This window comes from Kogia breviceps, chromosome 15, assembly GCF_026419965.1.
Source record: "Kogia breviceps isolate mKogBre1 chromosome 15, mKogBre1 haplotype 1, whole genome shotgun sequence".
Lineage (NCBI taxonomy): Eukaryota > Metazoa > Chordata > Mammalia > Artiodactyla > Physeteridae > Kogia > Kogia breviceps.
In genome coordinates, this window is record NC_081324.1 from 74,724,342 (window position 1) to 74,868,520 (window position 144,179).

Sequence of the window (144,179 nt, forward strand, 5' to 3'; positions counted from 1 at the left end):
ATTAACTCTTTTATTCTTCACAACCTACCCTATGGTGGGTAGCATTTTGATCCCTCCATTTTACAGAGAAGTAAACTGAGACACAGAGGACTCAAGTGACTTACCCAAGGACATCCAGGCAGGCAGGCAGGCTGACCTTTGGAGATTAAGAACTTAATCCTCATATGATATTGTGTCTTAGATTTATAATGGAGTGTGTTCAGTTCTAAGCTAGGATAGCTGTCTTGGGGACCATCTAAGATGGCATAGGAGAATCAGATCATTCTTTTCCAGAGGAGATGACTTCTAGCCTGAGATCAGAGGCATGGACTAGAGTTCATGGGGAGGGGGGTCAGAATTCTCCAGGGAAACGGAGTAGATTGTTTAAAAGCCCTGAGCTGGGAGAGAACATGGCTATTGAGAGGAACTGAAAGTCATTCAGCATGGCTGGGTCATAGAGTGGTGGGGAGAGAAGGGACTAGTAAAGTGAGCTGGGACAAGACCAGGTGGTTGTTAAAAATTTTTTTTGACTGCATCCTAAAAGCAATGAAAAGCCATCGAAGGGCTTCCTTGGTGGTGCAGTGGTTAAGAATCCTCCTGCCAGTGCAGGGGACACGGGTTTGAGCCCTGGTCCGGGAAGATCCCACATGCTGCAGAGCAATTAAGACTGTGTGCCACAACTACTGAAGCCTGCACGCCTAGAGTCCGTGCTCTGCCACAAGAGAAGCCACTACAATGAGAAGCCTGCTCACCACAACAAAGAGTAGCCCCTACTTGCTGCAGCTAGAGAAAGCCCGCACGAAGCAACAAAGACCCAATGCAGCCAAAAATAAATAAATAAATAAATTTTTATATAAAAAAAGAAAAGTCATTGAAGTGTTCAATTTAAGGAGCAACTTGTTTTGCATTTTAGATTACTGTGGCTATTATGTGGTGAATGGATTGGAGAGGGCAAGTCTGCAGGCCTAAGATCAATCAGGATGTTGTTTGGGTCATCTGGGGGCCAGGCTTCAGGGGAATGGAGAGAAACAGGCCAGACAACGGCTTGTTGAATACCTATTACCTAAATTAAACTGGCATATATTAAATACAATTTTTGTAAGGATTTTTGGGTAACATCAATGCTGAAGCAGTTAGCATACTGTATGAGAATTCTTTGTATAGGAATGAGATGGGGAGCATTGGGAGGAAAAAATGAGGATTTTGGAGCTCTATAGATGTGGGTTTGAATTCTGGCTCTGCCATTTCCTAGATCTGTGGCCCTTAATGAGTCACAGAAGCATTCATCAGGTAAAAAAGCTCTACCTTCTCACTCTGGTCTGAGCTACCTCATCTCCATCATCTCCAATATTACAGTATTCTACTATTCTGAACTGGTCTCTGTTCCCAGCCTTGCCCTCTTGATCCAATAACTCAAAGTACCCAAAGTAATACTTTTAAAGCATAGATTATATTCCTTTTCTGCTGAAAATCTTTCAGTGGCTCTCCATTTTACTGTTCATTTAAATAGCCTCTACAACCCCATACCATCTCTACCCCTTTCTCACCTCCTTTCTACTATTCTCTTTACATCTCCTATACCCCTCCCACCTCCTACTGTGCTCCAGCCAGAGACTTCTTCATTTTTCTTCAAATACAGGAGGCAGCCTCCTGCCTCAGGGCCTTTGCACTGGCCTCTCTCTGAGTTTTAAATGTTCTTCCCCTAAATTATTCCCACTGACTGCTCCTTTACTCAAATGTTATCCTTAGTGAAGCCTTTCATAACTAACTTATTTAAAATAATATACAGGGCTATGGAAAAAAGAATGGAAATGAGGACTGGAGTATTATCTTGTGTGTTTTATTTATCTTGATTACTGTAGCTCCTCCCATGAGAACAACAAGATTTTTGTCTTTTCAGTTCACTGTTGTATCCCCATAGTCAAAAATCAGTGCCTAGCAGATAGAAAACACTCAGATGTGTCCTTCTAATGATATTTAATACAGCTAATAATCACAAAGCATTTATTAAATAGGCCAGGCCTAGTTCTAAACATTTTACGTATTTAATCCTCCCCATAATCCTACGAAGAAAATACAATTACTATTTTCATTTTACAGAAATGAAGGAATGGAGGAAACTGAGGCTCAGAGAAACCAAAGAACTTTCCTAAGGTTACACAGCTAGTAAGTGGAGCGACTGTTTGCGGAATGAAATGAATGAAATTCGACTTGGCGCAGGGATGAAAATTGACACGGTGGGAGCGGATGCGATCAATTCACGCGAGTGCGTGCAACTTGAGCGCGCAATGCACCGCCTGACGCCAAGATCTAAAAGAGGATGAGAGGGTGCTTTGGAAACAGCGCGTAGAAGTGTCCAGTGAGCCATCGAACTGCCATCACCAGCCACCGCTCAGTCCACCGCAGCATGGAAGCAGGAAGTAGCGGCGGGCGTCGCGTGGGGGTGACGTCACAGTGGCGCCGGCAGCGAAGGGCGGGGGAGGAGGAGGAGCGAACCGGGCTTGGGGGGCGGCTGCACAGTCTCTGGGATCCCCAGGCCTGGAGGGGGGTCTGCGCGCGGCCGGCTGGCTCTGCCCCCCGTCCGGTCCGGAGCGGGCCTCCCTTGGGCCAGCCCGATGTGACCGGGCCCAGCGGAGCCTGAGCTAGGAGCGGGTCCGTCGCGGAGCCGGAGGGCGGGAGGAACATGACATCGCGGAGGTGAGGAGCCCCGAGGGCCCGGCGCGGGCCTCGGCCCGGCCCCCGCCGCTTTCGTTCAGCCCCGCCCGGGAGGGGGCGGCCCGGCTGGGCTTCGGACTCCCGTCCGGGGTCGCGAGGGCAGGCTCCGTCCCAACACCCTAGTCCTCCCGGGCCCGGGGTCCGGCCCCACCGCGCCCCCACCCCTCGGGTCCCCATTCATTTCCTGCCTCCCCGAGTTCCGGCTCCCGCAGCCCTGGGGATGCCCGTCTGGACGGGGCAGGTAGAACCGCCCGGGGAACCGCAGACGCCAGCGGCCCGGCTCGGCCCCGCATTCCTGACCCATTGCCTCATGAGAATTGCCTCATGGTGATTCCGAAATAACCCCGCTCACTTGGGGAGGCTCCTCGGCCTGGGACACGGGAGGGGAGAGTAGGGGCCAGTTGCGCGGGGCCAGGACCCCGACGGTCGAGACGCTCCGGGTCCCTCTGCCTCCTGCGCGCATTTGGGGGCTTTACTCAGGATCCCTGACCCCTTTATATGCCTCTTTGCATCTCCTTTCCCCCCCACCCCTCACGTGCCAGAAATGGAAAAACTGACTGTATCTGCAGCTATTAGAAGTATTTCCTTCCTCTGCGATCTTCGCTTTGGGAGATGGGAGGGAAGGGAGCTGTATGTCTAGTTATTTAATCCTTCACAACCTTAAAAGTCAGGTAACATTAATCAGCCCCGTTTTACAGATGTGGAAACTGAGGCTCAGAAGAAACATGCTAGTAAATGATAGGATTTGAACCTAAGAGTCAGAAGGAGGGTTAGTGAATTAATGAGATCCTTTGAAAGCTCAGGGTAATCATACTACTAATAGCTAACATTTATTTAGCTCTTACGGTATGCCAAAAAAGTTTAATCCTTACTATAACTCTATGAGGTAGGTATTGTTATCCCCGTTCTAAAGATGAGTAAAGTGAGTTTCAGAAGTTAGGCAACCTGGGCTTCCCTGGTGACACAGTGGTTAAGAATCCACCTGCCAATGCAGGGGACACGGGTTCGGGGTTCGAGCTCTGGTCGGGGAAGATCCCACATGACCCGGAGCAACTAAGCCCTTGCGCCACAACTACTGAGCTTGTGCTCTGGAGCCCGTGCTGTGCTCTAGAGCCCGCGAGCCACAACTACTGAGCCCATGAGCCACAACTACTGAAGCCCGCACTCCTAGAGCCCGTGCTCTGCAACAAGAGAAGCCCACATACCACAGCAAAGAGTAGTCCCTGGTCCCCGTAACTAGAGAAAGACTGTGCGCAGCAACGAAGACCCAATGCAGCCAAAAATAAATAAAATAAAAAAATTTTTAAACAAAGAAGTTAGGCAACTTGCCTAAGGTCACTCAATCAATAAATGATGGAGCCAGAACCCCTCTGTTAAATACCAGGTTACTATTATTTTATAAGTATTGCCAATAATTTGTAAGCCTTGATTCTGTTGTTAAACAGTAGTGTGATCTACTGTTTTCAGGTAATGATCCTGCTATTTTGTATTTCCACTCTTTATATACGATTCATATATAAGACCCATTGTTTAGACTTCATTGTCCTGTTATGATCACTGTCTTAGACATTTGAGAAACTGTTTCAAGCTGTTGTAGTTATTTGAATGAGAGACTTTTCAAAATATTAGGAATGTCTTCTCAGAAATACCTGCACATTATTCATTCGTGGAATGAAAAGAGAGAGAAAGAAGAAAACTGAAAACTTAGGAAGTGAGTGATTTGGACAGGTCTGTTGGCAAGTGCTTACAGATCTGGGTAATATATAATTGCATTTCAGCAGAACAGTGTATAGCCTCAAATGTTCTAATTCCTTAGGGAGCTTTTAAATAAAACAGTTGTCTATTTAATCTGTCAAATAGTCATTGAGCCTTTTGTTCCTTGTGTCTGCTCTTCCAGACAAGTAAGGATCTGCTTCTTTTAGGAGACAAAGACTGGGGGCTGGGAGTGGGGTAGGGGCTGGGTAGTAATAGACCCTACATTGTCCAGCTTGTTAGTTTAGAAGCCAGGAAGTGTGGGTATAGCCAAAGCAGCAAGTGGTAAAGATGACAGTTTGAAACGGAGTAATTCCTCCTCTCCTCCAGCCCTCCCTTACCTATTATGGAAAAGAAATGTGTGCCACCTAAAAAGCAGATTATGAATGTAACACACATAATTGGGGATTATTTATTATTATTTTTCAGATCATAGGTCTTTTATTATTTTAACCCAGCTTTATTGAGGTATAAATGACATGCAACAAATTGCATATATTTAAGTGTACAATTTGATAAGTCTTGACACATGTATACACTCGTGAAACCATCACCACAGTCAAGATACTGAACATACCCATCACCCCTTTTGATGGCTCCTCATGCCCTTTATAATCCCTTCCTTGTTGCCAGGCAAACACTCTTCTGCTTCCTGTTACTATACATTAGTTTGCATTTCCTAGAATTTTATGTGAATGAACTTTTATGTGTGGCTTCTTATGCTCAGCAAAATTATGTTGAAATTCATCCATGTTGTAGTGTGTGTCATATAGTTCCTTACTTTTTATTGATTAGTAATATTCCATTTTATGGATGTACCACCGTTTATTTATCCATCCACCTGTTGATGGATGTTTGGGTTGTTTCAGAGTTTGGCTTCACAAATAAAGCTGCTCTGAATGTTCATGTACAAGTGTTTGTATGGATGTGTACTTTCATTCCTCGTTGGTAAATACCTATCAGTGGTATGGTTGGATCACATAGCAGATATATATTTAACTTTTTCAGCAATTGCCAAACTTTTTCAAAGTGTATTAGGGTTACGGTTCCTCCGCATCCTGGCCAGCACTTGGAATGGTCAGTTTTTAAATGTTAGCCATTTAAAGGATGTGTCATTGTATCTCATTGTACTTTTTTCCCCGTATCAGCACTTTTTAATTTTTTAATTTTAATTTTACTTATTTAATATTTTAATGGAGGTATAATTGACATAGAACATTATATTAGTTTCAGGTATACAGCATAATGATTTGATATTTATTCATTGTAGTTTTAATTTGTATCTTCCCTGGTGACTAATAATGTTGATCATCTTTTCATGTGCTTTTTTGCCATCTGTATATCTTCTTTGGTGACACGTCTATTTGATTAAGTATTTTTCCCTTTTAAAATTTACTTGTTAAAAAAATAAAATTTACTTGTTTGTTTTCTTGTTGAAATTTGAGAGCTTCTTATTCTTGATACAAGTCTTTGATCAGAATTGCAAGTATTTTCTTTTAGTCTGTGGCTTGTCTTTTCATTTTTTAAAGTGTTTTAAACAGAGGTTTTTAATTTTGCTGAAGTCCAGTTTATCAATTTAAAAAAAAAGGATCATGCTTGTGGTGTCATTCCTAAGAAGTTTTTGCTTGACCCAAAATGTCTCAAATGTTTTCTCTTGTTTTCTACAAGTTTTATAGTTTTAGGTTTATGATCCACTTTGAGTTAACTTTTGTATGTGGTATGAGGTGTGGCTGTATCTTCTCTTTTTTGCATATGGGTGTCCAGTTGTTCTAGCACCATTTGTTGAAAAGACTGTCTGTCTTAATTGAACTTGTACCTTTGTTGAAAATCAGTTGTCCATTTATATGTGGGCCTATTTCTAGACTCTCTTCTGTTCCATTAATCTATTTGTCTTTCCTTATGCCAATACCACATGATCTTGATCATTGTAGCTTTATAACAAGTCTTGAAATCAGATAGTGTTAGTCTTCGAACTGTGTTCTTTTTCAAATGATTTTTAACCTCAGAATTAATTCATTCAACAAGTAGTTATTGAACCAGGCAGGATGAAGCAGTAGAATAGGCAAAGATCGTTGTTCTCATGGCTGAGAGAAAAAGTGGACAAACACATGAATAAATGAGACTATTTCCGGTAGTAATAACTGCTGGGAGGGAAAAAAATAAACCGAATATGGAGAACGAGGTTAGTTTTGATAATGGGTTTAGGAAAAGTCTGAGGAAGTGATCATATGAGCTAACTCCTGAATGACTAATATTCTGAATTTTGTTTAATTATCAAAGTAATTCTTTTTGGTTCATGGGTTTAGGGTTTAGAGTTTGTATGCATTTAATAATTACAATGTCATATATTCACTATGCTGATACATCTCAACATCATAGGTAAGAAAAGGAAGGTATGAACAATTACACGATTCTCCCTCCCACCCAGGTAATATAGCAATGCTAGTGCTGAGTTTAGATTTTGAGATTGCTTGGCTGCCCTACTCTGCCTTGTTTAGCTGACAAAACTGGCTGTACTCTTCAGCATCTGGTACATCTTTTGCATTTGCTTTTGTTCCTCTGGAAGGTAGTGTCTGAGGGCTTGAACTGAGTGGGGCAGAAAATTTAGCTTGTTCTCAGACTCTAGGCTTTTGATTTATCTGAGGCAGGTCAGGTACATTTGTCCCAGGCTCTCCTGGGACAAATGGCCCTGTTTGTTTCTATCCTGTGGGAGTAAATAAACTTGCCTTACTGAAAAATAACAGTTCTACGTCTTTCCAGTTGAAAATGGGTTGTCTTTATTAATGTCCTGCCCCGATGTAAGCTCAGGTTTTTGTCCAGAGCTGCTCAAATGCAGGGGCCACTGCAAAGATCACTTACCCTTCTTGCAAGTGGTCAGTGTGGCGAATGTTAGAGAGTCGCACAAGCGCTGGAAAAGCAGAGCCAGCCCTTGTTTGTAGTTGTTACTAGCGGGCCTTGGTGTACTTTCTTAGGCAGCTATGGAACAATAGAAGATACTGTGCTTACTCCTCTTTCCCTTTGGGAAACACAGACAGCACTTGCCCTCCAATGCTGACCTTTTTAAGGAAGGGGAAGGCAAATACTGATGTTTGGCAGGTTCTGTGGCAGTTGTGGCCTGCAACCAACGGTTTGAGACCCTCCCCGAAATGAATTCAAACACCCTAAAATGCAGCCCAGTTCATTACTGAGTTTTGGAGGGTTGTGTGCATTTAGCAAGCTTGTATATGCTGTGGTCCTTGGCAACACTGAAATATGAAAGATACGATTCACATTCACAAGGAGCATTGAATTTAGAGAGGGAGACAGACTTGTAGGCTAGCATCAAATGAGTTTGATGAACGTAGTACCAAACTGAAACTGAAATTTGCTAGTATAGAGCATACTGTTTAGAATACATACATACTTTTATACTGATATACACATTCATGCACACTGTATATATGTCTGTCTACACGCATATACATATACACACAATATGTTTATTTTAAAAATAGTAGACTATAGATCCAAGTCTGTGTCATTCCATTGACCCACTCTAATGAAGCACTGACCCATTCATTCAAGAACTTGGGATTTAACGTATTTATCGTGGTATTACTAAGTGCGCAGGGCACTGTGCTAGGCATCGGGTGCTCCAGGTTTTAAGGAAACAGCAAGTGCAAGAGTGCTGAGGTAGGGAGTTCTTGGCGTGCTTGAAGGACAGAAGGGAGCACGTGGAGGAGCTGAGACTGGGGCTGTAGGTGGGGACTAGACCACACAGGGATTTTTAAGGTCCTCACTGTCACGTGGACCATGGAGAGGAGTTTGGGTTGTATTTTAAGAGCAATGCAAAACTATAGAAGGATGTGATCAGGGGAGTGGCGTGAGCTGATCTATTTAAAAATATCCCTCTAGCTGCTGTGAAGGGAAGATTGTAGGAGGCTGGAGTGGACCCAGGGAGCGCAGACAAGAGAGAGAGAGGCTTTGAACAGGGTAGAAGCCATTTGTGGAAAGACTTTTGGAGGCAGTTTCCATTTATTGCCTTGTCATCAGAGCAGAGATGCTGACCAGTGAAACTCTATGAAAAGATAATGATTTATAAAGACATAGCTCTCCACTACCATTGGAAAGCTAGCTGCCTTCACTTTTTTTTCTAGCCTCTGTTACCTAGAATGCTTGTCCCTATCGACTGCCCCTCCCTTGTGACTCATCCTTTTCCCATAGAAAATTAAAATTTAATTGGAAAAGAGGAATATTCTTGTAATCTGCAGAAAGTACCAAACTCTAAACTTTCTCCCCAAGGACAAAGATAATGATTTTTCTGGAGCAGCGGGTAAGAAGGCTATACCCAGTATCACTTTATATTTAGGCAAGAAACTGAATTAAGACTTTGGATCCCTAGTTTAAATTCCCTTCTTAGCATAACAGCCTTGAGAATAAGTTCCTGAAATTATTGGCCTGCTTGACTGTTTCCCCACATCACTGGGGGAAGGGGACATAGATAAAATATTCAGCATCATTGTATTTTCTTTTTGGTTCATTAGCATTTTTTTTTTTTTTAAACTCACTTGACATAAATAAGGTCCTGGCCTCAGTGAGCTAAGCCTTTGCAGAATCTGTATTCACTAATGAGGGATTTAGATTTCTGGGCAAATAGTTTGGGTTTGTAAACTGTCTTGGAGGCAAGGATTCTGTCTTTCCTTTCTTCAGGCCCACTCAGCACAGGGCTGATTTGTTTTAGACATTGATTTGAGGCTCCTTTTCACAAGTGTTGGTGTCGTGTGTGTGTATGTGTTTTCAAGCTCTTTCTGTGAGATGGGTGGTACCGACCTGGACCATCTTATGACCTGAGAGTCTTAATAAATAATAGACAGTGCCAGAGGATGACCTATTAGAAGGGATTGTCAAGCTCTGGCAGGTTTGCAGGAGTTAGAATGTGCAGGAGGAGAATGCTCTTCCCCCGCTTCCCTGTGTGACTGTTTCGCTATGCCCTTCCTCTCTCTTTTCTCCTCCCTGGATTTTCTTCATTCCCCGAAGTTAATTCAGGCAGCAGTCGTTCACCAAGTGCCCACTGTATACATGAGGAAGACTGGAAATTTATCTGTTTTTTCTCATCCTGTATGGACCCACCTTGTTGACAGACCCAAATGTAGATATACGAATTTGCCCTTTTCCCCTCCTTTTAGGTACTACAGATATATTTACATTACTTTTTGGGGAGACTAACCTCTGCTATTTGAATTCACACTAGGTGGGAGATGGGGGCAGGGTTTAGAGATGTACACCCTCAGTACCTAATATTACCAGTGTAATAATCCTTGAGGCCAGCTCTATAATATCATATTAGTCCTATTAACTCCACTATTCTTCCTTACTGTCTCTCACTAAGATCTCAGGGGTTGAATGAACTCTAACTGCTCTGTGTTAGCAATAAGCATGTTGCAAATCACAAAACTGCCAGTAATTGGACTACAAATATTAAACGTGTCATTGGGAAAGACTTTTTTGGTAAATACAAAGGCTTTTTGAAAAAAATAGCCAAGGAAGGAGAGTTTACAGTATATCAAAACTCAAGTGAGTGGGTTATGGAATGGAACTTTCAATTTCTAATTATATACTGTTTGAGATAATGTAGGGACAGCCCCTGAGCTGTGAAGTTCAGTTTTTGAAAAGACAGTGTAACATAAATGATTCATATCTCAAAATGGTCTGTGTGAAACTAACATAATTATGCAGGAGAAGAATCTATCTGCATATCTTCCACCAATAATAATAATGATAACAACAGCATAACAAATGTTTATTAAGCCCATACTCTGTCTAGCCTTTGTGCTAAATGCTGGTTACTAAGTTTCCCCTGTAAACATCACTCCTGTGTTCACTCTTTTGTGTGTGAATAATAATAACATGATAGGTATAATTAGAAGTTGGAAATGAAATAATGTTTATTTAATAAAGGGCTAAAGAGACCACCTGCCTTATCTCCTCTGCCAATCTACCTGATGGGTGCTGGATGTAGTTACCTAGCGTCACCTTCAGCAGTGGAAGTCACTTCTATAATGTCCCTCAGCATCTGCAGGATACTCTACATAAGTGTTATTTTTGTAAAATATACAAAGGTGAGAACACATGGTTGTGAATGAAGACCATCTACAGTCAGAGTTCTGCTTTAGAAATTTTTAGAAATAAATAGCAGAGTGTAATGGTTAAAAGTTTGACTTTTGGAGTCTACTTTGCACACTGGCACATGGCAAACAGTAAATGTAGCTACAATTTTAACCAGCCATAATATATAATGGCCAGTAAATTATTTTTTTTCCTTGCTATCAGAGCTAGTTGATAATTGAGGGGAAAAAAAGTGTATGTAATAATATAAGTATGGAGAAATCTTTTCCATTTTATAATTTATAAATTTTTATTAAATATAAAATATTAGTAGTAGTAAATAATAATTCTGTCTTCTCTTTGTCTCCATACTCTTTTTTTTTTTTTTTTAAATTTTTTTTGTGTGTGTGTGGTACGCGGGCCTCTTACTGTTGTGGCCTCTCCTGTTGCAGAGCACAGGCTCCGGACGCACAGGCTCAGTGGCCATGGCTCACGGGCCCAGCCGCTCTGTGGCATGTGGGATCTTCCCGGACCGGGGCACGAACCCATGTCCCCTGCATCGGCAGACAGATTCTCAACCACTGCGCCACCAGGGAAGCCCCATACTCTTTCTTGATGTAAATTCTCATCTCTGTCTTATTTACTTTCTTCTCCCAGTCATCCCCCCTTTTTAGTACCTATTGCAGGGTCCTGTTAAAATCTGTGCCTTTATGGTGTTTTATTCTGACCTAAAACTAAATTCCTAGTTCCACAGGTGAAACTCCTTGGAGTTTTTTTCTGTGCTAAGCATTTTATGTGTATTAATTTATTTCCATTTCACAACAGTGCTGCGGGTTTTTTCTAAACATAGCAAGAAACCCAGAAGCCATAAAGGAAAAAGCTGATAAATTTAACCATGCCAAGATGAATTTCTTTGGGGAAAAAAAAGAACCACAAGCAAGTAAAAGGGGAAAAAAGCTAAGACAAATATTGTCACATGTACAATAAAGGATCATTTTCTGGTTCTATCAAGAAGAGCCTTTTTAAATCAGTAAGAGAAAAAATCCAATAGAAAACAAACAATGACAAGCTGACAACTCACAGAAAACGAAAAACAAAAGTGGTCTGAAAACATGAAAAAGTGCTAGTCTCACATAGAAATGCAAACTAGAATGGTACCATTTTCCATGACTCAGATAAAAAGTTTGGTAATATACGTAGTATTGGCAAAACTGGGAGAAAACGGGCTTTCATGCTTAATTCATGGGAGTCGAAACTGGTACCTTCTTTTGAGTGTGGTTTGGCAAATGTCAGAGTAAAAAAAAAAACTCGTCAAAGCAGTTTTATTTCTAAAATTTTAATTTACAGATATACTTGTAAAAGTGTATAAAGATGATTATGAAGGGTGTGACATGCTGCATTATTTGTAATGACAAAAATCTATGAATAATATAAATGTCCTCTCATAGGGATTAAATTATGGAGGGTACATTCTTATAATGAAATAGTGTATAGCCATTAAAAAGAATGCTCGCACGGAAAGGTCTTTGCCTTGTTGTAAGAGAAAACATTGGGGTGTAGATCAGGATTGCATTTGTGTATGTGTGTGTTCCACACAGGCTGGCATAGAGAGAGTAGTGTGTTTGCACACATGCACACGTAGGTAAGTATATGTATGTATATGCACGAGACATTTCTCAAAGATTAGGAAATTGCTAACTAGTGACTTCTGATGATGCAAGGGAAGCTTGGGCTTTTTCTCTGAATTTCATACCTATCTGTGCTGTTTTAGTAAATGAATTTTAAAAGGTTTTAGAAGTTTATGTTTGTGTTCTCAACAAGATTCTAAAGGACTCTGAGTCTATAAAAAATTAGAGCTGCCTGAAGTAGTTGGCTGAGATAAAGATGAAACAGGAGTGAAAAACAGGAAGATAAATAAAAAGATCTTGCTAGAAGCAGTAAAGAGTGCCCTTGAGGCAGTCCTCCCAGTGGTGAGGTTGAGGACAAACCTGAGAAATTATTCTAGAATCTATTTTAAAAAAGAAAGAGGAGATAACAATGGTGACAGTAAGGGAACAGTTCCCCCATAGGTGGTGGCGGCCCAGGCTGGATGACTGGTATTTAAAAATGAAGCAACCTCTGAGCCCGCAGTATTTCGTTTAATGAAGACCAATTATGGAGGAAGATGCTGGGAGAGAGCTGTAGACGGGAGACAGAATGGTTTTTCCCTTCGTTCACTTCATTAACCTGACAATTGTAGGTTTAAGGTCTTTAAAAAAAAAATACTGCAGTATAACCATCATTATAATTTTAAAATAATTAGAATTAGGAGCAAGGTGTCTGCCTTCCGTATCACTGAAGTAGCTGTCTTTATCTGGTATAGGTATCAGTGTTATATTTGCTTCATGAAAGGAAGTGGTACGTTTTCCTTTCCTTTTGACTCTCTGGAATAATTTATAGAGCAGTGGGATGGTCTGGTCTTTGAAAGTTTGATAGAATTCCGTTTTGAAACCATCTGGACCTGGTGCTTTTCTGTGGGGTAGTTTTAAAATTGCTTTCTCTATTTTTATATAGAAATTGGTTTGCCTAAGTTTTCTCTCTAGTGGACTCAGTTTTGGCAGTCTGTATTTCCCTAGATAATTATTCACTTCATCTAGATTTTATAATTTATTTGCACAGCAGTCTGCAAAGAAGTTTCTTTAAAAACATTTTTTTCTTCTGTTCCAATGCTTATTTCCCCCTTGTCATTTCTTGTTTTGTGTATTTGTGATTTTTTTTGTACTCCTGAATAAGTTAACTAGTGGTTTGTCTATTTTGTTAATTTTAAAAAGCAGGATTTTATTAGATCTACTACGTTTTTGTTTTCTTTTTCTTTGATTTTTGCTTATTTATTTATTTATTAGCTGCGTTGGGTCTTCGTTGCTACGCACGGGCTTTCTCTAGTTCTGGCAAGTGGGGGCTGCTCTTCGTTGCGGTGCGCGGGCTTCTCATTGCGGTGGCTTCTCTTGTTGCGGAGCACGGGCCCTAGGCGTGCGGGCTTCAGCAGTTGTGACTCGCGGGCTCTGGAGTGCAGGCTCAGTAGTTGTGGTGCATGGACTTAGTTGCTCTGCAGCATGTGGGATCTTCCCGGACCAGGGCTCGAACCCATGTTCCCTCCATTGGCAGGCAGATTCTTAACCACCACACCACTAGGGAAGTCCCTTGCTTTTATCTTTATAAAATAGATATCCTTCCTTATGCTATTCTTTGTCCTTTTTCTAGGGTTTTTTTTTTTTTTTTTTGAACTGGGACTTTATTTTTATTCTTTTATATTTTTTATTAATGTTAGTTGTTTGTGTAGTGAATTTTCCACTGGTAACTCCATTAGCTGTATCCCATAGATGCTGATATGTAGTGTTTTCATGGCCATTATTTCTTTGTTTTAATAGAATCCATGATAAACTTTATTTATTTATTTTTGCCTGCTTTGGGTCTTCTTTGCTGTGTGCAGACTTTCTCTAGTTGTAGCACACGGGCTTAGTTGATGCGCGGCATGTGGGAATCTTCCTGGACTAGGGATCAAACCCCTGTCCCCTGCATTGGCAGGCGAATTCTTAACCACCGTGCCACCAGGGAAGTCCCACCATTATTTCTTACAAATTGTTTAATTTTAGCTTGTATTTCCCCTTTTACCTAAGAGTTGTTTAATGGAAGGTTTTAAAATTTCAAGGTAGAAGGGCCTTTTGTTTTTTGCTTTTGTTAGTGAAGTTCAGGTTTATTGCATTATGATATTGTTCTGTGTAATACTTCTACTTTATAGGGGTTACTGTTTTCCTTGTGACTGTATATATCTGATCAATTTTTATGGAAATGCTCTGGGTGCTTGAGAAAAATGTGTAATTATTATCAGGGTGTGGAGTTCAATATATGCACATAAGATCTACCCTATTGTTTATGTTATTTAGATTTTCTATCTCTTTACCTATTTTTTTAGTCTATTTTTATCTTGTATTGAGTGTGGTGTATTAAAGTCTGCTATTATTGGTGTGTTTCCATCTGCATTTCCTTGCATCTCCTGTAGTTTTTGCTTCACAAAGGTGATTGCTGTGTTATTTGGTACATAAATATTCATAGGTTTGTTGATTTCTTTTAATAGACAGCAAACTCATCCACATTTATTGTTATGACCGATAGGTTTGGTATCAACTCTATCATAATATTTTTAAAAATAAATTTATTGGGCTTCCCTGGTGGTGCAGTGGTTGAGAATCCGCCTGCCAATGCAGGGGATACGGGTTTGTGCCCCGGTCCGGGAAGATCCCACATGCCGCGGAGTGGCTGGGCCCGTGAGCCATGGCCGCTGAGCCTGTGCGTCCGGAGCCTGTACTCCACAACGGGAGAGGCCACAACAGTGATGAGAGGCCCGCGTACCACAAAAATAATAATAATAATTATTATTTATTTATTTATTTATTTTTGGCTGCACTGGGTCTTCACTGCTGTGCATGGGCTTCTGTCTAGTTGTGGATAGAGGGGGCTATTTTTTGTCGCAGTGCATGGGCTTCTCATGGTGTTGGCTTCTCTTGTTGTGGAGCACGGGCTCTAGGTGCGCAGGCTTCAGTAGTTGTGGCTTGAGGCTTACTTGCTCCGCGGCATGTGGAATCCTCCTGGACCAGAGTTTGAACCCATGTCTCCTGCGTTGGCAGGCGGATTCTTAACCACTGCACCACCAGGGAAGTCCTCTATCTTAATGTTTTATACTTACAGTTGACCCTTGAACAACTTAAGTTTGAACTGCACGGGTCCACTTATGCACGGATTTTTTTCAATAAATATGTAATACAGTATGACACAATCTGCCATTGGTTGAAACCATGCAATTGAAAGCAGAACTGTGGATATAGAGGGGTGACTATAAAATTATATATGAATTTTCAATTGCGCAAGGATCGGTGTCTCTAAAGCCCATGTTGTTCGTGGGTCAACTGTAGTGTTTCCTTGCATTGTTTCTCACGAGATGTGTGTGTGTATGTACGTGTGTGTTTGTGTATATATATATATATAATATATATATAATTTTTTTCTAAGATGTACATCTAAAAATTTTTTGTTGAAAACAGTTTTTTGAGGGGGTATTTAGGAAGGTTTGTATTTTTTTTAATCTTGTACTTACACCTTTTTGAATGTCCTTAGTCCTCTTTTTTGTTATTTAACTTTTATTTTCAGGCTTATCAGATTTTTTTCATTATCCTTAAACACCCATCTATTGCCTATTGCCTATACAGCAATGAGGTTTTTTCTGTTTTCATTTTCCCATTTTCTAGTTGTAGTAGTTCTGCTGTGTCACAGTATATAACTGTTGTACATTAGTTTTCTACTCTCATTCCCATCTTTGTTTTAGTCTTACATGACATTTATAGATTATTAAATGCTCACCATCAGTTATTTTGTCAATGTTGCTTGTTACCATTTGGTTAGATAAAGTTTATCCTCTAGTATATTCATCAGGAAAGACTGATAAGTGCAGCATTCCCTTAGTTGTTGTATGTTGAAACTTGTTTTGTCTGTAGCTCTGATAGTTGAAGGATAACTTAGCTGGATATAAAATTCTTGGTTTACCCTTTTCTTTCATTGAGTTTTAAAAAAATGCTTGTTCATTTATCAACTTGCTTTATATGTTGGCTTTGAAAAGTCAGATGCTAATCTAATTTGTTATAGTAAATTATTTGTTTTTTGTGGAGGCCTTGAAGATTTTTTTCCATTTGTCTTTAAAGGGTAATAGTTTCATTAGAACAAGTGTCAGAGCAATTATTCTGGGCTAATTTTCCCAAGTACCTGGTGGACCCTTCCAATGTATAGATTCATATCTTTTTTTATTTGTTTTTTCAATTTAGGTTTAAATATTAGTTCTGTTCCATTGTGTTTTCCCCCCTCCCCTTCCCCCAATTATATGTATGTTGTTTCTTCTTCGCTTGTCTTTCATATTAACCATTTTCTTTGTGATCTCTTTTACTTCTTTCTTCATCATATTTTATTCTCTCCATTGTTTTCCTACCTTTCTTTAATGCCACTTATTAGCTTTTCATTTGAACTTATTCTCCTTTGGGTGCCTAGTAATTTAGTTTTCATTTCTGAGATGATTTTCTTTTCCCTTTTCTTTCTGAGTTTGATCAACTCCCTCTTCATTTTTTCCTACTTTTTGTCCATTTCTGTTTTTAACTTTTAAATTTCTTATTCAGAGTGTTTTTTCATATCCCCAAATCTTGTTTGAGTATATTTAATTCAGATTGGAGTGTTGTCTTATAGTTTTCTTCTGCATCGTGGGTTTTTGGTTGGGGTAATTTTCAAAAGCTGACTGATGTGTGACTCTTCTTTTTTGTAGTAACTTTGTATAGACTTATTCACTTTTTTCCTATTTATTTTGTGGCTCTTAAATATTTTAAAGGTTCCTAATTCAATGGCATCTTCTTCTGTCAGTATAGAAAAGTCCAGGTTTTTTTTTTTTTAGTGGATTTGTGTATGTATTTGTGTTTGTGGTAGGGGAGAGGTTATTTGTCCTCTGGGTTTTTGGTTTGTTTGTTTGCAGGTAAATAAATTTCCCCCTTCTACTTCCTTTCCTTTTTGTCACGTAATTACCAAATGGATCCTGTCTCTTTTTTGCCATTTTCTTCCCCAGAGACCATGCATTTCTAACACTACACCTTAAATCATTCCCCTTTCCTATAAATAGGGCTCTGATCTACAAGAAAACTTTTTCAGTATTTTCACACTTAGAGTGGACTTTCTCTTTCTGGAGGTGGTTTTACAGCAATTTTAGGCCTGCCACTAGCTCCCCTGTTCTCTCTGACATGCAGTTTTTCTCAGAATGCCCTTGGCTTGGCACAGAGGGTTGAAGTAAGGAGATGAGAGATCACTACTGAGATTTGGTATTCTTTTTTTACTTACAGGTAATTTGGAAGTTTGGGCATTCTCTGTCTTCTACTTCTGTTGAGGGCATGGTTAGGTTATTATGTGGTTTTACTTGTTCTTTTTAAAAAATTCCATATTTAAAAAAAATTTCCCCTTAGTTTAAAATTTTTTTTCATTATTTATTTATTTATTTATTTATTTATTCTGGCCACATTGTGTGGCATGGGGATTGAACTCGTGTCCCCTGCATTGGAAGTGTAGAGTCTTAACCACTGGACTGCCAGGGAAGTCCCCCGTATTGTTTTTGAAGGATATGTGGGAAGATGTGAATTTAGGCAGTCATCATTGTCCTTGGCTACCCTGAAGTCCAGGCACTGTTATAGACACTTTAGAAATATTAACTCATTTTATCCCCTCAACACCCTATGACACAGTGCTGTTGCTATTCCCATTTTATAGATGAGTTAACAGTTTAAATAACTAGCCTGGGGTCACACAGAGCTGGGATCTGAACCAAAGTAATCTGGTTTCAGAGTCCATGCTCCTACCCATAAAGCTTTGCCACCACGTGCCAGCGATTCTCAGCTTTTTCACTTCTGGGGTCTTCTCTTTTTTTTTAAAACATAAACCCAATATTCTAAAGAGAATTGTTTCCTAACCTGTATTCATCATATAATAATTAGTTTTCCCTTTTTGTTGTAGAAGAAAACATATATGCCACTCAGCTTCAGATTACCACACCAAGTAACATAATTGTTTTGTAGCCAAAAGCAAAAGAGATTTGACATTTTAACTAGCTTATACAGGTAGACAAATTGAAGATTAACGTAAGATTTTCACTATACTTTTTGAAAAGTTAAAAGTAACTGGAAGCCTTCTGTTATTGCTTTTTGATTCCCTAGGGCTGTGGGGATTCAGGTGGGAACCATAGATTAAAGAAGCTGTGGATAAGATTTTTTTTAAAAAAAAGAATAGTTTAGTAATCATACTATATGCAAAAGTATTGGATGCTGGAATGATAGGTATCTTATAAATTGAGGTTGAGGGCTTCCCTGGTGGCGCAGTGGTTGAGAGTCCGCCTGCCGATGCAGGGGACATGGGTTTGTGCCCCGGTCCAGGAAGATCCCACATGACGCAGAGCGGTTAGGCCCGTGAGCCATGGCCGCTGAGCCTGCGTGTCCGGAGCCTGTGCTCCGCAACGGGAGAGGCCACAACAGTGAGAGGCCCACGTACCGCAAAAAAAAAAAAGAGGTTGAGTTTCCCTGGGCAAAATTCTGCCTCGATCTTCTGACAAGATCTCAGAGGGAGTAAAAAGCAAACTAATATTTTTTTCCTTTTGATCTGAACCCTGTGATTTTTCTCTAGGAAAATCAGAATGATGTTTAGATTTTCCCCAAAATGCTAGTAAAATGCTATAGGAAAAATTAAAAAGAAATTTCAGTTAATGTAAACAACAGGAATGTTGATAGACTATGTCTAGATTCTTGCTTTTTCTGATTATTTCTTGTCAGAACAATCTTATTGTTACGATTGTCAGTAATATCTAACCATTAGTGCTTAATATGTACCAGACACTCAGATGATTAAGCATCTCATATTTAACATGTACCAGGGCTTCCTTCCCTGGTGGTGCAGTAGTTAAGAATCCGCCTGCCAATGCAAGAGACATGGGTTTGAGCCCTGGTCCAGGAAGATCCCACATGCCGTGGAGCAACTAACCCTGTGCGCCACAACTACTGAGCCTGCACACCTAGAGCCCGTGCTCCACAACAAGAGAAGCCACTGCAATGAGAAGCCCTCGCACCACAACGAAGAGTAGCCCCTGCTCGCCGCAGCTAGAGAAAGCCCACGCGTAGCAACAAGACCCAATGCAGCCCAAAATAAATAAAAATTAAAAAATAAATAAATTTTTTAAAAAAAGATTTAACATGTACCAATTCTAACACTTGATTTTTCCTCTCCCCACATCTCGTACACGGTACCGCCAACCTTCCACTTGCCCAGACATGATACCTAGGAGTTGTTCTTACTCCTTTCTTTCTTTCCCATCTCATATGTAATAAATTAGGAAATACTGTTGGCTACCCTTAAAATATTCCCAGTTGGACCGTTTATCACTACTCCTTCTGCCACCTTGGTCCTTGGTACCATCATCTCTTGCCTGAATGATCACAATAGCTTATTTAACTGATCTGTGTGCTTCTACCCTTGCACGATAGCTTGAAGATGATTTAAAAACATAAGTCAGATCACGTTGCTCCTCTGCCTAAAACCCTCTAGTCCTTTCCCATTTCACAAAAAATAAAAGCTGAAGTTTTTACAGTGTCCTCTGAGACCCTGCATCATCAGGCTTTTCATTACCTCTCTGGCCTCACCTACCGCTCTGTCCCTTACCTGTTTTGCTCCAAGCATACTGGCCTCTTGAGTGCTTGAGCATGTCAAATACGGTCAGCCCCCGTGCCCTTGATCTTGTTCCTCCCTCTGCCTGATGTGTTCCTTTCCTATATGGCTGCATGTTGCTGCCTCATTTCTTCCAGGTCTGATCAAATGTTACCTTATTGCTAAGGCCCTCCCCACTACCCTATATAAATAACATCCACCTCAGCCCCAATCCCACTGACCATGCCCCCAGCCCCATCTACTGTGCTAGCAGGACCCCAGGCTCCTACCATGGGGAAGACAAGGAGGAGGCGGTGACCAAAGAGAGGAAGGGAAAGGGGTTGGGTTGGTGTTTTTATTTGCTACTCTACTAATAAGCATTTTAGCTGTGATGGTATGGGAAATAGTGCTGACAGAGTCCTTTGTTTTTCACTGGTCTATTTCTCTCTCTCTCTCAAGATGGTTTCACCCAAATATCACTGGCGTGGAGGCAGAAAACCTACTGTTGACAAGAGGAGTTGATGGCAGTTTTTTGGCAAGGCCCAGTAAAAGTAACCCTGGAGACTTTACACTTTCTGTTAGGTAAGTTGGAAGAAAAAGAGAGAATCCTGAGAGTGTTTTCCAGGGGGGAAATGTTAAGACCACATTTGGACAACTTGCGACCCTCATTTAGAGTCTGAACGTCTGCCTGCTGCCCTGTGGGTGAGGCCTTGGGTGCCCTGGCCCATAGATCAGGTGTGATTCAGGCCTGCTGTGGGGTTCAGGATGTGGCCTCCTGAGAGTGAGATGCTCGGGGAGTCAGCAGAAGGGGCCTGAAGGTGGGCTTTTCTCTCTTGAGAGACCACTGAGGACGAGCTGGAGCATAACGTAACAAGTTCTTAAAGCCTGGGTCGATTCTGGTTCAATCCAAAACAAGGCTCAGTCCTTGTTCCCTGCATTTTTCCTTTCCCATTTGTTGATTACTGAATGGGGAAAAAAACTTTCTAAGAGTTTCTTCAAACAGCCTCACAGACTATAGAAAACAAGCTTATGGTTACCAAAGGAGAAAGTGGGGTGGGGGATAAATTAGAGTTTGAGATGAACACCCTACTATATATAAAATAGATAAACAACAAAGGCCTACTGTATAGCACAGGGAACTATACTCAATATCCTGTAATAGCCTATAAGGGAAAAGAATCTGAAAAAGTATATAACTGAATCACTTTGCTGTACACCTGAAACTAACACAACATTGTAAATCAATTATACTTTAAAAAAAAAAAGAGAGAAAGAAAGAAGGAGAAGAGTTTCTTCAGACCACTTTTCTTTTTCAAGAAATAAAACGTCACTGAGGAAGTTGTGGTCCTGTTTGTTCCCCTGCCCAGTCCCATTCCCCTCCCTCTTTCCTCAGAGGAAACCACCATCAAGAGGTTGGTATATCTCCTTCCTGAACATGTTTTTATACTTGTACTGTATTTGTACTATGTGTGAAGGATACGAGGTTGGTTTGTGTGTTTTTAGAATTCATATCCATGGCTTTATAACATATGTATTCTGAGACTACCTTTAAATTTTTTTTGAGTTCTGTGCTGATACATATAGATCTAATTATTAACTTTAATGGTTATATAATATTCGAAGGTATGCATATGCCACAGTTTATCCCATCCCCTGTTGTTGGACACTGAGTTGTTTTTAGTTTGTTTAAAATTGTTTTGAACAGTATTGGCAACATCTGTTACATGTCTCTTTGGACACATGTGAGAGAGTTTTTCTAGAAATTGACTTTCTCTTACATACTCATTCTCCTTACTCTAGCTCATTCCAGGAGCCAGAACTGAACTGCTCTATGAATTTGCTTTTATTATTATTATTATTTTTAAATAAAGAAGTAAGGAAAACATGTTCTGAGGATTTATTTAGGACCCCTTCAGGATTTGGGAATTCCCTTTTTGGTATCGATTAGTTTCTCAAGGAGCTCACATTGTTGGCTTTTACTTCCGTTTTGCTGCAAGGGGAGGGCAGAAGCCTTCATGAATTTTTCCAGGCTTATCCTAGCACAGACTTCTAACCTACAGTTGAGTGACATTTGACCTGTAAGAGTTTGGATGGAGATTATATAATAATAACAATGATGTTGAGGAGGAGGAGGAGGAGGAGGAGGATAGTAGACGTTATTGAGGGCTTGACATATTCCAGGCCATCTTGCTAAGCACTCTCCACATATTTTATTTAATCTCTCCAACAACCTATGAATAAATACCACTATTATCTTCATCTTAGGGGTGAGTAAGCTGAAGCACAGAGATTAGTTTACAAAGCTGGTTTCATATCTAGTAAGTGGCAGAGCCCGGACTACAGAACTGGTGAGATTTTTTTTTTTTTCTTTGTCCTCAACTTTTTATCTTGAGAAATTTCAGACCTATAGGAAAGTCAAAAGATGAGTACAGTGAATACCCACATTCCCTTTACCTGTTAACATTTTGCCATGTTTGCTCTTTTTCTCTGAGTGTGTGTATGTATATACTCTCCCCTCCCCCAACGTTTTGAAAATAAGTTGCAGATGTCAGTATGCTTATTTTTACCTCTGAGTACTTCAGTGTGCATGTCCTATGAACAAGGATATCCTGTATAACTATAATATCTTTATTATATATGAGAAATTTTAAGTGATTCCATAATGTTATCTAACACACAGTCCATATTCAAATTTCTCTCATCATTTCAATAGTGGATTTTGAAGCCATCCCTTTATTTCATATCAGGAAGCACATAATATCTGTTTGCCCCATCTTCTGGAGTGTCCTTGCTTCTAGGCCCTTATAGTAGACAGAGCTGGGAAATAAATACTTATATATTTAAAACCAAATTTTAAATATATCAAGTATCAATAAATATATAAATATATATCAGACAAGTCTGATAGCTCTAGTTCAGCCCAGTTTCCTTACCTTTTCCCATTCCGTATTTGTGTTTCCCTTTAGAGAGAACCGTGTTTCACAGCAGCATCAATGTATGACCTCATTTGCCCAATCTTATAATACAAAGATAGTTTCAGAATTACTATACCATTATCATTTCTAATTACAAACCCATTAAGTAAAGTTCATGATTTCTCTGGAGTGTTTCTGTTCACAGCATATATCCCACTAAGGGTGTATAATCTGTACTGTGTTCAAAAGCTACGGGAATTAATTTTCTGTGTAGTTACAAACTTACTGCAAAGTTAGAGTCATTTCTTTCTTTCTGTATTCAGTTTTTTGGTTTTGTACTCATGTTTTTGATTTTTTTGATCCTTGTTGATTTTATTTTTTGAATATGTGAAACATTTACAAGATTTAAAAGTCAAACTGTATAAAAAGGTATATTCTGACAAATCTTATTCTTATCCCTACCCCGTGTACCTTATTTCCATCCCTGTAGGTAACCAGTTTTATTAATTTACGGTTTATCTTTCTGTGTTTCTTTTCACACATGAAGTGGAATACTAAATCTATATCTTTGTAGTTTACTTTTTTCACATACAGAAATCTTTTAGTGATCTTTGCATTTTTTAAATTAACTGCATAGCATGTAACTTTATACAATTTCCTAAAAATGGGAATTTAGTTATTTCCAATATATTACAATGATAAATAATACTGCATTTAATATGATAACATTTTGCATATGTTTTGTGCTTTTGGAAATGTATCTTTAGAGGTGAATTTCCAGGAGTGAGATGACTGGGGCAGAGAGTCAATATATATATTAGTATAGTTTTTCCAAATTCCCCTCCACAGTGATTGTACTGTTTTGCATTCTCACCAACAGTGTCTGAGGGTCCCTGTTTTTCCACAGCTTCCAGTTGAGTGTTGTCAAGCTTTTCACTTTCGTCAGCCTGATAGGTGAGAAATGGTATCTCAGTGAATTTTAATTTCTCTTATGATTGAAGCTGAACATTTTAAAATACGGTTAAAGGTGATTTGTATATCTTTTTGGTGAACTGTCTTAGAACCAGTTCTTTTAACAACTCTTAAACTGCCAAGTTTCACTTTATATATGTTTTCTTACGTATATGATGTATATTATAGACACTGAGATGCATGTGTTTGTGTGTGTGCATGCATAAATGACAAGTTTATTATTCTAGTTTTCTACAGGTGATCTAATCTTTTTGTTATGTGCCCATGCTGAAAATTTGATGATTAGGTTGCCTTAGTTAGTCAAGGAAGATCCCCTTTTTTTTAATTTTGAGGAAAAAATATACAGAAAAATACAAAAAATTATGTCCAATTACCCATATGGTATTTATCGCCAGTCATTTTTTTCTTCAAAATAAAATATATAAAAAAGCAAAATTTTCCTTTTTTCACCACCCTTTCTGCTGTTCTACTCTTTGCCACAGAGACAGCTAGCTACTCTCTGAGTCTGGTGTATTTCTTTCTAGTTCATTTTTTAAAAAGTACATATAATAAGTAATATAACATAAAAGTAATATAATAATAAAATATAATATATGTATATCTGTGGTCTGTGTCATGAATAATGTATAATATTACTTGTGTGCGTTCTGAAATTTTCATAAATGGTATATGCTGAGCATATCATTCTGCATTGTGCTTCTTTCATGCAATATCATGGGGTTTTTTATGGCTGCGCTGTGTGGCTTGCAGGATCTTAGTTCCTCAACCAGGGATTGAACTTGGGCCCCTGCAGTGAAAGCAGTCCATAGCTTATAGTCCATACCTGAAATATCTGTTTTTGTGATATGTTAAGTCAAGGTTAGAGATAGTAAACTGAGGTGTTAAAATAGAATCAGGTGTAGCTGGAGGAGAGAGACCCGAAGTGCCTTTTTTACCCACTGGAAAAGATTGTAACCAAAAATTAGAAGTAGATATTGTTATTAACATTGTAGGACAATTTTTCTTACTTTCCTTCGTTTCCATTTTCCTTTATCTTTAGTAGAAGTGTGTTTACATTTAACAGAGGCTTCATCAATAACACTATAGGGTCAGACTGAAAAATAAATATAGGTCAGTGATTACCATTTCGGGGTTGCCAGACCCCTTGCGTCCACAAAGATGATTATGGGTGTCCTTGAGATGTACTTAGTAGTACAGAAAACCAAATGGAAATCATCAAACTGCCTAGGCTAACTAAAATACGAAGTTTTAGAAACTTTTGGCCAGTGTTGTCAATTCATTGGGTTGACATACTAGCTGTCTCACTTTGGAAACTCTGTTAATTATATGTCTTTAAAATGACTTTTAAAGATACAATTATGTATAGTATCTTAAGTGTATAGTGAGACGAGTTTTGACAAATGTGTTTATCAATGCAACCAGAACTCCAATCAAAATCTTAAGTATTTCTATCACCCTAGAAAGTTTCTTGGTGCCCGTTTCTATTCTCCCTCCCCCTGAGAGGCAACCACTCTTCTCTTTTCTATCCCCATTGACTAGCTTATTCTACAATGTCATATAAATGAAGTCATACAGTATATATTTTTTTGTGTCTGGCTTCTTTTAATGTAATGTTTCTGAGATTCACCTAAGTTGATTGTATATATCAATGGTCCTCTCTCTCTTTTATTTAAATTGCTGTGTGATATTTCATTGTATGAGTATTTGTGTATCCATTTTGGCCATAAATATTTGACCTTTCCATTTTTTTCTACTACAAAAAGGCTGCAATGAATATTCTTGTACAAGTCTTTTGGTAGCCATGCAGTTTCATTCATTTGGGGCAAAATACTAGGAGTGGGTTTACTGGATTATAAGGTAAATGTACGTTTAATTTTAGTGATATTTGTCTTGATTAATTAATGATGAGAAAAATGATTGTCACTTAATATACACAGAGCCCTTTGTGTTGAAGTGGTTGACTGTGTGGTTATTTCACTCACTGCATTTGTTTAGGAAAAGCGTAAACTTGTACATTCCTTGGGTTTGTTTCAATGTTTAGGTGAAATCTGATAATGAATATGAGATTCATTTTTACTAGTAGCTCTTTATTTGTCTTTTCTCCCCACTTTTCTAATGGACTATTTTAGAAGAAATGGAGCTGTCACCCACATCAAGATTCAGAACACTGGTGATTACTATGACTTGTATGGAGGGGAGAAGTTTGCCACTTTGGCTGAATTGGTCCAGTATTACATGGAACATCATGGGCAATTAAAAGAGAAGAATGGAGATGTTATTGAGCTCAAATATCCTCTGAACTGTGCAGATCCTACCTCTGAAAGGTCAGTTAACATTTTCATAACTGCAGAGTCTGCATCTCTCCCATGCCATAGGTGTGAGGTGAATGCATTACGGGGGTTTGACTTCTGTTTCTCAAACTGTAATCTTAAAAGTGTTACTAAAGTAAGAGTAATAGGATCAGATTATTCTCAGAGTGGCCTTTTCTTGCAAAAGCTTCAGTCAGTTTTACTTACACTCGTTCTACAGAAGTCTCAGACTATTCCTGTATATACTTGATACATGCAATAATTTTAAGATTATTGACCTTGAACGTTACTGAACTTTGAGCGTTAGGAGAAGGAAACACGAATGATAATGGGAACACCAGTTCCCTGTAGTTGCTTCTGACCAGCTATTCAGCAATGCCACCAACAGATGTCAGTTTAAGCTCAGAAGTGGGAAAGCAGAGAACTCGGTAAGATTTTTCATCAGTTCTTTTATGTTATATCCACAAATGTGTGAGAATGACCCTAATTAGAGGGAATTGTATTATTTTAGAGATCTTTCCCCAGTGTTGGAACTAAGCTGATGAAAGCTGGGGCTTGACTTAACTTGCATTGATTTTACTGGTTTTCTGCATTCCCAGTCTCTTCTCTCTGACTCAGTACCAAATCAGGGTCTCTTAATTAGGTTTGAATATTTTCTGTCTTCAAGTAGGTTTCTTCTACTTATACCTTCGTGTCACTGGTATTTTATGCTGATAATTTGTTTTCCAGCCAAATTATTAAGCAAAAGTCTGTCAGCCAACTCTGTGCAGTTTATTTAATTTTACTCTGTTCAGTTGAGGGTAGATGAAAAATACCTCGAAGTATATTCCTTTAGTGTTGAGCCATTAGCACTATGTGCTGTGATCATGCTTGTTTCCTCACCAAGATCCTGAGGGAAAAAGCCACATTATTAATATGACTATGTTAAGATGTTTTCTATAGTAACTTAGAGTAGCATTGTTTCAAAGTCTGACCTCAGATGGCCTATATTAGGACTCTGGTGTGCTGGCTAAAAATGCAGATTGCTGGGCCCCATTCAGACTTAGTGTATTGGTATCTCTGATTGTGAGGCACGGGAATTCACATTTTTAGCAAAATCCCTTGCCTCTACTCCAAGTCTTTCATGCATTAAAATTTGAAATGATAACTCAGTAGATAGTCCAAAGATGTTGACAGCAAACTTGGAGGCTATTGAAGTATAGATTGGAAATCTGGGAAAGCTTGGAATGCTTGAACTAATTTATAATGAAGATCCTTTTTAGTGTAGTGTTTGCATGCCAAAGCAAGGGCAAGCATTCAAATGATTCTCTGTCGCTACCATAACTCTCTATTATAACTTCTTTAAATGACTGTAATTAAATAGTTGGTCCTTTTAGGGTTTGGCAGTGGAGAAATGACAAACTGCCTTTTTAAAAGATGGGGGATTTAAAAGAAAATAGGAAAGATTGAGGATATTTGCCTCCAAATGATTGTGGGCTCATTTAAGGAGTTTAATGGTCATTTGTGGGGTTTTTTTTGGCTGCACCACGTGATTTGTGGGATTTTAGTTCCCTGACCAGGGACTGAACTGGGCCATGCCAGTGAAAGCCCGGAATCCTAACCACTAGGCCACCAGGGAACTCCCCTAATGGTCACTCTTAATATCTTTGTCATTTGTCCTGCCTGCTTGGGATGCAAATTCTGTCTTATGTGGAATGGATCAATCTCTTGGAGGAACGTGCCTGTTTTTAATTGTGTTGAGCAGAGGTGGCTATGTATGGTAGTTTTGTGAAAGAATGTTGTGAACGCATGGCAGAACTCAGTTGATTTTTCATTTAAAAAAATTTAGGTGGTTTCATGGACATCTGTCTGGGAAAGAAGCAGAGAAATTATTAACCGAGAAAGGAAAACACGGTAGCTTTCTTGTGCGGGAGAGCCAGAGCCACCCTGGAGATTTTGTTCTCTCTGTCCGAACCGGAGATGACAAAGGGGAGAGCAATGACGGCAAGTCTAAAGTGACCCACGTTATGATCCGCTGTCAGGTAAAACCCAGATTGAACTGTGGGTCTGGCAAAACGTCATCTTTGGGTGGTTTTTCTGCTGGGAGAAGACCGATATCATTACTTCCAAAGTCATTTAGTTAAGGGCTTCTACACTTTTAGTACCTTGTTAGTTATAACTGCTTCATCATTTCCGAACTTTATTAAATTACTTATTTCCTCTCTAGCTATGGCAGATTAAGTCATGCCTCAGTACGTCGCCTTCTGCCCTGCAGATCTTTTTTTTGCTTTGGCTGCATCATGCAGCTTATAGGATCTTAGTTCCCTGACCAGGGATTGAACCCGAACCCTCGGCAGTGAAAGCGCGGAGTCCTAACCACTGGACCGCCAGGGAATTCCCAGCCCTGCAGTATCTCAATCTGTGTTTGGTTACAGCTGGAGTCTGCCTCTGTCTCAATTTCTAAAGCGATGGCCTCAGCTTTTCCCTTGGGTCAGCACAGTCTAGCCTGTGACTACATGTACTTTCATATTATAGAATTCTGGTTAAGACTGGGAGAACTGAACTCACCATTTCTTGTTTTTAATGTGATGGCTAGACCAAGGAGGTTGGTTCTTGGTCAACTACATCAAACTTTTTATTTATTTAGTTTATTTATTTATTTATTTATTTATTATTATTTATTTAGTTTCCTAAATAGCAACTGTCTATTCACTTATTGCTTCAGTTTTTCAATAAAATTTAAAAAAACCCCAGCTTTTTTGAGATATAATTCACCCACCATGCAATTCACCCTTTTAAAGTGGACAATTTGGTGGTTTTTAGCATATTCACAAATTAGGCAGCCAACAATGTTAATTCCAGAACATTTTCATCACCCCAAAAAGAAACCCTGGGTTCATTACCAGTCCCTCCCCATTTTCCCCCCTCCCCCCAGCTTTTGGCAACCACTAACCTCTTTGTTTCAATGGTTTTGCCTATTTTGTATATTTTATAGATGGAATCATATAATATGTGGCCTTTTGTGACTGACTTCTTTCACTTAGCATGTTTTTCAAGGTTTATCCATGTTATAGCGTGTGTCAGTAAACTCTTTATTGGCAAACATTTTGTTGTATGGATATATACCACATTTTGTTTATCCATTAAAGAATTAGTGGGCATTTTGGCCCATTATTATGAATAATGCTGCTATGAACATTTATGTACATTTATGTATTTATCATTTTGTGTTATTCTCTATTTGATGAGACATCATGTTCATATTTTCTTTTAATTTATAGTTTCCTTTAGTTCTTTGAATATATTTATACTACCTGATTTAAAGTCTTTGTCTGGGCTTTCTCAAGAACAGTTTCTGTTGAATGCTTCCCACCCCCAAGTATGGACCATATTTTCTTGTTTCTTTGTATGTCTCATAAGTTTTTGTTGGAAACTAGGCATTTTAAATAATAAAATATAAATCCTTTGCCCTCCTTTCTGAGGCAGTATTATTTGTTGTTGCTACTTTTTATTGTTCCTGTAGTTGTTGTTGCTGTTTGTGTGTTCAGTGACTTTCCTGTCTTTGTCTTGTGTGGCCACTGAAGTCTTTGCTTGGGTAGCTTAGTGATCAGTTAATGATTGAACAGAGATTTCCTTAAATGCCTTGAAACATTAAATCTCCCAGCCTTTGGCAGGGAGGCTGTGTGCGCGCGCGCGTGCGTGCGTGCACACGCGTGTGTGTGTGTGTGTGTGTTGGGGCACGACTGCCTTCAGTACTCTGGTACCTTAAAACTCTGCCTTAGCCTTCACTTCCTGCTTGCAGAGAACCTCAGGATCTCACCTAGAGGTAAAGATTAGGGCCTTTTTGGATCTTTCCTGGACTTCACACAGCCATGCACATGCACATGCACATGTCCTTCTAGATTCTCAAGGATATGTTGGAGGTTTTCAGAGCCCCCTGTGGACGTTGTCTGGATTTTCCTTTTAAGTTTTTGATCAATCTCTTATTTGCCCTGACTGGTATTGCTGCCTTAGGCTGCTGTGATATTAAACAATTGCTGCTAATTGTTTTTGGGAGATCCCCTGAAGGCAGGCTGAGTAAGCTGTAAGTCAATCAAATAAAGACAAGCTCTGAAAATAAGGCTTTCCCAGGGAGCTGCTAAACAGATAAGATAGTGATAATTGTCTAGGGATAGGTCTGGAAAGAGCTCCAAATCCATCTGTCTACTCCAGTTATGCTAAGCTGCTTTGTTTTCACAGCTACTGTGGTTATGAGACTATTGGTTTTCAAGGCTACCAAGAAGCTGGGGAGAGGCAGGTGGGAATAGGGCAAGTTAAAAGGCCACAATTCGTTGTTCTCATCAAGGTTCAATCTTTTTCTTGAATAAATGCTCCTTGGACTTTATTGGTTAATCTTCAGAGTTCTGAAAAAGTTGATGACAATTTTTGCCAGGGTTCTTGTTACCTTTGTGAAAGAGCAGATTTGCAGAGGTCCTTACTCTGTCATTCTGAAAGTGCTTCTTCCCCCCTCACTCGATATATTTTTAAATAAAAGGTCATACCCAAATATCTTCATATATCATTTCTAGGGTTTTGTATTTTCTAAGTTTAAGCATGTTCCTGCTTCATGCTGTTTCCTGAAACGGCCTATTTTGGTCTTCTTGTCAGAAAAAATTTCCTGGTCTCTGTTTATAATTTCCCTTTTAAATTTTCATTAGAAGATGAAAGTAAAGGCTGGTATATTGGGCTTCAGTGCTGCCTCACCAGCCTTAGAGTTTGTTGTGTTTCAGAGAGAAGTAGTTATTTATCTTCTGTTCAGCAGCCTTGTGTATAGTCACTTAGCCTAGAGTATAAGTAAATAGTAAATATGGTTTTTCTTTTTTTTTTTTCCTAGCTATTTAGTTAACCTATGAGGGAGAAACTTTTCTGTGGCCTAGTTAATGTTGGATACTTATTTAGAGTTTCTCACACCTCACAATGAACTCTTTTGCATTGGATCTGCTTCTCCATTTTCATCATCTTTGTTGCTTCCCTTTCTTTGTGCTCTTACAGCTCTTTTTTTCCATTATTGGGGGAGAGTTAATCTCTGTACTTGAGTTGGGAAAAACAGTAATTTAACATAATGGTCATGAACATAATTTTTGTTTGTTTGTTTTTAAAGGAACTGAAATATGATGTTGGTGGAGGAGAACGGTTTGACTCTTTGACAGATCTTGTGGAGCATTACAAGAAGAATCCTATGGTAGAAACATTGGGCACAGTACTACAACTCAAGCAGGTAAGCGTTTTGGAAAGCTAAACTCCCCCTCCTTATAGAGTTTAAGAAGTTTGAACATAGAATATTCCAAACAGACAGAAGTAGAATAGTATTGTGAACCTCCATGTACCCATCACCCAGCTTCAATTATGATCAACTCGTCAAATCTTGTTTCATTTATTACTCCACTCACTACTTTCTTCTTGAAGTATTTGGAAACAAATTCTAGATATTACATCATTTTCATGATTATCTCCATATATAATTCTAAAAGCCCTTATGGAGTTTTTATCAAATTTTCATTGTAGGTGCCCCTTTGCTTACCTTTAGGTGATCATACCTTTACATTTTGGAGTTATTGCTGTTTCAAAGCTCACACTTATTACTTAGTGGCAAATGATACCATCTCTAACATTGTGGTCTATTTATAAAGAAAAATAGGTTTGAATTTATATCAGCAAAGTGTGTGGAGATTGAAGAAAGATATATTTCCTGAAAGAACAGAAAGGAAAGTGAAACTCTATTTGAAAACTTTTACTGTGAACTTCCTGTCCTTGCCTCTATGAACACCAACATAGAAGTATTTTTTTTTTTTTTTGCATTAACACTTTTTTCTGTAATACTTTCTTCATTTCACACCAACTGCTGAATTTGATTAGCCCCTCAACACAACTCGTATCAATGCTGCTGAAATAGAAAGTCGGGTTCGAGAACTAAGCAAATTAGCTGAGACCACAGATAAAGTCAAACAAGGCTTTTGGGAAGAATTTGAGGTAAGTTATTAAAAAAAATTTTTTTACATGATTTATTAAATCCTGTTCTTAATGGAAGAGAAGTTGGTTTCATGTTTGGGATTGGATCTGAAAGACTAGGATCTGCATCCTTTCTTAATTTGGCCATTGATTGACATGGAACAAGTTGCTGAGAGGGCTTTTTCAAATAGAGCTGCATTATTTTCTGGGAGAAGGGAGTTGGCAGTTAATATTAAATGGATGAGCCAATAGCTCCATTTGGGTCTTTTGGTTTGGATTGCTGGCAAAACCCCAGAAAAAGAAAAGAATCTAATTCTTCGGAAGATTTCCAGCATTGGCTGGGATCTTTAGAAAGAATCTGTAGCTTTACTGCAGTGAATAAGTGAAAGACAGTTATCTCATGGTGGCTTTAATCTGGGAGTTGAAATTTATAACTTTGAGAGGTTAAGTGAACTGATATCTTTCCTGAAACCAGCTTGGGTAGGAGAATGTCCCCAGTGGGAGTGGGCTGTGTTCCTGTTGCACTGAAGGTTGTCACCTGCCAACTCATTGTAATCTTATTCTCTCTGTTATCCCTGTGACAGAAAACTTTGTCAAAAACAATTGTTTGTGTGTGTGTGCCATATTTACCTTCATAGTTATTCTTAGCGTGTAGCACAGTGCCTGGTACACAGCAGAAACTCCATAAATGTTTGTTGAATGAGTATTTACATTTAGCTAATGTTTATGTTATTTTATTAATACTACTCTGTTTATGGGAATGATTATTCCATACTTTCTGTAGGACTTTAGAATTCATAAATATTTGTGGAATGAATGAACAAATGAATGGCCACATGAAGTCCTTTTAACCACAGTAAGTCAGATCAACTTGGTGAGATATCATTTCCATTTTACAGATGAGGAGCCTCAGACTCAGGGAGGTTAAGTAAATTGTCCAACTTCTGTACCACGAATATTGATTGAATTGCAGCACTGAGGATGTGTACAGAATAGAACAGTCATGGTCATTGCTGAACGTTGCTAACCAGGGACTTGACCTCACATTTATTTTTTTATACCAGCATTGGGTTAGTCACCAAGGACACCATGGTGAACAAGATGGACAGGGTTTCGTCTTTAAGGAGCTTTGAGTTGAGAGAGGGATAAGTACAGAAATTTGAGAGGGATAAGTACAGAAATTTTACATCAAAATGTGAATGAAAAGCCTATTTTTAAAAACTTTTTATTATGCAAAATTTCAAATATATACAGAAGCAGAGTGAATTGTATAATTATAGCAATATATACCTATCACTCAGCATTAACAATTGTTGATATCTGGCCAGTCTTCTTATTTATTTTTTATTTTTTATAAATTAATTTAATTAATTAATTTATTTATTTTTGGCTGCGTTGGGTCTTTGTTGCTGTGCGTGGGCTTTCTGTAGTCGTGGCGAGCAGGGGCTACTCTTTATTGCAGTGCACAGGCTTCTCGTTGCGGTGGCTTCTCTTGTTGTGGAGCACGGGCTCTAGAGCACAGGTTCAAAAGTTGTGGTACATGGGCTTAGCTGCTCCGCAGCATGTGGGATCTTCCTGGACCAGGGATTGCACCTGTGTCCCCTGCAGTGGCAGACAGATTCTTAACCACTGCGCCACCAGGGAAGTCCCAGTGAGCTATTTTGTAATCTAGTCACATTTTTATGTTACACTTCAAAATAGCTGATGCTATCATTTGCACAGACCACTTTTCCTATAAAGTGACTATGAACTTTAAAAAAATTACAGCAGCAAATTGGGTATCTGGTGCTGTGGTGGATTCTTTAAGTTCACTTAGGCAATGCTTAGAGAAACAAAGTCAAACCTTCCTACAGCTTGTGGCAGTAGGAAGTTTTTTATGATCCCTTTGGCAGGGTCAGGATAGAACTTAGAAGGAAATCCTAGCCTGATTTTTCTGGCCATGGAAAAAGATTGATTCTAAATGCTGACCTGATGGTTTCAGTCCGTGACATCTGAAATTCAGTTCATCTTTTATACATTAAGAACAAAATGGGGGAAAACTGAGTTGGCTTTCAGGGGAAATGGAAAAAAACAAGGTCACATCTGTACTCTACTAAGTCCTCTGTAGATGTCAGGCTGGGGTGAAAAATTGTCAGGCACTAAATCAGGGCATTAACGTTTCATTTAAACTGAAGCTAGATCCAAATAGCTGATGGCCTGCTTTCTAGATCTCTTATGTACCTGCTTCTTAAATCCAGTCAGTTTTCAAAAAATTGCCCTTTAAGGTTGGGGCCAGGGGAATAAGGCTGAGAACAGAATGAACCATTATAGAAGAACTTAGGTATGTGGAAGCAGAGACTCATTAAAATCTAAATCCTCTGAAGCTCAAGTTTGATCCAACAGCAAGGCATTATTATTTTAGTGGTTGTACCTTAGTTGTTTCCCAGAAGGTGATAAATTTGGGATCAGTTCCTTCTTACTGTGTGTTCTGATGGTCTTTGAAGTGAACCAAAGCTCTAAATTGCAATGCCACTGATAACTTAACTGATAGCTATGTTTTGTTGGTCTGTATGCCCGGCTTCTCGTTTTCTGTGAAACTCTTTGTGTCCTTTTGGGTAATTTTTCCCTAGAAGACACTTATAAATTACTTCCGATTTTGATGCATCTTAATATACAAAGTCTCTTGTGAAGCTCTTTGGTTCTTTTCTCCTTTGCTCCTGAAATAAGTTCAGGTTGGTGGTTTTCTCCAAGGATATGTGGTATGGTCAAAACATTGCAAACCCAAGTTTTTCATTTTTCCTATAGAGTCCCCATTTTTTCCCCTTTCTTTCCCCAATTTTTTTTACTGTGGTAAAATGAGATTGTCCTTTTCTGTAAACATCTTTTGTCTCCTGCATATCTCTGCCATGACTGTAAAGAAGTGGAAAGTATTTCTAGATTTTGTTGAAATGAAGTAAAGTTCTGTCAAAATGAGATGGACACTAAATAAGTGATCAGGCAGGTTTTGATCCTGCAATTTTGTCCCTGCGATGTGCAAGTTACCCGAAACCTGAATTCAGCCCTTGTGTGTCACTGTGAGAGGCGTATCGCATGGCTACATTTATAGGGTATCTGCCCTCTCTGTTCCTGTTCTTCCCTTTGAGTCTCTAGACCTGAGTTGCCAAGGGGCACTGTGAGCTGAGCCTGGACATCATCTGACTGCAGGACCCAAGTTGAGGATGGAAATCTTGCTGTTGATAGTCCTTTGGCTGCCAGTCTTTGCCTTCACCCTCCTCTTCCATCTCACTGCCCCCTCTGTATCCAGAACCCCGGCTCTCCACACACCTGCTTTGTTCTTCTTTCCCTGCAGAAGGTTTCTTTGCTTCTTGACTTACGAACTTTACTTCTTACCCCTTTCAGATATTGAAGCTAGCAACTTTCAGTCATTGTATCAAAGTCTCAGCGATTTTCACTGGCCCAGACGCCATCCATCTCTGGTCCAAGGACACCACATAGAACAAAGACATCTTCATGGACTGCTGTGTTTGGGGAAAAATAGATCTCAGATGAAGGTTATAGGGAGTTGGGCAGACACCCCCGAAATATCTCCCCCAAACAGTAGCCATTGGTGGTGGCAGTGATTAATTTGTTCATTCATTTAACAAATATTTATTAAGCACAGACTCTATGCTGGAGTCTCTGTTCTAGGTTCTGGGGATGTGCAGAGAACAAGTCATAGTCTTTATCCTTGTGGAGTCAATTGGGAGAGACAGACAGTAAACAAAGAAGCAGGTAGGTATTCATTATGTGAGATGGTGATAAATGTTGTGAAGAAAATAAAGTAGGGGAAGATAAAAAGGGTGTGCTGATGGGGGCATCACCATTTTACATAGAGCTCTCTGACAGAGTGGCATTCAAGTGGAGACCTGATGGAAATAATGGAGCAAGGCATGCAGATAACCTCAGGAAGAACATTCCAGGCAAAGGGAACAGCAAGTGCAAAGGCCCTGAAGTGGGAATGTGCTTAATGCACGTGGTGCACAACCAGCAGACAGGCCAGTACTATCAGAGAAGGGTGAGCAAGAGGGAAATGTAGGTGGAGCCGTAACGGAGGGGTCAGATCCTACGGGGCACTGTGGTCAGGGTAAAGCCATTGGCTTTTACTTGGAGTAAGATGGAAAATCCAAGGAGAGTTTTGAGCACAGAAGTGAGGTGATCACTCAGGTTGCCACACGCAAGACAGTCTGCAAGGGGAAGGTCAGAAGCAGGGAGATGGGCAGGGAGGCACGTTGCAATAATTTGAACAGAGAAATGATGTTGGCTTTGACCAGGGCAACAGCAGCAGAGGTGCTTGAGAACTTGAGACTTTTTTGAAGGTAGAATTGTCAGTATTTGAAGGTAGAGTTGACAGACTGTATGGTTAAGACAGAGGTGAGGCAGGATAAGGTGAAAGTTTTTGGCTTGAGCAATTAATTAGTAGGATGGAGTTACCATTTACTCAGATGGGGAAGAATGGAAGGAATGGGTTTGGGGGAGACTCGGAGGGATGAGTTTGGGTGGAAACTGGGAGGGATGGGTTTTGGGGCAAGTGATCAACTTCCATTTTAGACATGTTAAAGTTTGAACTGCCTATTACATACCTAATGGGAATATGATTCTTCAGCTAATTCAATTGTGTTACAGGTGGGATTGTACTAGAATGTTCTTCCTTCCTCACTTCACCTTGCTAACATCCCTTCACTCTTCAGTTCCCAGCGTCAGGGTCATTTGTCATTTTCTCAGGGAAACCTCCTTGATCCCTGTCCCTATGCCTGGATTGATTCTTCCTGCTATATGTACACGTAGCAGCAGATCCTTTCCTTTGTAGAGTTTACCATCCTTGGAATTCATGAATAGTTTGTGTAGTTATTGGTTTAATGTTTGTTTCTTGTCACTGTGAATCCATAGAAGCAGATGGCATTACGAGGTCTGTTGGAATAAGAAGAGGTCTTGTTCAAATGAAACTGTTGGTGAAAAAATAGAGACAAACTTTGATCCTGCTGCTTTTTGTCTGCTGTGTGCATATTATCTAAAAAAAATAGTCCGGGTCAGTCTGTGGGCCTCACAAGGACAGATAGTCCTGTTTTGTTCACTGTAGCCCCGGAATCCAGCAGAGAGCCTGGCACACAGTAGGCACAAAATAAGTATTTGTGTTGTGTTGAATCTGAGCTGTTTTCCATAGCAAGAGAGACTCGCATTGGCTTCAGACCCTTTGCTTATATTCAATAGGGAACAGCTTTCTGATGCTTAAAAAGTGTGGAGGAATGTTCCAGGCTTTGCTTTGAGATGTTCCTCTTTATTCCCATGCAGTTTTCATTTGGAGCCCCTGTTTGAGGCTTGGTGAACGCACATTTTAGTCTCTGACACCCCTCTACACACTTGCTTAAAAGGATGTCATTCAGGGCCGCAGTAATGAATTTCAGGCAGATTTTAGTTTTGAACCCTCTGTTTCTGATTTAAAAAGAAACAATACACACAGACAAACCTTCCACAACATCTTTTTAACTGGGGTTCTATTTTCTCAGCTCTTTAAAGCTTGTTTTCCTTAGTAATTGGGGTTTTTTTTAAAGCCCAGCCTCCTTCTGTTATACAAGCCTCTCTTCCCTGTCGTGGTCTGAAGCTGTGCTCCGTTTGCATAGGCATCGCAGGCATTTCTCTGACAGCCACACAGATGTCCTGGGTTCCACCAGCAGCTCTGCCAACCGACAGAGGAGCTAGTGCCTTTTTTCAAACCCACAAATTCTGCTTGGAGATGGTTAGGTTTTATGGAGACAAGGCTTTAACTGCACCTCAAAGCTGTGTCTCAAAAAATAATTCTTGCTGGTGATCTCTAGTGGAAATCTTCTGCTTGGTGACTAGGCAAAGCCACATTGAACAGCTACCCCAACCAGGGCTCCAGCCTCATGATTGAAAATGCTCCGGGAGGGCAGCCTTGAGCTGTCACCAGGCTTTTCCATCCAGGCCTGAGCTCCCAGCTGCTTAATAGAAGGGCTGCTACCTTCCGGTGGGCAGAGCATCACAGTGGCTAAGGGGTTTTATTCCGCAAGCTCCATTCTGGAAAAATTCCTTTGTTTCCTTTGAACTGTTTCTCTTTCAGCCCACTCCACCCGCCCCTTGCTTTTGTTCTGTGCCCCTCCAGTGTCAGGTTTTTCTCTTTAGAGTTATTTTCATTTGCTGGAGATGCTTGACATCTTTACAGAGAATTGAAGAACCGAAGGTGCTTCCAGGTGCTTTCACATCTCTGCTGTACCTTCCTCTTTGCCTTTGAACAACCTTGCTGCTTTCCACACCGTGGCCTGTGCTGCAGCCTCCGTTTCTTCTTAGCCCCTTTCTTCCTTAACCTTGGAATGTGACAGCCCCCAGTATGCCGAAGTAACGCTTTGAGAAGACACCAGTGGCTTTCTTATTAAGATTAAAAACCAGTCTTTTCTCGGGCCTCTTTCTTCCGTGAGCTGCTCTTGAGACAGCTGTCCAGCTCCTCATTCCCTCCATTTTCTTGCTTCTCTGATCTGTGGCAGCACGTGCCTGGCTTATCCCTTCCTCCCCTCCCTTGTGCCCTTCTTGCTGTTCGTTGCTTTTTCTTCTCCCAACCAGTTAACTCTGGTGGTTCTCCAAGACGTGGTCTGGGCCGTCTGCTTATCTTGCTTTAAACTTGCTCTTCTTCACTGAGGAGCACATCCATTTTCACCCTAGTCTGATTACCACTAAGTTTGTGTTGCTTCCGGGCTCTGGTTCTCCCCTTTGAATTGTGCCTTGCACACTTCGTCTTGGCTGTCATAGCTCTTCAAACTCAAGCATTCACAACAGGACCTGTTATTTTGTTATTTTCCCCTTCAGACCAAATATCCCCTTTTACTTCTCATCTCTGGTGGTTGTCCTGTGTATTCTCTGACCCTGGAGGCTGGAATCCTCAGAGCATCCCTTAACTCATCTTTCTCTTCTTTCTCCCACACCTTGCCACTCACCAGGTCCGGTTGATTTTTCTTTCCTAGTTGTCTTTGTGGTCTTAGAGGAAGGAAAGAAACTAGCATTTCTTGTCTGCTTGGTGCTGCATTTTGGGCTAGGGAAATCATCTCATTGCATCCCCAGATCTTATGCGGTAGGTAGATCTTGTGTCCCTGGGTGCTCTGAGAGATCAAGGCACCTGCCCAGGACTGCCCAGGTGGGCAGCAGCAGAGACAGGAGTCTTACCTGGTGCCAGGGGTTCAGGCTGTCATTGCCTCACGAGACACCAGCTGCTCTTTTACTCTCGGCCTCTGCCCTTCCATTCGCCCTTCATGCTAATCTACTCTCAGAATTTCTCCTGTGACTCTTCTGCTCAAAAACCTTCAGTGGCTCCCAGTTTCCCACAAGAGGCATAGCATTTTCATTTTGAAGTTGAAGACACTGAAGCCCAGAAGAAGGGAGAGAGTTGTCCCTAAGGTTGTGGCTAGCAAGTAGTTGGCTGCGGTTTGAACTTCCAGAACTTCTGACTCTAAGTCTACCGTGCTGTGCTCCTCAGCCGTTGAATATCTTCTGCCCAGTTCTCAAGGCCCCCTGTCTCCTCACCTAACCTCATTTCCCACCACTGACAGAACACAGCTTCCAGACTCTTTGACCAGTTTCCTTCACCCTAACTCTGAGGCCACTATCTCTGGCCTCTTAGCCACCTTTGCTTATGTCCGTAACTTGCTGGGATGTTTTTCCTTCCTTCCTTGCACCCATCTTAGCCCCTCACTTGCCTCAAGCCTCACCTCCTCCCAGAAACCTGCTTCACTTAGTTTTCATGGATCTCACTCCCTAAATTCCACACCACATAATTAATTACACACTTAATCATAAATTATTAATGATAGATTTGTCTTGTACTGTTTGCTGCTGTTTCCTATGTCAGAACCTGTTCTCCTCTGGGGACCTTGTCTTCTAGATTTGTTTTTCTACTTCACCTTGTTGGAAGAAGGAGGTGACTTAACTTCAAAGAAGCACCTGGAAAGGAACCAAATCTTGGATTGGTTTTGTCCCTCACGGTGCTTTGTAAATGCTCGTCCATCAGTTGGGACCTTCTCTGGTGATGAGAATCTCCAGCTGCCCTTTCACTCCTGGATGATGCCGCGGACTCATTGGGGACGAGCCTCCCCAGCTCCACTGCGGGGGAATGGTGACAGGCCGTGCAGCGTGGCATCTGGAAGTGGGGGCTTTCACCCGCCGGTGGTGCCTGGTAACACCACAGAGTTTGCAGTAAAGAGGACGGAGTGAGAATTCCAGTGTTCCTCTGTGCAGAGGGCAGATGCCAAAGGGAAACAGAAGTTCATTCAGACCGGGAAGAAGGCCCGGTCTGGCGCCTGCCTACGTGGTTACTGCTGTCTTATTATTCATGCCCCCCCCCACCACACACACACCAGAGAGGCCATCCATCTACCAGACAGCGGTCCTCAGCCCTCTTTCTCTCCTTCAGGTGACCAGCCATGAGTGGGGTAGGGGGAGAGTTAATAGGAGCTTTTATATTTTTATCTTTTTATAATTTATAAAAACCTTCTTTTATTATTGAAGTTTTCATACACGCCAAAGTCGAGAAAACAGGACGATGAACCTTCTTTTTCCCAACACTCAGCTGTAACACTTATCAGTATTTTGTTAATCTTGTCTCCTCCCCTTGTAGCTTTGTTTTTTGTTTTGTTGTTGTTTGTGGCCGCCCTGCGCAGCATGTGGGATCTTAGCTCCCCAACCAGGGATCAAACCCATGCCGCTTGCAGTGGAAGCGTGGAGTCTTTACCACTGGACCGCCAGGGAAGTCCCCGTAGCTTTGTTTTTAAAAATACTGTACAGTTTGGTCTGGCCTTAATGGTTAATGGTGTTTTTCTTTTTTTTTTCCCTTAGCAATTGGTCCCTGTTGCTCAGGGCAGTGCAGGCAAATGGTTCTCAGGCCACTGTCCTGGCACATGGGGCTGCCTGGCTCTGCCCATTCGTTTGTCGTTTGTCTGTCTTTCTTTGATCCCGTTTCTCCACTTGCATTCGTGACATTCTGGTCAAGAGCCGGTTCCAGTGGTCTTTAATCAGAGGACTTTGGAAGCCTGTGAGGGTCTCTGTCGGTCATCACGGTGACTGGGGATGCTGCTACTGGCATTTAAGCTGGAGGCTGGCAGGGGTCCAGGTGCGGGGAGCACACGTTCAACAGCCATAGATGTGAGGGACCGTTCTGCATTGTGAACACCTGTTCCATTCACACTTGGTCATGCTGCTGGGCACGCCTAATGTACAATGTGGATTGGGGATTGCCTTTCTCTTCATGCCTTTTATAAGGGCTTAAAAGTCTGCTATAACCCATTTGTTGATCACCGCTGATTCATGTAATCAGGTGACTGTAACTAGCCTCTGGTCCTCTTTGAGGGTTCATCCTTGGTTGCAAACCCTTTGGTGGTTTTAATTGGGAACATGGGGTATCTTGTAGCCTACGCCCCGGCTTTCTAGCTGCCTGTCCCACGCCTTATCACTGGCATCCTGCCAGGCCCAGTGGAGAATGGGGATGGAGACAGTGACATTCAGCCCCAGGTCATTCACAGCTTTTGGTGCCCTGGGGGCAGCCGAGAGGGAGGTTGTGGAAGATCAACCTTGAAGGGATCGTAACCTCCTGGGGGCAGGGCTTGTTGGCTATTCTCCTGCCTCTTCCGGCCATCAGCCTGCTGCTGGGGAGGAAGCGCCCCTCAGCAGGCAGTAGCTGATTATCTCGGGTGCAGTCCGGGAGCCTCTGCAGGCAGAACATGGAAAGTGACAACTTCTGAGTTCTTTTTATTTTCAGTCTCACTCGAGATGGATGGCAGCCTTCCACTGTGGGAAATGAAATGTGTTCAGGCAACTTGGGCCCCAGGCGCAGATGAGAATGGGCTAATGGGCACTGAGGAAGGAGCGGGGCTGGAGGGGGAGAGGCACACTGTTAGTCGTTAACGTTACTAATCCGTGACAGCTGCCAGCCGCTGGGGGTTAGCACCCTGCTGCGCCTGGGACACAGGGCCCCTGGGCCTATCCTTTCTGGAACACTCCAGGGCCCAAACTGTCTCAACTTGTGTGCTCTTCAAACCTCAAATCCTCATGGAAGAAGCAATTGGTAACTTAATGCAGGATGAGGGAAGCCAGAGGCTGAGCTGAGTAGATGGTCCAGCCAACATGCCATGGGTATTGGTGAGGACTTCTCTGGCCTGGAACTCTGGATTATTCTAGCAAAGTGTTCTTGGTGTGTGAGATGATTTTCGGTGGCACCCCATTACAGTAAGATCAAGTTAGCGAATGAGGAAGGTCTTTCTCTTTTTAACCCTTACCCATTCTTTTTGACGTGGCTTAGGAGAAGGTCTGAGTACTGTTTTAATATGCCCCTAACACCTACCTCTAACACCCGCCAGTGTCCCTTTTTCTTTACAAAGTCTCAGGCATGCTACAGTATCCAGGTAGAATTTGACAATATTTTGTTTTTATTATATTCCTTTTTCTGGTTACCTTCCATATATGGCAAGTGATACTGGTTTTCACGTGTGCTCGTAATATGTAGTTTCCTTTTGAAATACATTTTCTGAAGGGGAAAAAAGAGGCTGTTAATTTAAGAAAACAACTGATATAACAGGTGATGTGCTGAGATGGCACAGCATCTTGAAGATGCTTTTCAAATGACTAAAGATCGGGAAATGCTGTTTTAATATTTTGCCTACGTGGTTTTCCTTTATGTTGAAGGCCAGGCCGACACTGTCAGCATGGGATGCTGAGTGTGGGCCCTGTAGTGCCGAGGCCATCTCCAGGATGGTCTATGGTTTGTATGTCTCCCTCCACCCCCTTCTGTATTTATTTGTTCATTCAGCGGATACATTTTGAGTGCCTGCTTTGTGCTGGATGCTGTGCTGTTTGCAGGCAAACAAGGGTGGTCCGTGCTTTCTAATAGAAGAGACAAGATTGTAAAAATGTAGCTGGGATTCAGTGTGACGAGCGTACCCATGAAAGGAGGTGCTGCAGCCCTTGCACTGGTATTGTGAGCCACAGGGAGGTGTGCTGAGTGGGTCAGGAGAGCTTCCCAGAGGAGGAGGTATTTGCGGTGGGTCCTAATGAGTAAGTAAAATGTAACCAGTCATAGGTACTCAAGGCAGAGAAAGGGAATTCTAGGCAGAGGGGATGGCATGAATAAGAACGTGAAGGCCTGAAGAAATATGGTGAGTTCAAGACCCTTGTGTATATTTGGTGTGGCTAGAGTGTAGACAGTGCGCCTTAACTCTTAACACCAACCCTATGGCGTAGGTAATTAGGATTAGCCCCACTTGACACTTGAGGACACTGAGGCACGGACAGGATAGTAACTTGGTGAAGCAGAAGCTGAGGTTAGAGGCAGGCCTCCATTAGCTGAGAGAAGGTTTCCTGAGTCGTTCTGAAAAGCGTGCATTTGATCTTGAAGGCAGAGGGAGAAATTGAAGGTGATTAAACAGGGCAGGACTGGGTGAAATTTGCCTTTTCTAGAGATTGCTCTGGCAGTGTGCCGTCCACAAGTGAAGCATCACTTGAAGTTTGTTTCATAAGTGAACACTTGAATACTTTGCTGTCAAGTTTGTTTTGAATCAAGCACCTAGTTATTTCCTAGCATGTGTCCCGCCCTCCCCCCACCCCGTTGTAGCTTTTGTTGATGTTGTTTCTCTTCACTTGGTTAATGTTTAAGTGATTGATTCAGTTCATAGTGTTTGAACCTCACCTTAATGTCTAATAATCAAGATCAGACTTTCTTCCTAGCACAGCAGTATTGCACGGTAAGGCTGGCTCACAGTTCAGAGGAAATGCCAGCTCCAAGAAGGCAAATGGCTGTAATTACTTAAAGGGAACTCATTTAAGAATTTCGAGTGACCATTTGATTGTCAGAGTTCTGCATACATTGTATTTTATTTCTGTCCAGGTTTCCACTGGCTAAACACTTTGGTTATGAGCTGTGTGTCAAGGCCAAATATTGCATTTTGAAATTGAGAGTCGAACTAGCAATTTAAACTCCTGACTTTCATACCTGTCTGTGAAATTCAGATAAATGAAATGGAAATATAACAGGGCTGCTGTTTTACAAAATACTGACTCTGCCTCTCCTTGTAGAGAAATCTCTAAGGGAAAATCATTTTAGCATATATAAATATATTAAAAAATATATATAACACACTTCTTCCCCCTCCCCCCCAGCCGTTTAGCTGTTTAGTCTTCCTTTCACTTTCTTGATTTGCCCCATTTGTGATTTCCCATTCAAATTAGGCTTGTTTGAAACCAAGGGTCCCTTGAAGAGGCACTTCTGGTAATTTTGAAAATGAAACCTACTCCTTGAAAATGCTTCAGCCTGGCTTGTCCACCTTCCTGTCTGTTTCTGCAGTTGGTGCTTCTCACCACTTCCCCACATCCTCTCTTCCCTTGGGGCCAGCTCCGCTGTGGCTGCCTGGTTTAGGCTCTTGCCCTGATCGCGTTCCCCACCTCCTTTACCTGCAGAGGTGTCCTTCCTGACCCCTCGCTTTGGGAGCCCCAGAGTTCTCCTCCTCCGTCTCTGGCTGCAGAGAGGATAGGGGCCCCCTCCCCTCAGAGCACAGGGGAGCGGGTGTCTGTGCAGACGCAGGTTCGCTGCCCAGGGCACTGACATGGGTTTGAGGCATAGGAGGACTCTAAAGCCTTGCTAACAAAGCTTGCATGCCCATGATCTAGTGGCACCAGAACTACCTCTACTGTCCCGCAGGATCCAAATTTGAGAACTGACTTTCAGCTTGCTCTGAATTAATCAATGGTAAAAGGCAGATCATGAAATCCTCAGGAACATGGATCACATGTATTATTTGGATGCTGTATACCAATGCTCACTGGTTTTCATTCTTAATAATTGTTATTTTAAAAGGTTTCTCTTCCTATAAATATTTATTTATTCTAGCAAATGTAGGCAAAAAACAGTTAAAAAAGAAAAAGAAAGAAAAGAAAAAGAAAAAGCATAATCCCACCGCTCTGAAAAAAATAATCCCCGTTACTTTTTTGGTGCACATCCTTCTGCCATTTCTTATATACACAGGTGCATGCAGACATATGGGCTTACGTAAGACACTGTTTGGGAAGTTTGACCTGCTTTTCAGTTAATACTTACTCTGATCATCATTCCAAGGCATTAAATACTCTCCTAGGATATCTTTCAAACGTCTGTAGAACATCTTTCGTGTGAATGAACGGAAGTGTTTATTTAGGCAGCCCTTTCTGGTTGGACATTTATGTTGTCTCCAGTGTTTCTGCTACTCTTGATATAGCATTAAGGTGAGCTTTCTTGTAGCTGTTGCCCACGACTCGTGAACATTCCCTAGGATAAATTCCCTAAAGTGGAAGTGCTGGGTCAAGCTTTTGTTTTTCGAAGCTTTTGATGCATAATAATATTTACTTTTGTTTCTCTCTAGACACTACAACAACAGGAGTGCAAACTTCTCTACAGCCGAAAAGAGGGTCAGAGGCAAGAGAATAAAAACAAAAATAGATATAAAAACATCCTGCCCTGTAAGTATCAGTATATTTCTCCATAATAGTCGTTCTTGGAGGTTTTGATTCCCAGTGTCTCAGTAACTTTTCTGGGGGCCATGTGCTTTCTCAGCAGATCCAAGGCCTTAGCTCCTTTTAATTGTAAGTAGTTTCCAAAATAATCAGCTGTTTTGGGGATGGGTGGCCTCCTTCACTGAGTTCCTGTGACGTTGATTACAGAGTAAAATGGCCACTGGGAGGCTTAGTGTGTGGTTGTTTCCTTCTGTTAATTAATTTTGTCCGCATAGGAGAGATCATCTTAAGGCTTGCCATCTCCCAGGGTCTCAACCATCAGCCTCCAGGGTCCCAGGCTTGTGTCCTTGCTTTGTAGCACCCAGCCCTTGGGTCTTGGGGACAGCACGCCTCCTTTCTGGGGCTCTGTTCCCTCATCTGGGGAACAGACGAGCTCCTCCTGGGGGTTCTTTCAACCGTTCCCTTCATCTTTTCCAACACCCCTCATCCCTTGAGCTCGAACTACTGGAGATTCAGGTGCATACCTATGCTTTGCTCAGAAGCAGACCTTGTGATATTCATAAAGCAGTACCTCCTTTAACACCCGGATGCTGCCAGGGAGAGCCTGAGTTGAACTGCAGTGAAAAAGAGGCCCAGAAGGATGTAGGCCTTGGGTGAGGATCCCAGAAACGGCACCACACAGTTGTGATAGCTCACCTCGCCCGAGTGCTGCCTCTCTGCCAGACTCGGAGGCCATGTCTCACTTCATCCGGATCCCGTGCACACAGAGCAGGAGTTCTTATTATCCCCATTTTTAGGGACCATTTTAGCAAGGTCACAAGTGGAAGTGAGTGGGAGAACCGGTACTGGAGCCCCCAAAGTCACTGCTCTTAACCCTGGGCTCTAATGCAGGGTCTCCAGAGTGGGCTGGGTAAGGCAGTCCGCTATGGGACAGGGAAGGAACATTTAGAACGTCTCTTGATTTACATCCTTTATCTAAAAAAAAAAAAAAAAAAAAAAAAAAGAAAGAAAGAAAGAAAGAAAATTTTAAATCTGATGTGCAGCTTGATGGCAGAGCGTGCATAATGTTTTTACCCAATTTAAAAATAAGGCTTGTGTGTATCTATAATTGTATATATATTTCAATGTTCAGAAACTTTATTATTGAAGTTTATTGGGCAGCATGATCAGATCGGAGAGCACTGCTGTAATGAATGCCTCCTCAGGTCAGAGCTATTTTGTCAGATACTGTAAACCCACCCCATGTGTGCGTGTGTGTGTCTGTGTGTGTGTGTGTGGCATAGCCTTTCTGTATACATAGGTGCGCACACACAGTGTGTATGTATATCACATCCATATGGATATTTGTAACGTGTGCAGGTGAGGATGGGAGAAAGTGGAGGCATTTCTAATACTGAGGAGAGACAGTGAGGAATTTGTAGAGAATCATTCTGAGCCACAGCATGGCCCTCATGACGTTGGGGAAGCACTGCCCTCTTGATGTCGTAAGTTTTCCTTTCTGCTCAGGAGGTCTAAATGGTACTCATTAGTAAGATGTGCAGTTGTAGGAAAAGATGAAGGGAACAGTGGTATGCAGTATCTATTGATAAATAGAATATTATTGCCCTTTCCTCCCTTAAAGATCCAATCAGATGTTTCTTCTGATTAACATCATATTCTTTAAAGATGGGGAGTCTGAAGCAAAAGAACATTATTCTAGTAAGACATACAACTTTATTACTGTTTCTCAGTGTAAAATGTGTTGCTTAGGTAGAACACTCAGATTTTTAAAAAATCAGTAATGTACTTTTGTATAAAATTTGGTCAGGAGATACTATCATCAGAATCCTGTTCTCTAGATACTGTATTTAACTCTACTTCATTAAAAAAAAAACCCTTTTTATTATGGCAAGTTTAAAATATATTCAGAAGTAGACAGAATAGTATAAAGAACCCACATGTACCCATCACCCAGCTCCAACAATTGTCAACTCCTGCCCAATCTTGATTCATCTATATTCTGATACACTTCTCTTCTCTCCCTGAATTATTTTGAAGCAAATCTCAGACATCATGTCATTTACCTGTAGTTTACTCTTCCTCTAAAAAAACCCAAAAAACCCAAAAATCCCTTTTGTTTTGAAATAATTTTAGACTCACAAGAAGTTACAAAAATATGTAGAGGGTTCCCATGTACCCTTTACCCAGCTTCTCCCAATGATAATATTCTATATATCCATAGTACATTATCAAAACCAGGGAATTGACATTGCTACTTTATTCTCTTAAAGAAAGCATTATGAGGCATCATATTCAGATTATCGTTTAGGATTTAGTTTTTGATGTTGTTTTATCATGAAATGAGCAAAACTTGGACTCGTTGAGGATGAACTGATTTGAACTGATTTGTCCTGAAGAGGTCTCAGTACCTTTGTGACCATGGTCTCTTTTTCTTCCAGTTGATCACACCAGGGTTGTCCTACACGATGGTGATCCCAATGAGCCTGTTTCAGATTACATCAATGCAAACATTATCATGGTAAACTTTGTTTCTCGTGGTGTTTTCTGACTGTATATTGCTAGCCAGTTTTTGTATTTTAAATCCTTCCTCATGGCCTGAAAGCAGTTTTCAGATGTTTGAAGTATTTTCTTCCTAAATTTCTAGCCTGAATTTGAAACCAAGTGCAACAACTCAAAGCCCAAAAAGAGTTACATTGCCACACAAGGCTGCCTGCAAAACACCGTGAATGACTTTTGGCGGATGGTGTTTCAAGAGAACTCCCGAGTGATTGTCATGACAACAAAAGAAGTGGAGAGAGGAAAGGTATGCTATATACTCTACTTTTTTGAAGTATTGGACATGTCAGGTTGAACATGTTAAGAACTGAATAGGGATTTCCCTGGTGGCACAGTGGTTAAGAATCCACCTGCCAATGCAGCGGACACGGGTTCGAGCCCTGGTCCGGGAAGATCCCACGTGCCGCAGAGCAACTAAGCCCGTGCGCCACAACTACCGAGCCTGCGTTGTGGAGCCCGTGTGCTGCAGCTACTGAAGCCCGCGTGCCTAGAGCCCGTGCTCCACAACAAGAGAAGCCATCCCAATGAGAAGCCTGCTCACCACAACTAGAGAAAGCCCGTGGGTAGCAACAAAGACCCAACACAACCAAAAATAAAATATAAATAAATAAATAAATTTATTTAAAAAAAAAAAAAAAAAAAGCTGGGCTTCCCTGGTGGCACAGTGATTGAGAGTCCACCTGCCGATGCAGGGGACACGGGTTCGTGCCCCGATCCGGGAAGATCCCACATGCCGCGGAGCGGCTGGGCCCGTGAGCCGTGGCCGCTGAGCCTGCGCGTCCAGAGCCTGTGCTCCACAACGGAAGAGGCCACAACAGTGAGAGGCCCGCGTACTGCAAAAAAAAAGAAAAAAAGACCACATAAGCCATGCTAAGCAGAAAAGTAAACACTGTCCATTAATTCTTCTGTTGACCTTTCCTCCTGCCATGTTTTTTTTTCTTTCCCTCAGTCATTGACTGTGGGGATGTCTGCAGCTGCTCTCTGATTTCTTGTTTTATAACAGTGAATTTCTCTGTCTTCCTAATGTACAAGGTAGATTTCTCTTGCTGATATTTGTGTCTTGGTTGTTGTTGAAAGTGAGTGGTGTGGGTGACTGCTCCCAGGAAAAAACAAGACACAAAGGCATTCTCTGCCCAGGACACATCATCAAATATATGCAGACTCATCTCTCATTGAGCAAAATATCTTCCTCTTTGGCAGCCAGAATGATTCCCTTGGTGCCGTATTCTCCAATCTGCCTGCTCTGAAGCCAGCAGCTCTTGCAGGCTTGGCGTCCCAGGCACTCAGTTAAGCGAAGGTGACGTGTGTAGCAGGTATTAGATGGATCTGGATATAGAAAAAGCAGCTGGTTCAAAACCCCATCAGCTGCCTCTCTGTGCTGGAGTTATTCACACTTGGGTTAGATAAGGCGGGGAGACCTCCTACACTGGCACGGAAATGGACCAGACAGTCTGGCTCTTTGGGCAGCCCATCCACCTCCAGAGCCCCTGCTTGCCTTCCCTTCAGAGTGGCAGATCTCTAGAATTCAGAACTGAGCGCATGCTAGACAGCACCCTCATACTGGGTAGTCCCCTTCTTTCTGCCTCTTTGGTTCTTTAGAGAGAAATAAACAAACACTGACTCTCCTTGGACCTGTGGCTTAAATTAGACAATTTTGCAGTAGCGGCTTTCTCTTCCCACTTCTCCCTGGTTCTCCACACACCTGCTTCTCTTTTTGAATTCTTCTTTCCTTCTTTCAAAACCCAGACAGGCCATTTTCATGTTAGTGGTCATCAAGGAAGACTTGAACGTTGGTTTTCTTTTGGTTTCGCCTTTCATGTCAGAGTTCACAGAGATTAACTGTCTTTTCTCTGATCCCTTCCAGAGTAAATGTGTCAAATACTGGCCTGATGAGTACGCGCTAAAAGAATATGGGGTCATGCGCGTTAGGAACGTCAAAGAAAGTGCTGCTCATGACTATACGTTAAGAGAACTTAAACTTTCGAAGGTTGGACAAGTAAGTATATTGTCGTACTTTAGAGACTTTGGTAACTGCACATGGTGTGCGCTAATCCAGGGTCGTGCGGTTACTCCTGTCTGCATGCGTTCAGGCATTCGCTCACTCATTGAATAACATCCATCTATCAGGCGCCTTCTATGTGCCAGGCACCGTCAAGGTACTACTGATACATCACAAACCAGACCGGCACAATCCCTGCCCCCACAGAGCCTAGGGAGGTAGAAGGTTAAGGAGTAAATAACCAACTAAGCTCTCCGGTTGTGCTCCAGCTGTGAAAGCCACAGGATGGTATGTTAGAGAGTGACTGGGTACCCGAGATGGAGTAAACAGGGAGGGCCTCTCTGAGGGGGTGCCATGCAAGCTGAGACCTGAAGGTGGAGCAGCATCCAGAGGGTCAGGAGAGGAGTGTTCTAAGCAGAGGGAGCAGCGAGTGCAAAGGCCCTGAGGCCTATTCAGTGACCAAATTCCATGGCATCAGCTTTTAATTGCTTGTAGTTCAGGTTTGTCCCTGGGGTGACTAACTTTGAATCCAACAAGATTTGGATTCATTTTAATTTCATGGTGAGAGGGGCTTACTTCTTCAAGGTCCTTTGGGGACACAAAGGTAAGCGAAATAGCCTTTGTCCTCAGGGAATTGCAGTCATGTAGCCGAGAGAAGCCACGTATACAAAGTCCTGTGCTGTCGAGCAGGCACCGGCTGTCACACCTGTCTAAGGTGCTGGGGTTCTGCCGAGGCTGGGCTTCCTTCCAGCTGGGGCATCAGGGAGACTGTCTCAGAAGAGGGTGGGCCTTTAGGTCGGGGTCTCTGTGGGAGAAGATGGTGAAGGGAGGGCCTCCCAGATGAAGTGTCTTTGTCAGCCAGGGTTCTGAAGTGCCAACGTCAAGGAAATGGGGTTTACAGGGAATGAAGGCAAGTGGGGAATTGAGGGAGTAAACTTGGGTCAAGAGAGATTGGGACCAAGTTGGGAAGAGCCTTAACTCTCATGGGAAGAAATGTAAATTTTAGGGACTTCTCTTTTGGTCCAGGGGTTAGGACTCTGTGCTTCCATTGTAGAGGGCCCGGGTTCGATCCCTGGTTGGGGAACTAAGATCCCACATGCCTCAGGCATGCCCCCTGCCAAAAAAAAAAGAAATGTAAATTTTATTCATTGGCTTTTGTAGGACCTGTGACGGTTCTTGTGCCAAGTGGACACATGTGTGGAGACAGGTGCCAGGAAGGTGTCTTACAGCCCCCCGAGGGAGGAGTGGGATGGAGGGACTCCAGTGGCCAGGACGCCTGTAACCAGGAGGGCTCCACAGAGGTCTAGGTCTGATGGCCTCTCTCCACGTTTTGCTTCTTTTTCCTTCCTTTGGAAATGAATATGATATAAAATGCCAGAATAAACTCTAGAAGAGAAGCGAGGGATGTGAGAGACCCCTTGGGGGGGGGTGAAGTCTGCAGGCTGTGTAGGGATAGTTTGGCTACTGGAGGAGGAGGAGGAATCAGACATCGTAGGGGTTTGAGTCTGAGTGGACGGTGGCCCTGTGGCAGAGGGCTGAAAAGCTGGAAGATATACAGGATGGTAGGGCTTGAATCGTTTGGGTAAAAGATGGTAGGGGCAATGGAAAGAAGGGGACCAGGTGGAGATAATTGTGGATGTAAATGTGAAGGGATTTGATGATGACGTGAACGAGGGGTGAGGGCGGCAGCAGATTTGAGGAGGGAGGGAGGATGAAACGCAACCTGCCGGACACGGAAAGTTTGAGATGCCTTTGAGACGTCAAGGCGAGGATGCTGGGGAGGCAAGGGTGGAGGCTGGACGAGGAGGGGGATGGGATCTAGAGCATGGATGGGTTGGCTTTGATTGATGGGGATAGTACTTCTTGGCCACAGGAGGGAAAGAGGAGAAGGTGGCCACAGATACAGGGAGGGGAGCTGACAGGGATTTGCTCTAAATTCTCTATCAGGCCTGAGGCAAGGCCATCCATTGCCATTCAAAGGGAATAAGAAGAGGCGAAATGCTTGGGGAAAGTGGGGAAAGGATGAAATAGTCATTGTGTAGCAGAGCAAGAAATCCAGTACATTTCTGGGCAGTGCCGAGTGCCCATTGAGGTGGTGAAGATGAACTCGGTGATACCAGTCACCTGGGTGTGAGTTTTCTCCAAGGACACTCTGTTCCTTGGGTACAAAACAGAGAAAGTGGGTGGTTAGGTTCGTCCAGGCTTGGGGCTTTGCTGGGGCGGGGTGGGGTGTGTGTGTTTGTGCGTGCAGTGGATGGAGAGAGGATGGAGGGAGTGGAGCTCTGTGATGGAGAGTGGCTGTCAGGAGAGTGCGTGGAATCTGAGCTGGGCAAGCCAGCAGCAAGGGCAGGAGGAGGCAGGCGGAGGGTGGAGGAGGGGCTCAGTGGTCTGGTGAGTTCCATGAGGCGGTCGGGGGACTGAAGTGAGCTGGAAGCCTTGGCAGTTGTGGTCCAGGGTGGGATGTCAAACTTCTGATGTCCACGGGGGTGTGGTTGTGGGGAGAGGGTGGAGGTTCAATCGATTGCAGAGACTGAGAGAGCAGTTGTCAAGCAGACATGAGACAGAGATTTAGAGGACATCAGACAAAGATTCCAGATAGGTTTTTCTTCAGGTTTAGTGATAAACTACCCATCTTCCCATTATCAGGTGTTTCTCAGTAGCAGGTGGATTTTTCTTCAGTTTTAGTGGTAAACCATCCATCTTCTTGTTATCGGAGATTTGGGGGGAGCAGGTACGGGAAATGTTGGCGTTGGGGTTTGTGTTTTGCACCCTCGGATGCACGTGCTGATGTGGGACCGATCGTTTCTCCAGAATTGCTGGTCACAGATTATCGGCTTTTTTATAGAGCTCGTTCCATGTTTTCTAAAGTGCTATCACATGATCTCATTTAAGCCTCCTAATTGCCTGGGAAGGAGGGGTGGGAGCAGAGACCTCAGTGGCCACTTACGAAGGAGGAGGAGCAAGGATGCTGGATCTCTCTCGTTCCCTGTCCTTTCTGTGACCCCGGTAGTCCCCTGATTTTTAGCTCACTGGTAACATCCAGAAAAATCTTTTTCTGAGTCAGCAAATTAAATGCACGTAATTCAAGAAAGGATCTTGATTGTGGTTCAGATTCCCTGGATGTTCTGAAGGTTACTGGTGGTGAACACTGGTCTAGTTACTCTCTCTCTTTTTTAAAATCCCCTTTAAAAATGTTACTTAGCTTGGATTGTCTCCAGATATGTAGAAAGAAGATGTAGTGACGAATAGTGCTGTTACAATGATCTAATCTGGGTAGACCCAGAACACGATGCTTTTTGGTTTTTTGTGGTCTTGGTACCCTTGTTGACCTTTATGAATGTCAGCCCTCAGAAGAGCACCTGCTGAGTCTGTTAACTGTCTACTGCGCAGTGGCTGTGTGTTTCATTGACGTTGTTTAGTCCTCACAATGCTATTGTGACTGAGAGATTCTTATCTCCATCGGCAAATGAAGAAGTTGAGGCTTAGAGATGTCCAGGGGCCGCAGTGAGTGTGAATCCTGAAATTTGGGCCTAAATCCACTCATCTGATTGCAAAGCCTGTCTTCTTATCTGCTTTGCACCAAACAGAGTTTTAAATACCATATTATAATAAAAGTGTGTGTTGGGGGAGGGGAGGAGAGCCAGGTACAAAAAGACAAAGAGGAGCAAGTGCTTGAGGGAATACCCGTTTTCTCATCTGGTGGGAGGAGAGCCCTGAGTCCCAGAGGCCTCAGTTGCCTCCCAGGTAGAGCTGCCCTTGGATGAGGAGGATCAGGGACCTCGTCTGCCCCTGGCTGAGGATTCAGAGACTGATTCAGGCTGTAGTTTCCAGAAGGACAAATAGCCATACAAGACATCTTGGCTCTTATGACAGAGGCCAAGGGTTGCCTCCACGATTGCTCAGCCAGACCCAGAAGGAGGAGGGATCTGGGAAACTCGTGCAGGGGACCTGTAAACAGTGTGTGAGGAGCCTCTGTGCGGGCCCGGTCCCCTGGCCCATGTAGGATCTGGGAAAGATGGGGACCAGACGAGTCCTCAACCCCTTGATTTATTTAATTCTTTTCTGGTTTTTCTTGGCTCTACTCCAGGGGAATACGGAGAGAACGGTCTGGCAATACCACTTTCGGACCTGGCCGGACCACGGAGTGCCCAGTGACCCCGGGGGCGTGCTGGACTTCCTGGAGGAGGTCCACCATAAGCAGGAGAGCATCATGGACGCGGGGCCTGTGGTGGTTCACTGCAGGTGACCAACACTTCCACCTCTAGGACACTGCCTGTCCCGTGTCCTGACGCCCAGGGGGCTTGTATTTACCTGCCCATCCGCGCAGCTTTTTAACTGAGGGAAAAATTTAATCTCTGTTTGAGGCATTAAGGGACCACTTTGACCCAAAGTACATTTCTTCTAGATCCTACGGGACCACCGTGTACCTGGGGGTGGTGGGGCACAGGGTGGTAAACACAGTCCTTATTCTCAAGGAGCCCTTAGTCTGGTAACGTTTGCTTGGTTTTCTTTGTTAATACAATAATTTAGGATTCATCTCTTTGATTGTGCTTCTGTTCCCTTTTTCCACGGAAATAAGGTATATTTTTTCCCCTGACAATATACTTGTTTGCTTCAGAAGATTCGGACCGCTCCCCATCCAGGCTTCTAGAAAACAGGCCCATGGCCTCTGCACCAGAGTTCTCAGGCTGCTGGTGCCCAAGCTGAGGTTTCATGATTATACTGGGGAAAGTTTGGTTTCCTAAATCTCTTTCATAGGCAAGTAGATGTGTGTGAAACGTTATTTATTCAGTTCTTTAAAAGCTCCCTTTTATTGAGCACTTGCTCTATACCAGCATCTGAGCTCAGTGCTTTTCATCCATTACTCATATTTGATCCTCACAACAACCCATTTCACAGATGAGGAAACTGAGAGTCAGAAAGGTTAAGGGAGTTGCCTCAGGCACATTGTACTGGGGGTGCTGGGCTCCAAGTGTAGGATGGACTGAGTCCAAAGCCCTGTGCTCTTTGCTAATACATTTGCAAATATAAATACACAATCTTATAAACACTCCCAAGAGCAGACATTGTTTCTGTTAATATTAATAGCTTTGTTTTGTGTATAAAACCCTCATGAATGACTCCGTTGTCCTCGCTCTTCACCCTTCTGCCCACAGTGCTGGAATTGGCCGAACAGGGACGTTCATTGTGATTGATATTCTTATTGACATCATCAGAGAGAAAGGTAGGTCATCTGGAGGACGAGAAGCTACGGTTCCTGTTTTCAGTTTGTGAAAAGAAAGTGCTAGTGAAAATAGCCTGTAGAAGAGAATTGAACGTTAAAATATTTTCACAAAAATCTAGGCTGAAGACTTCAGCTTTCAGTATGTTTGCCAGAGAACAGAAGTGATGCTCTTTGAGCTTTGGGCATAAAACAAAGCCTAGGAGCTGTGGGTGCCACTGGTCTGGTCTTTTGTTGAACATGCAGCTGCCTAATCCTTGCTGATGGTAGGGGATGATGCTGTTGGAACGTGAGGGACCCCTCACTGCTGACCCTTTACGCTGTAATCTTCTAGGATCCTAGGTATTGGTCAGAAGGCCAGTGCTGTAGCCCTTGGAACATGTTCGGTTAGAACATTAGAGACTAAATTTGCTTTACCTCTGCGTCTGCTAACAGTTGTGCATTAAACCACTTCACATTGTCTCTGCATTTTATCCTGATACTCCATGGTGCTTGCTTTGTAGGTGTCGACTGTGACATTGACGTTCCCAAAACCATTCAGATGGTGCGGTCTCAGAGGTCAGGGATGGTCCAGACAGAAGCACAGTACCGATTCATCTATATGGCTGTCCAGCATTATATTGAAACACTACAGCGCAGGATTGAAGAAGAGCAGGTACCAAGCCTAGAAGGCTGGCGTGTGGATTTTCAGTGTTTTTATCTGGGCAGCTTGGATATGCTCTCCTTCCATGCAAAAGGACAGGCTCTGATAGACAGCTGTCTTTCTTTGAAAAGGAGAAACAAGTTCCCAACCAGGAAGGGCCTCTCTGGAAACAAATTATTCCCTACTTCACAGCTCTGATTTTTCAGTATGGAATAGCTCAGGAAGGGGCACCAGGCCTGACAGATTGGGGAAACAGCCACAGAAAAATTGGGATTTTCCCAGGCTCACATGGCAAGCTTAGAACACAAAGCCGCAAAGTTTCCAGCCTGTTCCACTTTTGGTCCAGGCGATATTCATCCTGATTCCATCTCTTAAATGAACACCTCACTCTTAATCGCACATGGGGGGTTGAACCACCAATTTGGTCGAGTTGGAAACAGTAAAATTTCAATTTTAATAAGCCATGCATAATGAAGAACAATGTGGCATTGGTGCCTTTCCATTGGAAGCCATTCATAACAGACACAAAGCTGAGTTAAAGAGGATTGAGAAGACTGCTCTTTTGGGAGCTTAGGTTTATCTCCCTTGCCAGCCCCAGCCCCAGCCCCACTGCTGTGCTGCAGACTGGATAGTGTCTAAACATCAACAGTATTTGCCTGCTTTACCCTGTTTATTGCCTTCCAGAAAACTCAGCTTCTCAAAATAGGACCTGCCACCTAATTGAAAGATTTCTAGCCTAGCAGCATAGCAGCCACGTTATCAAATTAGTTAGTTTAGTAAGTTCTCAGTCCACACAGAAATACTCACTAGATTGTTTCCTTGTACAAAAACATCTTCAGAAGCAGTGTGTGTATAGAAAGGTACCGTCAAATAGTTAACAAGCTACTGGTTTTGAACTTTACTGCTTTAAGTCTGACTTTGTGTTATTGTAAGTGCTATGAACTGTTATAGATGGTCACTGTAGGCTATTTTATATTTGTCTTCCAGTTATATTAATTTGGGCCAGGAATACTTAAAGCATAAAGTTGCCCAAAGAGAAGGACTCCTAATGAATACAAGAGAGTATAGTACAGTTGGTACAAATGGGAAGTTATTTGGGAATATCTTGAAGAACATAATGTCGTCTTGTTCAGAAAAGCTGGGGGGAAAGCTCTCTGTTTCACTCAGAAGCTTTGGTTTTTCTTCTTGTTTTGGAGAATTTAGGGACTTTCCCTCCCAGCTTTTCTGGCACTTCAGATCTTCCCATTACCATATATGGTCCCTCTGACCCTGAATTTGAAGTTGTAATTTGGATTTAGGAACTACTTTAAAAAAAAAACCAAAAAACCTTTATTGCTGCTCTTTTATTGGAGGTGAGGGGTAGGAGAGGTAGAACGTAGACAGAATGTAGTCTACAGAATGTAGACCATAGAAACTGAATGTCCCTGGTAATCCCATCCCAAGAGTACTAGAATGCATGCATGAATTCATCCACTCAGCCAATACTTTTTTGGTGCCAATATGTGTCAGCACATGAACTACTATTTGGTATATGAGCTTTTGGATTTATGTAGCCTAAATATGTGTAGGCTTAGATTATGTTTATTTTTAAAAATTAGATCCCGTAATATGTTGTTTTCTGCATTGTATTGTTTGATTCAGTGTAGGAACTTGCTACTTGATTTAGGGGTAAAGTAAGAAGTACTTTATTTTAGCAGAAGGCTTAAGTGGCAGACTTACGAACATTAAAACCACCTGATTTTTACATTAAGCAAAAGAACAAAACTCATTTAGGATAATTAATTATTTTGAAATACAGTCATTTCCAAAATTATGAAGCATTAAGGACCTTTGGGAGTGGAAGAATGTGCTACAGAGGGATAAATGAAAAAAAGAAAAGGCAGTAGAGAAACAGACAGCATTGGAAGGAGGAAATGCAAAACAGAGGTGGGAATCTAGAGGAAATGCAAATGAGCAAGACTGAGAAAATTCTCAGCTCTTTATAAATGGATCTTCTCACATTGCTGTTTACTTGGAAGTAGATTTCTTTTGTTAACTTCCATTTTAGAATTAAAACATTTTTTTTTTTATTTGCAGAAACAGTATAATGGAATTCCCTTCACCCACCTTTCCGACTGTTAACATTTTAACACATTTACTTTATCACTGGTTCATATTCTCTCTCTCTCTCCATATGTATATATATATATACACACACACATATATAAATAACTTTATATATACCTATATAATTTTTTAAATGAAATGTTTGTAGGTTACAAACATTAATGTCCCTTTGCCTCCAAATACTCTGATGTGTATTTCCTAGAAATAAGGACATTCTCTTATATAAGCATAGTAAAGTTATCAAAATCAGGAAATTAGCATTGATATAGTAACTATTTTCGAATCTATAGACCGTGTTCAGACTTTGCCAATTTGTCCTACTAATATCCTTCGTGTGGTTCAGGGTCACGTGGTGCATTTAGTTGTCATGTATTTTTAGTCTCCTTTAATCTGGAGCAGTATTCAATCTTTATCTTTCATGACCTTGACATTTTTGAAGAGTTCAGACCAGTTGCTTGGTAGAATGCTCCTCAGTTTGGATTTGGATGATGTGTTCTCTTGATGAGATTCAGGTCATGCATTTTTGACAAGACGGTCGTAGAAGTGATGCTGTGTCCTTCCTGGTGTATCACATTATGAGCTACCTCTTGGTTTGTTTCACTCCAAAACAAACCAAGGGCGGTGTTAACTTTGATCACTTGATCAAGGTGTTGTCTGTCTGATTTCTCCACTGTTAAGTTGCTGTCTTTCTCTTTTTAATTAATATCTTATAGGTAGATACAAGAAACTATATAAAAGAACAGTTTTTCATCATACTTTTTGCCTACCAGTTTTATATTCATTCACAATTCTTGCCAGGAAAAATTACCACTGTGACATTTGCCCAATGGCGATTTTCTCTTTCCACCATTCCCTTTTCATTTATTAGATGGAAGCCTACTATAAGGAATAGCTTTCCCATCTCCCTTATTTATTTATTCATTTATTTGTTTATGTCAGAATGGGTTATAGTCCATTACTGTTACTTATTCTGTTGCTTAAACTGTCCCAAATTTGCCTAGTGGGAACCTTTTCGAGTTGGTTCCTGTGTTTTTTTGATATGTTCCCATTTTTGATTACTTCCTTACTCTTTTTGACACCACAAGATGATCTAGGTTCATCTTGTACTTCCCCAGCCATTTTTCTAAGGAGCCCTGATTCTTCTTATTGAAGAGTGGTATTTCAAAGCCAAGATCTGGATACTGGGTATGTTTGTTTGTACTGGTATAATATTCTTTGAATTGCTAATTAGCAAATTAATTACTCCTCTTGTCCAGCTCTCTCTATATAATCCCCCGCTCTCTCTCTCTCATATATGTGTGTGTGTGTGTGTGTATACACAAATATAGGCATGAGGCCATGCCTCCATTTTTCCTGACTATTTTATTTGTTTCCCTAGCCTTGTGCTTCTTCACATATCTTCCATAATCTCCTTGGTTCAATAAAAAGGTGTTTTCACATTTGTTCATTTGTTTATTCATTCCTGCATTAATTAAAGTTAGTTGTATTATGTGCCAGGCACTGTGCCAGATCCTCAAATTTAAGTAGTCATGTTCCTGAAATGGAAATAAATCCGTATGATGGAGTAGAAGGAGTTAGAGGGAGAGCATGGGGCGTGTTGGGTGAGATTAGAAAAGTCAGCAAAGGCCAGATTTCAAGGGGGCAGGTCTTGCAGGCCATATTGAGGATTTAAAACTTTATCCTAAGGAAAATGAGAAATCACTGAGGATTTTGAAGCAGGCGAGTGACATAAAAAGATCCTCGGGTCTTCCCTGGTGGCACAGTGGTTAAGAATCCCCCTGCCAATGCAGGGGACATAGGTTTGATCCCTGCTCCAGGAAGATCCCATATGCCGTGGAGCAGCTAAGCCCGTGCGCCACAACTACTGACGCTGCACTCTAGAGACCTCGAGCCACAACTACGGAGCCCGTGTGCCGCAGTTACTGAAACCCACGCACCTAGAGTCCATGCTCCGCAACAAGAGAAGCCACTGCAATGAGAAGCCTGTGCAGCTCAACGAAGAGTAGCCCCCACTAGCCACAACTAGAGAAAACCCCTGCGCAGCAACGAAGACCCAACGCAGCCAAAAATAAATAAATAAATAATAAATAAATTTATGAAAAAAAAGAGATTGTCATTTTAAAAAGAGGGCCCTGGCTTGAGAGGGAAGACTGGGTGGGCACGAGGCTTGAGCAGCTGCAGGGAGACCAGCGTCAGTGAGAACCGATGGTGGTTTGGACAGGATAGCAGGGGCTGATAGTGAGCCCAGGGAGAGTAGAATCAGTAAGATTCTGTGGTTAGATGTGGAAGGAGTCAGCATGTTTGTAATCCTGACATTTGAGCCCAGAGCGCCCTGGATTCATCGTCTTGTTGCTCTATAACTTAGACAAGAGCATTTTCATTTTATTCTCTCCCTGCTCTGGGCTTTTGGGCTTTTTTGTAATTTAAGGTTTAAGAATGTCACTGGGGTTACTCACATGGAAAGATAGTTAATACCAGATGATTTTAGAGCCTCATGGTTGGTTCCTCCTTTCAACCTTGGCTGTGTGTCAGTTGACAAGACCGTAAGATTTATTATAAACATTGTAAGAGACTTGGTAACCATGCTAAGTCATTGAATTCCAGTGGAGGATAGATCAATTTCAGATCATTTTTTAGACGTCCTCTGAAATAAATTTCCCTCCACTCCCCGAAGCAAAACAAAACAAAATGAAACAAAACAGCCCCTACCCCCTGAGAATTTTTCTTGATGTATAAGACAGCCTGGGCTGTCATGGTTCCGAGAAACAAACCCATCTGACTTGTGAATCAGTTTTATTTCTTGTTTTTCCAAAATAAGCTAAAAAGCTCCAGCATTTTTATGTTATTCCTCGAGCTGCTATGATTTAAAAAAATAATTCCTGTTCCATTTGCATTAATTAGTCCTCATTGGAAAATTCTTTTGTCATCACTTCATGTAGAAATATTTATTTTGATTTTCAAGCAAGTGTGTAGGAGGGAGAAAGAAATGGGGGGATGGAGTTTCAGTCATGCAAGATGAACAGGTTCTAGAGATCTGCTGTACACCAATAGCAGGTGGTTAACAATATTATACTGTACACATAACGTTTTGTTAAGAGGATATATCTCATGTGTTTTATTTTAAACCACAATTTTTTAAAAAGTGTTGAGTAGAAAGCATCTTTATGCTTCAGCTTATTTATTGTATATTTAAATTTTTTATTTAAAAAATGAGTTAGGATTTTACAAATTTTAAGTAAGTGATGTTCTCTGTCAATTCTTTCAGCTAGTATTTAATTTTAAATTATATTGTATCTTTAAAAAAATTACTTCTTATGTAAGTCAGCATTTCAGTGCTAAAAAGTGTGTGGCTGCTATTCAGAGGTGATTATTCACACGGACTTTAAATTTTTAAAACCAGTTCAAAAAAATTCAAATACTATATAGACTCAATGAAACATTTTCTCCTCGGATTTCTTTTTTGCAATTTCTTCCCTAGACTATAAGTTCTGTAATGACTGCAATTTGTAATAACTTGGTTTGGCTGCTTTAACAGAGGCCGAATAATAGTGCCTTAAACAAGACAGAAGCTTATTTCTCTACAGAAAAGTCCAAGCTGGCAGGCAATTAGGGGATCAGAGGGTATAGGGCAGGGACCTAGGTTCATCCAGGGACCCAGGTACATTCGGTCTTGTCCCTCTACTGTCCTTTAGGATGTCTCCTTTTCCACATGGTTGCAGAGAGTAGGAGGAAGTGGAGGGCAAGCAGCTGCCTGTTAATGTAGGAGTCAGACTTTCTCTGTTGAGGGTCAGACGGTGGTGAGTCTCTTAGGCTTCCCAGTTGCATATGGTCTCTGTTGCATATTCTCTCTCTTTTTTTACAACCCTTTAAAAACTATTAAACTTGTGATGAAGTAACTATTCTTAAAAGCCTTGCAAAAGGTCTGGGCTAGGGCTTCCCTGGTGGCTCAGTGGTTGAGAGTCCGCCTGCCGATGCAGGGGACGCGGGTTCGTGCCACAGTCCGGGAAGATCCCACATGCCGCGGAGCGGCTGGGCCCGTGAGCCATGGCCGCTGAGCCTGCGCGTCCGGAGCCTGTGCGCCGCAACGGGAGAGGCCACAACAGTGAGAGGCCCGCGTACCGCAAAAGGAGAAAAAAAAAAAAAAAAAAGGTCTGGGCTAGATTTGTCCCATAGGCCATTAGTTTGTCCCATAGGCCATTAGTTTGCCAACCCCTGTTTTAAGGTTATGACTAGAAATTGCACACCACTTCCTCATCTGTTAAATAGGGCTGGGACTTCCCTGGCAGTCCAGTGGTCAAGACTCCGCTCTTCCACTGCAGTGAGCGCGGGTTCGATCCCTGGTAGGGGAACCAAGATCCCCCGTGCCGTGTGGCGTGGCCAAAAAAAATAAATAAATAACATAAATAATAAATAGGGCTAATAATAGTATCTATTTCAAAAGATTGTTATGAGGATTAAAATGAGATAATATATTCAAATAGTGCCTGATACAAAGCCAGTGCTTAGAAAATTTTAACTGTTTTTACTGTAATAATAATTGATATTTAACTCTGAAAGAGAGTTAGCACATTTTTCTTTTATCTCCTGATTTTTGTCATGGTTTATGACATTTATATCTATAATTATGACAGTTGTTCAGTGTTACTGCTGTATTTAGGTCAAAACTCTAGTCCTTTGATCATGGTTTCTGTTTCTCTGAATTCTTTGTTTTGATTTATCTCTGTTGGCTAGATTTCATTACTAGCTGGGTTTTTTTTAAGATAATTGCACTCTTAAGTTTTTACATGCTTAAAAATGTCCGAACATTGGTTTTATATCTAAAGGGTAACTTAGAAGGGTATAAGATTCTTGAGTTTTTTTTTTCCCACAGGATTTTTTGGAATTCGTGGCTGTGTTGGAGTCTAAAGTCAATTTGATTATCCCCCATTATATGTGACTGACTTTTTCTGTCTGGAGATCCAATCCAGCCATATTCTTTTTTTTTTTTTTTTTTTTTTTTTTTTTGCGGTACGCAGGCCTCTCACCATTGTGGCCTCTCGCGTTGCGGAGCACAGGCTCAGCGGCCATGGCTCACGGGCCCAGCCGCTCCGTGGCATGTGGGATCCTCCCGGACCGGGGCACGAACCCGTGTCCCCTGCATCGGCAGGCGGACTCTCAACCACTGTGCCACCAGGGAAGCCCATCCAGGCATATTTTTTATCGTTGATGTTTGGGAGATTGATTGTGAAGTTTTTCCTTTTAAAATGCAGATTCAGATTTTTTTTTTTCCTTTGAGATTTCAGGAACATTTTCTTGCATTATGTCCTAGAATATTTTTTTCTGTTTTTTTTGTCCCCATCTTCAGGAATTCCATAATATATATCAAATCTCTTAGTAGCTTTCTCTATCACTTTTATTTTATTAATAGTTTAAAAAATATGTTTTCCTCTAGACTTTACAATGTCCCTTTCTATGTTTTTAGTTATTTAATTTTTTGCTATCTCTAATTAGACTTGAACTTACTATATTTTGTGTCTTTCTTCTTCTATTTCCTTTTGTTGCTTCTCCAGCTTGCTTTTCATCTCCTCTGTTGTCATATAATCTCTTATTTACGCTCTTTTTTAAGAAAGCTCATGTCTGTAAAGTCTATGATATTAAGGCAGAACTATTTGTGTTCATCTTTTCTTCTTTCTTTGTTTAGGTTCTTTTTTGATGTGTTTTCTCCATCTGCCTTTTGCTCTTTGCTCCCTTTTTCCTTTTTGTACCTTCCCCCCTTCTTTATATAGGTACTGTGCCTACCCCTTCATTATTGGATAGTCCATAGCGAGGGGAGGCAGGGTGGCTGACAAGGTCCACAGCTTTGCTTGGGTGTGTTGTCTCAGTGCCCTGTTACCTTCGCCCTGGGAGCACATCCGTGTGTTGGTGTTCAGGGCGTCATTCTGACTCTTTGCAATGCCTGTAGAGCCAGAGGGGTTAATGATGCTCCCTTCTACCCTGCCTCTCCTCTAGGCCACTTGAGCTGGGAGGGTGGCAGTGGATGGCAGAAAGGGCTCTTCAGACTGTGGGCCTTTCTACTGTGTTGAACTAACTGGCTCTTGACAAGGCTTCCCCCACTTCTCCTATGGCCTGCCATGGCTCAGCCCCAGGCCTTTCACTCCTGGGATAGCGACATTCAGGGGTTTCTTTTTCCTGCTACTACCTGAGGGGTATGTGTTGCTTCTCAGCTTCCTTCTTATTTTGGTCCAGTTTTCACAGTACTATATCAGAGACACTTTTTATAGTTTGTAGATTGGAGTTGTAGCATTCCCTTGTTTTATGTGTAGTAAGATTTTTCATTTTTTATTTAGCTGTTGTTTTTGGTGAGTTTTGAGCAAGGAGAGGAAAAAGAAATTCCACTGGTGGATTTAAATTCCTTTTATGCTTTACATTTTACTTTGAAAAATTTAAAACATTCAGTACCACACCCATAATAGACCATTTCCTTTTGTCACATTTCTTTCAGATCTTTTTTCTTTTTAAAAGCAATCAAGTGTAACTGCTATATGGCTGAGATTCCATTTGATACCCACCCCCAGGGCCACCCCTCATCTTCACCCTCGGAACCCCAAGGCAGTAACTAGCCTTGCAGTCTCTTTTTGTATTAAAAAGTTTTTAAATACAAATATCTGTATGCAATATATGACATTGTTTTTATGTTTAGAATGTTTAGCAAGATGATATACTGTTTCATTGTTTTGCAGTTTGTGTTTTTCCACCTAACATTGTGTATGTAATCTGTTTTGATACACACACACACACACACACACACAAACACTTTTCCTCTTCCCTGTTGCATATTATTTCGTGATATGAATGTGAGGTATTCAGTGTTCTCTTGGTGAACATTGTTAGGAATAGCACATCACTGGACAACCTTGTCAGCTCTTTCTAGGCTTGGGTGCGTGAGTTTCTCAAGAAGTAAACGTTTAAGGTTGTAAAATATATGTGCCTTTTCATCATTACCAGATACTAACTAGTTGGTACTATCAGTTGTGTACCAAAGTGATGGCACCGGTTCACCCTCTCAACAACGGTGAATGAAAGTCACTGCTATACGTCAGTATTTGATATGGATACTCTTTCTAACATTTACCGTTTCTTGAATAATCCTGTAATGAAGGCAGCATTATATACTGAAGGTAACTTGATGGATTCGGTTTTCAGAATTGGTTGTTTCTGGGTGAATTTAGGAGGAAAGAATGATAAATCATCTAACTAGGAGTCGTACCTAATGCAGTTCATTCTGTATCTGAGATGAGATTACATTTTACTGGTTTTCGCTGCCTTTTTTCCCCCAGAGTATCATTGGGCTGAAAGTAAAGTTTTAAATGTGCTGGAGTTTTTTCTGGAGTGGGGGTGGGGTGGGGACAATATGATAAAGTGTATTATTCTGCCAGGAGTGCTGCCGTCTTTTGTGCCTGTGTGCAGTTTTTATTTGGAGTGCGTTTACTTCTGAAACTCTTTTCCCACCCGTTTACTTGAAAATCATTAAATGTGTTGCAAGTGAACTCTGACATGATTAGATGCTAATGTGGCAAAGAACGTGTGAATTCTCTCTGAGTCCAGAAACAGGTACGTTTCATTTAATACAGTAAGTTGTTAATGCCTGACTCTCTGCTTTTGAATTGTATGGTTCAAAGGTCCTTTTCACACATGTGATGTATTTACATGAAGGAGGTGAATTCCCTGACATTTGGTCAACATACCAGCATTCAGGGTCCAACTTGTCTGTCTGTCAAACTCTCTGTCTTTCTCTTTTTAATGAAATGCCGTTTTGACTTCTTCATTCCCTCAAAAAAGTCACGGTTCTTCATATATGCAATCTTCACTTTTCAGAAAAGCAAGAGGAAAGGGCACGAATACACAAATATTAAGTATTCCCTGACGGAGCAGGCAAGTGGAGATCAGAGTCCCCTCCCGCCTTGTACCCCAACGCCGTCCTGTGCAGAGTAAGTAGAAATGAAGGAAGATCTTTTTACCTGAACATAATCCTATAGAAAAGCTTTAAAAAATGATACGTCTTTGCAGCACATGCCTTTCCTTGGTGCACGTTATTGTTGCCTAACTGATTCTTGAGTGTGCCAGTGGCTAGCTACACTAAATTTTAATTGACCTAAACTGAAGGCTGCTTGCTACACTGGGCTAGGAGTCTATGGGACTGTACATATATCAAGTGTTGGTTCTCCAAGGAGAATCTAATTTTTAAAAATTTATTTATTTATTTGGTTGCGCTGGGTCTTAGTTGCGGCAGGTGGGCTCCAGAATCTAATTTTTCTTTTGATGGGGTGTGGATTGTTGCAGAGGTAGGTAACACCCTTTTTGACGAGTCAAGACTCTTTGCTATGTAAAAGTAAGTAAATTGACCATCAGTGTGTCAACACAATCATGGTCTAATTTTCCAGTCAGCAGAAATCTACTGTGGGTATTTAAACCAGGTTAGCAAACTACAGCCCCCAGGCCAAACCTGGGCCATGGCCTGCTTTTGTACAGCTCATGGATGGTTCTTAAATGGTTATTAAAAAAACACACACACGAAGAATAATACATGACAGAGACCGTGTATGGCCCACAGAGATTACATTATTTTCAGTCTGGTCCTGTACAGAAAAGATTTGCCAGTTTAAACTAAAACGTGATAAGAAAATATTTGTTAAATCGATTATGTGAATAACAATTGTAAGTTATTTTTTTTCTGTATATCCTAAAGTCACTCTCTAGTGTAACATTTACTTTTTATTTTCCCCTGAGTCTTATCCCTGTTTGCTTCTGATGTGGATTTTTAAACCCCTGTTGGCTTTAACACTCTATATAAACGTTTTTGATAACATATATGAGGCTCGTATTTACATTTGCTTTCTATTTAACATTGAAATGAAATTATATAGCAAAAGTATCCTCTCCACCAAGCTGCCTCTTCCTTCTGCCTGCGTTTTTCTTTCCCAGCGGACTGATGGGGAAAGTTGATTTTAAGTTGCTACCTGTAGTGATTTGCAGTGGAACCAGCACGTCAGGGCTCCGAGTCCTTGCCAGAAAGCTTTCCCCACATGTTGGCTCAACAGAATTAGCTCTGACGACTCCCTTTTTGCCAGTGGCCTGCCTGTGACTAATAGGTTCTCTGCCTCTCTGTTCCCCTTGTCCCCCTTGTAGGGTGCAGACCCAGGAGACCCTGGCCCCTGCTGCTTGTTTCAGCTTGTTCCTCTCTGACCAGCCCAGAGCTGCTGGGTTCCTCGTGCCCCTGGACTGTTCTGGTCTCCACTCTGCTCAGCAAAACAGAGTCTGGGCTCTGATGCATTGGCCCTCCACCCTGGGGCCCTGAACTGCCGGTCAGCTTCATGTTTCACCTTCATGTCGCCGGACTGGGGGCTGAATGGATCTGTAGTCCCTGCCTGACCGTTCCTACACTTTGCCTTTACCTTGCTGTGGCCCATTCACATCCTTCTGCCTACAGCGAACACCTTTCCTTCCTCTATGCACCTGTCCCGCCTTCCTTCAAGGTCTAACCCAGTGCCTCATCGCACAGGCCTGCCTCACTCCACCCTCCTGGAAAACAACTCTCCTTCCGCCAAACCCCGGGAGCACAGGGCCTCGAGGCTCTTACTTCAGAATTATTTTGCTGTGTGTTTCTGTCCGATATCCTCTCCTATAATGTCAGCTCCTGGGGGCAGGAGCTACGTCTGCGCCGCATACGGTCCCCAGAGAATAGAGTATGTGCATTATAACTATCACATAAGGTTAAACAGTATGTCTGCGTTTTTATTAGTGTCGTCTTCTTTTTCTTCTTTTCAGAATGAGAGAAGATAATGCTAGAGTCTATGAAAATGTGGGTCTGATGCAGCAGCAGAAAAGTTTCAGATGAGAAGACCCGCCAAGACTTCAAGCACAGAAATAGGTATTTCAACAGAAGTGCTCTACTGGTTAATTGTTTATATCATTTGTGGCATTTTGAAGCAGGCAAATAATTTGTGACTGTTTTAACAAAGTGAACCATAATTGAAATTTAAAAACCAGCCTCTTTTTTCTTCTGCCTGTATTTCTTTTTCCAAGCTGGATTCATTAAACATTGAAATCAAATAACAGAATTAATTCTGCGAATGGCAGGATTAGCACTTAACAGATTAAATGGTTGATACTGGTGATGAAGAGCAGATACCATCATTCCTGCAATTTTTATTAAAGTAGGTTAACCCACGCTGTGCTGGGAGATGATCTGTAGGGATCTAGAGACTGTGGGGACATGGCCCTGGATGGTCAGAGTCAGGATGCCTGAGTTTTCACCCCAGTGGGCCTCTGACTGGCTGGCTGTATGACACAGGGCACTGGACTTCCTGGGCCTCTGACTGGCTCAACTCCACATCCCTTCCAGCTCTGATGCTGGGAATTCGTCTCCCTTGTACGTCTCCTTCCTTCCAATCACCTTTTTAGACAGAGACCCAATTGTGTGATGTATGTTTAAAAGGTAAGTTTTTAGCATTTCACATCGAAATTCCCATTTCAATGAATAGTACATTTAAAGCTCTAAATCTACTTTAAAATGGTGTACTGCCTTGCCAAACTTTTAGATGTATGCTCCTTAAAAATTCTAACTTATTTCTTTGCCAGATGTGGACTTTCACCCTCTCCCTGAAAAGATCAAGAACAGGTGCAAGAAAGTTTACATGAAGAATGAATTTGAATTTGGAAGGCTTGCATTGTGGTTGACTACCTTTTGATAAGCAAAATTTGAAACCATTTAAAGACCACTGTATTCTAACTCAACAATACCTGATTTCCAATTGCTCATGTCCTCAGATAAGAAGAAATCATCTCTGTGATGTAGACAGTGTTATATTTTATGGAATTTTATTTTAAATTGAGGAAGCAGTTAAATTGTGCTCTATATTTTCCAGATGATGGTGATTCAAATTCTAGTTATTGGCATTTTCTTCTTTTGATAACCTCAACAAATTTAGTTTCCCCCCTGCTTTGTGGGGGATGATAGGGCACTTGTAAGAGAAAAAATGATTGGGGATAATTAAGTAACAGCACCCTGCAGAAGTGAGAACAATTTCATTTATCATCACTTAATCCAGTAGTGGATAATTCATTTTGATGGCCTCATGTTTTGGCTAAATAATAATTAAGCCAGTGCCCCAGACTGTCTCCCCTTGCATTGCCATGAAAAAACCATGGGGGCGGAAATCATGGGAACTTAGGATAAAAGGCATGGTTTCTTCTTAGCAGTTGACCAATTACCATTCAGCCTGTTAACTGAGAAACTCATGGTGGGAAAACGTTTGTCATCTTTTCTTTTCATTTGAGTAATTGTCTTGTATTTAGGAAAAAAATGCATCTATGGATAACGAGTTTTGGGTTATCACTTGTTGCTGACAAACCACCTGAAAACTGAGTGGCTTAAAACAACAACTTGCTTTTCCCCACCTCTTCCAACTGGGCTGGGCTCAGCTGAGCGGTTCCTCTCCTTGTCTTGCTGGTGTCACGCGTGGTTGGCAGGATGGCTGGGCCTCTCCATCTGCATGTGGTCCTCAGGTCTCACCTTCTCCACGTGGCCTCGCCCGCAGGGTAGCTGGACCACATTTATGGCAGCTCAGAGGTCCCAAGCGTGTAAAGCAGTATTGGCCAGGTTTAAGACTTCAACCCAGAACTGTCACAGCATCACTTCTACAGCCTTCTATTGATTAAAACCAGTCCCAGACCCAGCCCCGATTTGGGAAGAGGGGACTGCACGAGGGCACGAAGTGGAGGCGAGGTTCCTTGGAGGCCCCCAGTGTAACAGACTGTCAGAACCAGTGCCATGGAAAAACAGCTAAAAAAAAGAGGTTAGCAAAAGTAGAAGCTGCTGGTGACCTTGGGAAGCTGAAGCTGATTATGATAGCTGGTGTAAGCTGGAAGTCAGGCAGAAACAGGGCCTTCAGCGAGCTTCCTGAACCAGTTCTGCTGGCTCTTAGCTTATGTTCTGAACCATCGCTTTGGGAAACTGGTCTCTTAAGGATAGGTGTGTTCGGGAGGGCAGAGCACTTGAAAGCAGAGCCTCCTCATTGCCCTGGCCGCTGCAGAGGGAGGTGAATGGGGTGCTTTCTTCACGCCCCTGGCTTCATTCGGGCCCCACACCCACGCACGTGGTCAAGGCGGCGGTGAGGAGGAGCAGTCCTCATGAGGCCACGAATCAGATTGAATTAGCAGTAGCTCATTTTTGTTTTAACCAAGCAGTAGAATTTGCTAATGTTCTACCTGAAGTGCCTTCTCCAAAGACATCCCTCTTTGCCCTGTGTGTTGAATCATCATTCAATGGGTGAATTTCAATGAAAGCATCATTGGTGGACTTCGTAAAGATAATAAAATGCTACGGCAGTTTTGCCATTAAGTCATCGAATTCTTCTTGCTTTGTCTCCAGAAAAGGAAGGACTAGATCCAACCCTGTTAGTAGCTCCTTTCTGAGGTCTTTACCTCCTTTGAAACCCTGAGGTTGTTTGGGGAGAGCCTGGCTGCCATTTTCACAGACAAAATTACATTGACTTCCCCCTCCTACCTCCCCTCCCCCCATCCATTGAACTTAGAATTGTTGAAGGTCATTACCTTCTAAGAGGAATGTAAATGACTGCTGTCTTCTTGTCAAGCCTGTAAAGAAAGAGATTCCAGTTCAGTACTTGCAACAAGGATCTTGAATCCTGTTGTTTGTATTGCATTGTCACATTGAATGGTCCTCGTTTTTTTGCGATGATATTTTGACTCTGGACTTTGGGGGCAAGGTCTTTCACCAGCATACAAGGATTTGATCGTACAACATATCTGCTGCATTAACGTCTCTGCCTGTAGCTTAAGATCAGTTGTTTTTGTACTCGGAAACACCTGATCCTGGTCAGCTTCGTTTGTAATAGGACATTGATTTCATTTAGATTTCCCTCCACGAAGTCGGCACCTATTATGTGGTGTAAACTGATGCCAAGACAAGATTAATAGTCCCTAGGTTGCCTAGGTTTGTCGTGTGTTTGGTCAAGGTGATTACAGGTTCTCTGGTAAGATTACATGGGATGGATTCAGGTGGAGGGGCTGTGAAGGTGGGGGAGGGGGAGGGGAGCTCGAGGTGTGGGTGTAAAAAAATAGTGGAAATGGAAGTTCCAAAGAGGTGGTTTCTGAGGAAGTCAGAGGGCCTGGGACCACAGCAGTCAGTAATAGTTGAATCAGGTTACCTGGAAAATAGGTGTGATAGCTACACGTCTGCAGTCTGCTTCTGGGTTGCTGGTAGACATTAAATTTGCACAATATTCCCGTAGCTGGCTAAGTATTTTAAAATTACAAGCATAGGATTTTATATTTGGGGCGAAGAAATTATCTGGCATGTGGTATTGGGGTTTTTTTAAAAAGCCAAATTTCAGAGACTTAATAGCCTGTTTTTTTTAAAAAAACAAAACAAAACAAAACAAAACAAAAAGACACCTTGTATCCAGTGTGTGGCCCTCCTGAAAATTCTGGTCATCTCGCCCGCCCTTTGAAATCGGTGACGTTACAAATGAGGCTAAATGGGGATGAGAAAATACATGTGCTACTTTCTTGGTGTTCGTGCATTCTTTACGGAGCCCAGTTGCTTTGGAACAGCCAAGAAAATCATCAAGATTATTTTTAGGGGTTATTAAGGGGTTACTAGGGTTTTTAAGAACTAATATAATGTCCTGGGTTATTTCTAGTTCAGAGGAATGTGGAAAAAGGTATGCAATTGTGAAGTGTTCTGTTGTAGCTTGTTAATCCGTAAGGGAAACTTAGACTGTAGATGTAAGTACAAACCCAGTGCAGTTTTTGTTTTCTGTATGTTGTTGGTGGAATAAAGTTTTACATCGTAAGCACATGGCCTCCCTGCTTTCACTATGCCTTTATTAGGATCTATATTAGCCCTTAATTTCGTTAAAATCTTTTTTCCTCTTCCTCTTGAAAAATAAGTTCCAAAATATAGTTTATTATATCTTCCATCCTTAAAAAGTTTGTTCCTTTTTTACTATGGGCAGTTCACATAAGGCAAAAATATTAAACAGTTGGTTTTAGTGTGTTGTATAACTTTGCTGTATATCAAACTAATTTTTACAAGTTTTCATCCTAAACCTCAAATCATGTAATTAATAATTTGCCTGTTTATTTATGACCTAATTGTGATTCTTTTATTAATAAAAGCTAATGGGAAAGGATCCTTTATTAAGTCGATGACTAGATCTACAGTTAATTTTCCTGCAGTATATGAAGTATTGTACCAGAGTATTAAAAGATATGTAATATTTTATTGATAAATCTCTCCTTTAAAAGGAATACGTTTTAGGATGTCATCATTTTGATGTGAATCATGTAAATGTTGATAATATGCACTGTTTATTATACATTAGTGTTTCAAGAGATTCACTTAATTGCCTTTTTGCCCACGTATATTATGTAGTCTATTTGCAATTGTTTAAAAAAATGACATTAAAATAATAGTTTATGTAGAGAAACATTAGTGGATGTTAATTGTCTCCCCACCTGTATTTATGGGTGTTAGTTCAACTGCTTTGCTAGTTGCAAAGCCGTATTATCAGAGTAAAAGTGTATTTGTAAACTGTATGGGAACTAAAAATTAGGAATAAAACCATTTTCTTATATTATGGTATTTGTCATTTACTTCATCTGAAATGTCCAGGAAAAACTGGGATTACAGGTCCCTCAACCTCTTACACTAGCCAAATGCTGACATTTTGCAGCTCTTATCTAGAAGGGAACCTGGAATTCAGAATGAATGAATCAGTTCCTCAAGCATTTATTGAGTGCCTATTTTATGAGGAGCTTTGGGAGACAGGGAATTTTATTTGGAAGAACTTATGAGTAAATAGCGAGTAAAAAGTTTGTCTGTATAACATATACAGGACATGATTAGACTTCCCTGGTGGTCCAGTGGTTAAGACTCCACGCTCCTAATGCATGGGGCCCACGTTCGATCCCTGATCAGGGAACTATATCCCGCATGCCACAACTAAGAGCCAGCATGCCGCAACTGAAGATCCCACGTGCCACAACCAAGACCCGTAGCCAAATAAATAAATAAATATTATATATAAAAAAAGAATCTGTGGGTGGTTTATGGACAAAGAAATTCATGTGTTGCTCAGACTTGATGTCGTGTCTCTACCTGGTAAGGCCATAGACCGTTTTGGGTACAAATTGTCTTCCATTCAGCAAAGATTAAATCCCCACTAGAGGCTAGGGACTGGGAAATGGATGAATAAAACAGTTATACAGGTAGTTATAATTCAATTAGAGTAAACAATAAGGGTATTAACTGAAATTGATGGTTACGTAGAGGAGTGAATTACAGGGAGTTAGGATTCAATGGTGAGGGTCACTTAAGCTTATTCTTGACCAGTGGGGAACCTTGTGTGTTTGTGTGTGTGTGTGTGTGTGTGTGTGTAGTGAAAGAGGGAAACTGTCCTTTCATTTTCTTATGGGTTCAGTCAAGGCCATTTCCTTGGATCTCTTTTTAGAAATGAACATGCAAGGCAAATAGCTATTTCTCTGTTCAGCTCTTGCTTCTCTATTCATCTCTGAACAAAGAATAACTCTCTCTGTCATGATCTATACCAATGACAGTTCTAGCACTCTTTTGGACACATTTTGCAACAAAATATAGTGTATATTTATGAGTGTCTTTATTCTCTATCCATGCACCTATTTACTGCATTTTTAACCATTCAGTTCTTGATGAAATATAAATTCACTGTGTTGGATAATCTAGGCCAGTTTTGCTAGGACTTCCTAGTATAGAGTATAAATTATGGTTTGGAATGAGCCGTTTCATTCTGTATGTAATCATTATTGAGATAACATTTTTCAAGGGAAATATCAAGTTCATGTCATAAGGCAAAGGATTTTTTTCCTGCATTGTAAATGTTTTCATATAAATTTACAAGGTCAATAAAGTTACATTGTAATTTAGTTTTACAATTAATGAATCATCCTTTATTAAGAGAGATAACATCTGTTCATTCAGGATTACCCTAGATAACTCAGGTGATCTAGGTCTTCCAAGTGACGGTATTTTTTTTTTTTTTTTTGGGCACACCACGTGGCTTGAGGGATCTTAGTTCCCGGACCAGGGATTGAACCTGGGCCCTCGGCAGTGAAAGCACAAAGTCCTAACCACTGGACCACCAAGGAATTCCCAGTGATGGTATTTGAATGTGGCCTCATGATTCATGAGGTCTTGTGTGCTTGTCTTTATTTTGTTTAAATTTTTTTTTAATTGTAAAATATGGGTAACACAAAATTGGCCATTTAAACCACTTTTAAGTATACAGTGCAGGGAATTCACATTATTGTGCAACATTAAACCATGATCCATTGCCAGAACTGTTTTCATCATCACAACTGAAATTCTGTACCCATTAACCAATATGTCTGCTTTAAAAAATTTCCCCCCTTTAGGCTTAAAGCTCTTCTGAACTTAAAAATTGTGTGTATTTTTTTGAGTAGGTAATACGTTCACTTAGAACAAAGTGTAAAAGGTTCAGAAGAGCATACAGTGGGAAATCTCCCCCACACCTGTCTCCCATGAACAGTCTTTCTCATTATCCCCAAGGACCTAGAGCAACTTTGAACATATGCCCCACTATAAGTGCTGGTTCCCAGGGTTTACATTTGTTACTTGGATGTAGAATGTTGAATTGTCCCCCAGTGAGGCTGACCCTAGTTATAGCCCTACCAGCTTCTTTCCTCACACCTTTATCAAACTACCTTTCAGACTTGAGCCTTCATCTATCTGATAGGTGAACAAAGATAGTTCAGTGTAACTAAATTTGCATCTCTCTTAAGAAGGACGCCAAGCATCTTTTCAAATGCTTTGTGTATGCTTTTCTGTGAAATCTTTAGGTCACTTGCCTTTTTTTTTTCTTTTGAGTTCTGGATCTGTCTTGTTTCGAGTTTAGGAATAAAGATGCTTAATTCTCTATGACTGACTGATGACTGAAATTACTGAGTCACCAGGATCAATTTCTATAAACCGTTCTTTAGGTGCATATGGGATACACCTGTCTGTGCATTTTGTTTTGGGCCTTGCTGTGATTGTCATTCTCAGTGGGGATGAGGGAAAGCATTCTTGCCATCACCAGGATGCTAAAGCTCTATACCAGCTACCATGTGAGACTGGTCTTAATTATCTGGGCCAGTGAGTTGAGAATTACTTCAGATTTTCTTTCAGATTCAGAAGTGCCAAACAATAATGCATGCATGCATCCATTCAACCACTTTTTTTTTTTTTTGGCTGCGTTGGGTCTTTGTTGCTGCACGCAGGCTTTCTCTAGTTGCAGCAAGAGGGAGCTACTCTTTGTTGCGGTGCGCGGGCGTCTCATTGCAGTGGCTTCTCTGTTGTGGAGCATGGGGTCTAGGTGCACGGGCTTCAGTAGTCATGGCACACGGGCTCAGTAGTTGTGGTGCATGGGCTTAGTTGCTCCACGGCATGTGGGATCTTCCTGGACCAGGGCTCGAACCCGTGACCCCTGCATTGGCAGGCGGATTCTTAACCACTGCACCACCGGGGAAGGCCCCTCAACCACTTTTTTTTTTTTTGCGGTATGCGGGCCTCTCACTGTTGTGGCCTCTCCTGTTGTGGAGCACAGGCTCCGGATGCGCACACTCAGCGGCCATGGCTCACGGGCCCAGACGCTCCGCGGCATGTGGGATCTTCCCGGACGGGGGCACAAACCCGTGTCCCCTGCATCGGCAGGCGGACTCCCAACCACTGCGCCACCAGGGAAGCCCTCAACCACTTTTTAATGAGTACAGTGAGCCATTGACTAGGTGCTATGAGGAATACAAAACAAGTATCTGTCTTGATCCCTGTCTTAAAGGACTTGATGGCCCATTTAAGGAAAGGAGACACACACAGGCTGAATACAAGATGGAAAATAAAGCAGCTACGGATGAGCCCTGGATCAAAACTAAAAGAGTAAAAGGAAATGATGATAATACCCTTCATTTACTCAATGACAGTTAAATGTGCCAAACGCTACCAGAGATGATTTCAAAACCTGCAAGGCAGGTACCTTCCCCCATCTGTTTTGCTCACAGCCATGTTCCCAGTGCTTACCATGGTGCCTGGGTAGCTCAGTATCTGTAGGATGAATGGCTGATCCCTATTTTACAGATGAGTAAACTGAGGTTCAGGGACACGAACTGACTTATCTGAGGTCCCACTCAGTAAGTGGGGAGCTAGGATTTGTTGAGCCCAGGTGGGTCTGACTCCAAAGTCCATGCCGCCTCCTTTTCACCACACTGGCCCCTGAGGAATCCCGGGAGAGACCGAGGGCTTCACACTTAGCTGGAGGTGGGACCCAGTGGAGCATTCCTGGAGGTATGGCAGGCAGGCAAAGCCACAGGACCAGAGGAGCACAGGGTTGGGGGTGGGGGAGGGGGAGGGGGAGGGCTCAACTTGGCTGGAGCCCATACCTGGAGGCGGGAATAGGAGGTAAGGTTGGAAAGGCAACCTGGGGCCTCGACCAAAAATGATGGCCTTTTTTGTTTTTTGTTTTGGGCAGAAGATGGACAACTATTTTTTTTAAAACTGCTTTTTAAAAATTGAGATGTAATTCACATTCCATACAATTCACCCGTGTAAACTGTACCATTCAACAGTTTTTAGTATATTCACAGGTATATACAACCAGCCCCACAGTCAATTTTAGAACATTTGCATCACCCCCAAAAGAAACCCTGTTCCCTTCAGCCGTCACTCCCCAGCGCCCCCAGCCCTCTTATACCTAGGCAAAAACCCCCCAAAGCCTTTTTAATCAAAAATTTGGGGTTAAATCATAAGATTTCAGGGAGACCTTCCCCATCTGTCTTAGGTCAGGTTCTCGAGAAGTGGAGCCTGCGACAGGAACAAGGGATTTGCAGAAGGAACGCCCTCCGGAGAAGGGGAGAGAGGGAGGCAGGGGAGGGTGGGGGAAAGCTGGACTTGGTCGCAGGTGGAGGTAGCTTCACTCTGATTCCCTGGGGGCAGCTGTGAGCTCTGAGCAGTCACGCCCAGTGCCAGGGGAAGGCTGCGCCTGGCCCTTTAAGATCTGGGCCAGCAGTCTCAGCATCTACTCCATTGGTGCAGGACCTGGCATGGCCACCACCCTCTTATTTTGGCCAGAAACCTAGGGATCGTCCCTGACCCCTCCCCTATTGCATGTCCAACCCAGCAGACAGTTCTGGCCACTCTACTAAAGTATATCTATCCCTGGCCTGTTGCATCTCCCTACATTTACTACTGCCATCCTAGTCAAGCCAAGCCACTGCTGTTTCTGAAGGTCAAGGAGACAGGGCAACAGTATTCTTGGAACTGCTGGCAATGCAGAGTCTCAGGTCCCCCTTCAGCCCTACTGAATCAGAACCTGTATTTTTTTACAAGATCAGCAGGGGACGCGTGGGCACCTTTGAGATGAGCTGTGCTGGAGGATTTCCATGTGGAGAGAAAGGTCGTTGGAAATTATACCCGTGCTTGTGTCAGTTCCCGTCTGCAGACAGAGATTTGGGAATCACTTGATATCACAAGAGTAGCCATGAAGAGTAAGAAAAATCCAAAGACTGGCTCTCAAAGAACAAGACAAACGTCATCCCATAAGGTCTTGAAAACAGCCTCAGATATTCTTAGACATCGCACCTACCAAAACCGAGTCTGTGAAATCCCAAGCATATGTTAAATCCATCTAACTATGGGAAGAGAAGGGGAAAAAAAATGTAAAGGAAGCAAACTCTAAAATTAAAGTCTGTTTGGGAGGTGACAGATGTCTGGGTCCAGATAGATTTCTCAACTTGTAAAAAGTAGTTTTTTTCATCTTCATTCATACATGTTTGATGGTTGCTTCCCCTATTACCGTTATTTATTTTTTTCCTCATACTAAAATCAATTTCCTTCTTTCTAAAGGTGGATTCTCTCAAGTGTTAGTTTGTATAAAGGCTTTGGAAAATATCTAACAAAGATTTGAGTTATAGACAGAAAAAACTCCTGAGCTTTGGCCATACAAATGAGCCTCTAGCAGTGGCCTATTGTGAATTGATTTACTGCATTTAATACCTTTTCCACTTTTGAAAATGGACTAAGATCCTTGTATGGGATCACATAATTCCTGTCTCTATTATTTATTTATTTATTTATTTATTTGGCCGCACTGCATGGCATGTGGGATCTTAGTTCCCCTACCAGGGATCAAACCCATGCCCTCTGCAGTGGAGGCACGGATTCTAAACCACTGGACCGTCAGGGAAGTCCTAATTCCTCTCTTTAGATATAAGAATAAACCATCAAGTTTCTGCTAAGGGTAAGTTAAAATATATGTTTTGATACAAGGTGTTAATTACGTTTGAGTTTTAGGCTCCAGGAGGAGATGTAACATTCTGTTCTAGGCATGTTGATTTAGTGGGAAAAATCAGAGCTTTGGAATCGCACAGTCTTGAGTTTGTTTCCTGGTTTTGTCACCTCCTGGCTATAGGATCTTAAGTCAGTTCAAGCCTTTGATCCATGGATTCCTCTTTAGGAAATCTACCTTGTTGTGAAGGGTTGATGAGAAGTTTAATGGCAGTGGGTGACCTGGCATATAGTAGGTGCTCAACCAATAAACATCTATGTTCTTCCTATAGGGCTTGGGAATGTCTTGCAGGCCCTTAACATAGCCTGTTCCTGTGTTATATGAATTTACCAGCTGATGGCACGTAGCAGGGATGATGTGAACGAAATTCACGGGTTGCATTAGAGTTTACGCAGCCCTTCCAAGAGGTAATGGTTGAGCAAAAACCTTTTACTTTTATTATAGTCAGTAAGTGGGAAGTTGCTTCAATTTGGGAAGGAGGTTGATCTGAAAGAGCTGAGAATGGGGACGGGCTGACAGTAAAGACCAGGTCATGCGTTTTGCCCATGTGACTTTGGCAAGTAACTTAAGCTTTCAGAACCTCACTGAGAATGGGGTGACAATCATAATATACTGACTGTGCAGATTAAATGAGCTAACAGACATATAAAAGAATGATTGTTTGTAGGAGCAAAACAATGGAAGACCCTCAAATGCCCCTCTGCAGAAGAACGGATGGGATCAATTGTGGTGTTTTCCATACACTGATTGATGTGTAGGGAAAGAAGAGGAAAGGAGTGGATCATGTCAACATGGACGAATCGTAACAAAGGGACAAGCAAGTCGTGGGAGAAGATGAACGGGATGAGATCATTTATTTTGCATGCTCAGTCACATGCGAAAACAAATAATACAATGCTTGGAGAAGAAAATCATTTGTAGTCAAACTCTGAAGGAAAATATGGGGACGGTAACCCCCACTCTCTGGATAGTTGTTGCTTTGGCGTTGGAAAGGGATGAGGCTGGATGAGAACAGAGAGGGGCAAGTAGGGTTCCAGTGGCTTCCAAGATGCTTATTTGAGCTGTTTTTTCATGTTATTGATTTGTGTGTCTTATTATATAACCTGTTGACATTCTAAGAGCATATGTTCCATATACTTTTGGGTTTTATGACATTTTATAATGTATTTACACTATAAGATTATATGTTCCACATTTTGTATGGATTTTATAACATTTTATAATATGTTTGTATTATATGTCCCATATATTGTTTTGAACATTTGAAATATTTCAGGATGAAACATTAAAAAGATTACACTAATAAATGTGACAAGCACCTTGTGAATAGCGTATTGTTCAAGTCAGCATGTGTAACAGCCAGTAGCTGCTGTTTGTTGAGTAATTGCCAGATGCAGGCACCGTGCCAGCGGCTTGATCTGCATTCTCTGACTACATCCACACACCACCACACCCCGTAGGTGCAGTTATTATCTTCATTTGACAGATGAGTAAATCGAGGCAGTTAGCCAACACACATCGACTGAGAACTTATTAAGTGCCAGGTCCTGTACTGTTACACTTGTGTTATCTTACTGCATCTTTTGGCAGCCCTGGGAACTCCACTGAAAACGCAGCTTTGACCAGGGGTCGGCAGACTTCTTCTGCAAAGGGCCAGAGAGTAAATAGTTTATGCTTTGTGGGCCATGCCATCACTGTCTCGGCTCTGCAGCTGGCGTACGACAGCAGCCAGAGGTAATGTGTAAATGAATGACCAGGGCTGTGTGTCAAAAAAATTTTATTGGTGGACACCGAAGTTTGAATTTCACTTAATTTCCATGTGTCATAAAATTTCCTTTTCCTTTTGATTTTTTCCAACCATTTTAGAATGTAAAATTTTTCTTCACTCACAAGTTATTTAAAAACAGGTAGCAGGCTGGTTGTGGCTCGTGGGCTGTAATGTGCCAAACTCGGCTGTAGACCGTCAGTTTCATGAGGGCAGGAAACTTCCTGACTTTATTCAGCATTGTACTGAGCACACCGTCAAGTGCTCAGTACACATTTGGTGGATGAATGAGTGGTACTCGCTGATATCTCAAAAGTCAGATGATGGCAATGTTTTCTCTCCACTTTGGGCAAACCATCTGGGACATAAGTAGGGTGAGCATTTTTTTCAGGGGGTGCTATTAATAATGATGTCTGTCCTGGTCAAACCAGGGTGCATGGTGAGCCCAGCATTCCCCATCAGGGAGATGACTCTTTATCACAGTGACAGCAGGACACCGGCCATGTCCTATATGTGTGAGTGCTACTGATTTTTCCCACAATTTCTAATTTGAAGATTTCAAGCGTGCAAAAGAAATGCAAGAAAAATAGATTAGTACAATGAACACTCACATAACTGTCACCCTGATAGAGCCATTTTTGACATGGTGCCACATTTATGCCATCTATCTATCTGTTACCTACCTACCTACGTACCTACCTACCTATCTTTTTTTTTTTACCGCGGGCCTCTCACTGTTGTGGCCTCTCCCGCTGCGGAGCACAGGCTCCGGACGCGCAGGCTCAGCGGCCACGGCTCACGGGCCCAGCCGCTCCGCGGCATGTGGGATCTTCCCGGACCGGGACACGAACCCGTGTCCGCTGCATCGGCAGGCGGACTCTCAACAACTGCGCCACCAGGGAAGCCCAACCTACCTATCTTATCTATCTACCTACCCACCTATCTTTTCTATCTATCTACCCACTTACCTACCTATCTTTATCTATAATCTATCTATCTATCTATCTATCTCTATCTATCATTATTTTCCCTAAGAATCAGGTACAGACATCATGACACTTCATCCTTCAACGCTGCAGTGCCCAAGTCCTAAAAACTTCCTCATCTTTCTTCGTAATTACAATACAGTGTTCACCCTCAGGAAATTTAACATTGACACAACACCATTGTCTAACATACAGTCAGTATTTTAATTTCCCCAATCGTCCCCCAAATGTCTTGCTGTTTTGGGAAGCAGGGTCCAATCAAAGATCACGCATGACATTTAGCCGTCCTTTTGATTCAGTCTCCCAGAATTTAGAACAGTTCCCGTCCCTCTTTCTGTCTTTCACAACGTTGGTATTTGAAAAGCACAAGCCATTTGTCTTGTACAAAGGCTGTCGATGTGGATTTGTTCGATTGTTTCTTGTGATTAGATTGGGGTTAAACATTTTTGGCAAAAACGATGTGGGCAGCGTTGTGTCCTCGGTGTGTCCCATTAAGAGGCACATGGTGTCATTTGTCCTGTTATTGATGATGTTAACCTTGATCACTTGGCCAAGGTGATATTGTCTAATTTCTCCCCTGAAAAGGAATCTTTCCCCTTCATAATAAACATCTGCCATTTTTTTTTAACTCAAGGGAAATATCTTTCAGTAGAAGAAATCACTGAAGAGTGTAAACAGGAAAAGACAAACAGGTACAAGGGGTCCTGTCTGGCAGACAGTTTGCCCAGCTTCCGAGTTCTTGCAAGCTCAGGCGTAACTGAATGTAACTGGTGCATAGCTCCCGGCTCCTTGCTTCGTGGCTATATGTATGCACAGCAGCACTCTTCGCCCAGCAGCTGTGGATTTATTGATTGTGTTAGCTTTCCATGATTCGGTGGTTCGGGAGGGCTGCTGGGGGCGGCAAATCTTGCTTTGGCCGTTGCATTAGTTTTCACTTCATGTAGCTAGAAAGATAGAGCACGTGGCCGGCCTCCCTTCCTCTCTATGGCCTTTACAAGGGCAGCTGTTCTGACACGTGCCACCATGTTTCAGGCCACCCTTTCTCTCCCCTGATGATTACAGTAATCCCCAAATGGTCCCTCCAACATCGGCCCTGCTCTCTTCCTTACCCCAGTCCATTCTCCTTCAAGCAGCCCCAGTGAACTTCTCAAAATTCAAATCAGATTATTAACCCTCTCCTTTAAACTTTGCCTATTGTCTTTAGAATAAATATCTAAATACTTACCCTGGCCTACGCTGCATGGTCTGGTCCTTACCTTTCTCTCAGAACTTATTTTCTTCCACTCTTGCCTGTCCCTGGTCTTTGCACCCCAGCCACAATGGTTTTCTTTCTATTTCACAAAAATGCTTCTGCCTCAGGGCTGTTGCATATGCTTCACTGTTCTACCTGAGATATTCTGCTTTCATTCTCCCGCTAAGGTAACTACTTGTGTTGTATGCTCACTAGAGACTGGCTTAATTTCCAGTATGGCTGGATCCAGAGGCTCTAGTAAAGTCACTGGAGATTTATCTCTTGACTCATTGTTGGCTCTATTCAGGCTATTTCTTTCCTCATGGTGGCAAGATAGCTGCCAATATCTCCAAGCCTACATCATACTCCCTCAGCAAATCCTATGAAAAGAGAGTACCTCTTTCCTAATAGCTCTTATAAAAATTATGAGGTTGGCTTTAATTGGATCACCACAGCTCACATACCCATTCCTGAGTGAATCCTTATGGCCAGGGGGATGGAATACACACACTCACTGGTCAGACCTGGGTCATTGGAAGGGGGTGTGTGTTGGCCTTTCCTAAGCCTCATGGACTGAGAGTGGGGGTGATCCTCAAAAGAAAACGGGGTGCCATTACCAGAAGAAAGGGTGTGGGTGCTGGGCAGCAAAATAAAAGGTGCTCATTTTTGACTGTTGTAAGGATTTAAAGAGATCATATCTGAAGCACCCCTAGCCCATTTTTCTGGAAGATAATAAGCATTGTATAAATAAAAGCAAAAGGAAGTAACAAATTGAGAGTCAGCAAGATTCGGTGTGCTATGTCGATGGGTGGGATGGAGATAAGGTACTTGGAGGCCTCAAGTCTGGAGTCTGGGTTCCTGGGAGGATGGACAATCTTCAACTAAGAACAATGTGGGGAAGGGCTGGGTGGGTGGTAGGAGCAGCTAGTTTGCCCTGTTAGAGCTTGTGCGCGGTGCGTGCGCTCACACGTGTGTGTGTATGTGTGTGTGTGCGTGTGTGTGAGGTGTAAGTGGCAGTCATTAGAGGCCATTAGTTTTCTTTTTTAATTGAAGTATAGTTGATTTACAAGGCTGTGCTAATTTCTGCCGGACAGCAAAGTGATTCAGTTATATACATATAGACGTTCTTTTAAAAAATCTTTCTCTGGGCTTCCCTGGTGGCACAGTGGTTGAGAGTCTGCTTGCCAATGCGAGGGACGCGGGTTCGTGCCCCGGTCCGCGAAGATCCCACATTCCGCGGAGCGGCTGGGCCCGTGAGCCATGGCCGCTGAGCCTGCGCCTCCGGAGCCTGTGCTCCGCAACGGGAGAAAAATCTTTTCCGTTACTGTTTATCGCAGAAGATTGGATACAGTTCCTTGCACTATACGGTAGGACCTTGCTGTTTATCCATTCTAAATGTGATAGTTTGCATCTATTAACCCCAAACTCTCAGTGCATCCCTCTCCCTCCGCCCCGACCCCCGCCCTTGGCAACCACAAGTCTGTTCTCTATGTAGAGACCATTAGTTTCAGTTCCCTGTTTTTTCAGGTGAGGAGCACAGACCCTGTAAGACGGAAAATAATTGGTTCACCTCCCACAGCAACAAACTCTATCTCCTGGTTTCACTCCCCCAAGCCTGACGTTTTTATTTTTACTTTATTTGTTACTTTCCCTTTGTCTTGAGGGATGCTCATTTGAATTTATCTTGAAAACCAAAGGAGGATATCGCAGGCATTTTCAGTGGCGAAAAGAATTGCATTTCCTGAGGCTAACTGCGACACTGATTGCAATGTTCACAAGCCCTGAGAGGGTTGCTAAAATCTTCACGTTTATGGCTGTCTTTTTCATAAGGGCAGTTTGGAGAAGATGAAAATAGTTGAAGCTTCTGCAAATCATTTTGTGTAACAGCCATTGACTACTTCTCAAGTTTTTATGAAATTTTATAAAAGCCTTCTTTTACATTTCAGGGCTTTCCATGTCCAGCGCCTGAAGATATGAACCCACTTAACAGAGCTGAACTGGGGCTCTTGGTTGTGCATGTCTAGGAGAGATTCCAGGCATCCTTATGTCCAAAGAACCTCCAGCTTGGCTGGGAATGACATCTGTATTAATTTGCCTGTGCCCTTGGGCAGGCCATCCTCATGACCTCTGTTCTCCCCTGTCATTGGAATAGTGGGTATGATACGAAGGATAATTTTAGATAATACAAGTTTGGAGCTTTAAATATCACCGGATCACCTGGTTAAAGTGTTCTACCTTGTTCAAATTTTTTTTTGGGGGGGGCCGTTCCCCAGGGCTTACAGAATCTTAGTTCCCTGGCCAGGGATCGAACCCGTGTCCCCTGAAGTGGAAGCATGGAGCCCTAACCACTGGATTGCCAGGGAATTCCCTTCCTTGTTCAATTCTATTTCAGTCTTTTCCATGAAGAAACATCCAGCTTGGTGCTAATATAGTTTTAATGCCTGGCATTGGCTAGTCTCTCTTTCTAACAAAGAAAATTTAATAATATTGCTTTTTTTTTCTTTTTAAAAATTTTATCTTTTTAAATTGAGGTATAGTTAATTTATAATATTATATAAGTTTCAGGTGTACAAAATACACCCCTGCCAATGCAGGAGACACAAGTTCGATCCCTGGTCTGGGAAGATTCCACATGCCTCGGAGCAACTAAGCCCATGTGCCACAACTACTAAGCCTGCACTCTAGACCCCGTGAGCTACAACTACTGGGACCACGTGCTACAACCACTGAAGCCCGCGAGCCACAACTACTGAGGCCTGTGTGCCTAGAGCCCATGCTCTGCAACAAAGAGAAACCACCGCAATGAGAAGCCCGCGCACTGCAACAAAGAGTAGCCCCCGCTTGCCGCAGCTAGAGAAAGCCCATGTACAGCAACGAAGACGCAATGCAGCCAAAAATAAATAAATAAATGAAATAAATTTATTTTAAAAAATAGTGATTCACAATTTTTAAAGGCTATACTCCATTTATAGTTGTTATAAAACGTTGGCTATATTCCCTGTGCTTTATAACATACCCCTGTAGCTTATTTATTTTATACATAGTAGTTTGTACCTCTTAATCCCCTACCCCTATATTGCCCTTCCCCCCTCACTCTCCCCACTGGTGACCACTAGTTTGTTCTCTATATCTCTGAGTCTGTTTCTTTTTTGTCATATTCAGTAGTTTGTTGTATTTTTTAGATTCCACATATAAGTGATATCATACAATATTTTTTTTCCTCTGTCTGACTTATTTTACTGAGCACAGTACCCTTAGAGTCTATCCCTGTTGTTGCAAATGGCAAAATTTCATTCTTTTTTATGGCTGAGTAGCATTCCATTGTGTGAATATATATATATATATATATATATAATATATATATAGTATTTGTGTTTTCCTTTTCCCTCTGTGTAGCCAGTGAGAACTAGTTTTCCTTTTATTTATAACACTAGCAACCACCACCACTAACATAGTGCTTACTAATTCCAGGAACTTTTCAAAAGATTTTACATGCGTAACTCATTCAATTCTCTTAAGAGATAAGTTATTATTAGTATTCCCCACTTTAGAAAAGAGAAAATCAAATCACAGAGAGGTTGAAGCACTTGCCCAAGGTCACACAGCTAGTGCGTATCAGAGGGGGGATTTGAACCCAGGAACTCCACCTCCAGAGCCTGTGCCCTTAACCATTCTACTTTGCTGATGCATGACATAATGTTTCCTTTTAAAACGTATGTACCAAAAAAAAGGGGGGGGGGAGGAGGTGAGAGTCAATTATATAAAATAGATAATAAAGCATGCATGACAAGGACACAGTAAAATTGTGACCATGGCTTTGAATAACTGAAACTTGGGAAACACTGAACACTCTAGAAACCTAGAATTCTGTAAACGAAAATGTCTGCATCAAGGAAGAAGCCAGATGGGGCCTCCTGAGTATACTCTAAGCCACAGCACTGGTAGCTCACAAAATTGCTTGTGGAAAATGAGAAGTGTCTTCCTTTCACAGCCACGGAGCCTGGTGGCGTCCACTAAGGGCGTCAGGCATGCCGGACTCCTTCAATGTGACCTTGCTCGAGGCTGAGGTCTAGCGTCCTTTCTCGGAGGTGCCAGCCGCCTCTGGAAGGACCGTCATGTGGCAGCTGGTTCGATGCACTGTCTGTGGAATGAGTGTGGGCTGTGCCGGCTGACCTTCAGAAAAGTAATTAATGGGCTTTTTGCACAGTATAGTCATCTCAGGTCTTCTTGGGTGGCAGAGATGGGATGGAGGGGTCTGCACACAGCACCAGAGACAGCTGTGGGCAGAGCTCCTCACCTTCTATGTCATCCCATCTCCCTCTGTTTTTTTTTTTTGTTGTTGTTGTTGCTTTGCTTTTTAAAGACATTTATTTATTTATGTATTTGGCTGCATTGGGTCTTTCGTTGCTGCGCGGGCTTTCTCTAGCTGCAGCGAGCAGGGGCTGCTCTTCGTGCGCGGGCTTCTCATTGCGGTGGCTTCTCTTATTGTGGAGCACTGGCTCTAGGCGCGCTGACTTCAAAAGTTGCAGCACGTGGGCTCAGTAGCTGTGGCTCGTTGGCTCTAGAGCATAGACTCAGTAGTTGTGGTGCCCGGCCTTAGGTGCTCTGCGGCATGTGAGATCTTCCCAGACCAGGGCTCGAACCCGTGTCCCCTGCATTTGCAGGTGGATTTTTGACCACTGCACCACTAGGGAAGTCCTGTCTCCGTCTGTTTTGCAAACAAACCCTAACACTGACCTTACTCTAAATAACCTCAACCTGCATCCTCCGCTTCTCCCCTGTATCTGCTCGTTTATCGGCTCATTACCTTTCCGGATTTACTCAGGTATAATTGACAAATAGAAATTGCATATATTTAAGGTCTACACCGTGATGACTTGATATACATATACATTATGAAATGATAACCAAAATCAAGTTAATTAATGAATTCGTCACCTCACACAGTTACCATTTTCATCCACTTATTTATTCACTTACTTGTTCATTTATTTTTTTTCTCCTGTATTTATTGAGCACCTACTATATCAGCTAGGGTTACAGCAGGAAAAAGAAGACACATTTTAACTGGGTAATTGAGCAGAGTTTGGTAAAAAGCCTATATACAATGATGTGGGTGTGGTCAAGGGAATTAAAGGGCATATTGAGGCACTGAAGGGCTAGCAGAGAGAGGAGCATTACCGCCTCTTGGGCAAAGAGAGGGAGTGCAGTTGGGAGGACCCAGCGACAGGTGGCGCTGTGGAGGAGGGGTCGCTGATAGAAGCCGGAGGTAGGAGTGGTTGTCAGAGCAGGGAGGGGCCAGAAGGAGGCACTGGGATTTCTTCCTCCTCCTGCATTCCTGGCACATCCTAGATCACTTCCTATTGCCTCTCAAACTTGCTGATGGAGTGTCATTAACTGCCATGTATCAGCACCTATATGCTGTTACAGTAAAGAGGAAACTAAAATATTTCTTTTACCTAATGCCCCTTGGAGAGGGGAAGAACAAAAGGCAGATCGAGAGGTCCTTGTCTTAGAAGCAGATGAAGAATGAATATTTTTCTTTGTGGAAATAATGCTCTTCCTAAAGCTTTAATGTGCAAACGATGTGTGACTGTGACAAAAGAATACTATCTAAGACATCCTTAGGAAACAAACCTATCTGATTTTGCTCTATATTATGTCTGTAAGGCAGAACTCACTCACTGTACTCACTGTAACTCACATCGAGGCTCAGAGAGGGCAAGCAGCTTGCTCAAGGACACACAGTTTGTTCGTCAACGCAATTCTGGAGCTGAACCTCAGGTCTCCTGCTTCCTCATGGTGTGCTTGTTCCATTTTGTCATCATCTGTGAAACTGTCTTCATTTGCCACCTCTCTCTGGGGACAAGCCCAAGTCCTCACAGTCCCTGGAAGAAAGTGCAGTGTTGTTATTTAATCTCCTCAGCTGCATTTCATCTTTTCCAAGTGTTAATGGCAGTTCCCATGATGCAATGCTCCAAACAAATGCTGGGTTATCTTCTTGGCCCTTTGCCATTTGCCAACTCAGAGAGTTCAAAAAATGGTGATTTTGTCATCTATCCTTGAATGAAAATTTTCATTCTAGCTGCCTCTGCCACAGGCAGCTTGGTCAGATCAGAACCTGTCACCTCACCTCCCTCCTTTGGTGCCACACCCCAACTTTCCCATTTGTGAGGGATGCCATCATATACTCAGGCTCCCAGGCTGTCAAACCTCAGACTGGTCTTTTAATCTTTTCTCTTTTATTCCCTTTATCCAAGTCATTATGAACTCCTTTGCTTTTTGCTTTTTACTAAGCAGTATAGACTAGCAGTTTAAAAAAAAAAGTGCATGGCGGTGGGGAAATGTTGGCATCAGACAGATCTGGGTTCAAATCTTGGCTCTACTATTTGTCTGTTTTACCTATGAGATGTTGGGCAGGTTCCAATCTTGGCTCTACTATTTGTCTGTTTTACCTATGAGATGTTGGGCAGGTTCCATAACCTCATCAAGCCTCAGTTCCATGTGCCACCCAGATCCCCGTTCAATGGAGGGCTTGTTGCCCTCACTGCTGGGGGGTGCTGACAGCCAATGGCCCTCAGCTGTTAATCCCTTCAAGGATCCCTCAGCTGCAGAGCCACATTGCTCTTTTCCCTTCCCAGACCAGCCCATAGCTCAAGGTGGAGTATGAAGGCCTGGCCAACTAGACCCAACTTTGAACGTCACCAAGACAGGAAGGAAGGAAGGAAGAGAGGTAGGGAGGGAGGGAGAGAGGGAAAGAAAGAGAGAGAGAGAGAGAGAAAGAAAGAAAGAGAGAAAGGAAGGAAGGAAGAAAGAAAGAAAGAAAGAGAGAGAGAAAGGAAGGAAGAAAGAAAGAAAAAGAAAGGAAGGAAGGAAAGAAGGAGGAAAGAAAGAAAGAAAGGAAGGAAGGAGGAAAGAAAGAAAGGAGACCCTTTGCCTCTCAGGCGAAGGAATGGGGTTCTTATTAAGGGTATTGGCGTCCACAGTAATAATAATGGAGCTTGGTCTCTGTTGTATCAAACATTTTGTCCTTTCCCCATTTATCCTGAAAGCTAACTTTTTTTCAGGTTGTCTCATTTTTACAAGACACCCTGCTGGGAGGGAATTCCAACATCTGATGGGTGCATTTCCTGTGATTTGCAGGGTAATGACTCAGATTTTTGCATATTTTTAGGAGAGAGTAATGCACAAGCACACCTAATGTACAAAGACCCATCCCACTGTGGACCATTCCAGGCTTTAGTTCCCTCTAGCTGCTCTTCTAGGGTCCTGATTATCGTGCTTCCTCCCTCCTGCTGCTCCACAGAGTGGCCTGCCCCTGCCGCCCAACAAGTTCATCCAGTTGAGAGGATGATATTTACATGATTTGAATAATAATTTTACATAATAGAGGCTCTCATTTAAATGATGTAAATTTCCTCCTGTCCTCTGTCTAGATTATTATTCATCCATTCAGTGAGATCACTTTTAAGGCATGTGATAGAAATATTTACAAAAGACAGAGAATCAAGTACGGAGGCTTTGATGATTTCTAGCAAAAAATGAAAAAAAATAGGTTTTGCTTTGTTTTGTTTGATACATTTGAGGGTGGAGGCTGCAGCTGAAGGCATAACCTTTTTATGAGACTCAGTGGATCTTAACGCACTATTTGCCCTGAGTCAGTTGGTGGGGAGTGGGGAAATTGGGGATGGAGGGTCCATCTCAGTCTCCGGATACCTCTTGTGAGATGTACCTGAGGGTTCCCTCCTACCCTCCCCTTCTTTCATCTCTGTATCTTCGATGTCTTCTGTGGACGCAGACCCATTCTAATGGAAGGAACAATGAATTTGGGGTTGGGCATACCTGGTGTATATCTGTCCAGGTTCTTTGGTTGTAAACAACAGAAACCAACTTGGGCTCAGTTAAGTCAAAGGCATTAATCAGAAAGCTCAGAATGTCGACTGTGGGAGAGGCGACATCCAGTCAGCCCAGCATGGGTTCCATGCTCACTTCTTGGCTTGGGGTGGTGGAGGCACCCCTAACATTTGCAGGCCCCAAGGCAAGAGTGCAAAGGGAGGCCCATATATCATTTATTTGTGTATTTGAAAATTATACATCAGGCAAATAAACTTAAATATGAGCTATCTTTATACCTTGGCACATATATGGGTTTGAATTTAGAATCTTGGATTCCTGAGAGTCATGGGCCAGAACGTGATGACTCAGGAAGAGCTCATGACTCACTCTCCCTCCTCTCCTAAACTTTGGCTCTGTCCCGTACCCCAAGGGGCCTTGGGTAGATCCCCAGCCCATGCATCCAAGCTCTGTTTTCTACCCCCAACAGACAGCTTTCCCTTGGCCCAGGCAGGTGATGTCAGTGGAAGCAATGGCCTTCTTGGTCCACCTTTCGTGTCCTCACTCTTGACCAGTCAGGGTCCAATCAGGAAACAGCTGGCAGACCCTCATCAGGATAAGGTTTTAATAAAGGGACTATTTATAAAGGTTTGGGCAGGCTGTAGGAAGCCAGGATGGATAGCGCAGGACGTCAGGGCTAGTGTAGTAGAGCTGTAACCACTCCTGCATCCAAAAGACTGGGGAGGGAGTGGTTCTGGAATCTGGGATGGAGAGGACCACATGGGCAGGAGTTGTGGCCTTCAGAGGAGGGTACAGTCAGTCCTAGTGACCCCACAGGAAGAGAGCCAGTAAAATAAATAATACAATCACATGCTCTTTCTGCCTTCTGATCTCCTGTTGGCACCTCCCATTGGCCACACCCAACTGAAATCCAGAGGGCACGAGAGCCCATTGGTGCCACCCACAGGCTCAGCCTCTGGAGTGTGACACACGTGAGTACAAACAATAATCTAGGCATGATGGTGGATGTTGATGGCTTCCTGCTCTTAGTGCTGGGAAACAATGGGGGGTGGTGGGATATGGGGCAAAGAGGAGTGTGCAGACCCCTTTTGAAGATGGGAGCTGCAACACAGCTCTGGCCAATTATCACCCTCAGGAGTGTGGGCTAGTATTGCCAGGTGCTCTGAGTTTTGACAGCAGCAGGTAATCCAGATTTTGAAAATATGACATTTAAAGATTTAAATGCATTGGCAACTAATTAAAAAAAAGATTTTAAAGCACAGTGCAGGAGATATGGGGATATATGGATATGTATAGCTGATTCACTTTGTTATAAAGCAGAAACTAACACACCATTGTAAAGCAATTATACTCTAATAAAGATGTTTAAAAAAATAAATAAATAAAGCACAGTGCAAGCCCAATAAATGCCATTCACAAACCAGATTTGGCCTGAAGCTGCTCTAAACAGAAACTAATTTGAGGCTTTTGTCTCCAGTCCAAATCTCCAGGAGGGAGAGACTCTATTTGACCTATTTTGGTTCAGTTGTCCCTTGCTTGCTCCAATCAACCACGGCTGGGGAGGGGTCATGTCCCCACTGCCCACTCAGCTAGGGACAGAAGAGTCTGTCTGAGAGCAGTGCAAGTTCCCTTGAGGGTAGTAATGATTTGTGGATCTCCTGCAAGGATTTACTCCTGAATGATCAGGAGGTACGTATTTGTTTCTTTTTGCAGCTGTAACAAATGATCAGAAACATAGTGGCTTAAAAAACACAGATTTATTATTTCACAGTGCTGGAGGCCAAAAGTCCAAAATGGGCTACAATCAAAGTGTCAGCAAGGCTGTGTTCCTTTCTGGAGCTCTAGGGGAGAATCCATTTCCCTGCCTTTTCCAGCTTTTTGGAGGACAACTGCATTCCCTGGCTCATGGTTCCTTCCTCTGGCTTCAAAGCCAGTGGTGGCTGGTTGAGTCTTTCTCATGTCACATCACTGACACTGACTCTCCTGCCCTTTTCTTCCACATGTAAAGGACCCTTGTGATTACATTGGGTGCCCCCAGATAATCGAGGAGAATCTCTTTATTTTAAGGTCAGCTGGTTTACAAACTTAATTCCGTCTGTAACTTTAATTCCCTTGTCATGTGAAGTAACATATTCACAGGTTCCAGGGATTAGGATGTGGACATTTTAGGGGGTCTATTTTTCTGCATATCACAAGGTGGTATCTGCACTTTGCTGGTCATCTGTAAACTGGGGATAATTTTGCCTCCTTCATGGGTTGTGAAAGGGTTCTGATGAGAGAACACCTAGCTCATTCCTTGGAACATAGGCACCCATGTTGGTCCCTTTCCCTTCCCCTTCTTGAGCTATTAGCTTTAATCTGGATAAGCCTCAGTTTCTTCATCTGTTAAATGGCAAAGATATACCAGTCCCACCTACCTTGAAGGGTTGTAACCTCATTCATTCATTCACCCACTCATTCAGTATTTATTGAGGGCCTACTATGTGCCAGTCACTGTGATAGGTGCTGGGACCGAGCAACAAATAAGGCAGACATGAGGTTTATTTGTAGGTGGAGGAGAAAATTGTAAATAAGGAAATAGATCATCGTAATTTCATATAGTAATAGGAGCAAGAAGACAAATAAAATAGGATAAAGGAACAAAGAATAAAGGAGACAGTGCAGGGGCGCAGTGGGATGCTATTTTAAATACAGAGATCAGAAAGAAACATGTCTGAGCGACATGTGAAATGACAGAATGTTTGTTGATTGACTTAATGACATTATGCTGATTTCCAACTTGATTATGGCAGAAGTGGATAAGCTGATTGGTTTTTTTCTTTTTAAATTAATTAATTTATTTTTGGCTGCGTTGGGTCTTCGTTGCTGCGCGCAGGCTTTCTCTACTTGCGGAGAGCCGGGGCTTCTCTTTGTTGCGGTGCGCGGGCTTCTCATTGTTGGTGGCTTCTCTTGTTGCAGAGCACGGACTCTAGGCACGCGGGCTTCAGTAGTTGTGGCTCGTGGTCTAGAGTGCAGACTCAGTAGTTGTGGCGCACGGGCTTAGTTGCTCCGCGGCATGTGGGATCTTCCCGGACCAGGGCTCAAACCTGTGTGCCCTGCATTGGCAGGCAGATTCTTAACCACTGAGCCACCAGGGAAGCCAGATAAACTGATTGTTGGTAATCTGTGCGAATTACATAAGATTTCTTCCATAAACATTTTAAGGTTTTCTGGCTTCCTTTTTCTGTGCTGAATTTTACCATTTTTAAAAGAAGTGACCCAAAGGGCAGATTCATCCATCCTCTTAGAATGGCATGGACATTTCTCTGAATTAGCTCATGTTCCTCCTGGAGGGCTCTTAAAGCAGCAGAAAGAGAGACCCTGACAGCCGGGTCCATGCTCTGTCTGTGACCTGCCCTCCATGCTCAGCTGCTGGGAGCCTCGACAGTCTCATTAATGTTGGAAAAGCACTTTGGGTTCCCAGCTGAAAGATACCAAGAAAGGCAGGGCTTAATTATCTTGTTTTTCCCACATCTTCAGTGTGCAGAAAGGCCATCAGAGGCAGCCAGAAACTTCTCCATCGAGAATAAGAGGCTGCAGTTAATGGAGGGAGGAGAGGAGACTGGCAGAGGCAGAGAGAGAGGTGGAGCCCAGAAAAAGTATTTCCTGGCCTTTCACTGAGGATGGATGGGTCATGTGCTTGTCAGTCCCCTCCCTCCTATGCCTGTGACCCATCATGTTTCTAGGCTGCCGGTGACATCAGCTTCTTAGGGTCTATTCTGGTCAGACCCATTTCCCTTTTCCATATCAGAACATGGCTCTGTGACCCCACTCCCCCACCCCAAGTGTCTCTAAGTCTTTCTGGGGCAGTCAATGTAGCCACGAGGAGATGGACACTGGCTGGAGTAGATGATAATAATAGCTTTGAGTTACTGTGCACCAGCTCCCTCACTGACTTCCCACCACAGCCCCCTATGGGAATGATTATCCCCATTTTACAGATGCGGAAACTGAGGCTCAGAGAGGATAAGTGATATGCCTAAGAGAGTGGATGAGCTGGGATTTGAACTCAGCTCTATCTGGATTCAGTATAATCTGTTGGCTCTACTTTCAAAATAAATACCTGCCCACTTTTTCCCAACCCCACTGCTATCACCTGGTCCAGCCACTATCACATCTCAATAGCCTCTGCCCTGGTCTCCCTGATTATATCCTCCCCACCACCTTCTACCCTCTAGTCTGTTCTCATCCCAGCAGCCCCAGGGACACTAAGTCCTCCTCTGCTCAAAACTCTTCTATGGCTCCCATCTTACCACAGTAAAAGCCCAAAGCCTCACCCTGGCTGACAAGCCCCCTATGTTCCTTCTTTGTTCTCATTTCCTGCTCTTTATCCTTTTCTTCATTGTACTTCAATCACACAGGCCCCCTTGCTCTTCCTTAATCATACCAGGCACACTCCTACCTCAGGGCCTTTGCACAGGCTGTTCCCTCTGCCTAGAATACTCTTCCTCAAATAGCTACCTAGGCTTATTTCAAGTCAGTGCTCAAAAGTCACCTCAATGACCTTTCTCTGACAACCCTTTTAAAAATTGCAATTTTTTTCCCCACTACCCTAGATTTCTCCCTCTTTCCTTATTTTTCTTCCTGGCAGTTCTCATTATCTAACACACTCTATCTCTTACTTATTTTTGTCTGTTGTTCACCCTTCCCCTCTAAAACGTCAGCTCCATGGAAGCAAGGTGTTTCGTCTGTCATGCTCTCTGCTGCCTCCCCAGCATCAAGAACAGTTCTGTCACACAGTAGGTGCTCAGTAAATATTTGTTGAATGAACGACTCCAAAGCTATCGTTCTGTCCACCACACATACTGCTTCCCTAGACTGGCTTCCTGTCTGTAGGAATTCCACATCCTTGCCAATACTTGCTATAGTCAGACATTTCAGTTTTCTCCAATGCTTGGGTATAAAATAGTATCTCACTGTGGTTTTCCCGTGCATTTCTTGGTATGCCTGGGAACCCAGGTGTCAACATGTCTGAGGAACAGTGGAGCTGTGTCCCCCACCTCGGTCAAGTCCAGACCTCCAAAGTAAACCATTTCTCGGGATTTCTTTTTTCTTTTTTTTTTTTTAAGAAAGAAATGGAAAATTTTATTTAAGCCAAATTAGAGGATCATAACCTGGGAAGAGCATCTCAGAAAGCTCTGAGAACTGTTCCCGGGATTTCTTGATAAAATGGGAAATGGGTCTTTGTTTTGGGTTATAATAAGACAAGTGACTTATGTAAAACAAAAGTCAGCATCTGCTCTGCACACCGGCTTTAATATTCAGGGATAATTTAAACCCAAGGAAAAGGCAGAGTTATTAATAACAGTTGAGGGGAAGTGTGAAGAGAGAGTATGTAAATCTTCAATTGAAAAAGCTACTGTAGTTAGCATCCAAAATAAGACCCTGCTTAACATGCCGTTCTGCTCATTTGCAAATTAAGAGATGTATTGTTTTAAAAATAATTAAGTCTAATTTTGCATGTTTGGGAGATGGCTCTCCACTGGCTTAAACATCTTTATTTATTTGCAATGTTCTGAATATAGTTTAATCTCCAGCGCTAAACTAAGCATTTGCTGCTTTATGTACTCTCAAATGCTCACCGAGGCAAAGCTGGTATCGCTAGAGGAATGATGTCTGGGGGCCTCAGAAGTTAAATTTTGGGACAGAGCACGGATCTTAGCAACCGCTGAGTCCAGTTTTCCTCATTTTACATGTAAGGAAATGGAGGCTCAGAGAGTTGAAAGGACTTGTCAAAGGCCGCACAGCAAATCAGTGGCAGAAATGGGATTAGAATGCAAGCCCCTTCCAGCCTCAGTAGTTGTATTTTCTACTAAGATTGTGTGTTCCACACTTCAGTCACATTTTCAACATATCTATGTACCCTCTGTACTATTTTCACTTAAGGTTTTTCCCTTTAAATCAATTCACTTTTAAAAATGTAAATGTGTTTATTTAAAAGGAAATCACTGAACAAGTGTAAATGGAAAATCTTATTACTCAAAAGAATAGAAAATAAATGACAATTAAAACAAGACAAGCAAAATCATGTTATAAAGCTCTAGTAAGGCAACTGTGATTGATAGGACAGCAACTCATTTAAAACAAAAGTCAGCATCTGCTCTGCCCATCAGGTTTAGTATTTAGGAATATTTGGGGCTACTCAAAACTCCGGGCTGAGACACTCCTCTCTCTTTGTTAAAAAGAGGCAATAGCAAGTGTGAGAGTGGCGTACATAACCTGTGGTACCAATCCAAGACTTTCTCCTTGTCATGCTCAGGATTGGAAGGGAATGGAAAAGGGATGAATTTCTGCCAAGGTGATTATGTACCATATAAAATCATCTCAAGCACCACCACAGTTCTCACTTTAGATAAATCTTGACTGTCAGAGCTTCTGTCTCTTTCCTTCTTTCTCTCCCCACTTTGCAGTGAGGTGAGGCCCAGTAGCAGATGTTGTATTAGAGGCAGGGTGGGCACTCAGCCGTTAGCTTTCCACGGTTACCGCGAGACCAGACCATTACCACGAGACCATGACCATTACCGCGAGAGCATGAGCATTACCGCGAGACCGCTGGCACGAGAGCCGCAGAGCAGCGGTTGAAGGTTTCTCGTCCGTCAGCGGTCGGCCTGGCTGGTGGTGGTCCTCGCGGGATAGGGTGCGGTAAGAGGCAGACGGCGGCCTCCTCTCCGGGGCCCTCCAGGCTCTCCGGCCTCAGGGCTGGCGGGTGAGCTGGGGGCCCCGGGAAAGGCTGAGGCCTGTGTCCAGCAGAGCTCCAGAGCCCTCGCCACGGCCGCCCTTTGGCTGGGCTCAGGCCTTGAGGCAGCAGTGGACCTCTTCCCCATCGTCGCCTCTGCAACCTCATGGCGGCGGCAGCGGTCTCCGTGGGGCGCACTCTGTGGAGTCCTCAGGAACTGGAGTATACGGACACTGCCATTAAGGTAACAGCTTCAACCAGCTTCAGTCTCTCTGTTCAAATTTCAAAAACTGGTCCAGCTTAGATCAGTTGTCTACCCCTAGGAGGTGGCCAGAGGTCAGGGTTAAGTTGCAAGGACATCGCACATCATTACTTCACGTCCACCTTTGTGGTTGTGTTGCAGGAAGGGGGACCCCTTGCAGGGCCGGAGAGTGGGCTCTTGTCTAATACTCGGAAATGAATTGTCTGAGGAGACACGGAAATGAATTGTCTGACAAAGCAAGAGACGTTATTGGCAAGAGGTGCCCAGGCACAGAGCAGCAGGGTGAGGGAACCCAGGAGAACTGCTCTGCCATGTGGCTCGCAGTCTCGGGTTTAATGGTGATGGGGTTAGTTTCCGGGTCATCTCTGGCCAATCATTCTGACTCGGGGTCCTTCCAGGTGGTGCGCACATTGCTCAGCCAGGATGGATTACAGCGAGAAGGATTCTGGGGGGTTGGTAGGACATATGGACTGGCGTCTCCTCCCTCCTTTTGACCTTTCCTGAATTCTTCCACTTGGTGGTAGCTTGTTGGTTCCATGTTCCTCACTGGGACCTCCTGTTGTAAGATAAGTCATGCAGGTGGTTACTATCAGGCCTGGCCAGGGTGGGCAGTTTTGGTCAATGGTTCCTCTAACAGTTGGGGCTATTCTCAGAGAAGGGCAATTGGGGCGAGCTGGGAAGTAAGCCAACTGGTATTTGCTACAACATATATACCTATTGATCCTATACAAATGACTCTGTTCAGTTTAAATGAAAAGCCTGAGGGCCAGCTGGGGCCTGGGCGCCTGGCTCCCTCAGTGATAACAGCTGGGCAGGATCTGGGGACCTGCCCCTGGGGGCACCACCAGCTGAGATCTGTCTCTTCAGCTGGGCCTGGGCACTGGCAGGAAGACTGAGACTGGGTGCTGGACTAATGCTCCCGGGCAGGGTAACCGGCTGGTGCAGGGACCCCCTCCTCTTAGCCAGGCCCTGGGCCTCAGAGAGCAAAAGTTGAGCCTCGGGACCTTGCCCTCTCTCGTCAGAACGGAGAATAACTTTTGTTTTGGTGGAGGTTTACAGGAAGATGGTGACCTGACCCTGCCCTGACCTCAAGAACAAAGGGTCTGACACCAAGAAGTTTGTAACAACTAACTAAGCCCCTCTCTCACCTTTCCTATAAAAGGGCTTTGCTGAAAGCTTTCAGGGCATTGGGGGTTTTTAAGGCATGAGCCACCCATCTCCTTGCATGGCCCTGAAATAAACGTTTCTCTGCTCCAAACTCCAATGTTTTGGTATTGTTTGGCCTCACTGTTTGTCGGGCACACAAACTTGCGTTCCGTAACAGTAGGTGAGGTATAAGGGGAAGCGTCAGGTAGAAGCTTTAAGGAACTTTCTTAAAAAGACAACCATTTGGACCCTTTGCTTTTATTTCTTCATCTTTTCCTTTTTCCCATTGGTTGGAATTCGGTTGTGATCGCTGGAATTAGGCAGTCATAACGGACAATGAAGTGACCATGAGAGTGGAGTCTAGTGGAGCAACAAGGTGAGCCTGGCCTCTTGAGCCTCTGGATTTAGTGCTTGATTAATTGATTGATTTGTAAAAGAGAAATGAGCTCCCATCTTGTTAAAGTTCCTGTTACGTTGTGTCTTTGCTGTTCATAGTCAAAGTTCATTCTAATACAAAAGGAGAGCGAGCGAACTCTGGATTACTAACTAGACGACCTGGATTCTAGTCCCATTTCTCCAATTCGTATTCCATGCAAATTTGGGGGTGAAAAAATAGGCTCTACTTTACAATACTCAGCATTCATTTTAAGCTTCCAATGGGCTTCACCCCTTGAGAACTCTCAGTTCTGCTCAGAAGTGCCGGGTATTTCTATTCTGAGGCAGTGATGTGGGCAGGGTACCCAGGGAAGGAGCAGGGTGGGGACTGGTTCCTGCCTGAGTCTATCTTAGATGTCACCCTGTTGAGTAGGCGATTGAGGTAAAATTGGGACCTGGGGGTGTGAGAGCATTCTGTGTCAGAGGGATAGCAGTCCTTGATAGCTGCTAAAAGGCATCACACAGGGGGCACGTCTGTCCTTGAACTGCCTTTTCCTTCTGAACCACACCAAGCATGTATCCATAAATGCACAAACAGCCCATTCCTCTCTTCCCCTCATAACATCCTCAGCAGCTGCACAGTTGTCATGTATTTTAAATAAAGCATTTAAAACCTCTCAGAATTTAGCAACAATCACCATGGATACTCATCACTGAAATCCTTTGTTACCATGGCAACATTCCACCCTTTAACCCCCCCCCCCCCATCTTGCCTATTTACCCTGAAACTGACACATTGGTTATGGTGAATAATAGGAAAAAATTTTGAGAGGAACTTCACTTCCAAGGGCATAGAAGCATGAAATATCTTGCCAGAAAATAGGTATTTTTCCATTATTGTAATAAGTATGTTTCATTCTCCTATTTCATCACGGATAAATGACTACTATTGTGCAGAGGAGAGGAAGATCAGTGATGAATTAAAGCTGAAACGATCCCTTTGTCATATCCTGTAGGTGATTTTTAATAGCTGTTCTTGCTATATTGAAAACGTGGTCATTAGCCATCCTGGAGTATTAAACCATTGATACCATTTGACCCACTAATTGCAGTTTTCAAAAACACTCCAAGACAACCCTTTAGAAGGAACAAACAATCTTTCCAAAGCTCTCACAGCAGCCTTTACGGAATGGTAAGAAAGGAGAAACAACCCCATGCCTGATGTTCGGGGAGTGGTTCTGCTAAGCAGTCAAGAGTGTGAAGCAGCGTGATCTTTTGTAGCATTTACGAATGACACATACACTGTGGCTGAATGTACACTTGCTGGTTCAGAGAAATAATGTTGAGCAAATGGAGTAAAATGCAGTTGATCCCATGATTATAGGCAAGTGCTCTGAGAATGTTTGTATGCTCCCTAAACAACACTGGGGAGAATATGGAGATTCTGAACTCCCTTTGTGTCAGCCACCTTTTTAAGAAACTGAGTATGCCTTGGGCCATCTCCCCAGAAAAATCTCCAGACACACGTTTTACATATAATTCTAGGAGACTCGTTGGTCCCTTGATGTCTATCAAGGGTCACCCCCCCCACAAAGGTCCGTCACCTCCCGGTTTAGAGCATCATGTTCATTTAGTTCAATCCTGGCCATTAAGTTATTTAATTCCATTAAAAAGTCAAAACCCAAACTAAAACATGTTTGGAGATTTCCAATATACTACTTATTTGCTCTCTGTTCCCCCCACTAGAATGTAAATAAGATCCATGAAGGCAGAGGTTTTTCAAGGTCCTGTTTACTGTCTGTATCTCCAGTACCTAGGACAGTGTCTGTTCTGGGAATACTACTCAGTATTTCTTGAAATTATTTAACAGTATGTCCAAATGCAAAGTATTATTATTAGAATCATGACTTTGTTTGGGAAGCATCCATGTTATTGCATGTTGTTGTAAACTATTCATTTACATTGCTGTACAGTGTATGATATTCCATTGTGTAAATATACCACAGTTTGTTCATTCATACTACTATTGGTGGGCATTTGGGTTTCCAGTTTCTTTGTTTTGATTTTTTTGTTATTATGAATAGCACAACCTTGAACACTCTAGCACGTGTCTTTTAGTGAACAAATGAATGCGTTTCTCTTTGGAATATGCCTAGGAATGGAATTGCTAGATTACAGTGTATATGTATGTTTAGTCCTAGTAGATATTGCCAAACAGTTTTCCAAACTGGTTGTACCAGTTTGCACTCCTGTTCAGGTAACTCTGCATGTCTCTCTATCTCTAAGTCTATTGCATCATTCCATGGCCCTGTATTCCCTGTAAAGCCGCTTGTGGACATAATCACCGCTTTTTCTGACCCCCTCAGTGCAGTTTCTTTCTTTGTTTTGAACAGTTTCATCTCTGCCCATATGATTTAGCTCTTGAGAAAGCTCTTCTTTCTCTCCCAGTTCCCTTGAAATCGATGCTAATGTTTGTTGAATACGTGAGTGACTGATTCAAATCTTCTGGAACAAATCCCAAATGTTTGCTCTCCCATGTTTATTTTTGGACCATGTGTTAAGAAGAAAACTCTGAGCCATTTGAAAATACTGAATTAAAAGCACATTGCCAGCTGAAAATGACCGCATCGCTCTAACACTCAGATTATGCCATAATTGCTGCCAATCAGGAAAAAGATCTGCCCCTGGTATAGTAGGACCAAAGGCAATTTCTGGAATCTGCTTCCAGAATTGGGTTGGAATGTCGCATGGAATTCCAGTAACCTGCCAAGGTGAGTTGTGAGGCTTGTTTCTATTATCTGTTATTTCCCAGAGGTTAAATGTTTCACTCATTGTGGGCCCCAGCAGGCTTTGATCTTGTCTTCAGAGAACATGGGAGTGGGGGGAAAAACACAGAACCATACCGAGTGCCTAGCATAGGGAAGGCCCCAGGTTAGGTGCAGTCTCCTTAATTTAATCCAGTTCCACAATAATACCAACATCCTCTTCTCCAGTTCCCTCTCAGAGAATAGCATCTTCATTCACCTAGTTGACAAAGCCAGAAACTTAGGAACTATCCTTGATGGCCCTCTCTCTCTCATCCCCATATCCAATCCATCACCAAACCCTGCAGTTCCTACTTTTAAATATATCTCAAACCTTCCCACTCTCTCCACCCCCACTGCCACCATCCTGGTCCAAACTACGGCCATCTCCTGCTGGAACCACTGCCAGCAGGATCCGAGCTGCACTTGTGCTTCCACTCCCGTCGCCTACAGCCTATTCTCCTCCCAAAGACCAGAGTGAGCTTTGAAACTCACTCTGCTTAAAATCCTTCAGTGAGTCCCTGTAGCAGGTGTTGTGGGTGCCCTGCTCATATCTGCTTGGCACACTCCATTTTTGAGCATGCAGACCTGAGAGCTTCCAACAGCTGCACCTAAGATTTGTAGGCGAGGGCTTTATCTGGCTATTTACAGGGCAGGCTAGAAATGCCAGGAGTTATCACCCCTCCCTTCTCCTGGAGCATGTATCAACCCACGACTGGTGATAGCTGGGGGATAACAATAAGATCCCAGATCCCTGGCTCCTTGGTTGAGTATACATTGAGTGGGGATTTGAGCTCTGTTGCCCCAATGGCAATCTGCTCAGTGATGTACTTTTATTTGCTTCCTTCCATTGCCTTCCCCTCTCCTCTACCAGCGCTTCCTGAGGCCACCTCCTCAAATAGTTTATTTGCACTCATATTTTTGTGTCAGGGTCGGCTGTTGGAGGAGGTCATTGAGAGGACGTGACCACTGCTTGGTGGCCCCAGGCAATCAGGCTCCTCACCCCCTTCCCCGACCTTGCAGTGTACATTCTGCCCACTGTTGCTGCAGTGAGAGCCATTCTCAAGGACAGCCCAGCCTTGAGAGAGTAGGTGTGGTTGAGACTGTCTGGACAGTATATATAACTGAGCCCAGTTGTGGCCTCTATATAAATGTTTCAGGCGGGTCTGGAGATCTCCCCCAAGACAAGACTCGGGAGTAAGTTCCCTTGCTTGTTAAAACTGCCACCTACCAGCCTGAATGCTGTGTCCTCCCAAAATTCGTATGTTGAAATCCTAATCCAAGATGTGGTATTTGGAGGTGGGGCCTTTGGGAGGTGATTAGGTTAGTGGGGCCCTCGTGACAGGATTAGTGTCCTTATAAGGAGAGGGAGAGATAAGAGGTCCCTCTCTGTGCACACACCCAGGAAAGGCCACCGGAGGATAGAAGCAGGGAGAGGGTCCTCATCAAGAACTCCACCATGCTGGCACCCTGAACTCAGACTTCCAGCCTCCAGCACTGTGAGAAATAAGTGTTTGTTGTTTAAGCAGCCTAGTCAATGGTATTCTGTTAGAGCAGGAACTCAAAAGGCATGGATTTGTCCTCCAAGGAACTCACAGTCCTATTCACCTCCAAGGACTAAGATAAGGGCTGTAAAAAGACCTGCAAACACCCAGTTGTTCACTAACTTACGATTGGATCAAGAGAAAGTGTTATCTCTCCATACAATGGAATATTATTCAGCCATAACAAGGAATGAAATATTGCTTTGTCCTACAACATGGATGCATCTTGAAAACATGATGCTAAGTGAAAGAAGTCAGTCATGAAAGACCACATATTGTATGATCCCATTTGTAGGAGATGTCCAGAATAGGCAAATCCATCAAGACAAAGTAGATGAGTGGTTTCCAGGGGCTAGGAGGAGAAAAAGGAATGGAGAGTGACTGCTTACTGGGTAGAGGTTTCCTTTTGGGGTGATGAAAGAGTTTTGGAACTGGATAGTGGAGGTGGTTGCACAACATTGTGAACGTCATTGACTTGAATCCTTTAAAATGGTTAATTTTATGCTAGATGAATTTTATTTTAAAAAAAGGCCTGTGAAGGGAAGAATGGTCCCTCATGGGGATTATTCCAGCTAATGCCAGAGACCTTTGCTGCTGGTGCCTAGTTCCATGTCTCATGAGGGGCCACTGTGTTGCCCAGTTGCGGGGACGCCATTTACCTGGTATTTATTCTACATGAGTGGCACCCCTTAGAGTTGTGAGATGTGGCAGCTCCGCTTTTGCGGTCAGAAATGGATCTGATGTTCTGGAGTCCCCAAGCCTGTGGCTTTCTTCTCTCGCCAAAAGGCTCAGGCTCTGATGATCCTGACTCCAATTAGGAAAGCAGCGTTAGAGACTGGAGCACAGTTGCCTGTATGTGGCTGGTGAGAGTCCCCAGGCAACCCCAGAAGGATGGCTTCTTTGCTCCTCACAGAATCTCTATCCCAGGGTTGTCGGGCTGGTTCAAAGGGCAGAGTGAGGAGTGCTTGGTAATTGCATTGAGCTTGCTGGGAGCTTGCTTCCCAGTTACTGGGCATTTGAATTTATTTCATGTGGGAAGTGTTTGCACTGCTGAACTGCCTCTAAGCTGCAGTGGGAACAGAGAGCACAGGCTCCGCACTAAGATGGACTGGAAGCCAACCAGAGACGCCTCTCTGTTTCTTTTGGTGTTAGCCATTCCCTCCTGGGCACAGCTGGGCCAGACGGGCACTTAAAATTAATCACCCTTGGGACTTCCCTGGTGGTGCAGTGGTAAAGAATCCGCCTGCCAATGCAGGGGACACGGATTCGAGCCCTGGTCCAGGAAGAAGCCTGTGTGCCACAACTACTGAGCCTGCGCTCTAAAGCCCGCGAGCCACAACTACCGAGCCCACGTGCCACAACTACTGAAGCCTGTGCGCCTAGAGCCCGTGCTCTGCAACAAGAGGAGTCACCGCAATGAGAAGCCCACACACCACAACAAAGAGTAGCCCTTGCTGGCCACAACTGGAGAAAGCCCACGCACAGCAATGGAGACCCAGTGCAGCCAAATATAAATAACTAAAATAAATAAATTTATTTTAAAAATATCACTCTTATCAAACTGTCATTGATGTGTGATAATGCTAAAAAGAATCAGCTTTATGGAGGCATGATTTCCGTGTAACAATGCACCCATTTTAAGTGGACAGTTTAATCTGTTTTGACAGATATCTACATCTGTGTAACCACCACTACAGTAAAGATAACAGAACCTTTCCATCACCCCAGAAACTTTCCTTATATCCCTTTGCCCTTAATCACCACCCCATCAATCCCTGACAACCACTGATCTCCTATCTATCATGACAGATCCCTAGAATTTGATATAAATGAAATCATACAATATGTAACATTTTCTGTCTGGCTTCTTTTGTTCAGCTTGATGTTTTTGATATTCATCCACGTTGTTGAGTGTATCAGTGGCTCATTCCCTTTTCGTCACTAAAGAGTATTCCATTATATGGAAATGCCAGAATTTGTTTATCTATGCATATATAGATGGGAATTTGGGTCACTTCTAGTTTGGGGCTATTATGAATTGCACTGATATGTGGAAATCTTTGTATAAGCATATGCTTTCATTTCTTTTGGGTAAATGCCCAGGAGTGGAACTACTGGGTCGTTTGATAAGTGTATGCTGAGCTTTATAAGAAATTGCCAAACTCTTTTCCAAAGTTATTGTACCATTTTGCATTCCCATCAGCAGTTCATGAATGTTCCAGTTGCTTCATATCCTCACAAACACTTAGTATTGTCATTCTTATTAGTTTTAGCCCATCTGGCAGGTGTATAGTGGTTATCTCACTGAGGTTTTAATTTGCATTTTCCTAATGATTAATGCTGTTGAACACCTTTTCATGCACTTATTGGCCATTTATATACCTTCTTTTTTGAACCGTCAAATATTTTGTTCACGTTTTAATTGGGTTATTTGCATAATATTGAATTATAAGATGATATATTCCAAAGGCAAGGGATAAAGTTATTCAAGATTCTCAGTGTTATGGGAGAGGTTCCTAGCCTCCCTTTCCCTCTGGGGTCTGGCCAGGATAACTGAGAAGGGAGCCTTTGGTAATGTAACTTAAGGTGGAGAAAGAGAGATTAAAAGCTTAAATCTCTGTAGCATAAAGCACTCAGGATGAGGTTGACCTCAAACTTTAATATTCATGAGAATCACCTGGAGGGCATGTTAACCATAGATTCCCTGGGAGCCTCATCCCGAGGATGAGTGTTTGACTCAATAGCTCTAGGGAAGAGCCCAGGAATATGCATTTCTTACAAGCTCCCATGTGATGCTGATGCTGCTGGTCTGGGGACCACACTTTCAGTTACACCTTAAAGATGCTTGAGGCTGAAGGTAGACCACAGTGAGGACCTCTTACTCCTCCCTTTTTTCCAATTTGTAGTCTCTGGAGCCCTTCCCTCCTCCTCTGTCCAACCACCCATTCCACACTGCAGAGTAATTGGACAGAATGGAATGATTGACAACCCACATTGTCAACCTATAGAGGATCAAAGTGGTCCAAGGCCTAAGGAGAAGAGCTTTCCCACTGACCTCATAGGGTAGACACACCTTAAGGAGTGCCCTAAAAGTCAAGAACAGAAGGCATAAACTAGCTGCATCTGGCCTGGATATGTGTCTCTTTTTTGGGGGGAAGGGGGGTGCCTCCACTGTGTTTAAGATTCTTCTGAATTAGTTATCAACATGCACAAATTGACAGTAAATGTAGGATCATTTTTTTAGGGCCAGTGGTTGCAACCAAACTCTAATAAAACTTTCATGTGAGAGATAAAATTATGCTTATTAAAAAAACTCTTAGTGACTTTGGTGTTTAATTTTGATATCTAAAAATACATTTGGGGGCAGTGATACCTGGAGAGACACAAAGAGCTTGCTAGGAGGAGTGGGAGTGTATATAGATAGGTGGGTATATGCACAGCACACATTTTTTCTTATGTGTGTGTTTATTGAGCTAAAAGACCACACAACCCTAATTGAAAACTTAACAGGAAAGACACTTTGATTTTGAAAATTTATAAACTACAAAGAGTAAAATATAAATAAAGAAACCAAAAAAAAAAAAAGGAAAGAACACTTATGATTGCCAGTAATAATTAGGGATGGATGAAATAAATATTTTAGTTCTTAGTTAAACCTTTAGAAATTTTCCAAAGTGCTTAAATGAGAAAGAAAAAGGAGGTGGAGTGAGTGTGGGAGAGGGCACTGCCAATTCAGATGAAGCTAAAAATTTAAATTCTTATTAAACAATCCCCCAAAATTGGCATTCAAACAGGCTGTTAATAAAAATGCTCCTTTCAAGAAGATGGTTTGGTGTAAAGCACTTTTTCTCCTTTATGCTTCCCTTTACCCCTCAGGCATCTGGGATATAAAAACTGTGTTCTAATTCAGTTTTTCTGTTTATTAGCTGTGTGACCTTGGACGATTCACTAGACCTTTCTGATCCTCAGTTTTCTGGGATAGTGAAAATTACTTCTTGGGGAAACTGGAGAAAACTCAGCATTAGACCTTAGGCCGAACTCAAAAGGTCCACAGGCTCCAAGAAGACCTTGTAAATGAGTGAAGTGGGCCTAGTGGAAACTGACCAGTCAGAAGAAACACCTGTTTAAAGGACCCAGGGCTCCTGAGCTTCCTGCCTCCAGAAAAGTGGGCTTAGTATGGCCTAAACTTTCTATTTATCAAAGAGTTACTGAAAATCCCCATATTTATGTGCTCTCTCAGTTTTTACGTGTTGACAATTAATTCACTTAAACAAGACACTGACTAAACCAAACAACATATTCTGCAGGCCACCCTTGGCCACAGTCTTCTGGTTTACATCACCTGCCTTAAACAGGAAGAGAATGAGATGATTTCCACACTGGCAAGATGTTCTTTTCCATTCCACCTTTGGGATGGGTGTCTTGCTGAATGCAAGCGGGCGGTCATAATAGCTGCTATAATTGAGTGCCTGCTGTGTGCCAGACACTTTTCTAAGCCTGTTACATAAAACAATACATTTAATACTTCCAACATCAACTCTATTTCATTTGGTCAAAGGGGTTAAATAAACTGGCTGAAAGTCCACTTTAGGCACTGTGTAAGTCACTGATTAAAAATCTTGCTCATTCCAGCCAGCAGTTACTTTTTAGACTAGAGATGACAGTTGACCGCCCCCCCCACCTCTGTCCAACCCCACCTTTCCTGATTTTCCCTTTGAGGACCCTTAGGAGGGGAGGAAAGTGCTCCTAGTAGAGGGACAGCAAGTGACGACCCCCCCTTCTGCCAGGGGCCGAAGACCACTGTGTATTTGGGGATCAGGAAAATGAGTGAATGACTGAACAGTAGGGGGAGGAGTAGGTGAATGGGTTCTGCCAGCCGAGAAACCCAACTGCAGAGACAACTTTTCTTGCGCAGGCGGTGGTGGAGGGGGAGGGAGGTGCTCTCGATCTTTGAGCTTACCCTTTATAAGCTTCCCCTCGTCCACTGCTCCCACATCTAAGGTCAGAGAACGCACGCGGGTGTGTAGGTGTGGGGGGGGCGGGGGAGGGAGTTGGAGATCGAGGGTCACGCGCAGGTGGCTCTGCCGCGGTGGTGGTGGCGGTCGGTGGTGGCGGTCTCAGAGGCGACAAGGCTGGAGGCGGAGGACGAGGGACGGCGGGCCCACAGTCGCTGTGGGCGGGTAAGGTGGGCAGGGCGGGGGCTGCGGGAAGGGGGGCGGGCTGCCGCAGGCCCTGCCTCCCGGAGCTGCAGCCCGCTTTGGATCGGAGGTCGTGGGGGCGTTATCTGGGGGCGGGAAGAGGGGGACACAGGACGATGTCCCGGGGAATGGGGCTGCTGTAGCTGGAGGGTGCGCTAAAACTGAGGGTTGGGGTGACGACGGAATTGGACGGCGGGGAGAAGGCTCAGGACTGGTGGGACCCGACCGGAATTGGGGGGGGGGCGGGTCCCTGAAAGGGTGTGTTAGCGGCAGCGCCCGGGCGCGGAAAACAGGTGGTCGCCAGCGCGAGTGGTGCCTGGGGCGCAGTGGCGGTGCCTCCAGCGGTGTCATTCTTTCCCAGATGGGCAGGGGGTTAACACCTGGTCCGGGTAGCCACGCGTGTTGGATGTGAGCCTTCTTCAGCGGTCCTAGGGGTTGCCTGGCATCAGCTGGGATACCTCTCCCTCCTTAGGCCTTGGTCAAGGGTCTTTCTAAGGGATAGGAAGAGGCGAGACGCAGAAAGTGCTGATATCTGGACGCTTAAGAGACAGTGGGCATCTGCCCGTGTGTATCAGATTTTTACCCCCATCTTCACTTCTTACCCCAGGGATGGTGGTTTTCATAGTAAGAGGGGGTCTTCCTGGCCTTGCCCATTGACAGTGTTCTTTTAATTTCACCTTATAAACCAGGGATTGCAAACTTGGGTGCATACAAGGACCAGGAGACAAATAATGATCCCAACCCTTACTTGGTCCCAGCTGGGAACCAGGCACTGGCACTGTCTGGAGAGCTTTACACATATTCATTTACTTAATTCTCACTGTATGTCACTCCCATTTCACAGATAGGAAAACTGATGAAAGTCACTTGACCACAATCACATGGGTAGGAAGTACCAAGTCAGGACCAGATGGGCAGGATGGGTCCAGATTCCAGGCTCTTAACCACTGTGCTGTGCTGAGCCAATGGACTGTGGGGCCAACTGGAGCCCCACCAGAGAGCCTCACGTTGCCAGGCAGGATTATGGGCCCAGAGTGGCCAGATCATCTTATTTCTTGAGAAGCTAGAACTTGGAACATTTATGTAAAATCACCTTTATATTTTGACAATTAGTTTAAACTTAAAAACACTTTTTATAGTGAAAAATTTCAAACATACACAAACATAAACTGGTATAATAACATTTTTAAATTTTTAAAAATACCGTATGAGCCAAATAAAACATGTTCAATGGCCACTTCTGCCCTAAACACTTGTAGCTGTTCACTGCTCTGATTTGAGCCCTGTCTATTCAAAGTGTGGTCCTTGTCTAGCAGCATTAGCATCAGCATCTCTTGGGAGCTGGTTATAAATGCTGAATCCCAGGCCCCACCCCAGACTTACTGAATTAGACTCTGAATTTTAATGAGATCCCTAGCTGATCCATATACCTATTAAAGTTTGAGAAGCACACTGCTCTGTCTAGGCCTTTTTGCCTGGACAGGTTATATTAGCCTCCTTCCTGATAGGTCCTCTTGCCTCCAGGTTCACAATCTTCTATTGTTGTTATAGTTGCATTTCTTGCCTTTAACACCCTAAAGCTCAGGTCTGGCCCCAGATAATTCAGTGGAGGAAGCATTTTCTTTAGGAAGGTTTGGTTACATTACATAATAGAACTGGCAGTGTTCACACCGGTCTTACCCTCTTCAGGGCCCTGAGCAGTTCCTTCTTGTAAATCTTACAGAATTGTTTTGAAGATGAAATGAGGTAACATAAGTAAGAGTATTTGCATATATTTTTATTAGGACTTTTTCAGTTAAAAAGATAACTTAAACCTGCTTAGGCAAAACAAACAAACAAACAGGGACTTGACAGCTTGAAGGCTCAGAAAAGACTAAGGGGGAAGATTTTAGGTATGACTTGATCTAGGGGCTCAAGCAGTGTAATTGGAACTTGATCTCTCTCTCAGGAAGCAATAGGGAAGTGGGGGGGTGAGGGTCTAACCTGGGTCAAATAGCTTGAGATTGGGAACATAGTGGTGTTTACCAAAAGAAGTGGGAATAAACATTTGTCAGGAAAGATCAGAAAGATTATGTAGTTGGAAACCATATTTGTTATCAGTCTTCCAGTTCCTTGAGAACTGTGGCTGTGTCTTCCTCATCTTTGCATCCCCACAAGTCAGGCATACTGCATTTCACATAATTATGCTCCGGAAGTACTGAATCAAATGTAATTGACTTAAGTAGAGATTGTCTCTTAGCCACCAGCCTCAGGCAAAGAATCTCTCTCTCCCTTTCAGTTGCAGTGGAAGTCACTGTTCTCAAGCTTGTAGTATAAAGAACATCACAGACTCTGGCTTGGTCACCTTTGTTTTTCTCACTGCCACCCCTCAATTCAAAGTTATTTTGTCCCTTTGCAGGTGCCAAGCAGTTAGGAAAATGGGCCCAGCATGAGATGATTTCAAACTGCACAGCATTTTATTATGGAAAGGTAACAGGGTTTTTCTCAGCGTGACCCCAGCAATAGTGGCTGTCTGTGATTGTTACCTCAGAGCTAGGGAGAAAAACAAAAGCTTTCAAATGTATGTGTCAATCAAAGGGAACTACTGATTCCCCATTTTCTTGGAGGCCAAGATTCTTTTGACAGGCAAAATTATGATTGCCAGCAGCTAACAATATGTCTTAGAAAAGCAAAAACCAAACCAAAAAAACCCCACAAAAAAACAAAAAACAACCTACCAATCCAAAAATATAACAAAAGACTCCAAAATCAAACAAACAAAAACCAGCCAGTGCAAACTAAATTAACAACAAAAATAGAATGCAGAGAAATCTGGGAAGGTCTACAGAAGTCTTTTAGAGGGAGAATGCTTGGAACTGGATTTCTGTTCTTTTGGTCCAACCTGAATGGGCGAGAGAGTGAGGAGTATAAACATTGTCTGAGTGGGACTCAGAAATATGTCTCCTATGAATTCCATCATTAGGGATTTTGATGGGTTCAATAAACTCCTATTAAAAAAGAACAACAGGGCTTCCCTGGTGGCGCAGTGGTTGAGAATCCGCCTGCCGATGCAGGGAACACGGGTTCATGCCCCGGTCTGGGAAGATCCCACATGCCGCGGAGCGGCTGGGCCCGTGAGCCATGGCTGCTGAGCCTGGGCGTCCGGAGCCTGTGCTCCGCAACGGGAGAGGCCACAACAGTGAGAGGCCCGTGTACCACAAAAAAAAAAAAAAAAAAAAAAAAAAAAAAAAAAAAAGAACAACAAAAAACCACAAAAGCATGCAAACATATCAGCCACTCACATTTTAGTCTGGCAGAGCTGAGCTTGGGCCCTGGTAGCAGGAGAAAGGGGTGGTCAAAAGGGGACTGTTTTTAATGTATTTAAAAATCTATTACAAGAAAAAAGTAAATGACCCATCCTAAAGCCTGGATAGGTGTATGTGTGTGATTGATGAGTTGGGAGAGCCTAGGGACCCCTCCTGCCTCTGTCAGGAAAGTGCCTGGATGGGGATTGTAATTAAAAGCACAAAGAGCTGATCAGTTGGGTTGTCCTCTCAAGAGAGACTGTGTTAACTGAGGATCTGTGGAAGTGAGTCTAAGGAGGCCAGACTGGTCAGTGTATGTGTCCAGAATTGTCCAGAAAAGAGAGTTCCTAGACCTACAAGCAGAAGAACCTGCTTGTGCATCAGGAAAATCTCTAGAATGCAGGGGCTCAGTGTTATGATCGCCCATCTGACTCATTGGTTGCAGGACCACTCATAATGTCTGTCATAAGCTGGGTCCCCACAGAAGCAGACCCTGAGACAAGGGTTTTCAGTGCAAAGAGTTTATTTGGCAGGTGATTCCATGAAGCACTAGTAGGGGAGGGAACTGACAGAGAAGGGTAGTAAGCAGTAGCATTTTGCTTAGGGCAGCTGGGAGGCTGGGTAGCACATACTTCAGAGTTGCTCATGGTGTGCAAAGTTGTGTGGATGAGGAAGTATATATCCTTCACTCACAGCAGTCATCACAGAAGGACTACTCCTGGGGGCATTACCTCATCGACACTTCTGACTTGCTCCATGCATTGGCTTAGCATGCTTTTCTCCGGCTTAACCAGAGAAAGCCCTGGCAAAGAATCACAGGTATTTACAGAAGTAGTCACATTAGTGTGCAAGGGAGGGTGAGAGGGACAGCAATAGTATATACTATGTTTTCTGGTAAAGATCTATAACAGGAAGAAAATGTCCTCGGTGAAGAAGATGAGCTTTTCTTCCCTAAGCACTTCTGATTCTCAACTGCAGTCAACACATTGGCACTGATTTTTTTTTTTTTTCCTGCACCGTGCGGCCTGTGGGATCTTACTTCCCTGACCAGGGATCAAACCTGGGCCCTGGCAGTGAAAGCACCGAGTCTTAACCACTGGGCTGCCAGGGAATTCCCGTTGGCACTGATTTATGCATTGCTCTTTTGTGAGTTTGGCTGGTGTGAGTCGAGAGTGACAGCCCCTTTTTGGGAGTACATGGCAAAATTGAATTCCTTAGATTAAAGAAACCTAGATCAAGTTTGGAAACTGAAAAGTGAAAAATCACACTAGGCAGGAGCCACGAATAAGTGAAGTGGGTGGGAGGAGGAGGAGAATGCACAGGAAGTACTTAGTGTGGTACGTGGCATATAGTAAGTAGTCAATAAAAATGATTTACAACAGCAGCAGCAACTGTATCTGGGGACAGCTTTAAGGAGGAAGTGGAACCCAAGTGTAACTTATTGAAAGGATGCCAAACAGAGTAGGAAACTAACCAGGAAGAAGTTAAGAAAGAAGTCTCCTTGCCTAACCCTGGCCTCTGGTATAGACCTTGTAATTAGGATGACAGTCATGTTCTATTATTTGCAGTGATGGCGATTTCTTAGATGTGAGGTTAATTGATAATATGGGTGTATAACATCTTCCCATCAGATGTTTTAGATGCTGGTAATTAACCTCTCTGTTCCAGGGTGCTGGGGAGCGGGATAGACATTAATCATTTGTCTTCTTGGCGTTCTGTCGTCAGCATCTTTCCACGTTCTCTGCTGCATTGGCTTTGACACATGAGAAGCGCCAACATGGAGGAATACAAAAGCGAGTCATAGTGTCTGGATAACCAGAGAGAGTTGACTTCCTGTTCATGTGGCCGAGATGAGATCTGGTTTATCCATCAGGCACTGTGAGGTCAGTGCTAGGAGTTTATGAGCCTTACAAAGGCCTGTGGGAATATTTGCACCCTAAAAAGAAATGTGGCCTCTGAAATATGAAAAGAAAACCATAAAATGGAAAAAAATTAAATTTATTTTTCCCCCACTTTACTGAGTTATAATTGACAAGTAAAAATTGTATATACTTACATTGTACAATGTGATGATTTAATATGTTTATACACTGTGAAATGATTACTGCAGTCAAGGTAATGAACATATCCATAACCTCATATAGTTTTTTTATTATTTTTTTTTTTGTGGATGAGAACACCTAAGATCTACTCTTTTAGCAAATTTCAAGCAGACAATATAGTATTATTAATTATAATCACAGTGCTGTACATTAGATTCCCAGAACTTATTCATTTTATAACTGAAACTTTATATCCTTTGACTAATATCTCCTCATTTTCCCCACCCCCCCAGCCCCTGGCAACCACCCTTCTCTCTGGTTCTGTGAGTTCTACTTTATAAACTGAAATTGATAGGTTTCATTGCATGAAACACTGTACACATTGCAACATATGTCAGTTAGTCAGTGGAACAGCCAGATGAAGAGGTTTCTGGCCCAGTGGAGTTGGGGTGTGCCACCCTTCCAGCACAGGGATTGGAAGCTTTCTGAACCCTCCTGTTTGGGGTTTTTATGGAGATTCCATCACATAGGCATGATTGATTAAATCATTGGCCTTTGATGATTAACTCCAATCTCCAGCCCCTTTCCCCTTCCTGGAGTTTGGGAGGGGGTTTAGGGCTGAAAGTTCCAACCCTCTAATTATACCTTGATCTTTCTATGACCAGTGCCCATCCTGAAGCTCTCTAGGGGCTCTCAGCCAGCTGTCATCTCATCAGCATAAAAAAAGACACACTTAACACTCCAGAGATCCTAAGGGTCTTAGAAGCTCTGTGTCAGAAACAGGGGGCTAAGACCAAATATTGGGTTGGCCAAAATGTGCATTTTCCCTTATGGAAAAACCCGAACGAACATTTTGGCCAACCCAATATTATCACAAAAGATGCTCCTAGCACCCCTATCACTCAGGAAATTACAAGAATTTTAGGAGGTCTGTGTAAGGAACCAGGGCCAGAGACCAAGTATATATTTCATATTATACCAGAGCCACTAACTATCCCAGTGACTTTAGGTAAGTGGCTTGATATTCCTGATCCTCAGTTTCTGGTGTGTCCTTGGTTGCTGTGAAGACTGACTGAGTTAATACAAGTGGAGGATTCAGTATTATACCTCATGCTTGCAATAAGTGTACAGTTTCTTCACCCTGAACTGTGAGCCTAGAGAAAAGAGATTGCATAACACAGATTTTGAATCACAGTGGTGCAGCTTCCCAATGTTTATGGATTTAGGGCACTCCCTGGGGGTATAATTAGAATCAGATTATGGAAAAGGTTGACTCCCTCCTAAGAGGAGATCATCTATTTCCCTCCTCTTAATTTAAATACAGGCTCTACTGCAAGTCACTGTCCCCAGGTGAGCTGAATAATTAATACCAGTTCTGATAATACTGCCTGGCTCAAAAATGGTTCATTATTACCGATAATAACAACTACCATTGATTAAGTGCTTGTTCTGTGCCAGACTCTGCCCTGAGCCCTTTTCTAGCATGGGGTCTAGAGTTAAGCATTTCAGAGAAATCTTAGTTCAAGTGCCACTCTTGCCTCCTCGGAGCAGTTTGTCTTCAGGTAAGTTGCTTCCCCTTTCTCTGAGCCTCAGTGTCTTCATCTGTAAAATGGGACAACATGAGCTGCTCCATCAACAAAGTTGTGCTAAAGGTTAAATGCACAATTAATGCAAAGCTTTTTAGCCAAGCATTTGATAAATGTTCACTTTTATTATTATCATCATGTTCCTTAATCTTTACAGAAACCCTCTGAGGTAGATATGAAAAACGTTTGGCTCTTTTCATATGGCAACGCTCTGAAAAACAGGCGCTTTCAATATTTAATTCCATTTCCCTTTATAATCTTTTTTCACAATGTATTTGGGAGTGGGGATGTAAATTAGCCCCTTATCAACAGGAAAGTGGATATATACATCAGACTCATGCCACTGAAAATGATTGAGCTCAGGCTCTGTGAATCAACATGGGTGAATCCTCCAAAAAACATAATGTCGAGAGCAGTAAAAGCAAGTTGCCCCAAAATGCATATGGAGTGTTATTTCTATAAAGTTTAAAACTATGCAAAGCAGTTGAGTAAGGTTAGGGATACACATTACATACATGGGTAGTAAAAGTATAGAGACACACATGAGACTGAAAACGCCAAATTCAGAGCAGAGGTTCCCTCTGTGGAGTTGGTGGGGGGGGGTATGGTTGAGGAGGGGCATACAAGAGCCTTCAGATATATTGGGGATGCTTATTTCTTAATCTGCTGTTGGGGGCATTTATTATTCTCTATGTCCTTGAACATACATCTCAAGTAGGTAATAGTAATTGTTATGGTCCTAACGTGGGTTGGAAAAGAAATTTCCAGACACAAGGCAGAATGTAAAGAAGCTAGAATTTATTAGAGGGAAGGGTCGCTGCGGGGCTGACTTCCTAGTAATCTGCGAGAGTCAAGCCCAAACATGTGCTACTGATCAGTTTTTATAGCCAGAAAACAAAGGAATGGTCTGAGGTGAAAATTTCGTTTACTGACTGGTCGAGGCGCATATACTTTCCTTCTATCGGGTGGGAGTGGGACAGGGCATATACCTTTCCTTATTTGGGACAGGTCCCTGTTGCTCAGGTGGGTGTCAGCCAGGTGGGCTCAGGAATTTCATAACTATCGCAACATAGTTGGGAGGGCAATTAAGAATCCGGTAGGTAGGGGGTGTAACGCTGAAACTTTTTCAGACAGGGTTGTCCTTTGTCCTTAAAGCACCATTGTCCTTGGAGCTCCAAAGTAATTTTTTTTTTTTTGCCGTATGCGGGCCTCTCACTGTTGTGACCTCTCGCGTTGCGGAGCACAGGCTCCGGACGCGCAGGCTCAGTGGCCATGGCTCACGGGCCAAGCCACTCCGCGGCATGTGGGATCTTCCCGGACCCGGGGCATGAACCTGTGTCCCGTGCATCGGCAGGTGGGCTCTCAACCACTGTGCCACCAGGGAAGCCCCCACCACAGTAATTTTTAAAAATCTCACGCCAGCCATGGGGAGAGGAATTTGGGGGGGGGTCCCTCTGTATTCTTGAGATTCCCCCCACCCCACAAACCAGGTTCTTTAACCTTCCTGAAACCAAAGCTTCTCTCCACCCACCTCCATTGCTTCCCAGTGCCTCACTAACAAAGCCCCCAGCCCACCTGGCTCAAATCATAGGTTCCTTGCAGCCAGGTTCTCCATTTGCATGTTAAAGGAGCTCTTTCTTGCTTTCCCCACCTGTGTTTTAATTACAGTTCACCTCCCTGGCTTCATTCTCCTCACCTCCAAACACTCCCAGACACGCATTGGCTCTTTTTTGGGGGGTGGGAAAGAGAAGGCAGGAGATGTACTTATTACTGCAGAAATGGGACCAACCTTAACAGGGGAAGGGCTGAGACAAGTCATGTTATACATGGGGCTCCCTGACTCCCATCCCAACATCTTTATAAAAGTGAAGTTTTAGTAAAATGAATACCAAAAGCAGTCTTGAAGTGAAAAGGGAATGCAATATACCTGTCCTCACCCTCCAGCATACTGCCTAGTTGTGTGTGTTTGTGTGTGTGTGTGTGGGGGGGGGGGATGTTGGTTGCAGATGACCGGAGGAGCAACATTTGCCAGGCAATCAGCTCTGGCCTTTGCAAAAACTGACCCTTTGATCTGGAACCCCAAGGTAGAAGGAGTTCTAAATTAGTACATTTTCCAGGTGACTGAAACATACACGCCTGAGGTCATCTATATTTACATGCAGAACATGAGGTTCAGAGAGGTTAAGTGATTTTCCCAAGGGTTCACAGCTGGTAAAGTGGCAGAGCTAATACCTGGTACTGAGATCTGTCTGAGGTCATGGGCTGTGTTTCTATTTGCTAGTATGTTAAAACTTTTCTATTTTACTGAGGGTGATTTTAATGGCAGTCATTCCAAGACTCACCCCCTTTTAAAATTGTTTTGCTCTCTAAAAGAGGGTACAGGAGATTGGTTCAGATGGTGGAGTAGAAGGACGTGCGCTCACTCCCTCTTGCGAGAGCACCAGAGTCACAACTAACTGCTGAACAATTGTCGACAGAAGACACTGGAACTCACCAAAAAAGATACCCCACATCCAAAGACAAAGGAGAAGCCGCAATGAGACGGTAGGAGGGGTGCAATCACAATAAAATCAAATCCCATAGCTGCTGGGTGGGTGACTCACAAACTGGAGAACACTTATACCACAGAAGTGCACCTACTGGAGTGAACGTTCTGAGCCCCATGGCAGGATTCCCAACCTGGGGGTCTGGCAGCAGAAGGAGGAATACCTAGAGAATCAGACCTTGAAGGCTAGCAGGATTTGATTGCAGGACTTCAACAGGACTGCGGGAAACAGACTCCGCTCTTGGAGGGCACACACAAAGTAGTGTGCGCATCGGGACCCAGGGGAAGGACAAGTGACCCCATAGGAGACTGAACCAGACCTACCTGCTAGTGTTAGAGGGTCTCCTGCAGAGGTGGGGGGTGGCTGTGGCTCACCGTGGGGACAAGGACACTGGAAGCAGAAGTACTCCTTGGTGTGAGCCCTCCCAGAGTCCACCATTAGCCCCATCAAAGAGCTGGGTAGGCTCCAGTGCAGGGTCTCTCAGGCCAAACAACCAACAGGGAGGGAACCCAGGCCCACCCATGAGCAGACAAGTGGATTAAAGTTTTACTGAGCTCTGCCCACCAGAGCAACACCCAGCTCTACCCACCACCAGACCCTCCCATCAGGAAGCTTGCACAAGCCTCTTAGATGGCCTCATCCACCAGAGGGCAGACAGCAGAAGCAAGAAGAACTACAATTCTGCAGGCTGTGGAAAGAAAACCACATTCACAGAAAGACAGATGAAATGAAAAGGCAGAGAACTTTATACCAGATGAAGGAAAAAGATAAAACCCTAGAAAAACAACTAAATGAAATGGAGATAGGCAACCTTCCAGAAAAAGAATTCAGAATAATGATAGTGAAGATGATCCAGGACCTCAGAAAAAGAATGGAGGCAAAGATCGAGAAGATGCAAGAAATGTTTAACAAAGACCTAGAAGAATGAAAGAACAAACAAACAGAGATGACCAATGCAATAGCTGAAATGAAAACTACACAAGAAGGAATCAATAGCAGAATAACTGAGGCAGAAGAACGGATAAGTGACCTGGAAGACAGAATGGTGGAATTCACTGCTGCGGAACAGAGTAAAGAAAAAAGAATGAAAAGAAATGAAGACAGCCTAAGAGACCCCTGGGACAACATTAAACGCAACGACATTCGCATTATATGGGTCCCGGAAAGAGAAGAGAGAGAAAAAGGACCCGAGAAAATATTTGAAGAGGTTATACTCGAAAACCTCCCTAACATGGGAAAGGAAGTAGCCACCCAGGTCCAGGATGCGCAGAGTACCATACAGGATAAACCCAAGGAGAAACACGCCGAGACACATAGTAATCAAATTGGCAAAAATTAAAGACAAAGAAAAATTATTGAAAACAGCAAGGGAGAACAAAAAATAACATACAGGGGCTTCCATGGTGGCGCAGTGGTTGAGGGCCTGCCTGCCGATGCAGGGGACACGGGTTTGTGCCTCGGACCAGGAAGATCCCACATGCCGTGGAGCCTGTGCTCCACAACGGGAGAGGCCACAACAGTGAGAAGCCTGCGTAACGCAAAAAAAAAAACATACAAAGGAACTCCCATAAGGTTAACAGCTGATTTCTTAGCAGAAACTCTACAAGCCAGAAGGGAGGGGCGTGATATACTTAAACTGATGAAAGGGAAGAACCTATAACCAAGGTTACTCTACCCGGCAAGGATCTCGTTCAGATTTGATGGAGAAATGAAATGCTTTGCAGACTAGCGAAAGCTAAGAGAATTCAGCACCGCCAAACCAGCTCTACAACAAATGCTAAAGAAACTTCTCTAAGTGGGAAACACAAGAGAAGAAAAGGACCTACAAAAACAAACCCAAAGCAATTAAGAAAATGGTCATAAGAACATACATATCGATAATTACCTTAAACATGAATGGATTAAATGCCCCCACCAAAAGACACAGACTGGCTGAATGGATACAAAAACAAGACCCATATATATGCTGTCTACAAGAGACCCACTTCAGACCTAGGGACTCATACAGACTGAAAGTGAGGGGGTGGAGAAAGATATTCCATGAAAATGGAAATCAAAAGAAAGCTGGAGTAGCAATACTCATATAAGATAAAATAGACTTTAAAATAAAGAATGTTACAAGAAACAAGGGAGGACACTACATACTGATTAAGGGATCAATCCAAGAAGATATAACAATTATAAATATATATGCACCCAACATAGGAGCACCTCAATACATAAGGCAACTGCTAACAGCTATAAAAGAGGAAATCGACAGTAACACAATAATAGTGGGGGACTTTAACACCTCACTTACACCAATGGACAGTTCATCCAAAATGAAAATAAATAAGGAAAGAGAAGCTTTAAATGACACAATAGACCAGACAGATTTAATTGATATTTATAGGACATTCCATCCGAAAACAGCAGATTACACTTTCTTCTCAAGCACGCATGAAACATTCTCCAGGATAGGTCACATCCTGGGTCACAAATCAAGCCTCAGTAAATTTAAGAAAATTGAAATCATATCAAGCATCTTTTCCAACTACAACTCTATGAGATTAGAAATGAGTTACAGGGGAAAAAATGTAAAAAACACAAACACATGGAGGCTAAACAATATGTTACTAAATAAGCAAGAGATCACTGAAGAAATCAAAGAGGAAATCAAAAAATACCTAGAGACAAATGTCAATGAAAACACGACGAGCCAAAACCTATGGGATGCAGCAAAAGCAGTTCTAAGAGGGAAGTTTATAGCTATACAAGCCTACCTCAAGAAACAAGAAAAATCTCAAATATACAATCTAAACTTACACCTAAAGGAACTAGAGAAAGAAGAACAAACAAAACCCAAAGTTAGCAGAAGGAAAGAAATCATAAAGGTCAGAGCAGAAATAAATTAAATAGAAACAAAGAAAACAATAGCAAAGATCAATAAAACTAAAAGCTGGTTCTTTGAGAAGATAAACAAAATTGATAAACCATTAGCCAGACTCATCAAGAAAAAGAGGGAGAGGACTGAAATCAATAAAATTAGAAATGAAAGAGGAGAAGTTATAACAGACACCACAGAAATACAAAGCATCCTAAGAGACTACTACAAGCAACTCTATGCCAATAAAATGGACAACCTGGAAGAAATGGACAGATTCTTAGAAAGGTATAACCTGCCAAGACTGAACCAGGAAGAAACAGAAAATATGAACAGACCAATTACAAGTAATGAAATTGAAACTGTGATTAAAAATCTTCCAACAAACAAAAGTCCAGGACCAGATGGCTTCACAGGTGAATTCTATCAAACATTTAGAGAAGAGCTAACACCCATTCTTCTCAAGCTCTTCCAAAAAATTGTAGGGGAAGGAACACTCCCAAACTCATTCTATGAGGCCACCATCACCCTGATACCAAAAACAGACAAAGATACTACAAAAAAAGAAAATTACAGACCAATATCACTGAGGAATATAGATGCAAAAATCCTCAACAAAATACCAGCAAACAGAATCCAACAACACATTAAAAAGACCATACACCACGATCATCAAGTGGGATTTATCCCAGGGATGCAAGGATTCTTCAATATACACAAATCAGTCAGTGTGATATACGGTATTAACAAATTGAAGAATAAAAACCATGTGATCATCTCAATAGGTGCAGGAAAAGCTTTTGGCAAAATTCAACACGCATTTATGATAAAAACTCTCCAGAAAGTGGGCATAGGGGGAACCTACCTCAAATAATAGAGGCCACATTTGACAAACCCACAGCAAACATCATTCTCAATGGTGAAAAACTGATAAGCATTCCTCTAGGATCAGAAACAAGACAAGGATGTCCACTCTCGCCACTATTATTCAACATAGTTTTGGAAGTGTTAGCCACAGCAATCAGAGAAGTAAAAGAAATAAAAGGAATACAAATTGGAAAAGAACAAGTAAAACTATCACTGTTTGCAGATGACATAACTATATATAGAGAATCCTAAAGATGCCACCAGAAAACTACTAGAGCTAATCAATGAATTTGGTAAAGTTGCAGAATACAAAATTAATGCACAGAAATCTTTGGCATTCCTATACACCAAAAACGAAAAATCAGAAAGAGGAATTAAGGAAGCAATCCCATTCACCTTTGCAACAAAAAGAATAAAATACCTAGGAATAAACCTACCTAGGGAGACCAAAGACCTGTATGCAGAAAACTATAAGACACTGATGAAAGAAATTAAAGATGATACCACAGATGGAGAGATACACCATGTTCTTGGATTGGAAGAATCAATATTGTGAAAATGACTATACTACCCAAAGCAATCTACAGGTTCAATGCAATCCCTATCAAATTACTGATGGCATTTTTTACAGAACTAGAACAAATCATCTTAAAATATGTATGGAGACACAAAAGACCCCGAATAGCCAAAGCAGTCTTGAGGGAAAAAAACGGAGCTGGAGGAATCAGACTCCCTGACTTTAGACTATACTACAAAGCTATAGTAATCAAGACAGTATGGTCCTGGCACAAAAACAGAAACATAGATCAATGGAACAGGATAGAAAGCCCAGAGATAAACCCACACACCTATAGTCAACTAATCTATGATGTGAAGGAGGCAAGGATATACAGTGGAGAAAAGACAGCCTCTTCAATAAGTGGTGCTGGGAAAACTGGACAGCTACATGTAAAAGAATGAAATTAGAACACTCCCTAACACCATACACAAAAATAAACTCAGAATGGATTAAAGACCTAAATGTAAGGCCAGACACTATCAAACTCTTAGAGGAAAACATAGGAAGGACACTCTATGACATAAATCACAGGAAGATCTTTTTTCTGTTAAATGCAGGAAAACTCCTCTTGATGGGTGCCACCCTCCCTAAGCACTGGCATATTGTTAGTTTTAAGGAGACCAGATGATAAGTGATCACAGCCTTTAGGGAACGAGACTGATCTAGTTTAACCATCTTGCCCTACTCCCACCCCCACCCTTATTTAATAGCTGTGTGTCTATGGGCAATTGCTTCAACCTCTCTGAGCGTATGTTAAGAAACTGATCCCAAGGCAAGAATTTCTGTGCAAGTGGTGTATTTGGGAGGTGCCAGGAGAGTATGGGAATGGTACCAGGAAGGGAAGGTGGCCAATATGGGGGCAGCATTAAGTTGGTCTCCAGAGTGGACCAGGGGAGTGGTAAGTAAAAGTCTACCTCCTTGGTGGGGGTGAGACTGATGCCCTGGCACTTCCCCCTCTGCTTGCTGGCCAGGTAGGCTTCTGTGGTTCTGTCAGAGATGCAGATGTTGGCAGCTGGAAATGGCTGGGGGACACAGAAGGGCTAAGGCCTGAGGATCAGCTCCAGTCCCATAACCAGATCCGCACACGTTGTGCTGACACTGTACTGCAGGATTAGGGGAGTATGGGACCCAGAAGCACTCAGCATGATGCCTGTTGACAGTGATAACATACTGGTTATTAAGTACTGACTGTGGTGCCAGGCACACGATTGAGTCCTCACAACAGCTCAAGCAGCTCTGGGCAATTATCTCCATTTTACATTTGAAGAAATGGAATCTCAGAGAGGTTCAGTAATACATCAGGGGTCACACAGCTGGGGAATAGTAGAGCAGGGGCTCAAAGTCAGACTCTGGCTAAAGGCTGTGACCTCAACCACTGCACCACACAGCCTCATTACGCATGACACATGAGACAGATGCTCATTAATTGTCTTCCTCTTCATTTCCCTTTTCTCTCTCCACCTTCTTCCCTCCTCTCCCTCCTTCTTCTCCCTCCCTCTTCTCATGATAGTTATCCTGGGACACTCAATGCCTGATACATATTTTTTGAATTGAATGACATCCCAGTTTGGAGCAATAGATGCTTAGTTCACTAAATTTTGATTGAATCAGCTGTCAGAGAAATCTGAGTGCATGCAAGTTCTGCTGGAGGTAGGGGATTGTGGCCACAGAATTTAATACCCTTTGCAAATCTCAGTAACTTCCTGAAATTCTCTAAGGGGTGGGGAGTGGAGGAGCATGAAGAATGATGAACATGACAAGTGGGAATCCTTTAGTCTCCAGTGTCTCCTTCTCAGTGCTCTAGCTTTTCTCTCCTTTTCTTTGCCAGTTTCTCCCTCTCATCTTTAGCATCCTCCCTCCCACCAGCTTCCCAGCATAGATGGTGGGAAAAATAACTGCAGTATAAATGCAGTCATTCTTAATGGGGCATTTATGTGTCTGGGGCATGGAAAGTGGCTGGATCACATTGAACAGTCAAACACTGAGAAACTTGGTTAAGAAAGAGGTCTGGGTACAGTTAAATTAGAGCATGTTTCTGTTTTCTGTACATTTAGAATTGTTTGACTATAAATCTAATTAGACATGATAAATGTCTGGTTGCAGCCATGAGCTAGCATTTGCATCAGAGAAAGCAAATTTTGAAAAGGTCACCATTTAATTTTTTGCCTTTTGCAGCCAGCCTGCATCTCAGTTCTATTTAATTCAAAGCTACGCAGTAAATTTACTGCTTGCTTATTTACTTTACTCTGGTGAGCATCTTTCAGGATTCTAGCTACTGCTTGAAACAGCATGCTTTAAGTGACCTGGATCAGAGAGGGATGTTAGATGTTTTTGAATGTGGAGGTTAGACCCTTAATCTCAGAGAAAGGCTAGAAATTGTGGAGTTCTGTGATTATATTGTTAAAAGTCAGATGAGTGGATTCTTGTATGGACTGAGATGTGATAAAGTACAGCTGCCTTCATTCATTCACTCATTCATTCAACCAGGGTCAGGTGAGCACATAACATAGCCAGGCACTAAGCAGTCTACATTTATCATTAACTCTGTTAACCTTTGCAGTAACCCTACACATAGGTTCTAATATTATTCTTATTTTCTAGGTGAGGAAGTGGAGGCACAGAGAATTTAAGTGACTTGCCCAAGGTTGCACAGCCAGTAAGTGATGGAGCTGTGTCTCAAACCCAGGGTGTTTGGCTTCCAAGCATGTGCTCTTCCCTGCTGCTTGCTTAATGCAGGAGATGCAATAATGAATGAGACAGCACCTGCTCTAAAGGATCTCACCTTTTTTGTATAAATAACAAACACAGCATTTAAATCCTTGCATATGTAATTCCAGTAACTATCATTTGTTTCGTACCTACTGTATGCTAGGCACAACACTTCACATTTACTACGTTTTTCTATTCCTTACAATAACCCGATGAGGTAGGGATTTTTATCTCTATCCAGCAAATGAGGAAACTGAAGCTCAGAGAAGTTAAATTAAAAGTCATACATTTAGAGAGGTGCTAGCTTTAGCAAATAAAAACATAGGCTACTTGGTTAAATTTGAACTTCTAATGGCAGATCATTTTTAAGTACAAGTATGTTGCATGAAATATTTTGGGGTATACTTATAATAAAGAATTATTTGTTGGGCTTCCCTGGTGGCGCAGTGGTTGAGAGTCCGCCTGCCGATGCAGGGGATACGGGTTCGTGCCCCGGTCCGGGAAGATCCCACATGCCGCGGAGCGGCTGGGCCCGTGAGCCATGGCCGCTGAGCCTGCGCGTCCGGAGCCTGTGCCCCGCAACGGGAGAGGCCACAACAGTGAGAGGCCCACGTACCAAAAAAAAAAAAAAAAAAAAAAAAAAAAAAGAATTATTTGTTTATCTAAAATCCAGTTTAACTGGATGTCTTGTATTTTGTCTGACAATCCTACACATTGAGTATGTGGCGATATTGGCATTCAGTCACAGGTCTTTCTTTTTTTAATTGAAGTATAGTTGATATACAATGTTGTGTTAGTTTCTGGTATACAGCAAAGTGATTCAATTATATATATATATATATATTTTTTTTTTTCTCTTTCATATTCTTTTCCATTATGGCTTATTACAGAATATTGAATATAGTTCCCTGTGCTATACCATAGGACCTTGTTGTTATCCCACGTCTTTCTGATTCTAAATTTTTCAGTTGGCCAGTTGAAGTCAAGAAGAGTGACCTCAAATGTGGTTTTAACCTTGCACTTCACTAGTTGCTTTAGTCCACAATTACCTGTAAATGTTGATAGAGCAGAAAATAATAATAATGATAGAAATAGTAATAATAATACACAAATTCACTACTTATTATGAGTCAGGCACTGTTCTGGGATTTTCAGTTTAACTCATTTAATCCTCACACTAATTCCATGAGGTATGTTCTATTATTATCCCCATTTTGTAGTAATGGTTTTCAATTGGGAGTGATTTTGCCCCCAGGGGACATTTGGCAATGTCTGGAGGCATTTTTTGGTCTTCTCAAGTGAGGGGTGCTACTAGCATCTAGTGGCTAGATGCCAGGGATGTTGCTAAACATCCTAAAATGAACAGGACAGCCCCTCCCCAACCACCAAGACTTACCTGGCCCAAAATGTCAATAGCTCCAAGCTTGATAAATACTGTACTAGAAGAGCTTGAGGCACAGAGAGGTTTGGTAACTTGCCCAAACTTGCGCAGCTAGTTAGTAGCCAGGGTGAGATTTGAACCTAAGCAGCTGGCTTCCAGGATCTGGGCACTTCACCCAATTTACAGGTGAGGATGGAGAGGCTCAGGAAGATTGGAATACCAAGGTTCTACAGCCAGTCAGTAGCAAGGGTGGAACCATAACTCATGTATCTTGATTCCTAATTCATTACTCTCCCTACCCCCAAATTCCATTATCTATAATTTCCCAACCAGTAATTCCCAGCATTTATGTGTTCATGTCATATTTCAAAGTAGAATTTAAAGTTGAACCATTTTTTTGTTTGATCCATTTGTTGATCCATTCATTTCAGCCAACATTTCCCAAGCACTTACTATGTGCTCACCCCTACTTGGGAAGTGAAGATACAAAGAGAAGACATAGTTTCCACCACATGGGGCTTAAAAATCCAGGCACACGTTCATTTCTGTTTAAAATTCTATGATTCTAGGCTTTTATTTGCATTCATGTTTGTTTTAGGCTGGATTTCCCCAGAAGCATGCTCTGAGATAAAGATTTGGAACAGGTGGTTTATTTGGGAGGTGGTCTCAGGAAACACAGGTCGGGGGGTTGGGATGTGAGAGGAAGTTGGTAAAGGGTGAGGTGTTAAGCCTGATACCATCTTAGGTGATTGGAGCTTGGACCTCAGTTCTGCAGGGGAACTCTGGGAGACACCATAGAACATAAGCCTCAGAGTGATTCCATCTGAGGAACGAGGAAGCTGGGGTATTTATCCTCCAACACAACCTCTCGTTGACTGACTGGGCTACTCTTGACACATTAAGTCCCTTTCACTTCTGACCTGCCCTGTAAATGGGTCAAGAGGAAACCTCAGGTACAGAGTTACAAGGGCATGCTGTCCGATGAGTCCCTAGGGGATGTGGATAAGCACTGACAGTCTCTGCTACAGTGGGCAACAACATTGATTGAACACCGGCTATGAGCTAGGGACTTTCCAACATTGGCTCATTCTTCTGAGCTCCATCAAAGATCCTCAAATCACCATCTCCAGCAGCTTGTTTTCAATCCTTACTCATTCTCGGCTTTAGTTGCTGTGTAGGTGAGGTAAATATCCACAAAAAACCTGCATGAGTCGGGGAAGAGGCTCGCTCTCCACTAGAGTAGATAGGTAAGAGTCTGGTGCTGCCCTGAGTGACTGGGGCTTACCACAAGGAGGGACCCTGTTGGAAAATAAAGTCAGCACAGAGAGAAGCAGAATCATGACTTGGGGAGAGAACAAGCCTTGATCATATCATTTGAGTGCCTGGATCCAGTTTTACCTGAAGCAAAAGGCTTCTCATTTTATTTACCAGAAACAATAAATTCTCATTTGTGCTTTTTTTGGGGGGGGTTGTTCAGATATAACCTAAAGTGTTCTCACCCATAAATCAAACATGGAGAAATTGTGAAAGTTGCAGTAATGAAGCTTTCGAGGCCCAGAGTTTGAAATGATTGTTACTGGATCAAACCACAAGGTATCACTAATTTTAATGTCACCCTTGATTGTTTTGAGGCCATAACAAAGGGTCATATTTTCTAATATCAGTATGTATGAGTTTCTGCCTCATTTGAAGTTAGTGCCCTTGGTTTCATTAAATGTCTGCTGATTTCTTTGGTTTTGCCAAACTACATTTTTATCTGTGTGGCTTTTTCTAGATACTCTTGTTATAGATCATCCAAGCACTTTCTGGGTCTACTCAGTTTATTGCCAGAAAGCCTTGATTTTCTCTGAAAAGTGTGCTTTAAATGCTTGAGCAAAGCACTTGAACTGTGTTTTAAGACTTTTATCACAACTGAAAAAAAATTCTGCTAGCAGTGCTTGAACTAAATTGGGATCTCACTTTTGACGAGGCAGGTGTAGGATGTTTCAATGCAGAGAGAGCTCTCCTCTGCAAGTTTCATTTTTCCACTCCAGCTGGAGCTTGAATTACCATCCTTGGGGGCAAATCACATCTGGTTTGGATTTCATAGTATGGCTTTTAAGTATCTTCGCAGAATCGTTCAAAGATTGCAATTGCTTCCAGTAGATCTGATTCATAAGTTCATGGCTGCAACAGCTGCTCTCTGAATCAATTTGTAAATAGGAGTGGAGTTTTGAATGGAGGGAGCAGACAGCCTGTGGACAGTAGAGGGAGGCAGTTTTATAGAAGAGTGGTGGATACAAGGGCATCCACCCCCGGTTTGGATCCCAGCTCTGCCACTAGCTGGGAGATCCTGGACAATTTTCATATTGTCTCTGAGCTTCAGCTTCCTCTCTGTAAAGTGAGGTTGATAACAGTCCCTGCCTCATGGGTTACTGTGAAGATTAAATTTGATAACAAATGTACAGTACTTAGCCCTGTGGCAGACTTGTGGTTCTATGTGCTGTGGGTACATAGTAAATACTCAGTAAAAAGGTAGCTGTTTGTATCAATTAGGATGCTTTTATTGGGACAAAAAATCCTGATTCAACTGATTTAAACAATAAGAAAAGTTTATTATCTCAAGTAACAGTGACTCCAAGATTAATTCAGTACCTTGTCCTGAATTGGTCCTTCACCAAGGACCAATGTCCTTCTCATATGTCTCCTCTGCCATCCTAATGTCTTAATGTCAGCAGTCCTAATGGTCACAAGATGGCTCTCCCAGTTCTAGACGTCATTTTCAGATGCAATTTCATGTCCAGTCATGGAAGAAGTTCCATTTTCTTTTGTGTGTCTCTTTTTTTAAAAATTAATTTTTATTGGTGTATAGTTGCTTTACAATGTTGTTAGCTTCTACTGCACAGCAAAATGAATCAGCCATACATATACATATATCGCCTCCCTTTTGGATTTCCCTCACATTTAGGACACCACAGTGCATCAAGTAGAGTTCCGTGTGCTGTATAATATGTTCCCCTCTGTTGTCTATTTTATGCATAGTATCAACAGTGTATATATGTCAGTCCCAATCTCCCAATTCCTCCTACCCCACGCCTTTCCTCCTTGGTGTCCATATATTTTTTCTCTGTCTGTCTCTATTTCTCTATTTCTGCTTTGCAAATAAGGTCTGTGTGTCTCTTATTTTTTTTTTGAGTTTGAATTTTATTTATTTATTTTTAACATCTTCGTTGGAATATAATTGCTTTACAATGGTGTGTTAGTTTCTGCTTTATAACCCAGTGAATCAGCTATACATATACATATATCCCCATATCCCCTGTCTCTTGGGTCTCCCTCCCACCCTCCCTATCCCACCCCTCTAGGTGATCACAAAGCACCGAGCTGATCTCCCTGTGTGATGCAGCTGCTTCCCACTAGCTATCTGTTTTACATTTGGTAGTGTATATATGTCCATGCCCCTCTCTCACTTCGTCCCAGCTTACCCATCCCCCTCCCCATGTCCTCAAGTCTATTCTCATCTGTGTCTTTATTCCTGTCCTGCCCCTAGGTTCTTCATAACCATTTTTGTTTTTAGATTCCATATATATATGTGTGTTAGCATACAGTATTTGTTTTTTTCTTTCTGACTTACTTCACTCTGTATGACAGACTCTACGTCCATCTCACTACAAATAACTCAATTTCATTTCTTTTTATGGCTGAGTAATATTCCATTGTACATATGTGGCACATCTTCTTTATCCATTCATCTGTCACTGGACACTTAGGTTGCTTCCATGTCCTGGTTATTGTAAATAGAGCTGCAGTGAACATTGTGGTACATGACTCTTTTTGAATTATGGTTTTCTCAGGGTATATGCCCAGTAGTGGGATTGCTGGGTCATATGGTAGTTCTATTTTTAGTTTTTTAAGGTACCTCCATACTGTTCTCCATGGTGGCTGTATCAGTTTACATTCCCACCAACAGTGCAAGAGGGTTCCCTTTCCTCCACACCCTCTCCAGCATTTATTGTTTGTATATTTTTTGATGATGGCCATTTTGACTGGTGTGAGGGAGTATCTCCTTGTAGTTTTGATTTGCATTTCTCTTAATGGTTAGTGATGTTGAGCATTATTTCATGTGTTTGTTGGCAATCTGTATATCTTCTTTGGAGAAATCTCTATTTAGGTCTGCCCATTTTTGGATTGGGTTATTTGTTTTTTTGATATGGAGCTGCATGAGCTGCTTGTAAATTTTAGAGTTTAATCCTTTGTTAGTTGCTTCGTTTGCAAATATTTTCTTCCATTCTGAGGGTTGTCTTTTCGCTTGTTTATGGTTTCCTTTACTGTGCAAAAGCTTTCAAGTTTCATTAGGTCCCATTTGTTTATTTTTGTTTTTCCATTTCTCTAGCAGGTGGGTCAAAAAGGATCTTGCTGTGATTTATGTCATAGAGCATTCTGCCTGTGTTTTCCTCTAAAAGTTTTATAGTGTCTGGCCTTACATTTAGGTCTTTAATCCATTCTGAGTTTATTTTTGTGTATGGTGTTAGGGAGTGTTCTAATTTCATTCTTTTACATGTAGCTGTCCAGTTTTCCCAGCACCACTTATTGAAGAGGCTGTCTTTTTCCATTGTATATTCTTGCCTCCTTTATCAAAGATAAGGTAACCATATGTGCGTGGGTTTATCTCTGGGCTTTCTATCCTGTTCCATTGATCTATGTTTCTGTTTTTGTGCCAGTTCCATACTGTCTTGATGACTGTAGCTTTGTAGTATAGTCTGAAGTCAGGGAGCCTGATTCCTCCAGCTCCATTTTTCTTTCTCAAGATTGCTTTGGCTATTGGGGGTCTTTTTTGTTTCCATACAAATTGTGAAATGTTTTGTTCTAGCTCTGTGAAAAATGCCATTTGTAGGTTGATAGGGATTGCACTGAATCTGTAGATTGCGTTGGGTAGTATAGTCATTTTCACAATGTTGATTCTTTCAATCCAAGAACATGGTATATCTCTCCATCTGTTTGTATCATCTTTAATTTCTTTCATCAGTGTCTTATAGTTTTCTGCATACAGGTCTTTTGTCTCCTTAGGTAGGTTTATTCCTAGGTATTTTATTCTTTTTATTGCAGTGGTAAATGGGTGTGTTTCCTTAATTTCTCTTTTAGATTTTTCATCATTGTGTAGGAATGCAAGAGATTTCTGTGCCTTAATTTTGTATCCTGCTACTTTACCAAATTCATTGATTAGCTCTAGTATTTTTCTGGTAGCATCTTTAGGAATCTCTCTATATAGTATCATGTCATCTGCGAACAGTGACAGTTTTACTTGTTCTTTTCCGATTTGGATTCCTTTTATTTCTTTTTCTTCTCTGATTGATGTGGCTAACACTTCCAAAACTATGTTGAACAATAGTGGTGACAGTGGTCAACCGTGTCTTGTTCCTGATCTTAGAGGAAATGGTTTCAATTATTCACCATTGAGAACGATGTTTGCGGTGGGTTTGTCATATATGGCCTTTATTATGTTGAGGTAGGTTCCCTCTATGCCTACTTTCTGGAGAGTTTTTATCATAAATGGGTGTTGAATTTTGTCAAAAGCATTTTCTGCATCTTATTGAGATTATCATGTGGTTTTTACCTTTCAATTTGTTATTATGTTGTTTCCCATTGATTTGTGTATATTAAAGAATTGTTGCATTCCTGGGATAAACCCCACTTTATCATGGTGTATGATCCTTTTAATGTGCTGCTGGATTCTGTTTGCTAGCATTTTGTTGAGGATTTTTGCATCTGTGTTCATCAGTGATATTGGCATGTAGTTTTCATTTTTTGTGACATCTTTGTCTGGTTTTGGTATCAGGGTGATGGTGGCCTCATAGAATGAGTTTGGGAGTGTTTTTCCCTCTGCTATATTTTGGAAGAGTTTGAGAAGGATAGGTGTTAGCTCTTCTTTGAATGTTTGATAGAATTCGCCTGTGAAGCCATCTGGTCCTGAACTTTTGTTTGTTGGAAAATTTCTAATCACAGTTTCAATTTCAGTGCCTGTGATTGGTCTGTTTATATTTTCTATTTCTTCCTGGTTCAGTCTCAGAAGGTTGTGCTTTTCTAAGAATTTGTCCATATCTAACAGGTTGTCCATTTTTTTTGGCATATAGTTGCTTGTAGTAATCTCTAATGATCCTTTGTATTTCTGTGGTGTCAGTTGTTACTTCTCCTTTTTCGTTTCTAATTCTGTTGATTTCAGTGTTCTCCCATTTTTTCTTGATGAGTCTGGCTAATGGTTTGTCAATTTTGTTTATCTTCTCAAAGAACCAGCTTTTAGTTTTATTGATCTTTGCTATTGTTTCCTTCATTTCTTTTTATTTCTGATCTGATCTTTATAATTTCTTTTCTTCTGCTAACTTTGTGGGGTTTTTTGTTCTTCTTTCTCAAATAACTTTAGGTGTAAGGTTTGGTTGTTTATTTGAGGTGTTTCTTGTTTCTTGAGGTAGGATTGTACTGCTATAAACTTCCGTCTTTGAACTGCTTTTGCTGCATCCCATAGGTTTTGGGTCATTGTGTTTTCATTGTCATTTGTTTCTAGGTAGTTTTTGATTTCCTCTTTGATTTCTTCAGTGATCTCTTGGTTATTTAGTAGCATGTTTAGCCTCCATGTGTTTGTATTTTTTCCAGTTTTTTTCCCTGTAATTGATATCTAGTCTCATAGCATTGTGGTCAGAAAAGATACTTGATACGATTCCAATTTTCTTAAATTTACCATGTCCTGATTTGTGACCCAAGATATGATCTATCCTGGAGAATGTTCATGAGCACTTGGGAAGATGGTGTATTCTGTTGTTTTTGGATGAATGTCCTATAAATATCAATTAAGTCCATTTTGTTTAATGTGTCATTTAAAGCTTGTGTTTCCTTATTTACTTTCATTTTCGATGATCTGTCCATTGCTGAAAGTGGGGTGTTCAAGTCCCCTACTATTATTGTGTGACTGTTGACTTCCCCTTTTATGGCTATTAGCATTTGCCTTATGTATGGAGGTGCTCCATGTTCAGTGCATAAATATTTTCAACCGTTATATCTTCTTGTTGGATTTATCACTTGATCATTATGTTGTGTCCTTCTTTGTCTCTTGTAATAGTCTTTATTTTAAAGTCTGTTTTGTCTGATATGAGAATTGCTACTTCAGCTTTCTTTTGATTTCCATTTGAATGGAATATCTTTTTCCATCCCGTCACTTCCAGTCTGTATGTATCTCTAGGTCTGAAGTGGGTCTCTTGTAGACAGCTGATATACGGGTTTTGTTTTTGTATCCATTCAGCCAGTCTGTGTCTTTTGGTTGGAGCATTTAATCCATTTACATTTAAGGTAATTACCGGTATGTATGTTCCTATTCCCATTTTCTTAATTGTTTTGGGTTTGTTATTGTAGTTCTTTTTCTTCTCTTGTGTTTCTTGCCTAGAGAAGTTCCTTTAGCATTTGTTGTAAAGCTGGTTTGGTGGTGCTGAGTTCTCTTAGCTTTTTCTTGTCTGTAAGGGTTTTAATTTCTCCATTGAATCTGAATGAGATCCTTGCTGGGTAGAGTAATCTTGGTTGTAGGTTTTTCCCTGTCATCACTTTAAATATGTCCTGCCACTGCCTTCTGGCTTGCAGAGTTTCTGCTGAAAGATCAGCTGTTAACCTTATGAGGATTCCCTTGTACGTTACTTGTTGCTTTTCCCTTGCTGCTTTTAATGTTTTTTTCTTTGTATTTAACTTTTGATAGTTGATTAATATGTGTCTTGGCATGTTTCTCCTTGGATTTATCCTGTATGGGACTGTCTGTGCTTCCTGGATGTTATTGACTATTTCCTTTTCCATATTAGGGAACTTTTCAACTCTAACCTCTTCAAATATTTTCTCAGTCCCTTTCTTTTTCTCTTCTTCTGGGATGCCTATAATTCTAATGTTGGTGCTTTTAATATTGTCCCAGAGGTCTCTGAGACTGTCCTCAATTCTTTTCATTCTTTTTTCTTTATTCTGCTCTGTGGTAGTTATTTCCACTGTTTTATGTTCCCGGTCACTTCTTTGTTCTTCTGCCTTAGTTATTCTGCTATTGATTACTTCTAGAGAATTTTTAATTTCATTTATTGTGTTGTTCATCATTGTTTGTTTGCTCTTTAGTTCTTCTAGGTTCTTGTTAAATGTTTCTTATATTTTCTCCATTCTATTTCCAAGATTTGGGATCATCTTTACTATCATTACTCTGAATTCTTTTTCAGGTAGACTGCCTATTTCCTCTTCATTTGTTTGTTCTGGTGGGTTTTACCTTGCTCCTTCATCTGGTGGCTTTTACCTTGCTTCATATTTCTCTGTCTTCTCATTTTGCTTAACTTACTGTGTTTGGGGTCTCCTTTTTGCAGGCTGAAGGTTCGTAGTTCCCATTGTTTTTGGTGTCTGCCCCTTGTGGGTAAGGTTGGTTCAGTGGTTTGTCTAGGCTTCCTGGTGGAGGGGACTGGTGCCTGTGTTCTGGTGGATGAGGCTGGATCTTGTCTTTCTGGTGGACAGGACCACGTCTGGTGGTATGTTCTGGGGTGTCTGTGAACTTATTATGATTTTAGGCAGCATCTCTGCTAATGGGTGGGGTTGTATTCCTGTCTTGCTAGTTGTTTGGCATGGGGTGCCCAGTGCTGGAGCTTGCTGGTCATTGAGAGGAGCTGGGTCTTATTGTTGAGACAGAGAGCTCTCTCCAATTGATATTATGTGGGACTGGGAGGTCTCTGGTGGTCCCATGTCCTGAACTCGGCTCTCGCACCTCAGAAGCTCAGTCCTGACACCCCCCCAGGGCACCAAGACCCTGTCAGCCACACGGCTTTTGGGAAGTCTGAGGTATTCTACTGGCGTGCAGTAGGTGTTCAGTAGGAGTTGTTCCATGTGTAGATTTATGTTTGATTTATTTGTGGGGAGGAAGCTGATCTCCACATCTTTACTTCTCTGCCATCTTGAAGTGTAATTTCACATATTCTTCTTATAGTGTGATTTTGATGCCCTTCCCATTGAGTGGCAGTATCTGTGTTCTTTCCTTTTGAATCTGGGCAAGCTTGAGACAGTGGTAGAGTGAAACTATATGACTTTTGAGGTGACTTGCCCAGGTTTCCACAGCTAATAAACAGTGGCAGAACTGGAATTTGATGCTAGGACTGGCCCATGACCTTGATTCTGGGAGTGTCAACAGGTACATTCCTTCTCTGGGGGCTGAACTACCTCAAAAAACATGAGACAAAGTAAATTGTGAGCTGTGTCATCCACCCTACAAAGAGTATTTGTTAATCTGAGACACATGGTTCGAATGCTTTAATCACAATATCATGTTTCAGACAGCAGCAGGACCATTGCAGTATGACCTAGTTAAGGATGCCTTAAGGATAAGGTCTCATGTGACCAAGGAGCTTGGGTTTAAAATTTTGTTAATGTAAGGATCCTGCCACTCCCCTTGTACTTCATTACTGTATGAGTTCCTTATGGCTTCCGTAACAAATGACCATGAACTTAGTAACTCAAAACAACACAAATTTATTCTCCTGAATCCTGGAGGTCAGGAGAACGAAATCAAGGACTTACTGAAGACTTAAATCAAGGTGTTAGCAGGGCTTGTTCATTCTGTAGGATCCAGGGGAGAATCCATTCCTTGCCTCTGCCAGCTACTAGAGGCTGCTCCTGGCCCCTTCCTCCATCTTTAAAGCCAGCAATACAGCATCTCCTCTTCTCTATGACTTCCTGCCTCCCTCTTATAAGGGCCTTTTTAATTACATTGGGTTCACCTAAAAAATCCAGGTAGGTTTTCTTTCCATCTCAAGTTCCTTAACTTAATCATATCTGCAAAGTCCTTTTGCCATATAAGGTAACATATCTATAGGTTCCACAGATTAGGATGTTGACATCTTTGGGGAAGCGGGGTCATTATTCACCCTACTTCAGTTACCCAGAATTCTTCAAAAGCCTGTTGTATGGATAAGGTTTCCATTTGAGAATCCATCTGTGCCAGTTCAGGTCCTGCAAGAAGCAGATGTTAGGAGAGAATTACAGGGGTGAGTGCCTATGAAGGATGAAGAAGAGAGGGAGCTGGAATAGAGTGTGATGTGGGTCTGACACCCGTGAAAAGGGAGGGGCAGGAAGGAGGGCTGTATAGGAAGAGCTGAGACCCCAGTGCAGCCCTGAGGTCTTAGCCCGGCTGATGGGGAGCCCCAGAGCAAGGATCGCCCTTTAAGGAGTCCCATGTCTATCCTGAGTGGCCCAGCTGTACCACCCTTGCCGTGCTCAGTCAGAGATTGGGAGCAACCCTGGGAAAGTGGGTATTTAGGATCTCTGGAAGCAGCTGGAGGCTGTCAGCCAGTCACACTCTTTGAAGCAGGGAGATCTGAGCTGTGCTCTCTCATGGCTCCCACATCACCAGACAGGTTAAGGGAGCTTCCCTCTTTTCTACTTTAAAACCATCAAGTGCAAGGTGAGGTCTGACAGTTTGAATTATCCTTGTCCTGGCGTGAGAAATGATACTCCCTGGAGAGTTGAAGGGTCAAAGGAACCAGCTGCTTACTAGGTGTGTGACTTTTGGAAAAGTGGCGTCCCCTCTCTGAGCCTCCGTTTTCTCATCCCTAATATTCATTCTACTTTAGATATTCATTGTTTGCTGATTGTCTGCCAGATGCCACTTGAGGGGCCTGAGACTTGGCAGGGAACAAGACAGACGCAGTCCCTGTCCTCACTTTGCTGATGGCTGGTGAGAGTCCCAACTTGCAGGGTTGTTCTGATGACAAATGTGGAGATCATTCTGTAAATGGCCAGGTCTTAACTGCACGATCCCCTTTGCTAACACTGGAGGGTTTCCCAGCCCATAATTTTGGAAACTACTAATTCTTTTGGGCCATGGGGCACTCTGAAGTGTGCATTTAGCCACAGATTAGGTTCGGTTCTTCTGGAGCCCAGAATACACCAAAAATCAAGGAGTCTGAGTGTATTATACTTGTGCAAACCATTTTTTTTTTTCTTGGCTCAAAAACCCAAATTTCATGCTTAATGAATGGAAGTTATGCTTCCCTTGGCCTGTCTTTCCTGAGGATGTCTCTTTAAAATCTGTTCTATGTCACCAGTACTCTGTTATTACACCACTTCAAGCCATTTTTTTGGTTAAGAATGTGGGTTCTGGAACAAGACTGTCTATATTTGAACTCCTCCTCTGCCACTTATTGGCCCTGTGACCTTGGAGGCAAGTAGCTTAGTCTCTCTGTGCCTCAGTTTGTAATCTGTAAAATTGGGATAATAAAGGTAACTACCTCATAGGATTGTTGTATTTATTCACTTTGTACTGAACACCTACTATGTGATGGATGTCTTATTCCCAGTGCTGGAGACAGCAGTGAATAAAATAGGCAGATGTTCTAATGGGAGTGACAGGCAATAAACAAGGAAATGATATAATATGACAGGTGGGATAAGTGCCATAAAGAAAAATAAACCAGAGTAATGGGGCTAGAGAGGAAGGGTGCTACTTTAGCTCAGGTAGTCAGGGAAGACCTCTCCAAGGAGGTGACATTTGAGTAGAGACCTGGGCAAAGTGAGCCATGTGGATGTGTATCTGGGGGAAGAGCATTTCAGGCAGAGGGGATGGCAAGTCCAAAGGCCCTGAGGTAGCAAAGAGTTTGAGGAACGGCAAGGAGGGTAGTGGAGGTAGAACAGAGTGAATGAGCAAAGGTTTAGGTGAGTTAATAAAAGTCAAGTGCTTGGGACAGTGCCTGGCACAATGGCAGATGCATCAATGTTAATTGTTGTCATTGTTATTATTATTGCCATGAGTCTTCAGAATAGAAAACTCATATGGGGGGGGAATCTAGGCTATGTATTTTCCTGATATTACAAAATATATTAAAAATAAATTTAGTTTTCTTCTAAGTTGACAGGAATATATATTCCTTTATACATATATGTGATTGTGTTTGTGTGTGCATTTATATACATATATATATAATCATTGTAAGTAGTTTTCAAAATACAGATGAGAGAACATATGGAAACAACCACTGTTAATGTTTTAATATATTTCCCACTGGTATTTTTATATGCTTAGTTTTCCATCTCACGATTACAATCACTACGTATACTGTATGCAATTCTATTTTTTTACTTGACCTCATGACATAAATATTTCCCATGATACAAATGTATCACAGACATAATTTGTTAGGGCTGAATAATGTTCTGCTGACTGTAAAATGCCAACCCAGTTGCCAGTTAATGGGCATTTAGGCTGGTTTTCGTTTTTCTCTATATGCATAATGTGCATTATGCCTTTTTCCCCCTTATACTCAGGGTTGTTTCCTTAGTTGACATTTTCAAATATGAAATTGCTGATTCAAAATTCTAGATGGTTGGTTCTTCACTTGTAGAAATTTAAAACCTACAGTGTTTATTTGGGGGGTTCTTTGATATGGAGTGAATCAGATCTCTTGGTAGACTTCAGATAGTGCTATATTTCATTTTATTCCTTTTTCAAGTTGGAAAAGTTCATGTCCATTCATCTCTGAGAGTAATGAGATTTTCTGTTTGGTGCCCCTAGCACTTTTCATTTTAAATTATTAAAAAAAGATCTCCATCCAATGCCTTATTGAGATGTTATGACTCTTGGTAATACTGGAACTAAGGTGATGCAGTCAGTAAAAGATGGAGTAAAAGATGAAACTTCTAACCAGACCTGTGACCCGAGAGAAATCCTGCCTTCTCTTTGGGCCACAGTTTCCCCACATGTAATAAAGACTGCAGGACTCCTGTGTTGTTCTGAGCACTTGCATTATTTGGATTTATTGACCCAGGTTTTTAGAGCGCCTGCCCTTTGAAGATACTGCGTTAAGCTATAAGCTCCCTAAGGTCAGATATCTTGCCTGCTTTATTCACAACTATATCAGTCTGCTCAGGCCATCATAACAAAATACTACAGACTGTGGGGCTTGAATAACAGAAATTAATTTCTCACAGTTTTGGAGGCTGGACGTCCAAGATCGAGGTGTCAGTAGGGCTGGCTTCTCTTGAGATCTTTCTGTTTGGCTTGAAGATGGTCATCTTCTCACTGTGTCCTCATGTGGCCTTTCCTCTGTGCTGGTGCATCCTTGGTGTCTCTCTCTATTTTTTCTTATAAGGACACTGTCAGATTGGATTAGGACCCCACCCTATTGTCTTAATTTTAACTTAAATCAACTCTTTAAAGGACTTACCTCCAAATACAGTTACATTCTGAAGTACTGGGTGTTGGGGCTTCAACATTAGAATCGGGGGCCGGGGGACTTGCCTGGTGGCACAGTGGTTAAGAATCCGCCTGCCAATGCAGGGGACACGAGTTCGAGCCCTGGTCCGGGAAGATCCCACATGCTGCGGAGCAACTAAGCCTGTGTGCCACAACTACTGAGCCTGTGCTCTAGAGCCCACAAGCCACAACTACTGAGCCCACATGCCACAACTGCTGAAGCCCACGTGCCTAGAGCCCGTGCTCTGCAACAAGAGAAGCCACAGCAATGAGAAGCCCACGCACTGCAACGAAGAGTAGCCCCTGCTCAGCTTGCCGCAACTAGAGAAAGCCCACACGCAGCAACGAAGACCCAATGCAGCCAAAAATAAATAAATAATTTAAAATAAAATTTTTAAAAATTGGCAAAAAAAGAAAATTATTTAAAAAAAAGAATGGGGGGGGACAAAAAATTCAGCCAATGTATATCCATCCAGCTTTTAGAACTAACATTGTCATCATATATTTAGCACCAAATATAGATCCACATCACCTTAGTTCCTAGCACATACGCTCTCAGAAAACATTTGTTGAATGAATGAATGAATGTATGAATGAATGAAGGCAGCATCTTAGAAGTTTGGGAAAGCTAACATTTCTAGTTCGGTCCAGGCAGCCAAGGCAGTCCCATTCTGTAGAATTTCATCTCTAATGTTACCCCTGTTCCACAGGTGAGGATGTTGAGCTGAAGGAGCTGAGACTCAAGTCTAGGCCTCCCTGATGTCAGGGCCAGAACTTCTAACCTTCCTGTCACACTGGCAAGCTTGGCTTGATCATTACCAAACTCCATTACTTAACTTCAGCATTTTCTAGAAATCATTCCTTCTTCACAGACTGGGGGGCTTGAATGACAAATTAATTTCTTACAGTTAGGAGGCTGGAAGTCCAAGATCAAGGTGTCAGTAGGGCTGGCTTCTCTTGAGATCTTATCAGACTGGGTAAGAGGAAGCCAAGAGGAGATTCTTGAATAATAAGTGATTATTTAGGGGTCCAAAAGTGGAATCTTGCTCATCCCCTTTTATATAACTTTTTTGCTTTTTGGCTGTGCCGCCCAGTGGTATGCGGGATCTTAGTTCCCTAACAAGGGATCAAACCCATGCCCCCTGCAGTGGAAGTGATGAGTCGTAACCGCTGGACTGCCAGGGAATTCCCATCTTTTTAATAAAAAGTAGCTTTTAAGCTAGAAGAGTAACACACATATAGTAAAATAATTCAAACAGTACAGAAAGCCAAAAAGGAAAAAAACCTCTCCCTCCTTACCTCCAGGCCCACTCTCAGAGGTAACACTGTTGACAAAAATGCCAGCGCTGTGAGAGCTAGTTTTGACTTGGTTTCCCAGTGCTGTATCCTAGTGTCGACAACAAAGTCTGGCACACGCAAGGCACTCAGTAAATATCTGAAAGCATTCAGTATGTATAATAAATATTGAAGGCATTCAATAAATATATTGAATGAATTAATGGATATATTTGCATTAACATTAAAAAATTTTTTTTATTGAAGTAGAGTTGGCTTACAATGTGGTGTTGGTTTCAGTTGTACAGCAAAGTGATTCAGTTATACATATGCACATATTTATTCTTCCTCAGACTCTTTTCCATTGTAGGTTAATACAAGATATTGAGTATAGTTCCCTGTGCTATACAGTAGGTCCTTGTTGGTTATCTGTTTTATATATAGTAGTGTGTATATGTTAATCCCAAACTCCTAATTTTTAAAAATACAAGTGGGTTCATATTATAAATACTTAATTATATCTCGGTGCTTTTGCATGTTAGTACTATAGATCCACTTCACTCTTGATACCAGAGACACTGAGTGCCATGGATGCATGAACTTTCAATTTTTTTATTATGGTAAAATATACATAACATAGAATTTACCATTCTAAACATTTTTAAGTGTATAATTGAGTCGCGTTAAGTACATTCACGACGTTGTGCAACCATCACCACCATCCTGAATAGAAGCTCTATGCCCATTAAACAGTAGCTCCCACTCCCTCCCTCCACCCAGCCTCTGGTAACCACTATTCTACTTTCTGCCTCAATGAACCTGCCTTTTCTCGGGACCTCATACAAGTTGAGTCATACATTATCTGTCCTTTTTTATCTGGCTTATTTCATGTAAACATAATGTTTTTGAGGTTAATCCATGTTGCAGCATGTATCAGAATTTTATTCCTCTTTAAAGGCTGAATAATATTTCATTGTATGGATAGAACTCATTTTGTTTATCCATTCATCTGTCGATGGACACTTGGGTTGTTTCCACCATTTGGCTATTATGATTAATGATGCCACGAGCACGAGTGTACAAATACCTGTTTGAACTCCTGCTTTCACTTCTTTGGGGTACATACTGAGAAGTGGGATTACTGGATCATATAGTCATTCTTTTTGAGCAACCACCAAACTGAAACCTTTGTTTTAAAACCAGTCACTTCCTGTATTTGTGTCCATAAACATAGGGCCAGAGTGGGTGGGTAGGTGGGGGGCTGGTGAGTGACCCAAGAGAAAACTTGGAGAGCCCCCATCACCTGGTGTAGTTCCTGTGCACATTTATTCTCCTCCTTTATTTCCTCTGCCCCATGCAAACACCCATTCATTCCTTCATTCATTTTTCAACACGTGTATGTTGATTGATTTTGCCATGTTTCAGGCATAGGTTTAGGTGCTGGGATATGTTGGCAAAAATAAGCATCTACTACTTCTGCCCTCAAGGAGCTTATATTACAATAATTATAAATAGTCCAACAAAATAAATAGATAATATAGAAAATTTAGAAGGTGAAGATAGCTTTGAAAAAAAGAAATAGGGGAATGGGGTGGTAAGTGCTGGGATGAGGGGTGTTGCTGTTTTAAATAGTGGGTCAGAGAAAGCCTCACTGAGAAGGTGGCATTTTAGCAAACACTTGAAGGAGGGGAGGGAGTTGACTGTGTGGATGAGGGGAAGAGCATTTCAGTCAGAGGGAACAGCCACTGTGGAGGCCCTGAGGTGGGAGCCTCCACGTGTGCTCTGGGAAGAGCATGGTTGGGGCAGAGTGAGCAAGAGAGTGGGAGGAGATGAGGTTGGGGGGATCATGTCGGCAGAATGTGTAGGTCCTTGTAGATGCCTGTAAAGTCATTGGCTTCCTTTCTGACTGAAGTAGGGCATCTCTGGAAATTTTTGACCAGAGGAGTAGTGTGATCTAATCTCTTGTCTTTCCTTTTCTTTTCCTCTCTTTTCCTTTTTAAAGCCGGATTATGCCACCTACTATGTTGAGAGTAGTCTGCAGGGGGGACCAGAGTAAGGGCAGGGAGACCAATTAGGAAGCAGTTACGATGATACAGATGAGAGAAAATGAGGATATGTTCCAGGCTGTTAGCTGTGGAGGTGATGAGAAGTGTTTGGATTCAGGATATATGTTGCAGGCTGAGCCAACAGAATTTGCGGGTGGATTGTTTGACTTGTTTGCTAGTAAAATGCTTTAATGAAAAATGTTTTACTGCATCTGTAGGAATGGCTGCTAAGTGTTTGATATATTGGAGCAAGATCAGTTTGTTGATAGATGATGGTTGCTGTTGGACTGGTGCCCAGATGGTCAGATTAGTTGACCTTCACCTGCTGGTGCCTCATGGTCTATCTACTCAGGTTCAGAGGAGGAAGAAGAAGATGCTAGTAATGATAACAGCTAATATTGATTGAGAACTCTCTTTATGCCAGGCACTCTTCTTAACACTCATATTTCATACAGTAGGTAGATATTGTTATATATTTAGAAAAAAAATTTTTGAGGTAATCACAAAGTTACAGAAAAGTTGGGAGTACAGTACCAAAATTTTTTCTTCTGCTGAATCATTTGACCGTAAGTTGCCTTTTGGTGCCTCAGTGCCCTCTAGTGTAAAATGGTTAGGAGTGTGGGATTTCAAATCAGGCCTAAGTTTAAATCTTGGATCTACCACTGACTTTATGGATGGCCTTGGGGCAAGGCAGAGCAGCTAAGTCTCAATTTCTCCATCTGAAAGAGGGGATAATAATTCCAGCTCCTGCTTTCTCAGATGGAGGTGTGTGGAAGCCTTGGGGCAATGTGTGTAGATCACCTAGGAGAGAGCCCGGTTCATGGTAAGTGGTTGGTAAATTGCTTCTAGGATTCTTGTTTAGGTCCCTGAAAATAGTGTTTCATTCAAAAGGGGGAAAAAGTAATTAAGAGACACAGTTTGATCTATGCCGATGGAAGGGATCTTCATGGAAGTGAAGAACTGTCTTCCCATTTTATAGATGAGGCAACTGGGTCCCACAAAGAGTTAAGCTCTTGAAAGGAAGCAGATATAGCACTTAAATTTTTGTCTACTGTTCAGGCTTCAGAATGTTCCATTAAAAATGGGTGTGCTAGGGCTTCCCTGGTGGCGCCGTGGTTGGGAGTCCGCCTGCCGATGCAGGGGACACGGGTTCGTGCCCCGGTCCGGGAAGATCCCACATGCCGCCGAGCGGCTGGGCCCGTGAGCCATGGCCGCTGAGCCTGTGCGTCCGGAGCCTGTGCTCCGCAACCGGAGAGGCCGCAGCAGTGAGAGGCCCGTACAGAAGAAAAAAAAAAAAAGGGGTGTACTACCGTCTGTGAGCAATTAAAGGAAGAGTTATTCTTGAAGCACTTCTGATTAGAATGAAAACACATTGTTTTCACAGCAGCTTTAAACAAATACCCCTCACCTCAGGCACCCCTCCCCACCAAAACAAGCAATCCAGTGCATTTTGGGTCGGCAGCCCCCTGCAGCTGTAGCCGAACATTACGAGGTGAGGTGTTCGAACATCAAAGCAGGGATCATCCTCTCTCCACACAATGGGGACAAAATTGCTTTCTTCTGATTGAGGCATAATTGCATCAGGATCTCAGT

General features: G+C 42.4%; 2 protein-coding genes across 9 annotated transcripts in view; both read left to right on the forward strand.

Moving 5' to 3' along the window:
• Positions 1-2,444: 2,444 nt before the first annotated feature.
• On the forward strand, positions 2,445-72,594 carry PTPN11 (protein tyrosine phosphatase non-receptor type 11). 4 transcript variants are annotated; one of them, XM_059040545.2, is made up of 16 exons: positions 2,445-2,676; positions 20,236-20,358; positions 25,793-25,987; positions 27,801-27,993; positions 31,092-31,208; positions 31,847-31,960; positions 45,340-45,436; positions 47,869-47,948; positions 48,075-48,233; positions 49,851-49,982; positions 54,073-54,227; positions 55,142-55,209; positions 55,710-55,861; positions 65,810-65,922; positions 67,760-67,862; positions 68,573-72,594. In XM_059040545.2, exons 1-15 carry the CDS (start codon positions 2,663-2,665, stop codon positions 67,827-67,829), a joined length of 1,782 nt encoding a protein of 593 aa, XP_058896528.1. In that variant the 5' UTR covers positions 2,445-2,662; the 3' UTR covers positions 67,830-67,862; positions 68,573-72,594. The 4 variants fall into 4 exon arrangements, with proteins under 4 accessions (XP_058896528.1, XP_058896527.1, XP_066872129.1 ...); XM_059040544.2 differs by having other exon boundaries at positions 2,455-2,676; positions 54,061-54,227; positions 68,573-70,334; XM_067016028.1 differs by lacking the exons at positions 65,810-65,922; positions 67,760-67,862; positions 68,573-72,594 and adding an exon at positions 57,926-59,398 and having other exon boundaries at positions 2,455-2,676.
• A 24,513-nt stretch (positions 72,595-97,107) lies between these two features.
• Positions 97,108-144,179, forward strand: part of RPH3A (rabphilin 3A) — a 252,545-nt gene continuing 205,473 nt past the window's right edge. For 2 of the 5 annotated variants that reach the window (XM_067014649.1, XM_067014654.1), the window contains exon 1: positions 107,905-108,013. The gene's annotated coding sequence lies outside the window, so the exon portion shown is untranslated. Of the gene's footprint in view, positions 97,126-107,904; positions 108,014-108,104; positions 108,198-144,179 lie in introns of those variants that run through there. The other 3 variants (XM_067014652.1, XM_067014650.1, XM_067014651.1) reach the window with 3 other exon arrangements.

Excerpts from the sequence above, each read along its gene's own strand:
- PTPN11 (XM_059040544.2), top strand. Across the intron at positions 47,949-48,074 it reads TCAATGCAAACATTATCATG|CCTGAATTTGAAACCAAGTG; the intron begins GTAAACTTTGTT and ends CTAAATTTCTAG. Across the intron at positions 49,983-54,060 it reads AACTTTCGAAGGTTGGACAA|GCTCTACTCCAGGGGAATAC; the intron begins GTAAGTATATTG and ends TGGTTTTTCTTG.